Below are 130,600 nucleotides of genomic sequence, written 5' to 3'. Positions count from 1 at the left end.
TCTGTAGGCTCCCAGGGAGAATCTGGTGGCTTCTGGTGGTCCTTGATGTCCTTGTCTTGTAGATGCGTCACTCTAATCTTTGACTCCGTCTTCGCATCAACTTCTCCTCTGTGCCTTCTCTCCTTCTCTCTCCCTTTTTTATATTTTGGCCACACCGCGCGCTTCGTGGGATCTTAGTTCCCCCACCAGGGATCGAACCCGGACCCCCTGCAGTAGAAGTGCAGAGTCCTAACCACTGGACCACTAGGGAATTCCCCTCTTTTTTTTATAAATACACTTGTCATTGGATTTAGGGTCCACCCTAATCTAGGAGGATCTCGTCTTGAGATTTTTAACTTAACTACATTTTCAAACACCATTTTTCCAAATACAGGTACAGTCTGAGGTTCCAGGACACATAGAGTTTTGTGGGGCCACAGTTCAACCCGCTACACAGGTGATAAGATGGGGTTTTGAACCCTGTCCTGATGGAATCCGGGCACAAAGTGGAGCTCTAATTGCTGCCACTTTCTCTGGTGGTGAATGGGATGACAGAGTGTTGGAAGGGAATGCATTAACTGGTGCAGCGTTTCAGGTAGTTGGGAAATACGGGTGAAGTAGCAGCTGTAGGAACAATGGGATTGGGCGGCTGTACTCAGCTGGACACAGACAACAAAGAGCTGGGAGCATAGAAAGAGGCTCATCTCCTGCAGGAGGGCCGAGGCCCAGGCCCAGGACTGAATGCTCAGCGTGGCCGAGCTCCAGAGAAGGCAAAATCGCCGAGCAAGACAGGTCTGCTGTGCCAGGTCAGGGTCCTGGTTGGAAAAGAACAGGACCCCAACACACAGGATGGGGACAGCCAGGCTGGTGTCTCCAGCAACCTGGAACTCCCAGACCCTTCAGAAATAGCCCACTTCTCCTTATAAGAGTTAGCACACCCCCCTTTTACTCAGAGCCTATGCAGAGGTGTCATCCTCTCCAGGCAACACACGCTCTCCTAGCGTCTGCTTCCCTCCGCTCCCTCCACCCGTTGCCTACAACTAGAGCTAAGTCAAAACAGAACCCAGTGGGGTCGCCCTGGTGCTGCTAGAGAGCTGCAACACCAAGGCAGCACGTTCCAGAAGGAGCTAGGAAACCTGCAGATGTGGTGAGGATGAAATAACCGGGGTATAACTGTTTATGTGAAGAACAAGAAAAGGATGCCTCTTAATATCATTATAATTCAATATTAATAAAAGCCATCCAGTGTATTAGGTGTAAAAAAGAAAAGAGTTTGAACATCAGGAAAGAAAAGACAGATGATTTACAGATGATATGATTGTCTATCGGGAAAATTTAAGAGAGTAAATCCATTGGGAAACATGCAATCAATACTAAAAAAATTTTTTTTTTTTTTTTTTTTTTGCAGTACGCGGGCCTCTCACTGTTGGGGTCTCTCCCGTTGCGGAGCACAGGCTCCGGACGCGCAGGCTCAGCGGCCATGGCTCACGGGCCCAGCCGTTCCGCGGCATGTGGGATCTTCCCAGACCGGGGCACGAACCTGCGTCCCCTGCATTGGCAGGCGGACTCTCAACCACTGCGTTATTATATAACCAGTGGGTTATTTTTTTTTTACCAACTATGTAAATTTGAAATGAAATCACAATTTAGAATGTTTGTAAGGGGAATCTAATGTGTGAATCATTCGGAAGAAAAGAATTCAAATCTTGAGATTTGAAACTGATGAGGCATTTCTGAGCTTGTCAACAAGGAACAGGTTCCCCTAGGTATGCCCAGGGTTGGCTGGTTTGCCTGTTTTTTGTGAGGTTCATGAATTAATCAGCACAAACCTGACTGCCCTGAGAACACAAGAATGCCCTGAGCATGCCAGGATGCAGAAAGCATCATCTGCACCCCCTTGGAAGTCACAAGACGGGGGGAACCTGACAAATGAAGTGGCAGTTATGGCCTTGTGATGTAGGATGCGGAGGAACAAAGGGTAGGAAGTGGATGGCGCCACCTGAGAAAGGTTCTTGAAATAGGAAGTGCTTGACTTGGACCTTCAAGGCTGAGCGTAGAAGGTGGGAGAGAAAACATCCGGGTGCTAGAGCAAGGCAACAGGCAAGGCATGGAGGAGAGAGGGCACATGAGGCGGCGGGGCGCTGATGGCCGCTCAGCCTGCTGGGAGCATGAGCTCAAAGGCAGGTGTGAAAGAGGAGAGGTGCACTGGCCAGCTCCCTGGTATGCAAATAACAGCCAGGAGGCTGAAGGCAACTAGTCTGAACTAGTCTGAGGCAACTGAGCTCATCCTGAAGTTAAAGCACTCTTCCCTAACGTCGCCAATGCTACTGCTTCTATCTTGGAGCCATCTTCACCATTTTTTCCTAATTCTTCTTCCCTGACACTCAGGAAGTTTCTGTTCTGTATAGAGCAGGCACCTTTGTTATCATTAGAGAGCCAAGATCTGGAAACAGCACAGAAGTAAAAAGGTAAGAGAATAAAATATCATCAGCTGGACTTGAATTTTGAATTCGTGTTGCCTAGTGGGTTGACCAGATGTCGTGAAGAAATCAAGAAAAGCTCTGATCTTATAATTGTGTGTGTGGCCACAACACCCAATGAGTTACCTAATCAGGAACATATCCACGCTAGGACAATTCCTAAGAGGCCCATTGTGTCGGACCACCAAGGATATTCTTCTTAAGTATAGCATCATCTCTGTAATCAGAGAAGCTAATGGGGAAAAAAAGTTGTAAAAATTCTCACCGTCACTTTAGGAGTGGGGGGCAGAGGAAGTAACTTCATTGCAAGGACCAGGGGAGTCTTGATCCCAACAGCGTATTCTTCCTTTCCATGTCAGTCGTAGGAAAAGAAACCCTTGAAGTGGAATCTATAATCTGTCCTTTTAAACAACACATTAAAGCAGCCAGTCCTAAGTGGTTTCAAACACACAGCATCACAGGACTCGATAAATAATTGATTTAAATTAATGGCCAATGAAAGAAACATATCCGCACTGATCTATAATTACTGGAAGCAACCTCATATATTTTTCATAAAAGTGTCTTTTCATTGCAGTTTTTTTTTTTCTCTAAAATTCCATGTATTTAGAGTTTAAATTGCTTTCAATAACTGCTTTCAACTGTTTTCAGTGGTGGAGCTTCTCTGTCAATACGGACATCAGAGAAGTCTGTGATTTGGGTGTTCCTTTCTCACCTTCGGATTCTGCCTGACTGTCTGACCTGGAATGGCGACAGCAAAGAGGGAGCTTGGGATGGCTGGGAACACCTGCGGGCACACTTCAGCTGCTGGGTGTTCTGAGTATGGCTCCCCCAGAGCCTCAGGGGGAAGTCATGGCTTCAGAAGCTTGTAGGAGCAGAAGCCAGGTCCACGGTTGGCACGAGAGCAAGTTTACAGCCCAGCCAACTGAGGGTTCCATTGGATCCGGTGTAGACATATGATTCCACAATGAAATGAACCTTTTAGGCAGTGATTGAAGTTTCAGCCGGGGTTCTGAATTCACGTTGCCAAAACAATCATTCGGACAAAACAATAACAACAAAGACCCAGTTCTGATCTGGAAACTGACTTTTTGTTGTTAAGAGCATGGTTTCTGGAGTCGGACCGCCTGGCTCGATTCCTGGCTCTGACACTTGCTAGCTAACCTTGGGCAAGTCACTTCATACTTCTGAGCCTCAATTTCCTCATCTGTGAAATGGAATAATAATACCAATTCCAAAGGGTGATGCTGAGGATTAAATGAACGGAAATATCTAAAGCTTTTGGTATAATGGCTAAAAGTTATCATTTGAAAACCAGTGAAGACCATCGAAACTGGTAATGAGAAAGGATCTATTCCCAAAGTGTGCACGTGCCCACGGATCCAGATGTATCATATGAGGAGAGCAATAAAAGTCCAAAGGCCTCGGAAAGCTTGGCAAATCATGAAAGGATGAGAGTTTTAATAATCAAACTTACCAATGAAGAACCAGTTCATATAGCATTTTTCTTTTGATGTGCTTTTAAATATACAAATTCTGGGCTTCCCTTGTGGCGCAGTGGTTGAGAGTCCGCCTGCCGATGCAGGGGACGCGGGTTCATGCCCCGGTCTGGGAAGATCCCACATGCCGCGGAGCGGCTGGGTCCGTGGGCCATGGCCGCTGAGCCTGTGTCCGGAGCCTGTGCTCTGCAACGGGAGAGGCCACAACAGTGAGAGGCCAGCGTACGGAAAAAAAAAAAAATATATATATATATATATATACAAATTCCAAATTTTCTGTTAAATATTACACATTGGAAAGTCCTATTTCCTATCATTAAAAATGATTCCCTACCAGTGAAGCCATGTGCTAGGCAATATCCAATAATTATAACCTACGCCTGAGGATTTGGCTAATGGTCAAACAAACAAGAATTCCAGAAAACAAGGGTTTGGGGTATAAACTCACTTTTCTTCCTTCTTTTCTTTCTTCTTCCACCACCTCTTCCTCCTCTTCCTCCCCCCACCCCCTCATGTTTCTTCTTTTGTTCCTGATTGGCCTGGGAAATTGAACCTTTTGTAGCTTAGGATGAAAAAGGGAATTTTTCTTATCTTGATTTTTCCATGAAGCATTAAATGTCATACTGAGGCCACTGAGATAAAGATCAAAGTAAATAAGACCCTTCATTTGCTTTATAGCTTCTGGTAGAAACTGGCTTATTGTTCGCAGACCTCATTTTCTTCTCTTCGTGGTCACACAGCTAGACCATACCTCCCAGCCTCTCTTCAAGGTAGGTGTGTCCACAAGGCTGTGTTCTGGCCGGTGCAATGTCGTTAGAAGTGATATTTGTCACTTCTAGGCACAGCCTCGTGATTTCCCACTTTCCTTCTTGTCTGCTGGATTGACAGATGACCTTACAGAGGACTCCAAGGGGGTGCAGAACCACAGAACGGAAGAGACCGGTCCTTGAACACCGTGTGGCTAGCTGCCTCTTGAAGACCAACATTCAACTTGGACGTGAGTAAAAAATAGACATTTTGGGGCATGAATCCTCAGAGAGAGGGTTTGCTTGTCATAGCAGTTACCCTGCCCTGACTGTTCCAGAAATAGCTACTAGGCACTTTTGCACACACACACACACACACACACACACACACACACACACACACACACATATCCCCATTTTATCCTCCCTGTAGCCTGCTGAGGGATAGAGGTTTCCCTGAGGCCCATGCTTGATGTTTGATTCAGCTGGAACTAATCCCCATAGACTCTCCGATTAAGAAGGTACCTTTCGGGCTTCCCTGGTGGCGCAGTGGTTGAGAGTCCGCCTGCCGACGGAAGGGACACGGGTTCGTGCCCCCGTCCGCGAAGATCCCACATGCCGCGGAGTGGCTGGGCCCGTGAGCCATGGCCACTAAGCCTGCGCGTCCAGAGCCTGTGCTCCACAACGGGAGAGGCCCCAACAGTGTAGAGGTCCGCGTACCACAAAAGAAAAAAAAAAAAGAAGGTACCTTTCATTTGTTGATTGGTAGATTGACGAATATAATTCAGCAAGCATTTTGCATGGCCCTCTTTATATGAGGCACAGTGCTAAGTATTGGGAACATAAAAGAAATTGGCCCTCAAAATTTATTTAGTTCTGCTACACTGCATTCTTGAATTCCATCTAAAGTAGTGTCCAAAATCAACCATCTGCCAGGCCCAGGCAGTGATATCAGGCTGAGCAGAAAGGAGGAGGATCTAAAGGAAATCGGCGTGTGGAGGCGTCAGACAATGGTGTTCAAATAAAGAATCTTAACACACTGTGCTGCCCTAACAAAGAATATATGTGGATGGTGTTCAGCCCACCAGCGCCCATTTGTGACCCCCGCTCTACACCACCCCCAGGGATGGCCTTGTGATGGGGGCTCAAGACGATCAGTGAGTTGTATTTGCTGATAACAGTAATTGCTTAGGGTAGACTCATGACCTCCGTCAGGCCAATCCGAAACCTGAAGAGCCACTTCTGAGACTTCTGTTCGTGTGGTCTGGGAAGTGGACACTCTTTCCCCCATCTTCCTTGCTCATGAGATGATGTGAGACCGAGCTTCTCAGGCCATCCTGCAATCGTGAGTGGAAAAACATGTCTGAGAACAAAGCCCAGAGACAGAAGGCTGGACCCAAGAAATACAGAGACAGAGGCCAGGTCCCAGTGATGTCATCTGAGCTCCTGACCAAACTGCTCCTTAAGGCGATACGACCCTGTTACTTTTAGTTATCTCAGCTAATAAATCCCTTATCAAGCTATCTTGTATTGGGGTGGGCTTTCATTTATCTGCAGCAGAAATCCTAACTGATACACAGATCTCTTTCAAAGGAGATTTGGTGAATAAAAGTTTTCCAAGTCTTTACTATAATAGATATGCCACAGAAGGTAGAGTGAGATCTAGCAACTTCCAAGTCTGAGTATCAGTGGTTGGGTTCAGTGATTATACTGGAATTACCAAGAATCCTGATCCATTGGTGAAAGAGAAAGTATAAAAGAAGGATTAGGAAAGAGAGAGACAGAGAGACAGAGAGACAGAGAGACAGATAGAGATAGAGACAGACACAGAGAGAAGGAAATCTCCTTCAAGGAAAAAGAATCATGCTGTGAAGAAAAGTACTCATGCATTCCATTCCATTCTGCAGCATGAATAGGATGGGGCCTGTTGTTTGGCCAACTTTGATGACTTTCTGTTACTTGAACCTAGAAATAGAGTTGTTTGTAGGCAAGAGTCTCCTGGTAAAGGAGACTTCTTACCTTCCAAGGTAGGAAAGGGCCTCAGGTTCTACAGGTGGTGGAAGCATAGGCAGAAAGCCTGGGTTTGCTCTCAGTTTCACATCACAGCGTGCAGCCTGGCCATCCGAAGCAGTCCTGGTCGTATGCAGATGACTGAATCAATCAATCAATCAATCAATCAATCAACCAACATGTCTTGGGCACCGACTGTGCCAGGAAGCATGGGAGGCACCGGGGTTATGTTGTCACCCTCTCTAAGGCCTAAGGTTGTTCGCACCTGAGATATCACATCACACAGGGACTAATTTTCCATTTGTTTGGGGTTCATGGGAAAATACACAAGAAAACTTCAAATGTATTTGAGCCTGGATTATTGATCCTATTCCAGGATTAGGAAAAAGTTAGTCGGGGGCCAGGAAAGTTCAAAACACACACCAGTGCACCTACGGTTCCCAGAACTCCATGTTTATGTGCGTTCAGTCTTGCTTGTTGTCAGAGCTGCGACTTTTTGGGTAAAGGCTGAAGGGGTGTCCACTGGAGCTGATCCTTAACCCGCAGTCTCCAATTGATCAAAGACGATATATTCAAAAGAAAGTACAAGGCTTTCTTCTACTGTGTTTTGTGGCTTTAGCCTTCTCCGTCCCGAGGGTCCTGGGTATGGATTTAGGTAGCGCTGGGCCCCTCCTCGCGTCCCCTGATGCTCGCTGGGAGAGCTGCCTGCTGTGGCTTCAGCTAAGCCTGGTTTAGCATCACTGCGAGCCGGGTGCTTTATTACATGAACTTGGGCAACAGCAGGACAACCCCAGGGAACAAAGAGGAACCAGGCGCAAATAGATGCCTCTCCACACATGGAAAATCGACCTCTGAGCCGCATCCAGGCCGGGAGGTATTCCTGCTTTGCCCGCCGCTGAGAGCGCTGATGGGCAGAGCAGGGCTGGGGGTTCCAGAGAAAGCACCAAAGCTGGCGCTCAGCCATCAGTTTCTGACCCATTCACTGGCATCTTTTGACAAAGTCATACTGTTGCCAACAAAACATAACCATGTTGCCTGGACTTCTACCACATTTTCTGTCTTTGTTATCATAATTAATGTAATAAAGACCAATAAAAGTAATAATAGCAGAGTCAATCAATAAAAAGTACTGTGGAAATGTTCTTAATTGGTTTCCGCTTAGGTGAGTCACCAGATGTGAGCTGGTGCTGTTAATCTGCTTCGTAAAATCTGCCAGGTTTGGCCCAGGTCATAGCAAATCCTTGCTGCTCCTAAGTCACTTTTTAGAAGGACCTTGAACCTCTCCTTTCACCACTAAAGGAAGCTGATGAAACCAGCCTTGGATGTGTTTCTTCCCGAATACTGTTTCTGCCAGTTTTGCTTGATGTTATAATGATGTAAATTAATTAAATACTCCATACATAGATGAGAAATAAATGTGAGAAGTAAGAGTTGCTCTTTCTATGGAACTATATTTGTTTTCAATTGCTGCTGTGACAACTTACCACAAACTTCATGGCTTAAAACCACATAAATTTCATGTATGACGATTCTGTACCTTAGAAGTCCAACATGGGTCCCACGGGGCTAGCATCAAGATGTTGGCCAGGGTGTGTTCCTCTCTGGAGGTTCTAAGGGAGAATTGTTTCCTTGATTTTTCCAGCATTGAGAGGCTGCCCACATTTCCTGACTCGTGGTCCCTTCCTTGTAGCATCTCTCTGCCTGTTTCCATCATCACATCTCTTTCTCTGACACTGACTCTCCTTAAGAGGACCCTTGTGATTACATTGGCCCCCTGGGATAATCCAGGAAAATCTTCCTACTTTAAGGTCAGCTGACTAGCAACCTTAATTCCTTCTTGCCACGTGATCTAACGTATTCATAAGTTCTGGGCATTAGGACGTGGACATCTTTGGGGGTCATGATTCTATTTACCATAGCATTTTCAATTGAATGCATCTCAAGTGTCTTTAAATTTTTGCTGCTCTTCAAAGAAACTATATCCTACTACTAGCTCTGATGGTGTTTGCAAGAGGGTTTCTACTGAAATTGCAAGGAGCACAGTGGTAGTGAATTAGAAGTAATTGCGTGTAACTCCGCAAGCGCGGCCTGTACAGCTTGGTTGATTCCTCCTCTTTCTTATATCCTACCTTCCAGAACTTCTAAGATTATAAAACCCATCCCTCCTCTTCATCACCTCTGTCAATCTCACCTCTTGTTGGGACCAAATTGCTTCTTTGTTTTCATTCTTCTCTTGACCACTGGGGAGACTCAAGGATGACCTTTGTAAAACACAATTCTGGAGATGACCCTGGGATAAAGCTCTTCAGTGCCTGCATGCTCGCAAGATAAATTCCAAACTTGTCTTCCAGGCTCACAAAAGGCCTGTTCAACCTCCTCTCCCTCAACCCAACTACCACCTTTAAACTCCAGCCACACCCATCTGTTTGTTGATGGGCATCCCGTGTTTGGTTCCTGCTCCTGTAGGAATGTGATGGAGAGGCAGTTCTTCTCATCCCCCTGGGCTATGTTGCTCCCCCTTTGGGTATCTCAGTTATCCATTTCTGCATCTTTGACCTCGGCCATGCTGCGATGCTTATAAGCAGGTACCAGGTTGTACTAGCCTAGGTGACCTCGGTGCTCAGCGTTAAGCCAGTATGGGGTTGGTGCTCAGTTATTTTCAAGATGATGAATGAATCAAACGATGACTAAAGAAATAAATTAGTGAGTAAAGAGAGAGGGGAGAGAGGGTAAATATGGGAGGGTGTGTCTGCGCTCAGGCACCAGGGTAGACTTGCCATTGAACAACAGAGAGTTCTACTCGGTGGCAGCCACGTGAGAACTGCAGAACATACAACACAATGTCAAGACCTCCCGTTAAGGTTTGAGGTGCAGCAATGACTGGACACAAACTTGGGCAGCAGAGTAACAATCCCAGGGAACAAAGAGGGACCTCGCACAAAAGGAGCATTTCTGCACATGAAAAATTGACTTCTGTGAGTTACGTTGTTCGTTCGGCTTTTATCGAGTCCTACCACGTGCTAGGCTCTGCTCCAGGCCCTGGGGAAACCCTTGTGAAAAAGACAAGGCTGCTGCCTCCCTGGTGAAGCTGAATAAAGGCTGGAGGGAGAGAGAGGTGATCAATGACACACAGCAGCACAATCTAATAGCAAGTGGTGATCAATGTAGTGATGGAGAACAAGACAGGGCGATAGGACACAGAGCGATTGGTGTTGGGGCTCAGGGAGGGCTTCTCAGACTAGGGAGTGGTTGAACAGAGACCTGGAAGAGAATGCTATTAGGAATATAATGATGATGATGAGCATTTCTGTATGCTTACTGGGTGCCAAGTAGTATCTTGAGTGTGTGACATGTATTAACTAATAAAATCCTCACAGAATATCTATGAGGATGGTATAATTATCATCTCCATTTTACAAATGAGAAAACTGGGCACAGAGAAGTCAAGTAACTTGGCCAAGGTCACACAGCCAGTAGTGAGTGGCGGTCTGACTCTCCAGAGTCCAAGCTCACAACTGAGTTGCTATTAATGATGCTAATAATAATAACCACAGTGAACATGGCTTGAAAAAGGCACTGCTCTGAGTGCTTCACTTGGGTTAACAAGAACCCTGGGTAGATACTATGATTATCTTCACCATTTTCTAGGTGAAGAAACAGGTACAGAGAGGTTAAGAAACCTGCCCGAGGTCACACAGGTGCAAGAGTGGTGGCAGTGCCCTTCGGGAGCCTGAGCTCTTAACCTCCACCCCATGCATCCTCGAATTCCACATGCTGGAAGATCTGGGGAAGAGGGTTCTAGACGTGGCAGATGGAAAACACCGAGAGCCTGAGGGAGACAAGAAGGAGGAGGCTGGGAGCTGAGGCCAGCGGTTGCCCCAGGCCATCGCAGGGGCGTGGGTTTTATCCTGATTACAACAGGAGGCCACCTGAAGGGTGTAAAGCGGGGACAGATACGATCTGACAAGGGCTTTGATGAGATGGCTTTGGAAGAGAGGTGGACAATGGCTCCTGGGAGCAGAGAGGGAAGCAGATCAGCTTCCAGGAGAGAGATGGCGGAGGCTTGGATGCAGAAATTAGCAGCAGGGATCAGAGAGGTGGCCGGGTTTGGGGTTCACAGGATTGGACTTAGAGGCAGCGCCGACAGGAATTACGGGTGGATTGGGTCACGGGGGGGAAGAGAAGATCCGGGAATGACTCCAGGGTGAACACCAGGGTGGAGGACAACTCCAGGGGACCATGAGCTCTCTGGGGAAGGCAGAGGTTAAGGGTTTGGTGGGAGTGGGTGGCTATGACTCAGACGCTATGGTGGGGCCTCTGCTAAGTCTGCAGAACATACAACACAATGTCAGGACATCAAAGGACATCAAGGACAATCCTTGGAAATTCCTGAAAACATAACTTGGCCCACAGAAATATGGCTGGGACAGTCTTGACCTTTCTTTGCATTTGATTAGGGCCAACTTGCCTCTCTGTGCCTCTGCGCTGAGTAACTCTGAGGGCGTGTGTGTGTGTACGTGTAGGTATGTGTTTGTATGTGTGCACGTATCTACGTGTGTGTAGGTATGTGTTTGCGAGTGTGTACACCTGCACGTGTGTCTGTAGCAGAAAAGTCAGACAGAAGAACTCTGGAAACACACAGCCTGGATTCCAAAGCTAGCTCCAGCACTTGCTGGTTATGTAACTTTTGGCAAGTTACTTAAGCTGTCTGTGCCCTAGTTGCATTATCTGTAAAATGGGGTTGGTGATAGTATAAAGAAATATACTTGGTACCTGGTACCTCCTTGCAGGTTTGCTGGGCAGTTCCATGAGTCAGCACATGTAAAGCACCCTGTGCCTGACGCAGAACAGGCTCTCCATAAATGTTAGCCATTGTCACAGGTGAGTGTGTACCCATGCACTTAACTGTAGAGAGAGTTTATGATGGTAAACTTGTTCAAAATTAGGAATTCTTTATTGGGCGAATGGTCCAGTACTTTCCTACCTGAGATGTCATTGTTACAGAATGGATAAAAGGAGAAAAGCTTAACAGAAATCCTGTCCTTGGTCGTTGGATGGACTGCCTCGCGGCAACTGGCCAGAATCCCACATCAGACACCGGTTTCTTCTGCACAATCTTACTGACTGAATTTCACATGTTCAGTCTTTTCCTTCAGCGTGTTTGAATTTGCAGCCCCTAGCCCGGATCCTGGCGGCCAGCCAATCCTGGTTTGATGGATGTGGGGCTTCTAGGGGTCAGCAAACTGTGGTGCTCACTCTGACCTTGGAAACATGTCTTTCCCGTCAGGTTACTTTTGGGACAAATATTCAGTTATCATTTGGGGTCGCTTGGCTATTTTTGTTTCTGACATTTGAACCCTTTTCCACTCAGGGACCACTCTGTGTGATGGTAATACTTATAATAATCCTAATTGTCCACTGTTTTCATGTTTTTTCTTTCCATTACATTTCATCACCCGTGGCCATCATGCTTTTAAGTAACCATCAATCATCCTTTCTGTCTTGGGATGGGTTTCTCATCCCCCAAAGCAGAAAGAAGACAGAGCAGTTCTGCTAATCCAGGTGGGCCTGGAATGTGTTTTTATTCTCATGACCATATAATAGTGGTCAGAAATCACTCAGAACTTATTTTGTCTCCTCAAGCAAAGTTTCGGTAATTTGGGTAAAAGGAAAGAGATGGCTTCTTATTGTTCCAGAGCTCCAAAATGGGATGGAGCAGGGTCATATGGGCCAAATGGACCACTGTGTGAATTTTCAATATACAAGGTAGTTTCATTTCCTCTCGTACGCAGGAGCTGAAGCACACTTGGGCTGGAATCAGGGCGAAAACGTTTCCTCAAAAGACACCCTTCCATCTCACCATCCCATTTGCTTTATCTTTTCGAATTGCAGATTTTAAAAGGCAGTTTCCTCTGTAGCTCTTTGAAACGATCTACGTTAAGTCTCATAATCCTGTTTCTAATTCCTGTACGTCACCATCGTTGACGAGCTTGTCCGATAGTCATGGAGTGCTTATGCACTACTGTCAGAGAGCACACCGTCCTGTGTAAGGAGCTTAACCCTCTCAGCACACTCTATACTCACTGATTCTTTACCCTGCATCATGGCACCTGAGCTGAGAGCTTTACAGCTGGTGCTAGAGGCGAGGACACTAGGTCAGGGAGGTCAGGGACCTTGCCTGAGTTTGCCCTGGAGCCTGAGCTTTAAGCCAGACTCATCTTCCAGAGGTGGAGTGCTTGATGGCTACAGTATTCTGCCTTACTCTGAGAGATTTCTTATAAAAGCATAAGGAAAATTGTCATTGTTTACATTTATGTTGGTGAATATCAAATACTTGATCTCTGGGTCTGAGTTATTCTTGGTCCTTTTCACTTTGGTACCTCTATCATCTCTCTCTCTCTCCCTATCTCTATCTCTATCTCTCTATCTATCTCATCTCTATCTCCGTCTCCATCTCTGTCTCTCTCTACTTTCATCCTCATCCCCATTCCCATCTCCATCATCTTCATCCCTGTCTCCTTCCCCATCATCTCCATCTCCATCTCTTTACCTGTCTCTATCTCTATTTTTATCTCCATTTTTATTTTGTCTATAAAAACTACTGTTCAGGACTTCCCTGGTGGCTCAGTGGTTGGGAGTCCGCCTGCCGATACAGGGGACACGGGTTCATGCCCCAGTCTGGGAAGATTCCACATGCCGCGGAGCGGCTGGGCCCGTGAGCCATGGCCACTGAGCCTGCGTGTCTGGAGCCTGTGCTCCGCAACAGGAGAGGCCACAACAGTGAGAGGCCCGCGTACCGCAAAAACAAAAACAAAAACTACTGTTCATTCTTGTTTCCAGTCCCAGTTCACATGAAAAGCAACTTGGCTGACATAGAAAAATCATTGAGGAGTTTCATTTAGCCTCTTATGTCTGGCCTAACTGAAGAAGGCTATAGCCATGAGCATGAAAGAGTTTTAAGCTCCTACCTCTTATCAAATCACTCAACAAGACCCTGATCTCTAAAGAGGTGTCAAAAAAAAAACACACACAAAAAATTAAAGAGGTGTCAAGCCCCACAGTTCCATTGTCAGGTCACCTACAAGGGAATTGGGAAGACGTGAAGTTTAAGTGGCCCAGGGCACGTCAGGCTGAGGCTGGCCAGTGTTCAGATACCTTGAACACGGCTAGAACAGGAGCCTCTCACTTGAGACCAGAGGAGAGACTGGTGCCTCAGCAAGCTGGCTACATGTGATTCTGTCCGGGGGAGCAGAGTTTGGGGGGCTGGGGAGATGTCTGAAGTGTACCAAATCCAGAGGCGTTCCTTCTCCCCTAGGCAGACACGGTTCCTGGCTTCACCTGGTGGATCATGTTCAGGTGGGTGGCACTTTATCTGGACCGCTTTTCTGGTTCCTACCTTTCTCATTGCTGCTTGTCTTGAAGCTGACCCTGGTGCTGGCAGAAATCTGGTTCTTTCTGCTAAAGATGTAGCATCCCAGGTCCTGCCCTATATGTGTGAACCAGGATCTGCCTTTAACAAGATCCTCAGGTGGTTCATGTGTACGTAAAAGTTTGAGGCAGGGCCAGGGCCTACCTGGGACTCCAGCTTCCTGCAGGTGGTCAGGGGAGGAGGCAGGTTCATGGAAATTCACAAGCGCAGCCGCTGCATGAAGGGTGGCCTCTTCATGTAACGCCCACGTGGGCCCTCCTGCGCTGGGCCAGAGGCCGTGTCCTTCCAACCAGCTCAAGGGGAGCAAACTCAGTCGGAGGGCGTGGCTGCCACGCACAGCTGTGCCCAGTCTTCAGGGGAGGGGGGAGACGGCCCGAGCACCTGGAGAGGAGGTGGCCCCAGGGGACAAGGAAGTTGGGAGTTTAGAGAAGGAGCATGCTGGGGAGATGGAGGGGAACCAGGGCGAGGCCATTGAACACCTGCTGACGTCTGGGCTCCAGTTCATGGCCCCTGTGTGTCTCCTATAGGGAACCTGTGTGCTGGAGAGGGCAGGACAACCCTGCTTTCAAGAGGGGTTCTGTGGGGGCACAAATGGCCAAGAGATCTCTCCCATGACCCATGGGGTCTGCAGTAGCTCAGAGCCAGTATATAGTATATACTGTATATATACTGTATATAGTCTATATGGGCTATTTACTATACTATACTGGACACATATATGCTATACATATATATATGCTACACACATATATGTATGTGTGTACTATATATACATATATATAGTATACTATACAATGTATAGTAAGTAGACAGCCAGTAGAGCAGAAAGAATCCAAGCTCTGGGTGGAAAGTGCATGTGTTGACCTTTTCCTTCCCTTGTAGACAATGAACTTTGGGGGTCCCCCACAGAGCGTGACCACTTCTCTGTGTGGTTGCCCAGCTGTCCCCAGGGCAGCACACTCACCACCACCCAGCTGGCTGTGTTTTTGCCTTGTTCTTGCCGGGTGACAGCATTTTTTCAGCTGACACTTGTTTCTTCAGAGCTGAGGTTGTCTAACTCCGCCGAACTTGAGAAACATCAGATTCCTGGTTCAACACGTCTAGGTTGGGGCCTGGCCGTCCTTTTCAACCTGTGGCCCTGAAAGGCCGATGTAGGCGGTCATGGGTCACGAAGGGAAACGCCGGTGGAAGCACGCGGTGGCTCATCTTCCTGTTTCAGTGGGCGCTGGGCGACAGAAAGAAAGGCACCCTCTCCCTGCCCCATTTGCACAGTGGAACCCCAGACACAGGGATGCTGAGCTGGGGGGACAAAAGCAGCCGGAGGAGGATGCTAACACGGTTGGTGCATCTGCCACGGTTGTCCTTTCAGTATTCCCCCCAAATCCTGACACAGCCTGAGACATAGGCACTAGGACCCCACATGGCTGAGAAGGAGCTGGGGTTCGGGGGTTGAGTAGCTTTTTCGAGCTCCCACAGTTAGCAAAAGCTCAGAGCCAATTTCATTCAATTATTATTTTTATTTTTTTTTTTTGCGGTACGCAGGCCTCTCCCATTGCGGAGCAGAGGCTCCGGACGCGCAGGCTCAGCGGCCATGGCTCACGGGCCCAGCCGCTCCGCGGCACGTGGGATCTTCCCGGACCAGGGCACGAACCCGTGTCCCCTGCATCGGCAGGCGGACTGTCAACCACTGCGCCACCAGGGAAGCCCCATTCAATATTTTTTTAAACTATTTTTCGTTGTGGCAAAATACACATAACGTAGAATCCACCATCTTGCCCATTTTTAAGCATCCGGTTTAGCAGCATCCATTACTCGCATCCACATTGTTACTCAATCGCCACCACCCGTCCACTTCCAGTTCATTCAATTTTGACATGTTTTCTCACAGCACAAAAAATAGGGAAGCAAAGCTGAGAATCCAGGCTACACATGGCGCTGACGGACTCTGCTTACTGTTTTGGGGCCAAGAGGGCGCTGAAGGGACAGGCCAGGCTGACGTCATTGTTCACCTGTTAAACCTGCTTTAGGGATAAAGATGGTTGAAAATGTCTCTCCTGCAGCCACTGACTTTGCTCAGAGAAGCCACCTGCTGGCACTGAAAGAGAACGCAACAAGCTCGTATTTAAACATTCTTTAAAAAATCACGTTTGCCTCCGGAGAGGAATTTGATCATTTTGTTACGTCTTGGATAAAATGGCAAAGCTGTAGGTTATATATCTATGCATCTATACCTATACATACAAATCTATGCTATATCTATCTCTGTACTTCTATATCTACACCTATACATCTATATCTGTAACTATACCTATATCTCTACCTATACACCTCTGTTTCCATCTCCACTTCTATCTTCTCCACCTCACTTGGTTAGATATATTTTGTTGTTGTTGTTGTGGTACACGGGCCTCTCACTGCTGTGGCCTCTCCCATCGCGGAGCACAGGCTCTGGACGCGCAGGCTCAGCGGCCATGGCTCACGGGCCCTGTCGCTCCACGGCATGTGGGATCTTCCCGGACCAGGGCACGAACCCGTGTCCCCTGCATCGGAAGGCGGCCTCTCAACCACTGCACCACCAGGGAAGCCCGGTTAGATGTATTTTGAATCTTTCCCTTGTGAACACGGCTCTAAATCACCATGTGCAATGGCTCTACAATGGTGCACCTGATGAGGTCATCCTCCTTCTTCCCATCTCTCTCATCCCCACCTCTGTGCTCATCCCTCTTCTGCTCTCAGCTTTCCTTCTGCCAGCCTGGGATCACTCACTGCTCTGCCACCTTCCACAAGGAGTAGTCCTCCATAGCAGATCAGTGTGCAGTTGGTACTTCAGTGTCTATAATTTTCTAGCCTTCTGGTCTTTTGCAGTTCACATTTTGGTTTTCAAACTAAACTTTAGGTTCTGCTTTTCAATACCTTTGCATCTCTGAAAATACCTGGAAGGATGCTGTGTAGACTGCAGGCTGAGGACGAAGAGGACCAGATCCACAGCCCTGTGTATGTGCATGCATGGGGTGGGGGGCCAGGAAGGAAATTGCCGCAGGTAAGGGTATGGGAGTTTTTAGTCCTACAATCCACATTCAGGGCAATTTTGAGATTTCTCTGATCCTCTCTCTGTTTCTGGCTAGATCTCTTCTCGCATGGGTCCTCATTGAGATGCGGCCCCTGATGTTTCCAACATTCCACAGTCCTTACCCTTCCCTATTGCCTCACACTTGGTCACTCCATTCATTTTCACTACCTGTCTGACTCTTGGAGTATTTGAGTTTGTGATCTTACCTCAAGTTTTTCCTTAAAGATTTTCTTTGTCGAAGGGGTTTTCTCCCTGAATTGAACATGTTTTCTGTAGGAGTAATTATGATTAATTACATCTTATCTCTCCTTACAGATCTTGACCAAATCCCTCTGCCTTTACAACATTGCCCCTGACTCTCATTATGTTTAATCTCTAACTTCTTTGCATTTGTTTGACTGTATAATCAAATTTTAAATTATACGATCTTATTTCTACTTGCCTGAGACATATACTTCTTATATGAATACATAATAGAAATAATAGCCAATACTTAAGGAACATTAACTGTAACAAAACTATTTAAATGATGCTTGTGGTACATCATTTAAATAAAATGACTAAAAATTGCCCACTAGGGATTATTATTTTATCTCTCCTAGTGGGATTTTCACAGAGACAAAATGTAGTTTAAAGGGAGCATGGAAATAACTATAATTTAATAAAGCCAGCCTTGCTGAGTTTTCAGGTCACCCCCCTCAGCCCTGCCTAGCTAGCCCAATGCTGAATATATGTTGGTGTGGATAAAGTTAACAAAATCGACCAAAAAGCAATGTTTGTTAAATTTCCTCTACTTAACAACTTTTTCCTAATCTTAATTAAAAGCTTTTAATCTATTAATTAATTTTATCATGACTTTCCATAATGAGCATTTCCCATTTCATTTGTGGTTTTTAAAATGTGCCACAAATTGTAGAAATTCATCTTTAGTATGTTTCATACTCTGATACAATTGGCAAGCCAAGAGTGGGGATTTTGTATTCTTACTTTATGAGCATTTAAAATACCCTGTTCTATGAATATGCATTCTTTACTCATATTCAATTGCTACACTGCTATGGTATCCCATGGTGTTAACTGTCTTTTTTCAGTGGCTTGAGTTTTTTTTTTCTCCTCCTCTTAAGAGAACCTCAGAGAAGAAGGCGGGGCTGAGAAATCTCAAGTTATAAAAGCCTCTTCCTTTTGCAAGTAGATCAGAGGAGCAGGATCTTTGGAGTGAAAGCAAGTCCTGTCTGATAACCTCCACAGGTACGTTATCAACTTTTGCTTTTCATCTTTCCGTAAATGTTGCAGTTGTGTAACTTGTAGAATTGATGTTAGTGTAGTGAATCTGAGGAGGGCATCATTTGTTTTTTTCTATGAAGATAAGAAACTAAAGGAAGACAAAATTTGAAATTTCTCCAGGATCTGTGTGGATAAGCAAAATGCTAGTGCACAGGTATCTTCAGTACTCATTTGGATTTATTTAGAAATGTAGACATCTGTGCTAGATTTTTGAGCAATTTAAAATATATCTGTAGTTTTTTCTCTTTTTTTCTTTTTTCCTGATTGCCAGAGTCAGACATGTCCTCAAATGAACTTTACTAAAAAAGTCACTGGGATCTTAAGTCTGCAACTGACTATCTTACCCAGTCCTATGGTCTCAAACCTACTGGGAACAGAATAAAACAGGTTGTTCTTAAATCAAGACTATGGTGAAACATAAATTAACATCAAGAAAGGATGCATTCAAATGGTCAATATTCTTTGATAATAAAAGGAGAAAGGTATATTTGACTTACTTTTACATACTGTGGTTCCCTTAGTTTTTTTCAGCTTCTGAAACATGCTCATTGGTTGTATTATTTAGAAGAAACAGAGAAATGCTGAGGAGTTGGATGAATAATTAAAGGTTTTATTTCTATTTAATTTTGAAGCCATTATTGCTAAAGCTGACTTTTTCAGTGTGAAGATTCTTAAGCTGAAAATAAGAAAATGGTTATTCCTTAATCTAGTCTATATATGTGCTCCGACAAATATGCTTATCATGATAGGAGTTTTAGCTCATTAGTACCTTAGAGTGTAAAGAACTTTCTTCCAAGGTTATGACTTTGGGTTTATAATCCTTTCAAACTTGGAACCAAGTTGTTATCCTCCATTATTAATTTTTAAAGAACTGATGTGACTCTTGGCACCTACAAAGATAATAGGGTTCCAGGCACCATAGGGACTCCCCACTTTTCTCCTTCCAGACAGTACCTTTGAGCATCGTCTCCTGCCCCAGTTCTACCTCCGGTCTCTTGCCTCTACTCTTTGGGATAGGATATATGGGATTGAGGACTTCAGGAGCCTCCATTGGCTTTTGCCATTTTCCTGCTTTTTACCCATCTATGCAAATCTCAAAAAATGTGGTCGACAGAGGCAATTAGAAAAGCAGGATGATTCTGATAACAAAACAAACCTCATTTCTTCTCTAGGGTTGAAAGACATGTGGAGGCAATGGTGTACATTAACCCTTGCAGGTCACTGGAACTCTTGCAGGTACCGCTCTAGCACTTTTGTCAAAATGAGAATTGAGAAGATTTCTCCGGATGGTGTCATTTATATCTGAAGCCTCTGCAAGTGTCACACTCATCATTACAATGAATAATTGATGGAAGCCAAGAGTGGAGATGGCTGGGGTTTGGTACGGGGCCTTTTGGAACATTCTCATCAGAGCATATGAACAATTTAGTTCCTCTCTCATTAAGTGTTAATAAGGAGAACTTCTTATTTCTTCTTATTTAAAAAAAATTTTTAAACACAGAGAGACCTAGAACTTGAAAATGACATCTTAGGACTGATTTGAACGTGGTGATAGGCAGGCTGAAACACAATTGTGCAAACATGCCAAATGTCATTCTTGTGTCAGGACAATAACATAGCAGATTGATTTTTGTTTTTGTTCTGGGCTCACAGGATGCAAGAGTATTCTGTTGTTGATGGGTGACTTCTAGACCATTTGAAACTATTCATGAGCATCAATGATAAAAATAACACCAGGTCAGCCTCTCCCCCAACCAACAAAACAAGGTTTCTAATTATTTAAATGTTGATAGTGTATTAATATAGTAAAAATGACAATCTATCCTTTCACAAGGACGTATTAAAGCGGCACAAAGGAACTTAAATTTTAAGGATTGGGCTCTCGGGCCAGCCTGCCTGGGTTTGAACGCCGTATCCTCTACTTATCAGCTGTGTGACTTTCGGGGAAGTTACTTAACCTCTCTGTGCCTTGGTTTCCTCAACAGTTTTAGTGGGAAAATACTAATCCCTATAATTCATGAGAAGATTCAAGGAGCTGACACATGTAAAGAGTGTAGCACAGTGCCTGGCACATAATAGGCGTTATATGAGACAAAGCTGTTATTAGTTATTCTTGGCCTGATGAAGATGTATGTCTCATATGCTATCAGGACAAATCGCGTTGTTCATAAATACAAGTTGCAACCACAGAAGAGCACTCAGCCAAAGTTATGTGATGCCACCTCTTAGGCCTCCTGTCGATTCCATGCTTGTGTTTGAAGAAGATTTGTGTACAAGCTTTGAAAAAGTCTAACTGGTGTTATGTGTAGCATCCTGGTTTAGCTCAGTGGTTCTCCAGTGTGGGACCCTCACCAGCAGCATCTGCAGCATCTGGAAACTTGTTAGAGATGCAGAATCTGGGTCCCACCCCAGATCTGTGGAGTCCTTGAGGTGGGACCCAGCGGTGTGAGTTTGAGCGAAGTCCCCGGTGATTTGGCCTGCCCAGCCATCATGTGTTTCCCTGAGTGGGAAACTGCAGAAGCTGGGCAGCTGTTAGCATGGAGCAGCTGTCCTGATGTGGATGGTAGTCAATATCTTCACGATCTACAGTGAAGTCTGAAAATGTGAGTGCTGGTTAGGAATCCACTGTGGTTTTAATTTTCACTGAGGTAACCTTCATGATGGGTATTAGGACTCCATTAATTTCGTCAGACCCATCTGCAGTCTGAGGATAAGGACCGTAAGTAAAAATAATTGAGATCTTGATGAAAATATGAAAGCAAAGACTTTGCATCATTCAACAAGTAAGTTGAACTAAATCTGGCCAAACTCTCAGACATTTCTATACTGGGGCCCATCATTTGTCCCTGCTATGGAATTGCCTGCATTGAATTTTACCTTAGTGATACATCTTCCACTTGCATTCAGGACTTTATAAGAAATAGCCACACAGTTTTGTGCTGTAGGCATTGCAGGGTTATGTCAAGATGTTTCCTATTGTGTGGCTCGGAGTTCTTTTTACATAGAAGTTTATTCCTTCTAACTTATTATTTTGAGATAATAACAGATTCACAGGAAGTTGAAAAAATAGTACAGAGAGGTCCTGGGTAACCTTCACCTGGTTTCCCCCAAAGGTAACATCCCACATAACCATAGTATAATATCAAAACCAGGAAACTGACACTGGTATACTCCATAGACTTCATTCAGATTTTACTCACTTGCATGTGTAGACTTTTATGCAATTTTAGCATGAGTAGATTTGTGTAATCACCACAACAATCAAGTTGTTGAACTATTCCATCACTAGAAAAATCACCCACGTGCTGCCCCTTTACATTCTCACTGTCTTTACCCCCCCCCCAACCTACAGGAGCTCTTTGTACATTGGACTCTGGATCAGGGCAGTTGGGTTTGATTTTGCTTTATGGACGCCGTGAAGCTTGCAGTTGACCATGTTTGTTCCCTTGCTTTGGTCCCTTGTAATTAGGTTGCAGTTTCTAACAATGCCCCACAAGCAGGCTTTCCATGTGCTGGATGAGCCCATCACGTTACCAGTTTCTCTCGTTTTACTCTCTGCTCACTTCTTTCTCTTTGGTTCCTTTGTATTCAGTAATATCTTAGGAGGTATCTTCAAATCCTTGTGCACTGAGATGAAATATAAAAAAGAAAAAAAAATTAAAGTCAAGGGACTTCCTTGGCAGTACAGTGGTTAAGACTTTGCCTTCCAGTGCAGGAGATGCGGGTTCGACCCCTGGTCAGGGAGCTAAGATCCCACATGCCCTGTGGCCAAACAACCAAAACTTAAAAAAAAAATAGAAGCAATATTGTAACCAATTCAATAAAGACTTTAAAAATAGTCCACATCAAAAAAATCTTTAAAAAAATTAAAGTAAAAAAAAAAGTTCCACCATGTCTTCTCCATTTATTATTTAAACACATCGCCCCCTTCAAATTCCTGAACTGCTGAAAGTTGTGTGGGTGCCTTTCTACCACCTCCTCAAATTCCTGAGGGTGCTTTCTGCTGCATTCACATTTGTATTGGCTGAGGTTGCAATTCCTAGGTCACAATCTTTTCCTCCAAAAATTACAAATATTGCCACATCTTCTAGCTTACAGTCCTTCTAGAAGAGAAGTCTGATGTCAGCCTGATTTCCCCCCTTCTGTAATTTACCTTTTTTCTACTATGTGGTTTGTATGGTTTTATGTTTATTCTTACCCTTAAATAATTTCACTGGGTACCTCTAAGCCTATTAATTTGCCTGGTATGAGGCTCTGGGACTTCTTTGTATTGAAGACCCAATTCTTCCCTTAGCCCAGGGAAGAAGATTTCTCCTGTTGACTTTTTTGACTGCTACGTCTCCTGTGTGGAAACTTTTCTTCTTCTGGAAGTCCCTTTGCTTACGTGACGCATCTCCTATACTCTAATACATGTTCCCACGGCTCCACAGAAAGGGGCGAAGCTTCCTGAGGAGCTCCCATCCCTTTGGACAGGTGAAAGCTGGTGGGTGGAGCCGCGTGACAACTCCACCCGTGCTGTCGTTACTCAGCAAGCTGCCTGTGTCAGGGGTCCCCGTGAAGGACGCTGTGGTCTGGCATCCCCTGCACATCCAAGCACATCTTCTGGTGTGACATTGGGTCACATGATGATGCCAGTTTTTGCCACCCCTGAGTAGGGTGCTAGCTCCATGCAGAAATAAGGACAGTAGTCCATTCTGGAAGGCAGCACTGTCCTTCTCTCTTTATCACAACTGCCTTCATTAGACAGTTACTGAACTGGGGAGGCCACACACTCCCCGGGGTGCTGTCCCTGCCCCCGGGAGGCTGTAATCAGAAAACAATAATGACATAGCAAACTTTCTAGAGCTGAAAACAACAAAACCAAAACTCGAATTTTGCATGTAAAAAAGAGCACATAGTGTAAAAAATTTAGACCAATATCTAGTCAGAGTCAATGAAATATTAGAATTTAAGGAAAAGAGGAAGAAGCATATAAATGTTGGACAGAAGGAATAAAAGTGAGGCTGCCTCAGCGTTTTCCTTTACAAGATCAAAACCCTAAAAAGAATGGAACTGTTCCTATGGTGTCAGGGGGGAAAAGTGTTGGTCAAATTATCCATGTGTGAATGCAGTAAAAAGGCATTTGCACTGTAAAAAAAATAATAAACAGAAACCTCAATAAATGGAGTCGAAGGAATTTCCTGGAGGTCCAGTAGTTGGGACTCCACGCTTTCAATGCCGAGGGCCTGGGTTCAATCTCTGGTTGGGGAACCAAGATCCCTCAAGCCCGGGGGTGAGGTGGAAAGAAAAAAGAAAAAAAAAGAAAAAAAACCACATAGAGTTGAGGGACCACAAGGGGGGAGCTCTCACACCCTGTGATGACAACAGAGCCCAATAGGAAGAAGAAGGACTCTTCCTCCCCCCTCTCCCGGAGGGGACTAAGCCAGTGAAAAGCCAGGGACTCTGTTTACTACAGCCCTCCCTCCCTTTTCCCTCTATATAGGAGTCTCCTTCCCTTGCTGTGCAGGAACTTGCAAGTGGTTCACCATGGTTGCTGACCCTGAATAGCAATTCTCTGCTGGTTCTGAATAAACCCATCTTTGCTGGAGAAATATCTGGCAGTCTATTTGTTTTAGGTCAACAACATGGATAAGAAGCTCCTAACACACACACCTCACTAAAATCATCCCCAGGGACCCTCTGATGCCGACAAAGGAGTCCAATGTGGACAAGTCGGATATGGAAGGACTCACACTGGACTCATGGACACCAGTGACACATGCAGGGCTCAGTCAAAATGAGTGTTGAAAATACAGAATAAAAATTAATATGAAGATAGAAATTATTCTCAAAGGGGAAATCTAGAATCTAAAAAGAATAGCTTACTCCTAACAACATGGATCTAGATCCCAGATTGAGTGGACCACTGTAGTGAGGTTGGGCGATCAATGCTCAGATGGCAGGCCGTCAGCGGATTAAGAAAAAGCAAACTTTTACCCATACCGACTTAGCGTGTGGTCATCGGGGGTGTGCAGTTAGAAGGGAGGCTCGTTGCGGGTTCTGTGCCACCATTTTTCCTAAAGTTACTCTGATTTCTTCCTCAGGGTTTCTGCTCAGTCAGATACCTTAGGACTCCTGCTTTGAATTTTACATTTATAAGACCCCCAAAATTGATGAGTCCTACGGCCAGTCTTGGCACAATGCTATATTCAAAAGATATTCAGGTCCAACAAAGCAAGAAAACTGGAAATAAATGTGAGTTAAAGGTGCCACGGTAGGTGGGCTTCTAAGATGGGCCCCCCACCTGTGGAATTCATGGCTATTCACGCCCTCGTGTGGTCCCCTCCCTTTGCGTGTAAGTAAGACCTCGTGATTTGCTTCTAACCAACAGAATGCGGCAAAGGTGATATGCAATGTCACTTGCATGATTAGGTTACGAAAGATTGTGACTGTGTCTCGCTGGCAGACTCCATCTAATGCCTTGTCAGTTTATATGCTTTGATACAGAAGCTGCCACGTTAGAGAGGCCCTGGTAGCCAGACACTGAGGGTGACCTCCCGCCAACAGCCAGTGAGGTATGGAGGCCCCTGGTCCAACAGCCCTCAAGGAGACGTATCCTGTTAACAGCCACGTGAGCTGCGAAGCAGGTCCCCCCAACCCCCACCCCGCCAACCCCGGCCCCAGGCTTGAGACAAGACCCCAGCCCCTGCTGGCATCTGAGTGCAGCCTGTGAGAGCCCCTGAGCAGAGAATCCAGCTCCATGGAACCCAGATGCCTGACCACAGAAACTGCAAGCTCATAGGTGTGTGTCATTGTAAGTAGTCACATTTTGGGATAACTTCTTACACAGCAATAGCAGCTGATACTAATGGCTGGACTCTAAAAAAATCCAAAAGATGCCGTCCACCCATCTTGCTAAAGCCTTGCTCACCGTGGCAGCCGCCTTCCCCATAGAGTCTGTATATATTCTCGCCTCTTCCTCTCCACTCGCCGAGCTCTTCCTCTCTCCCCACCTCTCCCCACATTCTACCTGTGTTCCCTGTGACTGTCTCTGCATCCTTTTGAACGTAAACCTATTTAGCTCCCCTAGGCCACTTCCAAGTTTTCACCCTGCAAGGGCCTCAGGAGCTGAGCAGATAAAACACAAGTTTCCTGGTGACACGGGAGGGAGTGGTCACGACACTTGTGAGTCCCCGTTCCTGACTCTTCCTGCCACAGCGATTTTCGTCCCGCTCCTTCCTGACTCTTCTCGTGCAGCCCCGACGCTAGTAATAGGAGTATTGATAAAAGCACCGATGTCTACATTACTCAAGCACGTGCCAAGCTTGCTGTAGGAGCATCCTCTTCAGTCCTGTCACAACCAAGCCATGGGGCAGGGAGACACGTTTTTAGAGATCAAGGAGCTGAGACCCAAAGGGGCTAAGTGAGCTGCTAGTCAGTGGTGGAGCTCAGTCCCACGCTTGGATTTTCCTGACTCCCAAACCCAGGCTTTCGTTTTGTTTTGTCTTCTGTATCTCTACAGTCCTCATTTTCCTCCGAGTTTGATTGTATTAATAATAGATGTCTCTTGGTGTGTTTATTTGAATTCCTCTTGACATTGTACTCTTCATTATTGAAGAAAAGTACATGTTTCATTTTTGCCCGAACTTTTGAATCTCTGGCCCGTGTTATGACACTAGCGCTTTCCTGATGCATTGACCTACCCTACGATCTTTTAGAAGTAGAATAACAGGGTGCAATGGGTTTGAGTTACATGAAATCCTCATCAGACTTCATATACACGTTGCGGGGCATGCTTGGTGTTGTTTTACTGGTGGATTCTACTTGGGGAGGTCCCCTCGGTGGGGTTAGTCCACATCCAGTGCTACCATTTTCCTGACTCCATTTTCCCACTCCTCAGTGAGAATTTCATTAATTTATAGAAATACACTCAGATACAGTTAAAGGTGAAGCGAGAAGATGGTCTAGCCTTGAAGTTCATGCTTGTCAGTACTATACTCCACTGCCCTCCAAATGGGTGGAACGTCAGTGCCAAATACCCCGTTTCCGATCCAGAGAAAGACATAATATCCAAGAGAGAACTTTGGTGAGGTTTTAGGACCATAACAATTATGTATCATGCTTATATCATGTCATGTTATGTTGTGTTATAGTTTGGGAGCTATGAAATCACATATTCCAAGATGTATGTGAAATGCCAACCCCTAATCGCTGGGGTTATTGGGAATAAGTCCATCACCTTTAACTTCTGGAGCTTGCCAAACCACCTATAAACTCACTTTTCCTCAAGTAAAGTAGTGCTTTCTTACCAATTCCAAGAGACGGAAGCTGCAGACGTCCCCTGGCTGCCTGTGCTGTTAAGGTGACCCAGAGCAAACCTGCAGCAGAGCTCCAGAGCAGATGTGTCCAGCTGCTCTTCAGCAGCAGAAACCTTTCCTCAGGGGGAATCTGCTAGGACCCTGGAGATGTAAGTCTGATGAAGCAGCACTGCTCCCACTGACGTGGGGAGGCATCCCTGAGCCCCTCACAGACGCAAAGCCCTAAGCCCCGCCTTTGAAACCACTACTCTAGACTCAGATTTTTCAACAACTATTTAGTTTTTTTTTATTTTTACATCTTTATTGGAGTATAATTGCTTTACAATGGTGTGTGAGTTTCTGCTTTACAACAAAGTGAATCAGTTATACATATACATATGTTCCCATATCTCTTCCCTCTTGCGTCTGCCTCCCTCCCACCCTCCCTATCCCACCCCTCCAGGCGGTCACTAAGCACCGAGCTGATCTCCCTGTGCTATGCGGCTGCTTCCCACTAGCTATCTATTTTACATTTGGTAGTGTATATATGTCCATGCCTCTCTCTCGCTTTGTCACAGCTTATCCTTCCCCCTCCCCATATCCTCAAGTCCATTCTCTAGTAGGTCTGTGTCTTTATTCCTGTCTTACCCCTAGGTTCTTCATGACATTTTTTTTTCTTAGATTCCATATATTTGTGTTAGCATACGGTATTTGTCTTTCTCTTTCTGACTTACTTCACTCTGTATGACAGACTCTAGGTCTATCCACCTCATTACAAATAGCTCAATTTCGTTTCTTTTTATGGCTGAGTAATATTCCATTGTATATTTAGAGTTTCAGAGCCCTGAAAATGTATGCAGTGTCCCCAGCCAATCTCCTCTCTGAGGCAGACTTGGCATTTTTTTCTCTGGAGTACAAGTCAGACAGTCCAGATAAGACCAAGCGCCTGTGGCCAGTGGAATGTCAGTTTCATGTCCGGAAATGATTTCAAAGATATGATGTGAGAGAACAAAAATGCCCCGATTGTCATCAGTGTTTATTATGTTATTGTTGACTCTCTTTTCCTTTTACCTTCAATTTATCGTTTATCCTCAATCGATCATTTTAGTGCTGACGGCTTCACCGCTCCTGCCTACCTCCACAAAGTCCTACTCCATGCTCTGCAGTCATCATAATTATTACATTATTATATTTTCCCTGTGGTTTAATCTCTCCCTCTCTGCTAGTTTTCCTCTGCCAAGATTTAAACATGATCCCACCTCTTGGGAGGAAACAAGTCAGCCACGGACCTTCCCCTCCCTTCTAGCTGCCCACCCGCCACGTGCTCTTGTGGATGGAGATGCCGTCTCTGGTGGTCCTCACTCTCTCATCCCACTTACTGAAATGTTCTCACTAAGGTCACTGGTTCTCTTAGCCTTGCCCAGCCTCTAGGCACTTTTCCTATTTATTAAATATATTTTCCAGATTATTTAAGAAATATATTTAATTTGGGCAAATATAAAAAGTGAAAGAATAAAATTAAAATCACTCACAGTCCCAGCCCCACATATGGCAATTGTGAACACCTTGGTGTATTTACTTCCATGTGCCTTATACACATTATACGTAATGCATTTACATCCCTTACTTCGATAGTTGCCCTTCCTGAAGGTGGGTCATATGTCAGCTGCTGAACCACCTTTATAGGGAAGCTGAGAGGGTGAAAGACCCACTCAAGGTCACAGGGTGAGTGACTGAACGCGAGCTGACCATCTCTAAAGCCAGAGCTCCTGACCGCGGTGGTTTCTTGCCTCCGGCTTTTTTTCTACTCACAATAAATCCTATGACATTTTCCATGTCATTAAAATGCACCCACTTCATGGTATCATCCTCTTACTTCTTCTGGGTGTAATGTGCTCCTACTGATGGAAGTTTAAGTCATTTCTAATCTTTCCTATGAAATGAATATCTTTTGAGTATACCCTTTAATGTGTTTCTGATGATTTCTTTTATCTAGAATTCTCCAAAGCCAATTCACTGGGTCAACAATGATAATACTTACATGTCTGGCTACATTATTGCCACATTCTTTTGCAGGCAGGAAGATGATTTCCTCCCCCCCCCCTGCAATGATATGAGAGTGTCTGTCCCACTAAGCTCTTCCCAACATCAAATGCTGTCATCTGAAATATCTCCCCTGGGTGTTTCATCACTGTTGGACTTTTCTTGTTTTTATTACTAGGAAGGCTTAGCATGTTTCTGTGTTTATTAGTGACTCGTGTTCCCTTGTTTGGTGGCTTTGGACTCCTTGGCCCATCTTCTCCACTGGATTTTGTGTGGTTCAACCCAGTGGTGTGATTTTATGACTTTTCCTTAGCGTGGGATGCATCGACTGGTTTCTCCCTGGTGTGGCTTTCATTCCCTCCTCCTACTTTTCCAGTTCACCTCCTTTCAGGGGCGGGCCACCCTCTTTCCCAAGGTTCCTGGGGGGGGCCTTCTGGACCCTCTCCTCTCCTCTCCAGACCCCCCTGGAAGCCCTTGGTCCTTGGCCTATGTCCCTCCTCCTGGAAACCCCTTTCACACCGAACCCTTAGCTCCTGCCTGTATTTAGGAGATGGATAAACGGTACACCTGGAACACCTGGTATGTGGGATGGTATGAAGAACGCCTGGACTCATGATTCATCACCTTGCATCCCCTGGCCTCAGAAAACCAGTTAGAAGCTAACATCGAATAAAGACATGTGAAATGTCAGAAAAGGGCAGATTCTGCATTTCTTACACAGCTTTCCCATTTCTTATTCGACTGAACTGTGATGAAAAAGCAAAAATACACATTTCTCCATTGCAATGAAATAAGCAGTTTTTTCACTGTGAGCAAATGAAATCATTTCCTGACTGTTGGTGCCCTACTTAGAAGCCATTTGCTGTATGGGGATCATAGTAAATACCTTGCAGGATTGATTTGCGGTTTTGCCGTAATGTATGTAAAGTACCAATTAATACTCTGAGCCTCTCCGTGAAATGCCTGGGGAGAGAAGTAAAAGAAGCGCTCCTGTTTTAAACAGCCTGGCCTAAGGGTTCTGAGTGGGCTTTGAAGAAGCGCCGGTGTCTGTGGCGTGGGAGGGTTTTGAGGCTGGGACAGGTGACCTGGAGGAGGAGACAGGCTGAGGGCTCAGGAGTCGTGTGGCTGAACCTGGGGTCTCAGGCCTTTCCTCGTGCAGGGGGTATGGAAGGCGAGTTGGAAGTAATTTGCAAACTGAAAGAGGATTTTGAGGGTGGGAGGGAGTGTTATGTAATCACTTAGATTATTCGCTCAATCAATATTGGTACAATTCTACTCTGTGCTCTGTGCCAGGCTCTGGGAATACAGTGCTGAACAGATAGATCTGTTTTTGTTTTCGTTTTTTGCGGTACGCGGGCCTCTCACTGTTGTGGCCTCTCCCGTTGCGGAGCACGGGCTCCGGACGCACAGGCCCAGCGGCCATGGCTCACGGGCCCAGCTGCTCCACGGCATGTGGGATCTTCCCGGACCGGGGCACGAACCCGCGTCCCCTGCATTGGCAGGCGGACTCTCAACCACTGCGCCACCAGGGAAGCCCCTAGATCTGGTTTTTGACTTAAAGGCAGACAGGGGCCAAACAGATCATGTAACAAATCAGTATGCACACGGCTTGGTGGAGGGGAGATGGTGCTTCCAGAACAGGCCACCAGGCACCTGCGCCAGCCTGGGCGTCAGAGGTACCTCCCTGAAGAGATGGTGCATAAGGCCCGTAGGATGGGCGGGAGATAAGCAGCTGGGCAGGCTTTGAGGAAGAGGGTTCCAGACAGACGGTGGGACCTAGATGGGAAAAGCGGGGCCCCGTGAGGAACCTGGCCCAGAAGGAGAGGGAGGTGGGTGCAGTCATGCGGGCGAGGCAAGCGGGGCCCAGGTGGCAGCTGTGGGCCACTGGAGGGGCTGGAGAGGGGCGAGGGGGTGCGACTGCCACTTGGATGTGGTGATGATGGAGGCGAGGGTGGGGGCAGAGGTCACAGGCAGCTGGGGGAGCTTGGTCCCAGGAGGAGACACAGGGAGGCGGGGTGTAGGAGAAGGATGATGCTCTTGTTCTAGAAATGTCTTGTTTGCTGTGTCTGCCGGACAGCCTGGGGATGTGGAGTAGCTCTCTGTGGATACGGGTCTGAGATAGAGTTTGGGAGACAGGAGGGACGGATGGCTCCTGCAGCTGGGATGGAGGGTCTGAGCCCTAGAAGAGCAGGGGGCAGCCCGGAGGCATCTCCGTGGCAACTGAGGCTTCTGGGATGCCCGGGCTAATGGCCTGCTCTCCAGGCTGGGAGGGAATTCTTGCCGGGTGTCCTTGGGAACCACGTGCCGGCTCCGAGTCTCAGGGTGACCTGGAGCACACTGGCCCTCAGGCCCTACCGCCCCTGTGGGTCAAGGTCCTTTTCCCACTTCACTTAACCGCATCAGGGCAGAACTCCTCTCTGCTGCCAGCCAGCCGGTCCTCTAGCTGCCACAGCCGCTAGCTGCAGTTCTGCAAGTTCCTTCACTACAAATCCATTAACTTCGAAGGAGCTATGATGCACCTCCTATGCGCAGTGGTCTGGGATGCGGGATCCCACCTCCCATAGGAGAGGGGAGCGCACCCAGGAGGGCCCTGCCCAGATGGGAGCGGTCAGGGGAGGGGTATGGAAGGACTGAACTCAAGCTGGGTCCTGGAGGACGAGAAGGAATGAAGCAAGGAGAGCAGAGGCAGGGGGACCAATGTCCTTTGGTGGTGGGGGGCGGGGCGGGGCTGGGGCATGGCAGACAGCGAGAGGGGGAGGGCATGGCGGTAAAGCTTTCAGTGAAGCCCGTCCACCGTTTGTGACCCCATCTTACCCTCCCTGCCCTTTCTCCACAGGGGAACAGATGTCATTCAAGGGCGCCCGGCTTAGCATGAGAAGCAGAAGGAATGGCACGCCGGACAGCACCCGGACCCTGTACTCCAGTGCGTCTCGCAGCACAGACGTGTCCTACAGCGAGAGCGTGAGTTGAGCCACGCCCCACCAACCCGCTGATATGTCAGAAAGCAGCCCTTCGCAGCTAGGATTCTTTGGGGACCAATACTCCTTCTTTAAAAAGATCATATCTCAACGTATGGCATTTCGTTCTGTGGATTATTTTTGTCGAACGTAGAGGCCTTTTCTTTTCTGTGTAGTTTTTCAGGCATTCCTGTTTTGAAGATTGTGACCGCAACCTTGAGTTGCTAAAGAATGTACTTATTTGGGGCCTTTTAAAAAAAATAGCAGTGTTCATTTCTGCTGTAGAGCAAAGTGATTCAGTTACACATATATATACCTGCTTTTTCACGTGTTTTTCCATTGCGGTTTACTACAGGAGACTGGATCTAGTTCCCTGTGCTGTACAGTAGGACCTTGCTTATCCATTCAAGAATGCACTTGTTAAGTGACTTTTATGAAATCCTAAATACTGCACTTTTAATATTCCTTTTACTAGCTAATGCTTGGTGTCCTTGCTTCCAGCCCTGTGGGTTCACCTTGGAAGTGATTCTTGAAGTCCTTTTCTTCAACTCTATGGCCGGGGGTTCATTCTGGGTCTGCATTTGTTCTTGCCGTAGCTTCTAGCTGTTCTCCACAGCATCTCTCTCCTCCTTCCAAGCCCGTGTCCACACTGCTTTCAGGACATAGAGGCACACTGAGCTGTTGCTTAGGGGTGAGCGGACTCAGGGTGGGGCGCCCGGCAGGAGGCTCCCCGCTGGGCTGCGCTGCCTCTTCCGTCCCTCAGCCACCTCTAGTGGTTCCCGCAGGCTTTCTGTTCACTCTCACGTCCTAGTGAATACTCTCATTTGTCAGGAAATAAAGACAACGTTCCAGTCTGGTACCAAGCTTCTGCCGACTAGAGTGTTAAAAGTCGGGGTGGTGGCTAACTTTGGAAAAAGGAAGGAGGAGGGACTGGGTGGGGGCTTCTGGGGTGCTGGGCATGTCAGTATTTTGATCTGCTGGGTGGGGTTCTTGGGGGCGCCCGTGCACTTGCCACTCCCAACACCCAGCGCCTCCTTAGATTTTGCACCTGCCGTCACCTTGACCCTGGTCCGGTGAGAATTACACAGTGGGCAGAGGGTGCTGGTGGCCTCTCCAATGCCCCCTCCTCCAGCCTCCAGCAGTGACGGACCTCTGGGAGGGCAGAAAAGGCCTTTCCGGATCATACTTGGACGCAGGCATGGGTGTCTCTGGGAGACAAAGGCTGACTCTCCCTTGCCATTCTCCTTTGGGCTCCCATGGGATTTCTGGATGGATTTCCCGCTCCCCTCAGAGATGCCAGCTGCCCTGTGGGTAGAATTTTTGAGACCACCTAAGTACATCCCAGTTATGGGGGGGGGGTCCTGTTTGCCCCTGAGACTACACACCTTTGCAAAGTACATTTTTCAGAGGGAAATTTTTTTTCTTTAAAGGCCTTTATTTTTTAATTAAAAAAATTTTTTTTTGGCCACACATCATGGCATGTGGGATCTTAGTTCCCTGACCAGAGATCGAACCCATGCCCCCTGCAGTGGAAGCGTGAGTCTTAACAACTGGACCGCCAGGGAAGTCCCCAGAGGGAACTTTCAGCAACAAGGCAGTTTTTATCACCACCCCTCCTCCACCATCATCGATTTCACAAGCTTATACACATAAGCTTATACTGTTGAGTTTTCTTCATCTGTGTTAAGTAGACTTAAAATTAGTGAAGAGCTAGAAAATATTCTGAGGAAGAAAGGGCATCACAGGTTTTCAAAATTTTTCGCGTTCAGATGAGTGTAGGATTTATTTTTGCTCTCTACATTTTTATTATTTGTAGAAAAGAACATGCAAATATAAATTCCCAGCCTAAGGAAGAATAATAAAATGAACACGCTTGCACCCACCATCAGCCCTTTTCAGGAGTCCCCCACGTGCCCTCCGTGCCGAAGGCGACAGCTATCCTGAATTTTGTGTTCCCTGGTCCTGCTTTTATTTATAAGCTTATGATTTGAATATATGTCCCTAAACAATACATGGCTTTGTTTTGTCTGTTTTGATATTTGTGGAATTACACAATAAGTATTCCTTTGTGAATTCATTTCTTTTTTCTTTCCTTTTTTTTTTTACATCTTTATTGTAGTATAATTGCTTTACAATGGTGTGTTAGTTTCTGCTTTATAACAAAGTGAATCAGTTATACATATACATATGTTCCCATATCTCTTCCCTCTTGTGTCTCCCTCCCTCCCACCCTCCCTATCCCACCCCTCCAGGTGGTCACAAAGCACCAAGCTGATCTCCCTGTGCTATGCGGCTGCTTCCCACTAGCTATCTATTTTACGTTTGGTAGTGTATATATGTCCATGCCACTCTCTCGCTTTGTCACAGCTTACCCTTCTCCCTCCCCATATCCTCAAGTTCATTCTCTAGTAGGTCTGTGTCTTTATTCCTGTCTTACCCCTAGGTTCTTCATGACATTTTTTTCCTTAAATTCCATATATGTGTGTTAGCATACGGTATTTTTCTTTCTCTTTCTGAATTACTTCACTCTGTATGACAGACTCTAGGTCTATCCACCTCATTACAAATAGCTCAATTTCGTTTCTTTTTATGGCTGAGTAATCTTCCATTGTATATATGTGCCACATCTTCTTTATCCATTCATCCGATGATGGACACTTAGGTTGTTTCCATCTCTGGGCTATTGTAAATAGAGCTGTAATGAACATTTTGGTACATGACTCTTTTTGAATTATGGTTTTCTCAGTGTATATGCCCAGTAGTGGGATTGTTGGGTCATATGGTAGTTCTATTTGTAGTTTTTTAAGGAACCTCCATACTGTTCTCCACAGTGGCTGTATTAATTTACATTCCCACCAACAGTGTAAGAGGGTTCCCTTTTCTCCACACCCTCTCCAGCATTTATTGTTTCTAGATTTTTTGATGATGGCCATTCTGACTGGTGTGAGATGATATCTCATTGTAGTTTTGATTTGCATTTCTCTAATGATTAATGATGTTGAGCATTCTTTCATGTGTTTGTTGGCAGTCTGTATATCTTCTTTGGAGAAATGTCTATTTAGGTCTTCTGCCCATTTTTGGATTGGGTTGTTTGCTTTTTTGTTACTGAGCTGCATGAGCTGCTTATAAATTTTGGAGATTAATCCTTTGTCAGTTGCTTCATTTGCAAATATTTTCTCCCACTCTGAGGGTTGTCTTTTGGTCTTGTTTACGGTTTCCTTTGCTGTGCAAAAGCTTTGAAGTTTCATTAGGTCCCATTTGTTTATTTTTATTTCCATTTCTCTAGGAGGTGGGTCAAAAAGGATATTGCTGTGATTTATGTCATAGAGTGTTCTGCCTATGTTTTCCTCTAAGAGTTTGATAGTTTCTGGCCTTACATTTAGGTCTTTAATCCATTTCGAGCTTATTTTTCTGTATGGTGTTAGGGAGTGATCTAATCTCATACTTTTACATGTACCTGTCCAGTGTTCCCAGCACCACTTATTGAAGAGGCTGTCCTTTCTCCACTGTACATTCCTGCCTCCTTTATCAAAGATAAGGTGACCATATGTGCGTGGGTTTATCTCTGGGATTTCTATCCTGTTCTATTGATCTTTCTGTTTTTGTGCCAGTACCATACTGTCTTGATTACTGTAGCTTTGTAGTATAGTCTGAAGTCAGGGAGCCTGATTCCTCCAGCTCCATTTTTCGTTTTCAGGATTGCTTTGGCTATCCGGGGTCTTTTGTGTTTCCATACAAATTGTGAAATATTTTGTTCTAGTTCTGTGAAAAATGCCAGTGGTAGTTTGATAGGGATTGCATTGAATCTGTAGATTGCTTTGGGTAGTAGAGTCATTTTCACAATGTTGATTCTTCCAATCCAAGAACACAGTATATCTCTCCATCTCTTTGTATCACCTTTAATTTCTTTCATCAGTGTCTTATAATTTTCTGCATACAGGTCTTTTGTCTCCTTACGTAGGTTTATTCCGAGATATTTTATTCTTTTTGTTGCAGTGGTAAATGGGAGTGTTTCCTTAATTTCTCTTTCAGATTTTTCATCATTAGTGTATAGGAATGCCAGAAATTTCTGTGCATTAATTTTGTATCCTGCTACTTTACCAAATTCATTGATTAGCTCTAGTAGTTTTCTGGTAGCATCTTTAGGATTCTCTATGTATAGTATCATGTCATCTGCAAACAGTGACAGCTTTACTTCTTCTTTTCCAATTTGGATTCCTTTTATTTCCTTTCCTTCTCTGATTGCTGTGGCTAAAACTTCCAAAACTATGTTGAATAAGAGTGGTGAGAGTGGGCAACCTTGTCTTGTTCCTGATCTTAGTGGAAATGCTTTCAGTTTTTCACCATTGAGGATGATGTTGGCTGTGGGTCTGTCATATATGGCCTTTATTATGTTGAGGAAAGTTCCCTCTATGCCTACTTTCTGCAGGGTTTTTATCATAAATGGTGTTGAATTTTGTCAAAAGCTTTCTCTGCATCTATTGAGATGATCATACGGTTTTTCTCCTTCAATTTGTTAATATGGTGTATCACGTTGATTGATTTGCGTATATTGAAGAATCCTTGCATTCCTGGAATAAACCCCACTTGATCATGGTGTATGATCCGTTTAATGTGCTGTTGGATTCTGTTTGCTAGTATTTTGTTGAGGATTTTTGCATCTATGTTCATCAGTGATATTGGCCTGTAGTTTTCTTTCTTTCTGACATCCTTGTCTGGTTTTGGTATCAGGGTGATGGTGCCCTCGTAGAATGAGTTTGGGAGTGTTCCTCCCTCTGCTATATTTTGGAAGAGTTTCAGAAGGATAGGTGTTAGCTCTTCTCTAAATGCTTGATAGAATTTGCCTGTGAAGCCATCTAGTCCTGGGCTTTTTGTTGGAAAATTTTTAATCACCGTTTCAATTTCAGTGCTTGTGATTGGTCTGTTCATATTTTCTATTTCTTCCTGATTCAGTTGGCAGGTTGTGCATTTCTAAGAATGTGTCCATTTCTTCCAGGTTGTCCATTTTATTGGCATAGAGTTGTTTGTAGTAATCTCTCATGATCCTTTGTATTTCTGCAGTGTCAGTTGTTACTTCTCCTTTTTCATTTCTAATTCTATTGATTTGAGTCTTCTCCCTTTTCTTCTTGATGAGTCTGGCTAATGGTTTATCAATTTTGTTTATCTTCTCAAAGAAACAGCTTTTAGTTTTACTGATCTTTGCTATCGTTTGCTTCATTTCTTTTTCATTTATTTCTGATCTGATTTTTATGCTTTCTTTCCTTCTGCTAACTTTGGGTTTTTTTTTGTTCTTCTTGCTCTAATTGCTTTAGGTGCAAGGATAGGTTGTTTATTCGAGATGTTTCCTGTTTCTTAAGGTAGGATTGTATTGCTATAAGCTTCCCTCTTAGAACTGCTTTTGCTGCATCCCATAGATTTTGGGTTGTCGTGTCTCCATTGTCATTCGTTTCTAGGTATTTTTTGATTTCCTCTTTGATTTCTTCAGTGATCACTTCATTATTAAGTAGTGTATTGTTTAGCCTCCATGTGTTTGTATTTTTTACAGATCTTTTCCTGTAATTGATATCTAGTCTCATAGCGTTGTGGTCGGAAAAGATACTTGATACAATTTCAATTTTCTTAAATTTACCAAGGCTTGATTTGTGACCCAAGATATGATCTATCCTGGAGAATGTTCCATGAGCACTTGAGAAAAATGTGTATTCTGTTGTTTTTGGACGGAATGTCCTATAAATATCAATTAAGTCCATTTTGTTTAATATATCATTTAAAGCTTGTGTTTCCTTATTTATTTTCATTTTGGATGATCTGTCCATTGGTGAAAGTGGGGTGTTAAAGTCCCCTACTATGAATGTGTTACTGTCAATTTCCCCTTTTATGACTGTTAGTATTTGCCTTATGTATTGAGGTGCTCCTATGTTGAGTGCATAAATATTTACAACAGTTATATCTTCTTCTTGGATCGATCCCTTGATCATTATGTAGTGTCCTTCTTTGTCTCTTCTAATAGTCTTTATTTGAAAGTCTATTTTGCCTGATATGAGAATCGGTACTCCAGCTTTCTTTTGGTTTCCATTTGCATGAAACGTCTTTTTCCATCCCCTTACTTTCAGTGTGTATGTGTCTCTAGGTCTGAAGTGGGTCTCTTGTAGGCAGCAAATATATGGGTCTTGTTTTTGTATCCATTCAGCCAATCTGTGTCTTTTGGTGGGAGCATTTAGTCCATTTACATTTAAGGTAATTATCGATATGTATGTCGCTATTCCCATTTTCTTTATTGTTTTGGTTTGTTATTGTAGGTCTTTTCCTTCTCTTGTGTTTCTTGCCTAGAGAAGTTCCTTTAGCAGTTGTTGTAAAGCTGGTTTGGTGGTGCTGAACGCTCTCAGCTCTTGCTTGTCTCTAAAGGTTTTAATTTCTCCATCAAATCTGAATGAGATCCTTGCTGGGTAGAGTAATCTTGGTTGCAAGTTTTTCTCCTTCATCACTTTAAATATGTCCTGCCAGTCCCTTCTGGCTTGCAGAGTTTCTGCTGAAAGATCAGCTGTTAACCTTATGGGGATTCCCTTGTGTGTTTTTTTTTCCCTTGCTGCTTTTAATATGTTTTCTTTGTATTTAATTTTTGACAGTTTGATTAATATGTGTCTTGGCGTATTTCTCCTTGGATTTATCCTGTATGGGACTCTCTGTGCTTCCTGGACTTGATTAAGTATTTCCTTTCCCATATTAGGGAAGTTTTCAACTATAATCTCTTCAAATACTTTCTCAGTCCCTTTCTTTTTCTCTTCTTCTTCTGGAACCCCTATAATTCAAATGTTGGTGTGTTTAATGTTGTCCCAGAGGTCTCTGAGACTTGTCCTCAGTTCTTTTCATTCTTTTCTCTTTATTCTGCTCTGCAGTAGTTATTTCCACTATTTTATCTTCCAGGTCACTTATCCATTCTTCTGCCTCAGTTATTCTGCTATTGATCCCATTTAGAGTATTTTTAATTTCATTTATTGTGCTGTTCATCATTGTTTGTTTCAACTTTAGTTCTTCTAGGTCCTTGTTAAATGTTTCTTGCATTTTGTCTATTCTATTTCCAAGATTTTGGATCATCTTTACTGTCATTACTCTGAATTCTTTTTCAGGTAGACTGCCTATTTCCTCTTCATTTGTTAGGTCTGGTGCATTTTTATCTTGCTCCTTCATCTGCTGTGTGCTGTCTTCTCATTTTGCTTATCTTACTGTGTTTGGGGTCTCCTTTTTGCAGGCTGCAGGTTCGTAGTTCCCATTGTTTTTGGTGTCTGTCCCCAGCGGCTAAGGTTGGTTCAGTGGGTTGTGTAGGCTTCCTGGTGGAGGGGACTAGTGCCTGTGTTCTGGTGGATGAGGCTGGATTTTGTCTTTCTGGTGGGCAGGTCCACGTCTGGTGGTGTGTTTTGGGGTGTCTGTGGACTTATTATGATTTTAGGCAGCCTCTCTGCTAATGGGTGGGGTTGTGTTCCTGTCTTGCTAGTTGTTTGGCATAGGATGTCCAGCACTGTAGCTTGCTGGTCGTTGAGTGAAGCTGGGTGCTGGTATTGAGATGGAGATCTCTGCGAGATTTTCGCTGTTTGATATTATGTGGAGCTGGGAGGTCTCTTGTGGACCAGTGTCCTGAAGTTGGCTCTCCCACCTCAGAGGCACAGCACTGACTCCTGGCTGTAGCACCAAGAGCCTTCCATCCACACGGCTCAGAATAAAAGGGAGAAAAAGTAGAAAGAAAGAATTAGTAGAAGTAGAAAGAAAGAAAGAAGGGAGGGAGGGAGGGAGGAAGGAAGCAAAAAAGGAAGAAGATAAAGTAAAATAAAGTAAGATAAAATATAATAAATTTATTAAAATAAAATAATTATTAAGAGAAAAAAAGAAAAAAATATTAAAAAACAAAAACAAACCAACAACAAAAACAGACGGATAGAACCGTAAAACAAATGGTGGAAGCAAAGCTATACAGACAAAATCTCACACAGAAGCATACACATACACACTCACAAAAAGAGGAAAAGGGGAAAAAATCATAAATCTTGCTCTCAAAGTCCACCTCCTTAATTTGGGATGATTGTCTGTTCATGTATTCCACAGATGCAGGTACATCAAGTTGATTGTGGAGATTTAATCCGCTTCTGCTGAGGCTGCTGGGAGAGATTTCCCTTTCTCTTCTTTGTTCTCACAGCTCCTGGGGCTCAGCTTTGGATTTGGCCCCGCCTCTGCGTGTAGGTCGCCGGAGGGCTTCTGTTCTTGCTCAGACAGAACAGGGTTAAAGGAGCCGCTGATTCGCGGGCTCTGGCTCACTCAGGCCGCGAGGAGGGAGGGGCACGGAGTGCGGGGCGGGGCTGCGGCGGCAGAGGCCGGCGTGACGTTGCACCAGCCTGAGGCGCGCCGTGCGTTCTCCCGGGGGAGTTGTCCCTGGATCCCGGGACCCTGGCAGTGGCGGGCTGCACAGGCTCCCCGGAAGGGGGGTGTGGATAGTGACCTGTGCTCGCACACAGGCTTCTTGGTGGCGGCAGCAGCAGCCTTAGCGTCTCATGCCCGTCTCTGGGGTCCGCGCTGTTAGCCGCGGCTCGCGCCCGTCTCTGGAGCTCCTTTAAGCAGCGCTCTTAATCCGCTCTCCTCGCGCAGCAGGAAACAAAGAGGGAAGAAGAAGTCTCTTGCCTCTTCGGCAGGTCCAGACTTTTCCCCGGACTCCCTCCCGGCTAGCCGTGGCGCACTAACCCCTGCAGGCTGTGTTGACGCCGCCAACCCCAGTCCTCTCCCTGCCTCCGACCGAAGCCCGAGCCTCAGCTCCCAGCCCCGCCCGCCCCCGCGGGTGAGCAGACAAGCCTCTCGGGCTGGTGAGTGCCGGTCGGCCCTGCGGGAATCTCCCCGCTTTGCCCTCCCCACCCCTGTGGCTGCGCTCTCCTCCGCGGCTCCGAAGCTTTCCTCCTCCGCCACCCGCAGTCTCTGCCCGCGAAGGGGGTCCTAGTGTGTTGAAACCTTTCCTCCTTCACAGCTCCCTCCCACTGGTGCAGGCCCCGTCCCTATCCTTTTGTCTCTGTTTATTCTTTTTTCTTTTGCCCTACCCAGGTACGTGGGGGGTTTCTTGCCTTTTGGGAGGTCTTCTGCTTCTGCCAGCGTTCAGTAGGTGTTCTGTAGGAGTTGCTCCACGTGTAGATGTATTTCTGGTGTATCTGTGGGGAGGAAGGTGATCTCCGTGTCTTACTCTTCCGCCATCTTCCCGGAAGCTCCCGTGAATGCATTTCTTGCTCACCATCCTGTGTTTGTGGTCCCTCTGTGTTGCCAGGTGTAATGGCTGTCGATTCACTCCTGCTGGGCCACCCTCCATCCTGTGCACGTCTGTCCAGCCTAAGCGGGGTGAACATTTGGGTTTCAGGTTTTGCTCTTAGGAGCAGGGCCACTGTGAGCCTTCCTGGATGTGAGATGTTCTCTCTGGAGAGGGTTCTTCGGCTTGAGGCCGATGAGTAAAGGCGAACACCTCTCCCTCATGGGAATTGGGGTTAAGACACAGGACTTCTGGAGAAACTTGGGGCACGTGGTCCCCATGCTCTGATGTCTCAGGATGTACGTTGGTGGGGGTAGGGGCTAGCAAAGGGGGAGACTGCTGAAGGCGTGGTGGACCTTCTTCCAGGAGAGGGAGTGCCGTCTCCCTTTTCGTGGTGACCTCATTGTTGAGGGGTGACGAGTAAGGCCTGGCTTTGGTGCAAGGCCGGGGGGCAAACCCACATGACACTGTCTGAGAACTGCTGGCGCCCGGTGACCTGAGGGAAGTGGGTTTGGGCTGCCAGCCCCACCTCCACGGAACAAGACAAACCCCTAAAGCTGGCAGCGCGGTGCCAGGCATCTGAGCTTGCAGGTCATTCACAGGACACAGGGACGGTTTCTAGGGGACAGTGGTGGACAGTTTCCCAGGGTGGTCGAGCCAGTTCCCTCCCGGCCCGTAGCGGGCTGAGGCCCCCCCGCCTGGCTCTTCACTGGCATTTGGTGCCAATGGCTTCTCGATTTTTCCAGCCTGGTGGGTGTGTAATGGGATGTCATCGTGGTTTCACTTCACATTTGCCTCATTACTGACAAGGCTGAGCTCCTTTTCACACATCTGTGTGTCCTCTTTTATTTAATGCCTGCTCATGTCTTTTGCCTTTTTCCCACAAGGTTGTCTGTCTTATTCGTAGTGACTTACAGTCTTTTATATATTCCATTTACCAATCTTATGATGATTAATATATGTCGCAAATATCTTCTCCCACTTTGAGGAGTGTAAATATTTTCAAAGTATTCTTCAACTCCAAGGGGTTTGTTTCTGCCAACTAAAGGGAAGCGTTCTGTTGTTTGTCAGAATTAGGTCCCGGATGTGCCTTACCACCTTGCCCATGGGGGGACAGATGCAACTCTGGAAGGAGCATTTGGAATATACCTTCTTTTGAAAAGCAAGCGTAAGAGGAACTAGAATCTGCAATAAAACATTATTTATGCTAAACTATCAATAAATGCTTATATTCCCCCGGTTGCCTTAGAGTCAGAAAAACATACTTTGTATGTATATAATGACATTTGTTACAAGATGATGCCAAGTAACTTTTAGAAAAATTTGCATTTAGTTATAAAAATGTAAACGTATGCCTCTTTTTACAAACTTTGTGTACTCTAAAAGCATGAATGGATGCTGGTTGCTATGATGTGTGGTGAATCCTTAAAACCTTTGAAGTAGGTTTAAGTCATTCATGAAGAGCAGCAGGGGGTGAGAACAAGTTAGTGACGTGTTGTTCCAATGTTCTTTCTCCAAAGGACTTGGTGAATTTCATTCAAGCAAATTTTAAGAAACGGGAGTGTGTCTTCTTTACCAAAGATTCCAAGGCCACGTAAGCAACTACTTTGCCTCCATTTTTTGCTACCATGTTCAAAAATAAATTATTGACCACCATGATGACAGACAAACAAATTGCTCACTAGTTCATTATTCAAGTTGTTTGCATCTTGCAATTCTCAGAAACGGTGTGTGAACAGGAAGTTTGGCAAGCAGCTTGTCCCTGGAGAGGTATCAACTTATTTCATATTTTAAGCTTTGTCAGTAGTTGGTAAAGGCTCCAAGACAGGCTGTCACTCTCTTTGATATTCCCACGAGCCTGGGAGCCCACCGGAGTGGCCATGGCAGTGAACCTTGTTGTTTCATAGCGGTTGGCAGGAGACACCAGGCATGCGCGCATGTGGCAATCTGACCGGCTCCTCCGCCAGGCTGTTGACTGTGGCCCTTCCCATCTGACCGGGTGTTCATCTTGTCTGAATCTCGTGTGTCTTGAAACATCGAGGCTGAGTCACAAAAGCCTTGGGGAGCACCTCCAGCAGCTCTGCCCACAGGGGGTCCTCAGCGAATGCTACCTAGTGGGCCAGTGATAAGTGGACTGACCTCTGATGTTTCCCACAGAAGGTGCCCTGGGATCTAACGAAGTGATTTTAGTCCTCCCTCCCTCTCACCTTTTTCCTCTCTGCCCCCTCTCTTTTGCTTACTGGTGATAGGAGAGAGTCTAGCTATTAATATTTTTTAATTGAAGTATAGTTGGTTTACAAAGTTGTGTTAATTTCAGCAAAGTGATTCAGTTATGAACATAGATACCTTCTTTTCAAAATATTCTTTTCCATGGTGGTTTATCATAGGATACTGAGTATAGTTACTGGTGCCATGCAGTACGACCTTGTTGTTTATCCATTCTATATGTAATAGTCCAGCTATTAATTGATTGTTTACCTGCTGCTGTAGTTTGTAATTAAAGCACTGACTCTGTTGAACAGAGGCAGTGCCCAGAGGAAGGCAGTAAGAGCAGGGGCCTAAGAACCAGCATTGGATCCAACCTGGGCCTGGCTGCCTGCTCACTGCATGAACTTGAACCAATTATTCTCTTTTCTGAACTGAATCCTCTTATCCTAAACTGCTGGCAAAGTACACCTCCTGGGTTGTAGTAAGGGTGCAGTGGGACGATACATAAAATTCCTGCCGTAGAAAGTTCTCAGTCAGTGTGCTTTCCTACTTTGTAAGAATTAGAAAGCGAACATTGGAAAAACTAAGAGATCTCTATTTTGTCATTGGTATCAACTTAGTCATTATGAGTCATTTTGACAGAGTATAAACTCTGTGATTCGGTTATTTATTCCCCACATGTTTCCCTGAAAGATTTTGCCATTAATCTATTTGTTTGACTGGTAGAAAACACTGTTTGGATTTGTTCACTCATTCAACAAATATTTATTGGGCATTGACTATGTCGTGGGGACTCATGTACTTGACTGCTAATTCTACAACTGCCCTGCAAGGTGGCTGTTATCATTTGACTGACAAGGCAAGTGAGGCTGGGAGGGGCTCAGTGTTTTACCCAGGGTCCCATGGCTGGCAGGGGATAGATGAAGGACTGAACTCAGTTTTCTGATTCCTCCCTGTGCATTCCTTTTATGCCCAGCTCCTGCCCCTTCTAGGAACGATCCTGTCTTGGGCTGACTGTAATCCTTAGCACCTTGTCAGTTGCAGATATCCAGTCTAATTGGCCTAAGTGAGTGGTGATTGTAATGGGACAGCCACATCCAGGGCTCAGTGTCACCAAGACCCTGCCTCTTTTTACCTGTGCTTCTGTCCTTCTCTGGGTGGGCAGGCTCCTTGTTAGTGGTGGCAGAATGGACACCACCACTCTGGCTGACACCTTTTCAGCTTACCAGTGAGGGGAAGGAGGGCTTTGTTCCAGCAATTCCACCCGAAGTCCTGGGCTCACGTTCATGGCTCTTATTGGCCTGGCATGGGTCAGACGCCCACTCTAATCCCTGCAACTGGGCAATGGAATATGTGACTGGCCAGCCTTGGGTGTTGTGTCCACATGGACCTGGTGTGGAAAGGATGATTCCTCAGAGGAAAATCAGGTGTTCCTACTAGCAGAAGGAGAAGTGGATGCAAGGTAGGGAAACCTATGGCTGTCCACCTTATGGTGCTTGACTACCACTCAAGTCTGGCCCCAAATAAAGGGAGATGTGGTGAGCAGTCCCTGCCCTCCACAACACCAGCACAGGACAGGAACACCTCAGGGACTTCCAGTGCCCATGTCAGAGGGGACCCAAGGTTATAGACCAGAGTCAAGACTCTACAAGATTTTAACTTCTTGTATTTATTATTTTCATCTCTCCATCAGCAGTGGGGATGCTCTGTGTAATCTGAATTACTCATCGGACAAGTGAATCAAGGGAAATGACTAGTAATAGTGTTACGGTAATTTTGCAGCTACTTGCCACATCAGCTGACGTAGGCTGCCCCAGATCTCCCCAGAGCTGCTTCACATGTGCTAAGCCCAGACCACTCATGTTTCTCTACTTTAAACCCTTTGGATGTCTGTTTCTTGCGTGGTCACTAGGGAGTGATGCCAGACCATGACTCCTATTGCCAGGTACCCTCTGAGACACTACTGTCCAGCGTACGGGCCACCTCCTGGCACTCCTGAGGCTGTAAGTCCCTGGATCTGGGATTATTCTCTTCAGTTCTCACTGCCTCAACCAGGCTGGGTTCTAGGTAGAAAAAGGAAGAACATTACTTTTGCTGTAACGGGCTCTGTGTAATGGAACTCTCTATTATTACTATGATGGGAATATTCTTTTTTTAAATTAAAAAAAACTTAAAAAAACCTTTATTTATTTAATTTATTTTTGGCTGCATTGGAGCTTCGCTGCTGCGCGCGGGCTTTCTTTAGTTGCGGCGAGCGGGGGCTACTCTTTGTTGCGGTGCGCGGGCTTCTCATTGTGGTGGCTTTTCTTGTTGCAGAGCATTGGCTCTAGGCACGCAGGCTTCAGTAGTTGCAGCATGCAGGTTCAGTAGCTGTGGCTCACGGGCTCTAGAGTGCAGGCTCAGTAATTGTGGTGCATGGGCTTAGCTGCTCCGTGGCATGTGGGATCTTCCTGGACCAGGGCTCGAACCCCTGTCCCCTGCATTGGCAGGCGGATTCTTAACCACTGCACCACCAGGGAAGCCCCAGAAATATTTTTTTATCTTCATCGACCCGTATGGTAGCCACTAGCCACTTGTGACTAGTGAGCGTTTGAAATGTGGCTAGTGCAACCATGGCATTGAATTTTCAAATTAAGTTAAATTAAATTACATTTAAAGTCAGTTGCCACACATGGCTAGTGGCTACTATACTGACAGTGAGGCTGCAAAGGATTCAGACTTGTCCTGAGGGGTAGAACTACCGTGCTGCCGCTCTCCCGTCCTCTCCGTCTCCCCTCTCTGTCACTCCTTTGCCTTCTCTATGTATCTGTGCTCCTGATGCCTTCCTGGCATTCTTCCTGCCTCTTCCCCATTTGTAAGCCAGTTCATGTAAATTGGTGCTTGGAGGGCTACCAGCCCCATCATCAAGATGGAGACAGGGGTCACCCGAGACACACCCCTACCCTTGGAAGGGAAAAGGGCTCGAGAGTTGGTCTTCAGTTGTAGCAAAGACAGGTGGGGCAGGGAATTCCCTCCCCAATCCTGCAATGAACTTGGATGGGTGTGGACAGACCCCAAAGGATAGTGGGACAGTAACAGCTAAAGACAGAGGGGAGGAAGCCAACTTGGACCCTAGTGAGAGGACCCTGAGACCAGTGGGAGCAGCCCCCAGGCTCAGTTAGAGAAAAGGCTAAGGCAACTGTTATCAATTCTGGTTGACTTTTCTTTTCTTGGCCAAACTGAGTGATGCCCCAGGCAACTGTTCCGAAAGAGGCAAGATTTCTGGTGGAGGAGTGACTTGGGATCCAGGTTCTAGCTCAATTTTTATAGCTCTAGAAAATATTGAATGTTTTGACCTATATTTTTGAATACAGATAATTTCCATACTTATAGTAATTAAGACTTTCAGTTGCAAGGAACCCGAGCTAGCTTAACCTAAATGGGGAGATTTACTCTAAGGAAATAGAAATGCCATGCAGAACCTGAGAGAGAGAAGTGGCTGGGAGTCTAGAATTGTTAGGACCATGGCTGGAGCAGGTGGAGGCTCAAGAGGTCTTCTCTGTTTGTCTTTTATCCCCTCCTCTCCCTGCATTCATGCTTTCTTCTTTCTCAGCGGAGATACAATTGTACTGTGTTGCATCTTCCATGTCACAGGGGTAAAACACCAAGATAGTGTTTTTTTTTTTTTTTGCGGTACGCGTGCCTCTCGCTGTTGTGGCCTCTCCCGTTGCGGAGCACAGGCTCTGGACCTGCAGGCTCAGTGGCCATGGCTCATGGGCCCAGCCGCTCCGCGGCATGTGGGACCTTCCCGGACCAGGGCACAAACCCATGTCCCCTGCATCGGCAGGCAGACTCTCAACCACTGCGCCACCAGGGAAGCCCCCGCAAGATAGTTTTTAAACAACCGAGATGATGAAAATAGTCTGAAAATTAGATGCGATGGTGAAATCTCTTTTTGTGTTTATTTAAGCTAATCGTGTCTATTCTAAGAAACGTGATGAAATATTTAAGCAGGTTTAATGAAAGCTATTCCTTCCCATCAATATCCTTCCACTTAGGGAAAATGTGTGCAAGTGTGGCTATACCCAGAGCCAGCACATAGAAGGTACCCAGACCAACCAAAATGAGAAATGGAATTACAAGAAACACACCAAGGAATTCCCCACTGACGCTTTTGGGGATATTCAGTTTGAGACTCTGGGGAAGAAAGGGAAGGTAAGCAATGCTTTCCTACTTGCACTAGCTAATCCACATGCTAACATGGTGTGGGCTACCTTGGGTTACCTTGAATTGTCTAATAGTACGCATGGAGGTGGGAGAGGTGGGTAGTCAATCCAAAAATGATTGCAGAAGAAGATAAATCTTGTGAAAAATCAAAAGCCGTGATTAGATTATGTGCCATGGCAACACTCCACGGGTGAGGACTGGCTTGTCACCCAGGGTCCTTTCTCTAGGCACAGGGCAGTTTCATCCACGTTGGCCCTCACTGCTACAAAAGGCCCGACAAATGTGCTTGTGAATCATCTGGTTTAGTTTGGCGTGTGACATTCTTGAGAATAAATGTGGCCTTGAATAAGGTGACATTCTCCTCTACACGATCACACTGCAGGCTCTTACACAGGATTCTACAAAGATGTTCTTTTTTTTTTGTCGTACGCGGGCCTCTCACCGCTGCGGCCTCTCCCGTTGCGGAACACAGGCTCCGGACGCGCAGGCCCAGCGGCCATGGCTCATGGGCCCAGCCGCCCCGCGGCACGTGGGATCCTCCCGGACCGGGGCATGAACCTGCGTCCCCTGCATCGGCAGGCAGACTCTCAACCACTGCACCACCAGGGAAGCCCTCTACAAAGATGTTTAATGATTATGTCAAATGAAAAAAAAAAAAAAAGCACAACATGAGAGTTGTGAGTTAAGTTTTATTTGGGGCAAAATGAGGACTGTAGCCCAGGAGACAGCGTCTCAGAGAGCTCTGAGGAACTGCTCCGAAGGGGGCGGGGGCGGTGTTATCTGTGATTTTAGAGAAGGGGGGACGTGCAGTCAAGCACACATGTTGGCAGAGGTTTCTTGCCCGTCACGAGGAGCAGATGTGTCTCCATTAACGATTTTAGTGCTTTTCCAGATACGAGGAGATGCAAGAATTTGGGCTCATAAAATCTCCTGAAAAATCTCTAACTATCTGAAGGCCTGTTCTGCCAGTTTTTCCCAGAGCACAGAGGGCCTCACTCCTGATCTCCACCCTGCACTCCTTTCAGGGTGTGTTGAAGGTCAGCGACCGCAGTGGCTATTGATTTTATCCTTGTAGAGGCAGATGACAATGCCAATTTTCAGTAGGCAATGGTTAGCAGTCTCCTTAAATCCTCCTGTGTCCTCTGTCCCAGTGACACAGCCGTCCTCAGGCAGCTGGAAGCTGGGCCTTGACCCCTCACCTCCCCAGGCCCTGCCGCTGCAGCCCTGGAAGGTGACCCGGCTCTGTCCACTCTGTGTGTTCCCAAGGCCTCTGTCCCAGGATGGGCCACCACTATCTCACCTCCCTGCATCTCTCCCTACCTGTCTTGTCCCATAGTCAACACTGCCGCTGGAGGACTCTCTAAAATGTAAATCCCATCCGGCTTCTACTCTGCTTAGAACACCTCACAGGTGCTCTACTCCCTTTAGGATAAAGTCCCAAGTCCTCCAGCCATCTTGGGATGCGGGGGTCCCTGCAGGGGCACCCACACCCGCCTCCACTCCACTGCCTTCCTTCCACTTCCCCAAGGGGACGCTCCTCGGCTGCAATGCGCTCCCCTCTCCCCCTCCCTAAGGAGCAGGTAAACTGGGCTAAGCCCCACCATCAGGAGAACACCTGCGGATCCTGATGCTTCCCCTCTTCCCCACAGTATATCCGACTGTCCTGCGATACGGACGCGGAAACCCTCTACGAGCTGCTGACCCAGTACTGGCACCTGAAAACGCCCAACCTGGTCATCTCGGTGACCGGCGGCGCCAAAAACTTCGCCCTGAAGCCGCGCATGCGCAAGATCTTCAGCCGCCTGATCCACATCGCGCAGTCGAAAGGTGCGTCGGCCCCCGTTGCGTCCACGCGGCTGTCCCCACTGCAAACACGGGACCTTCCCTGCGGCGGCGGGGACCTTGCGCCCGCGGGTTTGTCCATCCAGGCTGCGCAGCGTCTTCAGAGACGGAACGAAATTCTCCTTTGCAATCATGCTCAGACTCCAGATGCTCTAGAACTGTATGATTAATCATTATCTTAATTAAAAACAAGATCCTTCAATGAAGGGACAGACCGGGAGCTCTGGCCGATGGTGAGGGGGTAGGTGGAGGGTGGGGACACAGTAGCTCTTTAAACTCAGAGTTAAGGAACTTCCTTGTGGGTAATTTTGTGTTTCCTTTAATCTAAAATTTTCATTTTGTTATTTTTACGTGTGAACTTTTTTTTTTTTTTTTTTTTTTGTCTTTGCGGTACGCGGGCCTCTCACTGTTGTGGCCTCTCCCGTTGCGGAGCACAGGCTCCGGACGCGCAGGCTCAGCAGCCATGGCTCACGGGCCCAGCCGCTCCGCGGTGTGTGGGATCTTCCCGGACCGGGGCACGAACCCGCGTCCCCTGCATGGGCAGGCGGACTCTCAACCACTGCGCCACCAGGGAAGCCCTTACATGTGAACTTTTACCCACAGTATTCTGGCGAATCAAAAAGGAAAGTTTCATTCGTCTGCTCTTTAATTTTGGGATCAGTGGTGTGTTTTGGAAATCGTGTTAGTGCCTGGCAGGTTGTAAGCACCATGTAACTGTCTGATGGAGATCAAAACAAATAACCGTGGCTTTGTTATTTGAAATATTCAGCTTATATTTTTCTTTTTAACTTTTTATTATGAAAAATGTCAGACCTACAGAAGAGTTGGAAGAATAATACCCCCTTCACTTAGGCTCACCAATTGTTAACATTTTCCCATATTAATCTTCTCTCTCTCTGTAAATATCCACATATTATGGTTTTTAAAAAAAATGACTAAGAGTAAATTTTAGGTATCATAACCCTTAGTGCCTAAATATGTGAGCATCGCTGAAGAACAGGGGTGTTCTCTCAGATAACCCGATGCAACTATCAAACCTGAGAAAGTTAACCTTGACCTACACTGTTGTCTAACAAACAGTCCTTGGTTTCGTTTTGCTAATTATCCTAACACTGTCTTCAGAGAAAAAAATTTTGTTTTCTCCGTCTGGATTCCAATCCATTTAGCTTTTCGTATCATAGGAAACTGAAAACCTTTCTTTCATCTGGAACTACTCTTCAGCTTTTTTCAGTCTTTCAGGACATTTTTGAAGAGTATAGGCAAATTGTTTTTGCAGCCTTACTTTCATTTGAGTTTAACTAGAATGTTAAACTCTAATTTCAAGATTAGATTCTATTTATCAAAGCCTAACCTTTATTTTATTAGTTTATCTAAGGCTAACATTTTAAAAACTTCTTTATTAAGCGTATTAGTTGACAGAACTAAGGAAGCAGGTCTTGTTTTAGATACGTTTTTCCTTAATGTCAAGAAGAAACTGTGGCACCCCTCCCCCATTTATTCTTAATTTCCTGACCAGTCAGAGGGGTCACACAGTAGGTAGTTACTTTGTTATGAAACCCAGCAACTCAGCTTCCTTACTACGAGATCTGAACATACATAATTCATTCATTCAGCAAATACTTCTTAAATGCCTGCTATGTGTCAGGAATTGTTTTAGGTGCTGGGAATAGAGTAGAACAAAGCAGTCAAAAGTCCCCGGGCTGGGACATCTACATAGATGAAGTGAGGGGCCAGAGCAGGGAGGTTCCTTGTCTCCTTGTGGAGAGCTACTATGCCTCCCATTGCCTCATTTGAAAGGGGGATGTTGACAACTGAAATCTGTCTGAAGGAAGAAGGCTGGCTGCCAAGGGGTCTGGGTTCACATCCAGTGAGAGCTGGCTGAAGGAATTGGGTCTGAAACTTCTAAGAACTACATCACATTTACCTTAAAATATTGGAAGGACTTTTATGTGGGAGAGGACTAAATTAGTTCATCATCAGGAAGACTGTAGCAAAAGTAGAGAATGGAGACAAAAATGAACAAAAGGACTTTCTGACAGCTGGGGGAGGGGGCTGCTTCGGGACCCCTGAGGCTTCCATTACCAGAGCTAATCAGGGGAGGCTGGTGACCCAGCCTCAGGCTGGATTCCTGTGTGGGTAACATATTAGACTAGGGGCATTTCCAACTTTAGATTCTATTATTATGTGAGATAATATTTTGTAGGTATTAGTTACTTCAATTTTGAAAACAAAAACAAAACTGTGCAACACCTTTGACACTGCAAAAATCATCAAATAAAAACCTTAAAATACCAGTGTGCAAAACTGTGTAATTGTAAAGTTAAGTCGTAGGCACCAGGGTCATGCCAGGAAGGTCATCAGGATCCCTGAGGGGGCTCTGGGAGCAGAGCGCTCTGCTTTCCATGATGACACTGCCTAACTTGCTCAGAGCCTCAGGCCAGGCATTCATTACTCATAAAAAGATCTACCTGGGAAAAAAAAAAAAAAAAAACATCTACCCGAGAGGCTGGTTAAAGAGGCAGGTTCCCTGGTCCCACCTCCCAGAGAGTCTGATGATGTGGGTTAGAGTGCGGTCCAGAATCCGTATTGTTTTTAAACCAGAATCTCTTAGAAACTTGGAGATCTTCTCTTTCCTTTCTATATGGTCAGAGGTCAAGCCCAGTGCAAAGTGTGGCCAGTAATGCCGCGTCCTAGTGCTCACGGGTGGGGCTTCTTTAGGGGTCGAGCAAAGGATGGGAAACTTATGCAGAGCCAGCTGAGCGTTTGTTCTTCTCTCTTGTTGACAGGTGCCTGGATTCTCACTGGAGGCACGCATTATGGGCTGATGAAGTACATTGGAGAGGTAGTGAGAGATAACACCATCAGCAGGAATTCAGAGGAGAACATAGTGGCCATCGGCATTGCGGCTTGGGGCATGGTCTCCAACAGGGACACCCTCATCAGGAGTTGTGATGTCGAGGTATGGGCTGGACATGAGGGGGTCTGCGGGGTCACGAGGCAGAAAGACCATGGCACAGGGCTCTGGTCTGAACACCGGGGCTCTGGGATGGAGTCAGCTCATAAGGAAGTCGACCTTACAAGGTTGCTTTGGAACCTCAGGATGACATAATCAAAGAACTCCTGGGAAGGAGTTACCAGTGGATGTGTTTTGCTCATTAAAATTTGTTCCCAGCGAATCCTGTTAGAGTCAGTTCTTTAGTTTTTTATTCTCTGGTATCAAGTGCGAGGACAAAGTATCTATTTAATTGCCTCTTTTCATGGTCCCGTAACTATGTGCTCCTCAAGGGCTAGGACTCCATCTTATTCATTTTCTAATCTCTAGACGCTGTCATAGGTCTTGGCATATGATGGATTACAGACAAATATGTGTGTGTGTGTATCAATGTCTACCTCTACCTTATCCAGACACACACACATACAAATGTATGTGTCTGGATACACACACACGCACACACACACACACACACTTACTTTCCTGAATGCTGTCAGTTTCAATGAATTTATACTAAAGAGCACAGGGCAATGGAACAAGAAATGGATTAGAATCTGATTCTTACACTGCCACCGGTCATTTATGTGACAATAAGAAAGTGATGCAACCATTTTGAGCCTTCATTTCTTCATATTTAAAATGATGGCCTGTACTATAAGATCTCTAAGACCCTTCTGTACTTAGGAATCTGGGAAGAGCATCAGTTGAACCCAAAGGGTCAGCCTTAATGTGAATCTGTGAAAATGTCGTCATGCGTTTGGGCCAACAAATAAATCTCAAAGACAAGTTTCTCTGTGCTTTTCAGGGATATTTTTCAGCTCAGTACATTATGGATGACTTCAAGAGAGACCCTCTGTACATCCTGGACAACAATCACACCCACCTGCTGCTTGTGGACAACGGCTGCCATGGGCACCCCACAGTTGAGGCAAAGCTCCGTAACCAGCTGGAGAAGTACATCTCCGAGCGCACTATTCAAGGTCAGTGTTTAGGAGGTGGGACCTTAGACAGACATACTAACAAGAGTAGCAGCAGCACCACCGACAATAGCTCCCAATTATTGAGTAAAGAATGGTGAACTCACCCAATTAGATGTTCTATTGCCAAAGAAGAGCTGTTATATCTCTTCTTTAATATACTAGAGGTGCTCCTGCCAAGGTTACTCTGATATGTACCCTTCAACGTGCTGGAACACTGACAAAGGCTGCCTTGTCCTACCCTGGTTTGTCCCACCCAGTACAGAGAACCTGCTGTCCATTCTGCTCGACAACATTTAAGAACAAAGTAAAATTCATAATGGCAAATTTGCGCTGACAGAGCAATGTGGTTAGCTAGGATAGAAGCGATAAAAACCAACCCACTAGCTTAACAGTTAGGTGGTTTACTTCTTTGGTTATTGGCTACTTCTATATACTAGAACCACCTAAAACATTGGTTTCAAGGGGAGAATGCAGCAGTTGCGTGAAAGCCTGTATTTGCTATGGCAAGTGATAAATAACTCTCTCTCTTCCTATTGTTGAGATGTGTCCTGTTGTGGAACCAGTTTACCTCGTGATCTAGTGATAGACTCCATCACAGGGACTTGTTGGAGATAATCTCAACCTTTTTCCTTTCTCAATGGGATGTATACAAAGGAAGACATTGATATATGCAATACTCTCACTGGAAAGAACACATAGTTATGCAAACTTTTCACCCACTCAAGAAAGCATAGGATTATGCGAATGAGTGAAAGTGCAATTATTCTAAGAACCTGGCCCAATGTATATTAGCAAAAGTCAGTCATTCACAGACTTTGCATTTTAAATATCAGTAAAAACTGGCAGTGTGACCCGTGTCATGCTGTTACTGGTTTGGAGCACAGGGGTGCATCCACTGTGATCAGCTGGTAGATGGTCAGGTCTGTGAGATCTGCAGCCAGCACCCCACACCCTGGGCTCACGGGGTCCACCACTTCCTTGAGGTAGGTGAATATTTCTGATGTGCCCAAAATAAGATTTACGTTTTATATTTTACAGATTCCAACTACGGTGGCAAGATCCCCATTGTGTGTTTTGCCCAAGGAGGTGGGAAGGAGACTTTGAAAGTGAGTCTTGGTTTGGTTTTCTAGAAGATCAGTCAACGAGCTTGCTCCACAAATTTGCATTTTCAGGGCTTTGGGGTTCACCTAATCTAACACGACTCATTTCTTTTCTACAGCAAATAGGTAGCATTTCCCCAATCACACAGTGTTGCCCTAATAGGCTGAAGTTGTTTCCTCAGCTGAGAAAATTTAGGAAGAGAGTTTGTAGCAACATGAATAGTCCGTGCACTTACTGCTCTCTTTGGCCATCAACCTGCCAAAGAGAAGGCTTGACATGAACTCACAGGACTTAGGGATCATAATCAGCGCGTATGTTGGAAAACCATGGCCACCCCATGACCATATACACCTGGAGTTACAGGAAATTTCTGGCAGAGTTATTTGGAATCATAATCTAATGCTTCTCTCTGTTTATTCTTTTCTATAACAATGATTCATTCATCCATCATTCATCAACGTGCATTCATTCATCAACAGGTATTTATTAAGCACCTAAAGACTTTTCAGAGAGAAATTAAAATAAAGATTTCTTTTCAGTGTGAAACAGTCAGTATGGAAATGCTTGAAGAAGCAGTCACATTACAGAGGAAGAGGGATGGAGAAAACGTAATCGAACATGGTTCCATTTATTATCTCTCAGATTTTAGATTGAGAATGATGGTTTCCAGCAAGCTGGTCCTGGCCTAGAGTACTGCACGTCTATAGCATTTCCCGCAAGGTCTGTTCAGCCAGTTCACCACCCAGAACCCACAGGAGAGAGGAGCGAGGGAGGAGAGCCCGCCTGCTGAACACTTCATCCTTCAGCTCACTCTCTCATCATCCCCACTTCCGCCCCAGCGCAGCCCCTACACCCACCTGGAGCACAGGTAGTGAGGTGAAGATGGATCTCACCCTGATTGGATGAAAGCACCACACTCTTTATGGCCAACGTCTTCTCAGGAAGACATCACTCCTGGCTAAAGGAAGGGGCTTCCCAGTTTCTTCTGTACCCACGTGTACATCACTGTTTTGTTGTCAAGTGATGAAAATTTTTCGTACCTGGTTCTCCTATGCTGGTCTCTGTGATTTTTATCAAGGAAATAAAAATGTGGTAGGTGTTTATCCAGAAAGCAAATATAGTTTTCTTTTCTTTCAATGGAAGGAGCGAGGGAAATTATTTGAGGACGGAAATACGTGAGTCAACATAACAAAAAATGTACGGCTGCTGCTGTGAAGGTATTTTCATACCTTAAAAGTACGAATATTGTTAACCTCCATCAGAAAAGCTATCAACGACAATGTTGAGTACCATCTTAAGAGCTGCCACTCAAATCTACGATGTCAGTATTTGGAATGATCGATTTTGTATAGAGGGATTTTTTTTTTTTTTTTTTTTTTTTTTTGCGTTACGCGGGCCTCTCACTGCCGCAGCCTCTCCCGTTGCGGAGCACAGGCTCCGGACGCACAGGCTGAGCGGCCGTGGCTCACGGGCCCAGCCACTCCGCGGCATCGGCAGGCGGACTCTCAACCACTGCACTTATTTATGGAAAACTTGCCAGTCACACGTGTCCTCATTATGGAGTTTGGTATTAACATAGGATGTCAGACAACTAGCTTACATTTCTGATGCTTAAAGTGGTTGCAAACATTTGGTTTGCTTCTGATTGAAAATAACGCCCCCCTCCCCGCCGCTGCCCCGCCAAATGATGAAGTGCAGAGATGTGTCGATGTGATTAGAACCTCGGTCCTAAGCTGGGTTCTGTTGATCACCCGGTCAACTCTATCTCCCTTCTCCCAGGCCATCAGTACCTCCGTCAAAAGTAAAATTCCCTGTGTGGTGGTGGAAGGCTCAGGGCAGATTGCCGATGTGATCGCCAGCCTGGTGGAGGTGGAGGATGCCCTGACGTCATCCATCATCAAGGAAAAGCTGGTGCGCTTCTTACCCCGCACAGTGTCCCGGCTGCCTGAGGAGGAGATCGAGAGTTGGATCAAATGGGTGAGTTGCAGGGAGTAAGTTCCTGGGAAGGGAGAGCGCCTTCAGTGCCCAACTCCACTCGCAGCTGGGGGTCTTTATACTTTCTCAGTGACTTTGAAACTGCACTCTGGCTCACACCAGGTTTTTTGCTGGAAATTGAAGCTCACTTAAGTTAAATAACTTGCCCTGTTTCCACACCTCACAAGGGGTAGCAGATGAGGCTTAAATTCCAGTCTGTCTGTTTGCAAAGCTGATAGTCCTTCTTTTACACCCTGTCAACAAGCGTTGAGCCTTCTGTGTTTTGTAGGTTATCAGCGGCAGGGAGGAAAAAACCCCTGTGATGCTGTTTTAGAAATGCAGATTCTAAATGGAACCTATGTCTAGTGGAGAAGCTGTTACTACAGAATAATTGCCTTTCTAAGTTAACTGACCTGTGATTAATTCAGAATCTCTCACCTTTCCTATTGGATCATATAAGAAATAGGTACTAATCGAAATATCTCATGCTTCTTTCGCTAAGCCTATAAAGCACTTTAACATAGTGCTGTGCTTTCTCACCCTTCTCTCTTGTTTCGTGACTGGTGTTGACTTGAAATGACTTTCATTCTGTTGACTGTCCAGTTTGTGATAAAGCTCACATTAATACCCGTAGGTACGTTCACATCAGCTCATTCAAAAATGGCCTTTGCTGTTTGGATATTCTTAGGAGCACGTGCTGCCACTTGGAAATTTTCCCATAAAGGAAATGACAGGCTGTAGACAACAAGACTTACTTTAATCATACAGCCCATTTCATCATTAGAGTGAAAGGTTGAATTTAGTATAAATAATTTTAAAAGTTCTTTCATTAGCTTGGTATTTCAGCAGTATTTAGTTGTGGAAGAGCCTCAAAGTGTCAAGTTTGGCAAACTGAAATCCTGGAGTAGTGAAGATTATTTTGCTCATGGTAGCCTTTGTCATTACTTTTTTCTTTTACTGAAGTATAGTTGATTTACAATATTGTGTTAGTTTCAGGTATACAGCAAAGTGATTCAGATACATATATATATATTCAGTCATATGTATGTATTTTATATATATATATATATATATATATATAAAACTTTCTTTTCCAGATTCTTTTTCATTATAGATTATTACAAGATATTGAATATAGTTCCTGTGCTATACGGTAAATCCTTGTTGTTTATTTTATATAGAGTAGTGTGTATTGGCCTTTGTTGTTATTTAAAGCAAGCCCGGATAAATCAAATTCTTGTAAGTAATGAGAAAAATCAACCCCGCCTTCTAGGCTGACAGGTACTCTGTACGAAATTAACACACAGTGAGACCCTATTGGTTTTGTTTAATTTCACATGAGTAGGCAGTTGGGCGATAATCCCGGTAAGGTACAGCAGGGTCGAAGAGACCAGGAAACAAGTCCTTTCTGGATTAAGCCTCATCACTAAGACTCAGGATTAAAAACTGCACCTGCATCTTCTGTCTGTAGCTGACAGTCAGTGTTGGTACTCAACGATGCCCTGCCCAACAAATGCGTATATGATGTTCCTACCTGAGATACTGCATTTTGCAGATTTGACTGAAAAAGGTGAAGCTGGTGGTTTTACGTGAAAGTTTTTGCTGGGATTTTCTTGTATCTTGGCCAAGTCCAGTTGAGAGACAGACACAAGAATTAGGTAAATAGAGAGATCAAAATATCAGCTTCGTTGGTGATGAAAGCCAAGTTGAAAGATGTGGCTTAGGGGTGCAGCCACCATGGGCCTCCTTATGCTGAGCCCCAGAAAGAGACAGATGAACCCACCCGGACAGAGGCAGCCCTGGATGACTGCTGGCCCCCATCTGCCTAGCCCTAGCCTAGGCATGTGGCTGACAGTGGACACCAGAGCACTAGCACCCTGCAAGGAGCAGATCCCAGCGGAGAAGCAGGAAAGGACTGGCTGGGCAAGGCCAAAGTCATCAACTGGCTATGTCACTCCCCTACCCGGAGTAGCAGAGGGGGGGATACCTAGGGACCTGATTTGGATGGAGGTCCCTCTGCATGAAAATAATATGGGTGAGGAAAATATGTATCTCCCAAAGTAGTTATCTTCAGTTCTCCATGTATTCAGACCTAAACAGTTTGAGTCATTCCAAGCACATCAGGGGAGCAATCCCCAAGCATAGATATCAACCTGAGACCTTGTGTGTTGAGCAATGTCCTCAAGGTAACTTCCTGTGATGGATGGAAGAAATTTGGTGGTCAGTTCAAGGATGCCCACAGAGAAAGGAATAGACCACTCTTAATTCACCCATCAAAGATGGCCCTGGGTCCATTCTAGTGACTTTTCTCCTACTCCTTCTGCGAGTAGGCTTGTTTAGTCCAGACCAGGTCACACCCAGAGGGCCATGCCACCTTATGGGTCCCCACATCCTTTATGAAGGATTTTGATTTCTGCTTCAAGAAAACTGATATGGGAAAGTCGTCTGAAACAGGCTAAATGTCAGACACATTTCACTTCCTGTGATTATATTATTCTTTCTGGGATTCACATCTTATTCATATGCTAATGATTTATCATAATTATAATCAAGTCAACCAGAAGACATACAACAATAATAAAAATTAGTCTGGCATTTTGATTATGCACTTGTATGGGGTTGGTAGAAATTTCCCAAAAGACCAAGCCCAAGAGTGGAATTATTAATTAATGAATGTATACATTCAGTCAAATTTTTTTTGAATTTTGTTTTATTTTTTTTTTATACAGCAGGTTCTTATTAGTTATCTATTTTATACATATTAGTGTATATATGTCAATCCCAATCTCCCAGTTCATCCCACCACCACCCCCACCCTGCCACTTTCCCCCCTTGGTGTCTATACATTTGTTCTCTACATCTGTGTCTCTATTTCTGCCCTGCAAACCGGTTCATCTGTACTATTTTTCTAGGTTCCACATATATGTGTTAATATACGATATTTGTTTTTCTCTTTCTGACTTACTTCACTCTGTATGACAGTCTCTAGATCCATCCACGTCTCTACAAATGACCCAATTTCATTCCCTTTTATGGCTTAGTAATATTCCATCGTATATATGTACCACATCTTCTTTATCCATTCGTCTGTCGATGAGCATTTAGGTGGCTTCCATGACCTGGCTATTGTAAATAGTGCTGCAATGAACATTGGGGTACATGTGTCATTTTGAATTATGGTTTTCTCTGGGTATATGCCCAGTAGTGGGATTGCTGGGTCATATGGTAATTCTAGTTTTAGTTTTTTAAGGAACCTCCATACTGTTCTCCATAGTGGCTGTATCAATTTACATTCCCACCAACAGTGCAAGAGGGTTCCCTTTCTCCACACCCTCTCCAGCATTTGTTGTTTATAGATTTTCTGATGATGCCCATTCTGACTGGTGTGAGGTGATACCTCATGGTAGGTTTGATTTGCATTTCTCTAATAATTAGTGATGTTGAGCCGCTTTTCAGGTGCTTCTTGGCCATCTGTATGTCTTCTTTGGAGAAATGTCTATTTAGTTCTTCTGCCCATTTTTGGATTGGGTTGTTTGTTTTTTTAATATTGAGCTGCATGAGCTGTTTATATATTTTGGAGATTAATCATTTGTCTGTTGATTCACTTGTAAATATTTTCTCCCATTCTGAGGGTTGTCTTTTTGTCTTGTTTGTAGTTTCCTTCGCTGTGCAAAAGCTTCTGAGTTTCATTAGGTCACATGTATTTAGTTTTGTTTTTATTTCCATTACTCTAGGGGGTGGATCAAAAAAGATTTTGTTGTGAATCATGTCAAAGAGTGTTCTTCCTATGTTTTCCTCTAAGAGTTTTGTAGTGTCCTGTCTTACATTTAGGTCTCTAATCCATTTTGAGTTTATTTTTGTGTATGGTGTTAGGGAGTGTTCTAATTTCATTCTTTTACATGTAGCTGTCCAGTTTTCCCAGCACCACTTATTGAAGGGACTGTCTTTTCTCCATTGTATATCCTTGTGTCCTTTGTCATAGATTAGTTGACCATAGGTGCATGGGTTTATCTCTGGGCTTTCTATCCTGTTCCATTGATCTGTATTTCTGTTTTTGTGCCAATATCATGTTGTCTTGATTACTGTAGCTTTGTAGTATAGTCTAAAGTCAGGGAGTCTGATTCCTCCAGCTCCGTTTTTTTCCCTCAAGACCGCTTTGGCTATTTGGGGTCTTCTGTGTCTCCATACAAATTTTAAGATTTTTTGTTCTAGCTTTGTAAAAAATGCCATTGGTAATTTGATAGGGATTGCATTGAATCTGTAGATTGCTTTGGGTAGTATAGTCATTTTCACAATATTGATTCTTCCAATCCAAGAACATGGTATATCTCTCCATCTGTTTGTGTCATCTTTGATTTCTTTCATCAGTGTCTTATAGTTTTCTGAGTACAGGTCTTTTACCTCCTTAGGTAGGTTTATTCCAGGGTATTTTATTCTTTTTGTTGCAGTGGTGAATGGGGTTATTTCCTTAATTTCTCTTTCTGATATTTTGTTGCTAGTGTATAGGAATGCAAGAGATTTCTGTGCATTAATTTTGTATCCTGCAACTTTACCAGATTCATTGATTCACTCTATTAGTTTTCTTGTGGCATCTTTAGGATTCTCTATGTGTAGTATCATGTCATCTGCAAACAGTGACAGTTTTACTTCTTTTCCAATTTGTATTCCTTTTATTTCTGTTTCTCCTCTGATTGCCATGGCTGCGACTTCCAAAACTATGTTGAATAATAGTGGTGAGAGTGGACATCCTTGTCTTTTTCCTGATCTTAGAGGAAATGCCTTCAGTTTTTCACCATTGAGAATGATGTTTGCTGGGGTTTTGTTATATATGGCCTTTATTATGTTGAGGTAGGTTCCCTCTACGCCCACTTTCTGGAGAGTGTTTATCATAAATCCGTGTTGAATCTTGTCGAAAGATTTTTCTGCATCTATTGAGATGATCATATGGTTTTTATTCTTCAGTTTGTTAATATGGTGTATCACATTGATTGATTTGCATATATTGAAGAATCCTTGCATCCCTGGGATAAATCCTACTTGATCATGGTGTATGATCCTTTTAATGTGTTGTTGGATTTGGTTTGCTAGTCTTTTGTTGAGGATTTTTGCACCTATATTCATCAGAGATATTGGTCTGTAATTTTCTTTTTTTGTAGTATCTTTGTCTGGTTTTGGTATCAGGGTGATGGTGGCCTCATAGAATGAGTTTGGGAGTGTTCCTTCCTCTGCAATTTTTTGGAAGAGTTTGAGAAGGATGGGTGTTAGCTCTTCTCTAAATGTTTGATAGAATTCACCTGTGAAGCCATCTGGTCCTGGACTTTGTTTGTTGGAAGATTTTTAATCATAGTTTCAGTTTCATTACTTGTGATTGGTCTGTTCCTGTTTTCTATTTCTTCCTGGTTCAGTCTTAGAAGGTTATACCTTTCTAAGAATGTGTCCATTTCTTCCAGGTTGTCCCTTTTATTGGCATAGAGTTGTCTGTAGTAGCCTCTTAGGATGCTTTGTATTTCTGCAGTGTCTGTTGTAACTTCTCCTTTTTCTTTTCTTCTCCATTTTTTTTAATTGATTTAAGTCCTCTCCCTCTTTTTCTTGATGAGTCTGGCTAAAGGTTTATCAATTTTGTTTATCTTCTCAAAGAACCAGATTTTAGTTTTATTGATCTTTGCTATTGTTTTCTTTGTTTCTATTTCATTTATTTCTGCTTTGATCTTTATGTTTTCTTTCCTTCTACTAACTTTGGGTTTTGTTTGTCCTTCTTTCTCTAGTTCCTTTAGGTGTAAGGTTAGATTGTTTACTTGAGATTTTTCTTGTTTCTTGAGGTAGGCTTGTATTGCTATAAAATTCCGTCTTAGAACTGCTTTTGCTGCATCCCATAGGTTTTGGATCATCATGTTTTCATTGTAATTTGTCTCTAGGTAGTTTTTGATTTCCTCTTTGATTTCTTCAGTGATCTCTTGGTTATTTAGTAACGTATTGTTTAGCCTCCATGTGTTTGTGTTTATTACGTTTTTTTTCCGTAATTGATTTCTAATCTCATAGTGTTGTGGTAGGAAAATATGCTTGTTATGATTTCAATTTTCTTAAATTTACCAAGGCTTGAGTTGTGACCCAAGATGTGATCTATTCCTGAGAATGTTCTATGCACACTTGAGAAGAAAGTGTAATCTACTGTTTTTGGATGGAATGTCCTATAAATATCAATTAAATCTATCTGGTTTATTATGTCATTTAAAGCTTGTGTTTCCTTATTTATTTTCATTTTGGATGATCTGTCCACTGGTGTAAGTGACGTGTTAAAGTCCCCCACTATTATTGTGTTACTGTGATTTCCTCTTTTATAGCTGTTAGCAGTTGCCTTATCTGTTGAGGTGCTCCTGTGTTGGGTGCATATATATTTATAATTGTTATATCTTCTTGGATTGATCCCTTCATCATTATGTAGTGTCCTTCCTTGTCTCTTTTAACATTCTTTATTTTAAAGTCTATTTTATCTTATATGAGTATTGCTATTCCAGCTTTCTTTTGATTTCCATTTGCATGGAATATCTTTTTCCATTCCCTCACTTTCAGTCTGTATGTGTCCCTAGGTCTGAAGTGGGTCTCCTGTAGACAGCATATATATGGGTCTTATTTTTGTATCCATTCAGCAAGCCTGTGTCTTTTGGTTGAAGCATTTAATCCATTCACATTTAAGGTAATTATCCATATGTATGTTCCTATTACCATTTTCTTAATTGTTTTTGTAGCTCCTTTTCTTTTCTTGTGTTTCTCACTTAGAGAGGTTCCTTTAACATTTGTTGTAGAGCTGGTTTGGTGGTGCTGAATTCTCTTAGCTTTTGCTTGTCTGTAAAGCTTTTGATTTCTCCATCGAATCTGAATGAGATCCTTGCCAGGTAGAGTAATCTTGGTTGTAGGTTCTTCACTTTCATCACTTTAGATATATCATGCCACTTCCTTCTGACCTGTAGAGTTTCTGCTGAGAAATCAGCTGTTAACCTTATTGGAGTTCCCTTGTATGTTATTTGTCATTTTTCCCTTGTTGCTTTCAATAAGTTTTCTTTGTCTTTAATTTTTGTCAATTTCATTACTATGTGTCTCGGCATGTTTCTCCTTGGATTTATTCTGCCTGGGACTCTCTGCACTTCCTGGACTTGGGTGGCTATTTCCTTTCCCATGTTAGGGAAGTTTTCGACTACAATCTCTTCAGATATTTTCTCCGGTCCTTTTTCTCTCTCTTTTCCTTCTGAGACCTCTATAATTTGAATGTCGTTGCGTTTAATGTTGTCCCAGAGGTCTCTTAGGCTGTCTTCATTTCTTTTCATTCTTTTTTCTCTATTCTATTCTGCAGCAGTGCATTCCACCATTCTGTCTTCCAGGTCACTTATCTGTTCTTCTGCCTCAGTTATTCTGCTATTGATTCCTTCTAGTGTATTTTTCATTTCAGTTATTGTATTGTTCATCTCTTTGTTTGTTCTTTAATTCTGTTAGGTGTTTGTTCTTTAACTCTTCTAGGTCTTTGTTAAACATTTCTTGCATCTTCTTGATCTTTGCCTCCATTCTTTTTCTGAGGTCCTGGATCATCTTCACTATCATTATTCTGAATTCTTTTTCTGGCAGGTTGCCTATCTCCACTTCATTTAGTTGTTTTTATGGGGTTTTATCTTGTTCCTTCATCTGGTACAAATTCCTCTGCCTTTTCATTTTGTCTGTCTTTCTGTGAATGTGGTTTTCCTTCCACAGGCTGCAGAATTGTAGTTCTTCTTGCTTCTGCTGTCTGCCCTCTGGTGGATAAGGCTATCTGAGAGGCTTGTGCAAGCTTCCTGATGGGAGGGACTGGTGCTTGGTAGAGCTGGGTGTTGCTCTGGTGGGCAGAGCTCAGTAAAACTTTAATCCGCTTATCTGCTTGTCTGGGTGGGGCTGGGTTCCCTCCCTGTTGGTTGTTTGGCCTCAGGCAACCCAGCACTGGAACCTACCTGCTCATTGGTGGGGCTAACGGTGGACTCTGGGAGGGCTCATGCCAAGCAGTACTTCCCAGACCTTCTGTTTCCAGTGTCCCTGTCCCCATGGTGAGCCACAGCCACCCCCTTCCCTCCACAGGAAACCCTCCAACACTAGCAGGTAGGTCTGGTTCAGTCTCCTAGGGGGTCACTGCTCCTTCCCCTGGGTCCCGATGCGCACACTGCTTTGTGTGCGCCCTCCAAGAGTGGAGTCTCTTTTTCCCCCAGTCCTGCCGAAGTCCTGCAGTCAAATCCCACTAGCCCTCAAAGTCTGACTCTCTAGGAATTCCTCCTCGCATTGCCAGACCCCCAGGTTGGGATGCCTGACGTGGGGCTCAGAACCTTCACTCCAGTGGGTGGACTTCTGTGGTATAAGTGTTCTCCAGTTTTTGAGTCACCCACCCAGCAGTTATGGGATTTGATTTTATTGTGATAGCGCCCTTCCTACCATCTCATTGTGGCTTCTCCTTTGTTTTTGGTTGTGGGGTATCTTTCTTGGTGAGTTCCAGTGTCTTCCTGTCGATGATTGTTCAGCAGTTAGTTGTGATTCTGGTGCTCTCACGAGAGGGAGTGAGCACACGTCCTTCTACTCTGCCATCTTGAACCAATCTCCAATCAAATATTAATTGAGCAACCTCCCAGGGTAATTGTGGGTGACCTTACTGATCATGTGGACAAAGAGCACCCTAACCTGACCTTATGGTTTCTCATCCTCTTCAAGAGACCCTGTATTCTTCCCCACTGGGACCAGGCCCTCCTCCCCTAGCAGTGCTCTCATAGTTATTCTGCTGTATCTACTCCCCACCTTCTCAATAACTTGACCCTTCAAGTCTTCCAATCTGTCTGCCAACCAAGGTATCATTCATTCATTCATTTATTTTGAACACCTGGATTTGTTTATTTGTTGTTTATTGAGCACATACTGTATGCCTGGTACTGGAACAGGCATTTCAGAAAGAACAGTATACGCAACAGGGAGTGCTTATCCTCAGAGAGAGCACAGAAATTGAAAAAAATTCATGTTGAGTGATTACAATACAATGTATTGTATAGTTTCAAAACAGAAAGCGTGTTCTGAAGAAAGGTAGCATGGATACACAGGGCTTGAGCCAAGGGAGCCTGGCCTGGTGTGGAAGGCCTTTCAAGGGAGGGCTTCTCAGGGGCAGTGGCGTGGGAGCCATGTCTGAATGATGGGTGGGGTTCAAGGGTGAGGGCTGGGGTTGTTTGGTGCAAAGTTCCTGAGATGTGAGGTAAGCGTGGCTACCGAGGAGTTGAAAGATGGCAATGAGGGTGGATACTGTGGGTGGAAACTGGAGGACTTTTGAGGGTTTTGTTCTTGTTCAGGTGTAGTGGGAAGTCACTGAAGGGTTTGAGGCAGGATGAGGCGTGATCCAAGTGTATTCAGTTAAGGTCACACTGGCTGCAGTAGAGGGTTAGTATCCGAGGAGGTGAGAGTACGTGGGTGGGGAGGGGGGATGAGGTAGGCGCCCCTGCAGCATCTCTGGGTCCCATCAGTTTGCTCTATATCCATATTCACCTTCTCCTTCTTCCTTTTCATTTTGAAGGAAAAGATGTCTCACCCCCTCTGTGCTGCTTACCCCGACTTGTGCCCCAGAATCTTGGGACCTAGACCCTTCCCTTCCTGTCATTTCTGGCTGGACCCCTTCCCTCTGCCTGAACAAAGGCTGCCAGCGTGATGAGAGGGCCTTTCCCCTCCTGCTGTCAGCCCCTCCTCCTCTCTCCATCAAACCCACTGCGACTTGTGTTTTCCTGCCGTTTTCATTTATTTCCTCGTCACCCTCAGATGTCCTTTGAACTAGGGCCTCCGACACTATTTTTCCCAGGAAACTGCAGCCTTGAGGTCACCTCCTAAAGTCCAAATCCAAGGGCTTTTCTTTTTTCTTTTTCTTTTAAATTGAACTATAGCTGAGTGACAGTATTGTGTTAGTGTCAGGTGTACAGCAAAGTGATTCAGTTCTATATATATATGTGTATATATATATATGTATACACACACACACACACACACACACACACACACACACACACAGTCTTCTTTATCCATTCATCTGTTGATGGGCACTTGGGTTGCTTTCATGTCTTGGCTACTGTAAGTAGTGCTACCATGAACATTGGGGTGTAAATATCTTTTTGAATTAAGAGCTTTCATCTTTTCTGGATATATGCAAGGGCCCTTTTTCGTCCACATCTTCACCCTTCCAGCCTGACCTGAGGCTTCCCTCTCCACCCAGCTGAAACTCTCTGTAGTTTTAGGCCCTCATTTCCAAATGTTGCCAGGAAAACCCACCACCATCTTGAACTCAGTCTAACCACAGCCAGACTCGTTTCCTCCTCCAGAAGGAGCTCTTCCTTGCCAAGCTCCCACCAAGCTCGCCAATGCCTGAATCCTTGGAATCAAGGGCTCTGCCTCTCCCCCAGCTCTTGAATCTTAAAAAGTGTCTTAAAATTAAATTTTAAAGAAAAATCACAAAGGGTAATATAGTGAGTTCCTTGTTGCTTTAGTCAGTCACCAAGTTGTCTTGGCTTTTGTTCACACTGAAATTTCCTTCCTATAATCTAAGCCCTACGTCCACACTCGGATGCTTTCTGTGGTCTTCTGTTCTCTTTCCTGCATTTATTCACTCATTCAACAACTGAGCACCTACCATGTGTTACACACACACACACACACTCATCCCTAGTCAATGAGTCTCTCAGCTTTTTTTTTTTTTTTTTTGTGGTACGCGGGCCTCTCACTGTTGTGGCCTCTCCCGTTGCGGAGCACAGGCTCTGGACGCGCAGGCCCAGCGGCCATGGCTCACGGGCCCAGCCGCTCCGCGGCACGTGGAATCTTCCCAGACCGGGGCACGACCCGTGTCCCCTGCATCGGCAGGCGGACTCTCAACCACTGCGCCACCAGGGGAGCCCACAGCTTTTTTTTAAAAATTAATTTTTATTGGAGTATAGTTGATTTACAATGTTGTGTTGGTTTCTGCTATACAGCAAAGTGAATCAGTTATATATATACATAAATCCACTCTTTTTTAGATTCTATTACCATATAGATCATTATAGAGTACTGAGTAAAATTCCCTGTGCTACACAGTAGGTTCTTATTAGTTATCTATTTTTATGTATAGTAGTGTGTATATGCCAATCGCAATTTATCTTTCCTGCCCCTCCTTCCCCCCCTTGGTAACCCTAATTTTTTTTCTACATCTATGACTCTATTTCTGTTTTGTAAATAGGTTCATTTGTACCATTATTTCTTAGATTCCACATATAAGTGATATCATATGATATTTGTCTTTCCCTGTCTGACTTCACTCAGTATGACAATCTCTAGGTCCATCCGTGTCACTGCAAATGGCATTATTTTATTCCTTTTTTATGGCGGAGTAATATTCCATCGTATATATGTACCACATCTTCTTTATCCATTCTTCCATCGATGGACATTTAGGTTGCTTCCATGTCCTGGCTATTGTAAATAGTGCTGCAATTAACATTGGGGTGCATGTATCTTTTTGAAGTATGGTTTTCTCTGGATATATGCCCAGCAGTGGGGTGCCTGGATCATATGGTAGCTCTATTTTTAATTTTTAAAGAAACTTCCATACCGTTCTCCAGAGTGGCTGTACCAATTTACATTCCCACCAACAATGTAGGAGGGTTCCTCTCTCAGCTTTTTGATAGGGTCTTGTTGATATATGTGCCCTTGTAGAGCCAGTACTTTATTCTCACTGTGGTCAAGGACTCACTATTCCAATTTAGAAATTAGATGCTGTGGGTACAGTTGCTGTAGAAGAGGGAAGGAGATTTGGAACATTCCTATAGGTGGTCTTTAAAAAAATGGAATAAAATGTTCCTCACCAAAAGAGAGTTTAGAGAGAGGCTCTAAAAGAGAGAGGCTCCTTGTGCCTGAAATCAGTTGGCTGACAACTCTGCTCTTTAAATCTTGCCAGCTCAAAGAAATTCTCGAAAGTTCTCACCTATTAACCGTTATTAAAATAGAAGAAGCTGGGGATGAGATTGTGAGCAATGCTATCTCCTATGCCTTGTACAAAGGTGAGTAAAATTAGCTCCTGTAGAAGTTTCAGCTTTGTGTTGCTTTCTGTGGCTTTTAATGGCTTCCATTTATTTTTTAAAACAGCTTTACTGAAATATAATCTTGCACTTAATTTTGATTAGCATATATTAGAAGTTGGAATAACTACTATTGACCTGCTGAGTTTAATCTCCTTGGTTGTATATATTTAACAGAACAAGAATTTTTTTTTTTTTTTTTTTTGCGGTACGCGGGCCTCTCACTGTTGTGGCCTCTCCCGTTGCGGCCTCTCCGGTTGCGGAGCACAGGCTCCGGACGTGCAGGCTCAGCGGCCACGGCTCACGGGCCCAGCCGCTCCGCGGCATGTGGGATCTTCCCAGACCGGGGCACGAACCCCTGTCCCCTGCATCGGCAGGCGGACTCTCAACCACTGAGCCACCAGGGAAGCCCCCAGAACAAGAATTTTTATTTCATCAAAATATCAGTTAAAGATGATCACAGTGCTTTCCAAAGAGCTGTCTCCAGCAGTGGTTTAGAATCTTTATCTGAGTCTCAGACACTTTGAGAAGATGATAAAAGCTATGGACCTCTGTCCTAGATTCCACATCTGTGTACACACGTGCACACACACATAGATAATTTTGCGTTCAGTTTCAGGGGTTAACACGTCTCCTATGCTTATGAATGAACCTCAGTTTTAAAATCCTCATGTGTGAACTTTGCTGTCTGAGAATCCCATCAAGGTGGAATTGCCTGAAGTAAATAGACCCCTGGCAAAGGCCACGTAGAGTTGAGCCGTCTGATGAATGTATTTAAGGCATGCAGAGCAGAGCAAGGCCCAAGAGAAGTGCACTTTAAGCCTTAGCTGTTTATTAGAATCATTCTTACTGTGCTGGTCAGGAATTCGGTTGTAAGGATATTTATTAAAATGGGACTATGTCTGTAGAGGTACATAGGTACTGAGCTGAAATTATCAGCTCTGAAAAAGACAAGTGGAGTATTGTTATGATAGAGCTCATTATGTCATAGCTTTAGATATAGTAAAAGTCAGATGTGCTCCTGGAAATGTGACATTTATGGAATCTGAATCTATGGAAAAATATCAATATACCATAGTTAACTGTTAGGATATGAAATGGAAAGATATTATCACCTAAATTGATCCACATTACATACTCTGGGACATATAGAATATGGATAAGATGGAGTGAAAATAAACTGTCAGTGAAATGACAGCTCTGAGTGTCTGATTCTAAGATAACATGCTCAGAATCTCCTTTGATAAATGGCTCTGATAATTGGCCATATGTAATGGTTCTGACTCTCTTGTTTCTGGGTGTTTGGTGAGTTGATTTTTTTCCCTGTCCTCTTACAGCCTTTAGCACCAATGAACAAGATAAGGATAACTGGAATGGGCAGCTGAAGCTTCTGCTGGAGTGGAACCAGCTGGACCTAGCCAGTGATGAGATTTTCACCAATGACCGCCGGTGGGAGGTACATAGGAAGCCCTCCTGGGTTATCCAGTGACAGGTCTGGTCCATTTCTGACAGGGTCTTTGCCCTTGAATATTGTAAAAGATTGTCCTGTCCTGGTACATCAGTGTTGCCAAGGCTCACTTTCCTCATCTGTCGTAGGGGATAATAACTTTGACTTAGTAGGTTGCTTGCAAAGAGATAATAAAAATAAATACACTAATATAAGGTAACGTCAATCCACCATTACCATCCAAAGTTTATAGCTCTCCCGCCATGATATGAGAGGCGATTCTCCATTGAGGTGTTGAGGTGCAGATTTCCTCCTAGGAGTTGATGGACAGAAATGTGGGGAAACTAAGTGCAGGATGATGGAAAGGGGTTTATCAGAAATAAATCAACTAAAAATCCAGACAGCGGTACTCATTTTGTGCCCTGCCCCACCTTCTTAGCCAAGTTCTCATAAGAGAATTGTCAGCAGTGAGACGCGTAAGAGAAAAATAGAACAAGTTGATTAAAGACATACAATGAATATCTTAGAGTTAGAAAATCAGGACTCCCCCAGGCAAACGAGTACCTCCAATATGGAAGTTGTATGTCCAGAAAATCTGTATTTTTTTCCAGTAGAGTGACTTTTCTCACTTTGAATTTGATGAGAGTTCTAAGACTGCATTTTCCAGCAGCATCCTCTTGGGTACAACTAAAGTGAGATCGCCTTAGGAGCTCTGTTTTGTAGGAACAATTATAAACCATCACACTTGGATCTGCAAGGTGGAGTCTTCTCTGTTTTAAGCTCTTCAGTCACTGGTGGGCAGTGAAAACACTTTGAGGCCTATCGTTGTATAATCAAAGTTGCAGACTTCAGTTGTCCTTACATGTGATCAATTTTAAGAATAGAATCCAAATAAAATCATGGCTTATGGGTTTTTAAATTATTCATTCCTCTAGCAAACATTATCTTTGGTTTTTGCAGTATAATGAGCCCTATCTCACATGGCAAGCCTTTAGTTAGTTGAGGGAAAACAGAACTCTTTGTAAATCTAGGTAATTGATTCAGAAATGAACCCCTGTGTGTGAAATGTTCTATTTAAGTGACATCAGATGGTACAAATAAACATAAACTCAGGCATGCATTGACTAGTACATTTAATTTTATTAACTCAGCTAAAGGTAGTTGAGTGAAGGACACAATGGTTGAGAGGATGGACTCTGGAGCCAGCCCATCTGCATGACTTAACCTCTGCAAGTTCCTTAACCTTCCTCAGTTTCCTTGTACAGTGGTGAATTGGGGTCAGTTCATACTGGTTTTAGCAAGAGCTGACTGCTAAAATTTTTAGGGTTTTTTGAGTCTGTTGTTAAATACAGTCATTAAAAATCAAATACTATACTCTTAGAACTAAATAAATTTTATTAAAAACAAAGGCAATAAATAATCAAACTCGTCCCTTTCTAACTAGTCTCCTACGTTTACGCTGATCTATACCCCGGAGGTTATGTCTATCGTATCTGCATTCTGGAAACACCACACTTGCTACTCTGTGTTGGGCCCCAGTTGTGCATTCAGTGATGTCACGTGGTAGCCGAAGACTGGCCCCGTCGGGAGCATTTACACTGTGGCAATCAATGGTCAAGTACTACAAATCGGGGCTTATTATTTTCTCCCAGAACGTTGGTTGTAAAGTGTTCACGAGCACACCGCTGCTCATCTGAAAACAGAGATGGTAATAATAGTGGTAGCTGCCTCACTGGACTGTTCCGATGTTTACATCAGGTAATATTTCTGACGTGCTTAGATCGCTGGCACATACTAAGCCGTATAGAAGTCTTTGTTTAAAAATAACTAAAGATCTTCGCATAACCTTGTGTAGTGCACAAAGCAGCTTCACTGTGCTGGTTCACTTGGCCGTCATGCCAGCCATCACAGGGATTATCTCATTTTGCTGGTTAATAAGCCAGGGCTCCATGGGTACCACAGGAGGGCCATTCTGATGGTTTTTTGAGGGCCTGCTCCGAACTCGAATCTCCAAAGGCATCGTGACCTGTGTTACCTCATTTCATCCCCACAAGCACCTATTTTACAGACGAGCAAACTGAGGTTGAGACACAGTCTTGTTCGAGGTCGCACATAAGGTAACGGTAGAACCAAGGTTTGGAAACAAACGTGTGTCTGACTGCAGAGCTGTTCTCTTCTCCACATGCCAGTGGCTCTCAGAGGGTGGTCCCTGGACCCGGGGCAGCATGAGTAACCTGGGAACTTGTTAGCAGTGCAGGGTATCAGGGCAGCCACCTCTTTTTGTCCCTGTCCCGCCTGGAGCCACAGTGGGGGGACTCAAGGGACCCTTGGCAGTTGGCTCTGCAGACAATGTGTGATCCCGGAGAGACCAACATCAGACAGAAACAGAAACCGCTAATGCTGCCCTTGGCAGGGAATATTCCCCTGAACCAGGGCTCAGACAATTAAAGTGAGGACAGTGGGCTGGGTGAGCCGCCGCGAGGCTAGTGGGGGGGCTCAGGGCTACAGTGCCCAGGCTCCTGGAGCTGCCCCAGTTGGCTCCAACTGACGGTTCTCTGTGTTGTCAGAGCTTCTGGTATTTACTTGTGAATCTGGATTTTAATGCTGGCAATGTGGATTTTTATGAACTGTCTAATTTTTAATATTGGCAACTGAATCAAATTGTAAGAAATAGGGCTTCCCTGGTGGCGCAGTGGTTGAGAGTCCGCCTGCTGATGCAGGGGACACGGGTTCGTACCCCAGTCCGGGAAGATCCCACATGCTGCGGAGCGGCTGGGCCCGTGAGCCATGGCCGCTGAGCCTGCACGTCCAGAGCCTGTGCTCCACAACAGGAGAGGGCACAACAGTGAGAGGCCCGTGTACCGCAAAAAAAAAAAAAAAAAAAAAAAAAAAAAAAAAAAAAAAAAAAATTGTAAGAAATAGTATGGAGGACCATCAGAACATATCTGAGAGCTGGTGTGGCCCATGGACCACGGGTTTGTGTCTGAAGTACACGTTAATTATCTTTATTAAGATGCTTAATAAGCTTCTATGGGATAAGGATTACCAGGAGCCCAGACAGTAGAGGTACAGATAAATAATAACCAGGTATCACTGTCAAGTGTTCCAGTGACTCATGGTTATGTAACATGACCAGGCACTTGCCTCATGGCATGGGAAGGGCAGTGGGGCAACCCCATGGCACAGAAGGAAAAGTTGGCTGGTGGTTAGGCCACAATTGGTGTCCAGTGTAGACCTCAGAGAAATGGTGTGAGCTGTACCATGAGCCCCCGGCCCCCTAATGGAGCGAGTGCTTCCTTTATGCCAGACACTGGGATCAATTCTTGATCAACATCATCCCTTTCTTTAATGTAATTTTTTTTTTTTAGATTTTTATTCGACGTGGACCATTTTTAAAGTCTTTATTGAATTTGTTACAATATTGTTTCTGTTTTATGTTTTTGTCTTTTGGCCACGAGGCAAGTGGGATCATATCTCCACAACCAGGGATCAAACACGCACCCCCTGTATTGGAAGGCAAAGTCTTAACCACTGGACCACCAGGGAAGTCCCTCAACATCATCCTTATGTGGGTGTCATTATCTCCACTTTACAACAGCAAGAGACCAGTTCCCATCCAAGCTCACATCTGGCTGATTTCAAAGATTCCACCTTGCTTCTTCCCCCATCTCGATGTTTGAGCTGTCATCTAATATTGTGTTACAACTGAAAAGATAAATTTTATTTACCTCATGGTTGAAAATGCGATGTGTCTGAGAAAGAAGGTGCCTTGTCTTCTTGATTGGATTTAGGCTGTGCATTCTCTCTCTGCTCTTTCTCCTCAGTCTGCTGACCTTCAGGAAGTCATGTTTATGGCTCTCATAAAGGACAGACCCAAGTTTGTCCGCCTCTTTCTGGAGAATGGCTTGAACCTGCAGAAGTTCCTCACCAATGACGTCCTCACCGAGCTCTTCTCCAATCACTTCAGCACCCTGGTGTATCGGAACCTGCAGATTGCCAAGAATTCCTATAATGACACCCTCCTCACGTTCGTCTGGAAACTGGTTGCTAACTTCCGAAGAGGCTTCCGGAAGGAAGACAGGAATAGCACGGATGAGATAGACGTAGAGTTCCATGTGTGTACTGTCACAGCTGTCTGCTTGAATTCTTTGCTCTCTTGAGTCTTCCCTCAAAAAATCTCTCTACTTCCATCTTTCCTACTCCCTACCTCATTGCTGTCATGTAGTTAACATGTTGGGGTTGTTATTTTTTCCTCCTGCCTTTATTTAAGCTAGCAAGTCCTAGCAGGGTAACAAGTGGTGCATTTTCTTGCTTTATTCTTTGTGCTATCTTTACAACAGTTATTGAAGTATTTCCTAATTGCAAAGCTTGGTGCGACACACTTTCTGAAGGCATCTAGCAGGGAACGGGGAAAAATGACTGGCTGCCTGATCATGTCTTAGCCTTTTGGACATGATCTGCCTAAAATAGTTCTCTGCTACCTATGCAAAGAAAAGGAGAACTGCCGAGTTTCCTTTTGTGAATAAAAGGGGCAGTGAATCTTTGTAAAGAGATAATCCAGGTTTCCATTTGAGAAGGTGTTGTGGATGTACCACTTACATTCTCTCAAGATTTCCTATTTTAAGCACAGGCAGGCCCAGTTTCTAGCACCTGCAACTCTTTGCTGAAGGTCTGCTCTGGTCAGAGCCCAGTGACTGCCAGAAGTTGGTGTATAAATACCTCAGCAACCCCCCTGCTCAGAGGAGATAATTCTGAGACCTGTGTCCTATACTGGCTCCAAGGGTTGCCTAGTGGGATTAATCCCTGGTTATTTACCATGACAACTTGTTGGTCCTTTCTTTTCCAATCTCATTTCCTCAATTTCCTAGTGGTTTTCCTGGAATCTTGTCCAAAATAAGCTACCTGTCTCAAATGCTTGATCGCTTCTGGGAAAACTCAAACTAGGTCATGATCTTTTATAGTTTTAGAATTTTATTACATGTGTGTTGCAAAAATCTAAATGAGCTAGGTGTTTGAAGGAATTGGAAATGTTTAAAAAGCTGTTTGATGCTATTTATGTTAAAACTCTCCACAGTATCTATAACTATGCCAGAAACATTTGGATATTGGTAAAACCTTAGGGAAGATTAAAAGGAATACATGCATAGAGTTCTATCTGGAAAGGTTCCCTTGGAAGATACGGGAGGCTGAATGGGAGCTGGGATTCTTAGTTGATGTATTAGGAATTGTAACTTTGAGTAACGCTCCAAAGAAATAACTTTAGTTTCACATTGTGATAATTGAACTTCAACTATTGGAAAGTTAGAATTTAGTTAGGATGATTTTTCTAGATGAGAAAGAGATTTCTATGATGAGAAGAACTTCTCTTCAGCCTGTCAGAAGTCATTCAGTTTTTAAATTGCCGTCAGCCCATTTTTTCACCCTTTATACCTTTCCATCTACTTGTACGTTGTCTTTTATGATAGATCAGAGATTCTGTTGAAACTCACATCACGGTTCTGTGAGAATGGATTCAGACGCCAAGTTACAGAGCCTCCAAACATGGGGCGCTCTCCTAGGGCATCCTGACCCTGTTTTCATTCTTACACTAGTGTGTCTGCCAAAGTGGTGCTCCCTCTGCATGTGCTGACCCCCTGCTCTCATCCCTCCCAGGACGTTTTTCCTATTACTCGGCACCCCCTGCAGGCACTCTTCATCTGGGCCATTCTTCAGAACAAGAAGGAACTTTCCAAAGCCATCTGGGAGCAGGTAAATGTCCAAGTCTGTGGCAGATGTATGCTTGGTTGTGGTCGTTCTGACCCTTTCAAACCTCACATACCTAATCTAAAGCGTCCTCAGTAAAAGGGAATATTTGATGTCGGTAGATATGGTTGTGCCTGTTTCCATGTGAACAGGGGTGTGTTTGGGAGGGGAGGTCCATGGAAAGTTCTGGGCTTGGTGGGTAATCCAGGAGGCACCTGCTTCTTAGGTTTGTGTGATTGTCTTCCAAGTGGAGGAGGTTTTAAAGTTTAATTTAAAATTAATTTCTAACTTTCTTGCATTATAGGCAGGAAGTAGGGCCTGTACAAAGCCTGCTTTAGGAAATGATTGAGACTTTTCTTTGTGATTCCACACATAATGATTTTTATAAATGATTTATGAACAGTTGAAAAGAAGCTGCATTCTCTGTTTTTAGAGCCTAAGATTAGGTATTGAATATTGATTCACACACACACTCTCACTAACTATAATTGTCAGTCTTCGTGTCCTTGACCAATTTCCCCCTCTGAGCTGTTACAGCATGATGGTGGGTCATCAGGCTTCCCATTGCCACGTCTAACTATCAGCTTCTCCTGCATTTGTCTTGTTTTTTTATTGGAGTATAATTGCTTTACAATGTTGTGTTAGTTTCTGCTGTAGTACAATGAAGTGAATCAGCTATATGCATACCTATATCCCCTCCCTCTTAGACCTCCCTCCCCCCCTTCCCCGCCTTCCCCCCCATCTAGGTCATCACAGAGCACTGAGCTGAGCTCCCAGTGCTATACAGCAGGTTCCCACTAGCTATCTATGTTACACATGGTAGTGTATTTATGTCAAACCTAATCTCCCAATTTGTCCCACCCTCCCGTCCCACCCCTGTGTCCACATGTCTGTTCTCTATGTCTATGTCCCTATTCCTGCCCTACAAATAGGTTCATCTGTACCGTTTTTTCTAGATTCCACATATATGCATGTACAATATTTGTTTTTTTCTTTCTGGCTTACATCACTCTGTATGACCGACTCTATAGGTCCATCCACATCTCTACAAGTGATCCAGTTTCGTTCCTTTTTATGGCTGAGTAATATTCCATTGTATATATGTACCCCATCTTCTTTATCCATTCATCTATCATTGGACATTTAGGTTGTTTCCATGTCCTGGCTATTGTAAATAGTGCTGCAGTGAACATTGGGGTACATGTATCCTTTTGAATTATGGTTTTCTCAGGGTATATGCCCAGTAGTGAGATTTCTGTGTCATATGGTAATTCTATTTTTAGTTTGTTAAGGAACCTCCATACTGTTCTCCATAGTGGCTGTATCAATTTACATTCCCACCAACAGTGCAAGAGGGTTCCCTTTTCTCCACACCCTCTCCAGCATTTATGATTTGTAGATTTTTTGGAGATGGCCATTCTGACTGGTGTGAGGTGATACCTCATGGTAGTTTTGATTTGCATTTTTCTAATAATTAGTGATGCATTTATCTTGATTTTTTTTGTATGTTAATTCCATGTTCAAGACTGTGCGTATATTCAGGTTCAAGACTCTTGGTGCACATTGCAAATTTTACTGGGAATCATTATGAACAGTTCAGATTTTTACCACTTCCTGCTTTTGCCATCAATCTGTGCTTGCCTGACTTTGATGTTGACTCGACTGCAAGGGCTTACGAATTAACTGTGACATTCTCACCCCTCTGGAAGACCAGGGGCTGTACTCTGGCAGCCCTGGGAGCCAGCAAGCTTCTGAAGACTCTGGCCAAGGTGAAGAATGACATCAATGCTGCAGGGGAGTCCGAGGAATTGGCAAACGAGTACGAGACCCGAGCAGTGGGTAAGCCTCTGGGAACGGGAGCCGTGGCCGGCACAGCCACACCGCGTGGCATTTACTGACTTTTCCAAGAATGAAGGTGGTGAAATATAGGCTCTCTCATCCCACAGCTGCCCAGGGCCACACCCAGGCCAGGTCTAAGTAACTCAGCACCATAGGGAAGCCTTGGGGTGTTTTGTTTTGGGGATGCTATTCAGAAACCTTGACACGTGTGAGGTTTTACCTGATGTGCAAGCTAGCAGGTTAGCCTGCCAGCTTCCTATACATATACTGACAGAAGACCCCAGACCCCTGGGTTAGGGACACAGATGGTTTGCTACTAATGGCAAAGGCAGCAGCCAGAGTGGCATCTTGGGTTGGTCCCCATGCCTCGATTCCCCACGAGGTCACGTGAATAAGGGCTGGTGTTGGTGGTCCCACATCTCCACAAACTTAGGAGGCTCAGAGCTTCTATAACCCAAGGCAACAGGCGAGCTGCCCAGCTCCCCTCCAGGGCGATGTTTCTCATCACCTGGAACAGGAGAGGGCAGAGGCCCCGCTGAGTGTGACACTCCTGAAACATCTGTCCTCTGTTCGCTGTTCACCTGCCCTTGACACGGCTTGCCATCGCCCCTGCTCAGAGGGCCCGGACCCCGCGGGACTGTGAGAAATCCAGGACCAGTTGCCTCGCAGCAACAGAATTTTAGGCCGGCTCAGTTTTCTTCTTTCCACTGGGGAGTTTTCAGTTTGCAAGGTGGCACGTTGCAAAATGCAGGCGTGTTTGTCTGTTGTCTGATCTAATGAAGAAATGTTCATGCATTTAGCCTCTCTGTGTTGGGAAAAGGTGTCTGATTATTTCTTCTACTATATTAAAAATTTCAAGGTATTACATTGTTTTTGGATTGACTTCAGCTGGGCAATGGCTCCGAGCATTTCGACTTTTAAAGGATTTCCTCTGAGGAGCTACACACCAATCTGTTTGTCATGAGGTCTCAAAATATAAGCACACCCTCAATGCAGTAGGCCAGTGTTGTTGGGTTTTTTTTAAGTTTTTTTTTTTAAATTTTTATTTATTTTATTTTTGGCTGCGTTGGGTCTTCGTTGCTGTGCGTGGGCTTTCTCTAGTTGCGGCGAGCGGGGGCTACACTTCGTTGCGGTGTGTGGGCTTCTCATTGCGGTGGCGTCTCTTGCTGCGGAGCACAGGCTCTAGGCACGTGGGCTCAGTAGTTGTAGCACATGGGCTTCAGTAGTTGTGGCTCATGGGCTCTAGGCGTGCAGGCTCAGTAATTGTGGCACACAGGCCTAGTTGCTCCGCGGCATGTGGGATCTTCCCGGAACAGGGCTCAAATCCTTGTCCTCTGCACTGGCAGGAGACTTCTTAACCACTGCGCCACCAGGGAAGCCCTGGGCCAGTGATTTTTATGACGTCATTTTGGCTTTTTTTTTTTTTTGCACTGTGCCTTAACCGCAAAGAACCTCACCAAAAAAGCACAGAGGTAAATGAGATGGAGGGGGCTCAGGGTCTGGCTCCCCTCCCCAGTGGCTGAACCCACCAAAGAGGGCATTCCTCATGTTCACTGCAGCTCAATTCAGTGGGCATTTCTGGACACCTGCCGCCAGGAGGCGCTGTGCTGTGTGCGGGGTGCCCAAAGAAGGTCCCTTTGTTCAGTAGAGAATTACATTGTACTGGTGTTCTCTTTGCCTTTTATAATCCAGGATGCTCACAGCCAGGCTTTCATGGAAGTCAGGGCTTGGCTGGTGGGCCCGGGGCGGGGGGGAAGTTCTGTGTACTGGCCAGCCCTGCCTCCCGTTTCCCTCTCTCTGGGGACAATGTCACTTAGAGCTGTTCACGGAGTGTTACAGCAGCGACGAAGACTTGGCAGAACAGCTCCTGGTCTATTCCTGTGAAGCCTGGGGTGGAAGCAGCTGTTTGGAGCTGGCGGTGGAGGCCACGGACCAGCATTTCATCGCTCAGCCCGGGGTCCAGGTAAGCAACATGCAGTCACCGAACATCATGCCCAGAAATGGGCCTTTCCATCAGCTGGGTCTCTGGATCCAGTGTATCTCTAACTAGGTGTAGGGATGGGCCAGGTTACATGAACTCTCTGAGCCTTAGTTTCCTTATCTGTAAAGTGGGCATACTAGGGGGTAAAGGAAGGGTTGCTGTGAGGATTCAATGAGATAATATGTGAGTGGGGCCAGCCCTTTACGGTAGCTGTTACTCTTAGAACTATTACTAGTAGTAATGGCAGCAGAGAAACTAGTATGAAGTGGGTTCAGCCAGTGTAGACGTTTCCTGCCCCCAATTACATTAACAGCAGTTTGCACCTGGTATCTCAGGTTTCGGAGGGGAGATTTTTTCCACCCACCATCCCAGCTGGAGGGGTCTGGTGTGAAGGGGAGGAAGATGGGGGAGAGATGGAAGGACTGACACTCGTCTGCGTAGCCCTGGTACACGCGACCACGCTTCATCTTCACAGCACGTGTGCGGTTCGACATCATCCCATTTTACTGAGGAGGACTCAGGAGCTCGGAGAGGTTCTGGAATGTTCCCCAGGTTGCTAGGAAGTGGCAGGGCCGGGATTTGATCCCATGATGGTCGCCCGCCTCACGGACTCTGCATTATGCCATGCGGCCCGTAACTGGCACGGTGTCTACAAAAGAGTCCGTTGGCTACTGCAGCCAAGTGGATTCAGTGAGTGTCGTCATGGATGACAAGGGACACACAGGGAGCCCTGCTGTTGTTCTGGTGTAGCCTCTGTGTCGCAGTGGGCTGGAGGGAGGCCAGTGCTGGGGTCAGGGTTGCCTGGGAGACCCGGCCGGCTGCCACGGCTGCCTCGCTCTGCTCATGGCTCTGCTCACAGCTTCTTAGCCCCCAGACCCCTTCTTGCAGGTGTCCCAGAGCTTTGGGGAGGTTGACTCATGCTCCCGTCCAAGTTCACCAGGCCCGACGGTTTCCACCAGATGCCGGTTCAGCGATGTTTATGGAAAGTCTCCCTGCCCGGCCCGTGGGACCAGGGAGTGTGGTTGCTCTGGGCAGGCTGACGTGTGGGGTCAGATGTCGCTGGTGGCCATGGAAGCCGAGCTAGTGCGGGAGCTTTCTGTGACCGAGGGCCTCGTGGTGCCGTTTGGTGATGGCCTGGTGGGCTCATCACCCTGGAAGGGTCGGGACCTTACTTGTCTCGGAGTGCCCCGCAGAAGCAGACCGCCAGACAAGGATTTGACTGCAAGTAGTTTATGCTGGACGTGAGTCCAGGAGGTGCGTGAGGGGAGTGGAGGCCGAGAGGCTGGGAGGAGAAGGGAAGGAAGCAGACACAGGTATGCTAAGGAGAAGGTGCCTTCTGGGGGCTTCATGCTGCCTGCCCCAGTGGTGCCCATCTGAGCACCTACCCACCAACTGCAGTTTGCGGTTCCCTGGGGGCTGCCCCTCAAGAGCCAACTACACGCCTGGCCCCAGAAGCCCAGGCAGAGCGGGGCAGGGCTCTCGGGAGGAGCCGTCCTCTCCTGGAGGGATGCGCCGGGGTATGGATGGGGCCCCCGGGTCCCAGCCCTCCAGACAGTGCTGGGAAGGCCTCAGTCCACCCTGCTCTGCCACGGAGACACACCAGTCCCTTCTGATTGGCATGATATTTTTGTTCTTGTGGGGGTTTTTTTTGGCCGTGCTGTGCAGCTTGTGGGATCCTAGTTCCCTGACCAAGGATCGAACCCAGGCCCTTGGTAGTGAAAGTGTGGAGTCCTAACCACCAGATCACCAGGAGATACCCGATACGATCTTTTCTGAGAGCGGCGGGGTCCTTCCGTGTGACCCAGCCTATGCCCACCCCTTCTGTGTTGACTTTCAGTGCTGTTGTCAGAGACAAAACGAATTTCTAATTCCTGCCTTTGTGGGAGGCCCTGTTCCACCTTTCAGGGGCTGATACGTTCTGGGGAAAGCTTTTCCATGCCTTTTTAGCTCAAATGGGTGTTGAGACACCAGTGGTCTCTCTCTTGCCGACTTCCTTTCAGTGTCCTGACAGGTGTCACCTATCTGCCTCCAGAAATGAATCCTTGGGGCCCCGCAGATAGCACTGGATGTCGTGTGAATTTGTGATCTTTCAGGGAAAAGGAGCTACAGAGGTGCTTGTTTAAACGTACACAGTAAGAATTAGAGTTGGTTAAAATTCATAGGTTTAGTGAATTTGGACTCATACAACCTCTGTTTTAAAGTTCACAGAACCCAACATAGAAAAGGACTGAAAATCAAACAGAATTTTATATGGTTGAATCATAGCCCCTTAAAATCCAGGTAACTAATATAAAAGAATAAAGATCTCAATTCAGAGAGTTATTTATTTGGAGAGGTTTGAGGGCTGGGAAGAAAGGTCGCACACCATCCAGCATGTCATTGCATTAATAAGGACCTGTGTCCTTTGTCTCTGTTTCCTGTAGAATTTTCTTTCCAAGCAATGGTACGGAGAGATTTCCCGAGACACCAAGAACTGGAAGATTATCCTGTGTCTGTTTATTATACCCTTGGTGGGCTGTGGCTTTGTATCATTTAGGTATGAAACCAAGGCACATAATCGTGTGTGAGTGTGTGTATACATACATCTGTGTGTATACAAGCATCTGTGTGTGTGTGTACATGCATCTGTGTGTGTACATGTATCTGTATGCATGTATCTGTGTGTGTGCAAGCATCTGTGTGTGTACATGTATCTGTATGCATGTATCTGTGTGTGTACAAGCATCTGTGTGTGTACATGTATCTGTGTGTGTGTATAAGCATCTGTGTGTGTGCAAGCATCTGTGTGTGTACATGTATCTGTGTGCATGTATCTGTGTGTGTACAAGCATCTGTGTGTGTACATGTATCTGTGTGCATGTATCTGTGTGTGTACATGCATCTGTGTGTGTGTATAAGCATCTGTGTGTGTGTGCAAGCATCTGTGTGTGTACATGTATCTGTGTGCATGTATCTGTGTGTGTACATGCATCTGTGTGTGTACATGTATCTGTGTGTGTGTACATGCATCTGTGTGTGTGTACAAGCATCTGTGTGTGTGTACATGCATCTGTGTGTGTGTACAAGCATCTGTGTGTGTGTACAAGCATCTGTGTGTACATGTATCTGTGTGCATGTATCTGTGTGTGTACATGCATCTGTGTGTGTACATGCATCTGTGTGTGTGTACATGCATCTGTGTGTGTGTACAAGCATCTGTGTGTGTGTACATGCATCTGTGTGTGTGTACAAGCATCTGTGTGTGTACATGTATCTGTGTGCATGTATCTGTGTGTGTACATGCATCTGTGTGTGTACATGTATCTGTGTGTGTGTACATGCATCTGTGTGTGTGTACAAGCATCTGTGTGTGTACATGCATCTGTGTGTGTGTACAAGCATCTGTGTGTGTGTACATGCATCTGTGTGTGTGTACAAGCATCTGTGTGTGTATACATGTATCTGTGTGTGTGTACAAGCATCTGTGTGTGTGTACAAGCATCTGTGTGTGTGTGCTCTTGTGCAAAGGATCACAAGGCCTGGAAATTACAATGTTCACTCTAGTCTCTGCACTTTAGGTCTGGGATCTCCGTGGGTTTCCCCCAGGTTTGATTTCAAAGAGGTAGAAGTGGGCTCATGTCTTCAATATCTGAGGCAGAATTTGGATCTATTAAGCATGAAATGCCGAGGCTGAATTTTGGCTGGGTCAAACTTAGAGCCCAATTTGGACACCACCTGTCCCTGGCCCAGCTGTGGGTCTATGTTCATCGGTGTTCAGAGGAGAGGTGTAGCCCGTGCAGTGATGTTGGCCAGGATGGTGACAGTGCTGTCCCTCCTCGGTCCAGGAAGAAGCCCCTTGACAAACACAGGAAGCTCCTGTGGTACTACGTGGCCTTCTTCACCTCCCCGTTTGTGGTCTTCTCCTGGAACGTGGTCTTCTATATCGCCTTCCTCCTGCTCTTTGCCTACGTGCTGCTCATGGATTTCCACCCTGTGCCACAACCCCCGGAGCTGGTCCTCTATGCGCTGGTCTTTGTCCTGTTCTGTGATGAAGTGAGACAGGTAGGTCAGCCCTGACGTGGGGCCCCCCCTCCTTTCTTCAGTGAGCGGCATCTTCCTAATGCCAAAGGGGAGCAGAAGTTGCTCCTCAAGTTCCAAAGTCATTATTTCCCCCAAATAAATGTTCTCATTTGGTGGCCACCAATGAACATGAAGACGCTCTTCCGTGAGATCTCCTAGCCCCAAGCCCAAGCTTTGCTCTCTAATTAACGTTAATTGGTGGAGATGAATCACTCGGGAATGTGTTCAAAGAGCAGGTTGACCTTGGACTTTTAAACCCACTCCCATCATCAGGAGCCATTTGTGATCCTGTCATTACTGTCACTGGGGTAGGCAGCACCATGAGTGGCAGGGGAATTGGAAGGACTTTCCAGCTAAGAGCATCTCAATGCCCAGCATGTCAGATTGACAATGTCAGAAATTCATATTCGTCCTTGTGAATTTCAGGGAGTTCCTGTCATTTATTCATGGTGTTTTCTCTAGTTTCTTGGGATCTGCATTGTTTGGCATCCTCTTCCCACCCTTAATCTGAACTTAGCCCAGGCCTGGCACGTAGCAGGTGCTCAGTTAATAATTGTTGAATGAATAAATGTTGATGGTGGAGGTCAGTGCTGTCCCTAAACCATCACGAAAAGTCATCCCAGAAAATCCTTTTAAGATGGTAGTTTACAAAATATTTGAGAACTGCTGTTGCTGTCACTCTTGTCCCATATGAGCCCAAACCGAAAAACATATCCATTCAACATGTATGGCCTAGGTGCTCACAGTGTACAAGGTACTGTGCCAAGTGATACCAGATATTTGGAGGGGCAAAGGATGCTGTTCTGGACCCCACAGAGTTGCTGCCTGGAATAGGATTCCTAAATTGTTTTGACTATCATGCTAACTCTAATAGATTCTTTTTTTTTTTTTTTGGTGGCTTCTAGGAGCCCTGGGTTGAGAAAGATTCTGAGCCTCTATTTTCAGCAGGAGAACATCTTAATGAATTAGAAGTGTCTGCCATGGGCACAAGGGGTGGCAGGAGTCCTGGTACCAGTGTCCTGGATCTGCCTTTGCTTGCCTAGTAGGTGGAAGGTGCAGACGCAGGCTGGAGATGGAGTACAGGTAGAAGTGTGTTGAGCATGCAAGATTATCAGGCTTTCTGTCTACCAGCAAATCTCCCCCAGGACCTGGTCCTGCTGACGTGCAGAGGGTTTCTATGACTTCAGATCAGCCTCATGGGTGCCCCAGGCATTGGCTCAAGTGGTCACAGTTCAGTCCAGGGCACTTCTGTATTAGCTCACTAGGGCTAGGGCTGCCATGATGAAGCACCACCAGCTGGGCGGCTTAAACAACACAAGTTCATCATCTCATTGTTCTGAAAGCCAGAAGTCTGAGATCAAGCTGTGGGCAAGGTTGGTTCCTTCTGAGGATGTGAGGGAGAACCTGTTCCAGGCCCGTCCCCAGTTTCTGGAGATTTGCTGGCCATCTCTGCTGTCCCTTGGCTGTAGATGCATTGCTCAATCCCTGACCTCATGCTCACACCAAATGCTCCCTGTGTGCATGTCTCTGTCCAAATCTCCCCTTGTCATAAGGACACTAATCACATTGGATCAGGGGCCCATCCTGCTCCAGTATGACCTCATCTTAACTAATTACATCTGCAAGGACCCTACTTCCAAACAAGGTCACATCCTGAGGTGCTGGGGGGTAGGACTTCAATGCATGAATCTGGAGGGGATGCAGTTCAACTCACAGCCCCTTCCATATAGTCTCAGAGGCCTTGTTTTACTTGCTAGTTCTCTCTCTTTTTTTTTGACTTCTGTGTATCAGCAGCCAGGGTGTGAAAATATCCTCCTGGAGAGAAGCAGAGAAAGATGGAAGGAGAGTCAGCATTTAAAACGGGAATGGGCCCTGGCCATTGTGAGAAAGTTAACCAAGAGCTTTTAAATTAGGAAGCTCCCGAGTTACGTTGTCACAGGAGCTGGCGCTGCACGGGGTCGCACGTGTTCCCTCCTAGACCAGTCGGGTGCTGGGGCCCTGACTCCCTTCCTTTGCTGTGCTCCCGGGCGTGGTTGACCACCTTTCAAAGGCACATGAAAGAGAAAGTTTGGCTTTTGCAGAGGAGAGGATGAAAGGGTGAGTTTGGAGGGGTTTGTCTGACTGCGGGGGGAAAGCCCTGCATCTCATCCTGTTTGAGAGACCAGCAGACCTCTCATCCTCTGTGGACGGGGAGGCCCAGTGGGGCAAATAAGTCATGAGCACAAATAAATGGAGAGAGAGAGAGAGAGAGAGAGAGAGAAACCAGCAGGAATTGCAAATAGCATGGTAGTAACTTACTTAATTTCTTTGACCTTCTGGTTCCCCATCCTTAAATGGGCATGTTTCCTACTGCAAGTGGTTATTTTTTTCAGCTTATTGAGATATTATTGACATACAGCACTGTATACTTTCAAGGTATACAGCATAATGACTTGACCTACATATAACCATGAAGTTACCGAGGGGAGCAAGAGGACGGGGTGTCCTACCTGCAAGCCTTGCCCCTCTCGTCCGGCACCAGCTTCACTGGGGCGTTCCAGCTCCTCACACATACTCTGCTCTTGCCCAGAATTGGGTGGCATGGAAATGACTTCACGCAGATGTTTGTTTCTTATTCACATTTGATCCTCGGGGCCTAGCACAGGAGTGGGCGTTGTCACGTTTCTGGCAAGTGCGTGTATCTTTTTTTAAAAACCGAATTGACAAGGCGGGGTCTTCCTGATTCAACCCCAGAGATGTGCTGTGACTGAGGGTGAGGGGGGAACCGTGAAGCCAGCACTGGGCACGTGGGGAGGAAGCTGGCAGGGGGGGGCTCAGACGTACCCTTTTGAGCAGAGGGTGCTGTTGGCAGCTTCTTGGAATGGTTGGTAAAAAGGAAAGTTCTTTTCCTGCTGCTGGCTGCCCCTCGCTCACGCTCCCAGCATTTCTCTCCTTGTCCCGTTCCCGACCCTGCCTCCCGGCTGCATGAAAGTCACAGAGTCCAAACGTCGTTTGTGTCCTCCAGGAATCTAAAGGAGCATGAGGTCTAGAGAGACGACTTATCCTGGGTTGCTCTAGGGGCAGAGCTTGGCCCGGAAGGAGGATGCAGGGAGAGTCATCCCGGCTTAAGCCAAGCACTTCATTCACACAGTCTTTCTTTCAACCAATATTTATTGAGCACCTACCACAAGCAGTGTCTTAGACCCTGGGGATACAGCGATGCACCAAACAGGCAGATATCTCTGTCCTCATGGACTTTCTACCAGCTGGCGATGACCGGCAGGGTCTTTTCTGGGAGCTTTCAGGGAGAGGAGGTGAGCGCCGCCAGTAGCACTGAATGAGCGAGTCTTGAGTTGACGGGGAGGTTGGCCTAGAGGACTTGGGATTGTAAAATTTGGAGTCCTTACGTCACAAGCATCTCCCTTCAGATTCTCATGTACATTTAACTGCTCATCCCTTATTCGGGTCATGCAGGAAGGAGACTCAGGACAGGTGCACTTTTGCACGGAGAGGGGCCCCCGGCAGGTGGAGTGTGTGGAGCTTTGCTCAGGAGAGACACAGAGCAGGGACACTGAGTGGGGGCAGACGGTGGGCAGGAGCCTCGGGGAGGTTCTGGGTTTCTGATGTGCTTCCCAGTTACTCCCCAGGCCTGATGTGATGCCCACAGGGTCTGGCTGAGTCCCAGCTGTTCTGCCTTCATAATGGATGGTATTAGCGATGTGTAGCTTTGTCCAAGTGTGTCCTCTGTTTCTTTGTAAAAGTTATTTTTGAAGGGGCAGTGTTTTTTAACATCTTTATTGGGGTATAATTGCTTTACAGTGGTGTGTTAGTTGCTGCTGTATAACAAAGCGAGTCAGCTATACATATACATATATCCCCATATCTCCTCCCTCTTGTGTCTCCCTCCCACCCTCCCTATCCCACCCGTCTAGGTGGACACAAAGCACAGAGCTGATCTCCCTGTGCTATGCGGCTGCTTCCCACTAGCTATCTATTTTACGTTTGGTAGTGTATATATGTCCATGCCACTCTCACTTCGTCCCAGCTTCCCCTTCCCCCTCCCCGTGTCCTCAAGTCCATTCTGTACGTCTGCGTCAGGGGCAGTTTGAATTCAGCAGTCCTGCATATTAAGGCGATGGTGAGGGACGTGCCTGTGCTTAAGGTCAGGAGCGTGGAGTCAAGGCCACCCCTGCTGGCAGGGAGCAGCTCTGCCTGTGTGGTCTGTGAGCCCCATCTCCACAGCACAGCCTTGCTGATTCCTGTCATTACAGGACTCTGACACTTGGGGTCGCTGTTTCCCTTTCGGGTCTGCAGACTCAGGCCTTTGGAATCCTTCATTGTGGTTGGTTTCCTCAATCAGCTCTGCCGGCCTGGTACTGTCTTAATTAACCTAATTCACATTTGTTAGCAAAAAGCAAAACCAGGCAGGATGTTACCTGCTTCAGATAGTGTCTGGGTGTCAAATGCATGCTTGTCAGTGTCTCCCTGTGTCCCCTTGCCCAGGAGACAGAGGTTGCTATGTTAATTGGAATTTTTCACCAAGGCAATCAATAAGTGCAAACATAGTTGCTAAATAGCTCTTAGGTCTATTAAACAGACTGTGAATGTTTATTTAAAGTGAGGTAAGTCCCAGCGGCCCTTCATGGAGAGCACGTTCAGTCTTGAGGCCCTTGAATCCCCAAATCCTGAGAGATAGGATGAGATACGCTCCCGGTATTTTATGAATATAGCCAATCGCTGGCATTCCATCCAGAAAAGAGGCGGCTATTCCTTTTTTAAAATGTCTTCTTACTGCAACCGTGCTTCCCAACCTCAGACTGGCTCTACTTATGGTTCTTCCTGTCATGTGGCCCGAGGCTGAGCCAGGCTGGGGCTGCCCTGTTGCCCTGTGCCTACCTGCCTCTCAGGCCAGGGTTTCAAAGAGGGAAGCAGGTGGCAGGTAGAGCTTGTCCCAACTACCCTCATCTTGCAAATGGCTCTTGGTGGGTGGTGATCAGTTTCACTGGGACCACCCAAATGGACAGTTAGGAATCCTGACTGGATTTCTGAGCCCAGGCGTTCAGCCATCCCACAGGAGAACATGGTCAAATTGGGCTGCTCACACCTGGGGGATTTTAATATTTCCTTGGTACTTGATTTCATAACACCCTCACCCCTTTGTCCACTAAAGTTGCTGTTTGCATTTATAAATGAGTGAAAAGAAATACTTGTTGAGAAACCGATGATGTTTCTTAAATCCAAGTCTAAGATGGTGGGATCTGTGTGTGTGTGGGGGGGGGGGTTCTAAAGAAGCAGGGTGATGCTGGAGAGAGGAAACCACATTTCAGAGCCCTAAGACCCATCACTTGCTGGCTTTCTGCCTAAGGGCAAGTTCCTTTGCTGCTTTATCTTAGGCCTTGGTTTCAGGTGCAGAATAGGAAGTAAGATATCTTAATAGCAGGTGGACCCATGTTGGTGGTTCATTTAGTAGATTTGAAAAGTGCACGTTCCTTTGATGACACATCTTTGCTGTTGTTTTCCTGCCGTGCACAAGTCTGGTGGTTTCCTTATCTGAGCTCACTTGGTCCTTTGATCTTACCTCCCCTCCGACCCTTATCACGTTTCATTTTAAACATGTTTAACGTCTGTCTTTGCCGTGGGCCGGTAGATTCCTTGAGTGTCGACATCACCCCCAATCCGGTGATGTCTCTGTGTCCCAGGAGCCCAGCACAGGTGTTTGCAATCCCGTGGATTCTCAGTAAATATGTTTTGAGTGGATGGATGAATGAAAGGGTTAGATGACCACCCTGGAATCCCTCAAATCCAGCGTATGCATTGCCAGAGAGGCTGTCCAGATGCAGCCTTCTAATGGTTAATCTTATCCCTCTTTCAGTGTTTTCCTGACATGCTTTCTTCTGAGAAATCATGACCGATATATACAAATCATGATGGAAGGATCACTCTTGATTTGTGGCACACTCTTCCCGTCGGTCATTTCTGTGACCACGTCTGTCCTCCTAGCTGCCACACATAGCACCTGTGTGCAAAAAAGTTTTTAAAACTTTTTAAAAAGTTTCTTTAATAAGATGCTTTATTGCCATGTGCCAGAAAATTTTTACAGTAAACACACAAATCTGTGATGACGGCAGTATGGATAACACCCTCTAGAGTTGTGCAGTGCACAGCCTACACCACTGTACGTGGCAGCCATGGGGAGGGGCGTTCCACCTTTGCCCACACAGGTTGTACTCACTCTCTGCAGGTTTCTCTTTAAAAACAGTTGGGATCCACGAGTCTTTTTATCTTGACTTTGTTAGTAACACATGAATAACAGCATAGCAAGCATGCAACCTACTTTCCAATCCCCCTGGAACAGCACAGGGCAGTTGCAGGGCGTACTTGGCGCATCATGGGCTCAAAAAGGATATGGAAAGAAATCTGTGAGCAAGAATAAATCCAGAAGCGGTTGATGTTTCCAAGCTGCTGTGTCCTCTCTCTGTCCCTCTCTGTGCTGCAGTGGTACATGAATGGGGTGAATTATTTTACTGACCTGTGGAACATCATGGATACGCTTGGGCTCTTTTATTTCATAGCAGGGATCGTATTTCGGTAAGTAGTCCTCACCACGTTTTCAAGTTTCAGGTGTTTTGGGATTCTCTTGGGTGGAAAGGCGGAGGAAAGACGTTTCAAGCCCAAGATAAGAGAGAGAGGATGAACTATGGTCCCATTATTTTATGAATATAGCCTATCTCTGGAATTCCATTCAGAAAAGAGGCTGCTATTCCTTTTAAAAAATGTTTTCTTACTGCAGCGGTGCCGGTTCTTCCCATCACATGGCCCGAGGCTGAGCCAGGCTGGGGCTGCCCTGTTGCCATGTGCTCTCCCCGCCCCCATTTAGAGATTATTACAAACGCCCATTGTCTCTGCCTCTTAGAGACACAGCTTGGTTGGCATAAAGCTGGGTCTCCTCTCTTCCCCCCTCCTGGTGATCTGTAATTGAAAAAGGGTTCTTCATGGTTTTTCTCTTTGTGCTTATAGAATTTGGGGAGAGAATTAGAAATCGAGGAGAGAATGATGAGGGTGTTAAATATAACACAGTGTTTTCGTTTGGGGCCATACAATCTTCTAACATACACTTCACTTAAACTTAAATGTTGGTTCTGGAGACTGCCCTCCCAGCTACAAGAGCTCCTCAATCCCTGAGGATTAGCAAAACCAGTTGAAAAGTACGGTTGAAGGCAAAAAGCAATATGACGCCCGGTGATAGGGAAACTGGGGTGCATACAAACCTTGGCCCACCTTGTCCAGCCATGCTCCTTTCCGGCCCGCCTTTCCCAAATAGCTTCAAGGTGAAGCTCGTGGTCTATTGGAGCAGAGAAGCCTGACCATTAATATTCACACCTCCCCAGAACGAGATGCTTTACAGTGAGTGCTCGCTCTACAGTATGAACGGGGTAAGAGCTCAGTTTCCTCCTCCAAAAAAACCCTCCCTTTCTGCTTGGGTTAAAGGCCCAGCATTATTTTTTTAAGTTTTTTATTTTATATTGGAGTATAGCCGATTAACAATGTTGTGATAGTTTCAGGCGCCCAGCAGACCGACGTAGCCATACATATACATGTATCCATTCTCCCCCAGACTCCCCTCCCATCCAGGCTGCCACATAACATTGAGCAGAGTTTCCTGTGCTATACAGTAGGTCTCTTTCAAAGGCCCAGCATTTGAATCACGGTTGGATGTGATTGCTAGAGCATTCCAGTTAGAAAGCACATATGGCTTTCAATGAACGCGCCAGCAGGTGGTTAGCTAATCAGATGATCTGGTGCAAACGAGGTAAGTTTCACTGGGGGGAACCTGGCAGGGTCAAGTCCCAAGTGGCCGGGGTCATTGTAGAGGCCTGTGAGCCAGGAAGTTAGCGATGTCGGGACTGGGTCCTGCAGGAGTATTTGGGATGAAGGACTAAAGTGTCCTGCCTCTCCTGGAGTCCACGAGGGCAGTAGACGTGGCCTTTGGTTTTCAGTGGCTGATGGGCCGGTGATGTCCCTGGTCTATTTCCACTTACTCTCAGTTCCCAGGCTTTTGGCTGTTTCTTCACGTTTGGTTATTTTTAAAAGCAAAACTTTGATTGTAAATCAACTGTACTTCAATAAAATTTAAAAAAATTAGCAAATAAAATCCAGAAATAAATAAAAATGATAAAAAGCGAAACTTTGAAATCTTTTGTCAGCATCTCACAGCTCCTTTCCTCTTCTTTCCACAGGCTTTACCCTTCTAACAAAACCTCGCTGTACTCCGGACGAGTGATTTTTTGCCTGGATTACATTATATTCACGCTCAGGTTGATTCACATTTTCACGGTCAGCAGGAATTTAGGACCCAAGATTATCATGTTGCAGAGGATGGTAAGAATGAAGAATATTTGCAGTTAGTTGTCCTTCTTCTAACTGCATCCAGCGTTCCTTTCATTGTTGAGAGGAGGATTTTGTGCATAGAGTGATGGCTGCATTTCACAATCAGTAGGGTTTACTTTCTTGATGTGTTTTCATCAGGGACCCCTCTTCCAGGTTAAAATTTAACAAAAGATGGCTGTTAGGAGCAAACAGTGTGACTCAGTGCGTTGCTAAGAAAGATCTCTAGATTTCACATGTTTCCAAGTGTTTTCACTTGAGTCTTACCAACTCACTAGGAGCCTAGGCGGGAGAGGGACTTTTATACCCATTTTACAGATGTGGACAGTCAGGTTCAAGAAGGTTAATATGTTTGTCTGGAGACATGCAGTGAGCTAGAAGCATAGCGTGGACTGGAACTTTAATCTTACAACCATGCGATACAGACTTCGGGAAAGCACTGCCAGCCCCGTTCCATGGGGACAAATAACAGAAAGATACACACTGACGATGTTGCTTCTCTCAGCTTGTTTTCCACGTGACCCAAACCTCCCGTGTTTCTGTCTTTAAATCAGATGGGCGTTTGGATGAGCTCATCTGGAGGTTCCTTTCCAGTGCTGAGCTTCTTGAGTTTGTGGTTTTAATTCAAAGCATATCTGGGGCATCAAGTCACCATGAAGTCATGCTATGTGTGCAAAACATTAAGAAAGATAAAACGGTGCCTTCTTGTCTAAAAAGGAGAGCTTTTATTTTCCTTAAGGAAAAAAAAACTAAGGCAATAGCTTAGGGGTCTGCAGAACGTGAGCTGGAGAGGAGGAGGGGGGTCCAGAGTTGGATCCCTCTTCTGCTCCCAGGCTGGTCTCATTCAGAAAGTCTCTGCTGCTGCGCTGGTTTGGGGACCTGCAAGGAAAGATGCATCCGTCAGTTTTAGTGCCGGGAAGGAGATGCCCCGAGACCCAAGGGTGATGATGGCCATTTTTAAAAATCAGTGATCAAATGCTGGGCACCTTAGGTTCCAGGGTCCAGGGGCCTCTGTCCTTCTCCGTGGTCAGCGGAGTGGACAAGCCGCCCTGGTGCAGTCCTGACTCCACTCTCGTGTCCTCCCGTGACAGCTGATAGACGTGTTCTTCTTCCTGTTCCTCTTTGCCGTGTGGATGGTGGCCTTCGGCGTGGCCAGGCAAGGGATCCTCAGGCAGAATGAGCATCGCTGGAGGTGGATCTTCCGCTCGGTCATCTATGAGCCCTACCTGGCCATGTTCGGCCAAGTGCCCAGCGACGTGGACAGTAAGCCTGACGTGGCCTGGGCGGGGGACAGCTGGGAGGCGGCAGATGCTTCTAGAACCAGCCTCTGAGGCTCCCCACTCTGACCCTGGGGACTGTCTTAGGAGCAGAGGCGGCTGGGATCTGGCCAACACCAGGCAGGGGACACTAACCCTCAAAGCCATTTCCTTCTCCTGAGCGGGATCTTACGTCCACCTTGTAAGCTTGTTCCCAACATTTCAGCCTGCAATTTTTAAACCTTTTTAAAAAGAGTGTTTCTCATATTTCCAACAGCAACGTGGCCGATGAAAGCAAGGAGCCTCACTGGTTTAGAAACGAGTGTTGCGAGTCTGTCCTGTACAACAGTGACGGGGTGCTCATTTATTTCAAAAAGTGCAATATTGAAAAATTTTGCACTGCAACCTGGAATTTAAACTTCCAGCATTAGCCTTCTGCCAGCTATCTTTCGGAGGCAGGTTAATGGTGGCAGAGATGGCATGGATTTGGCCACACCCAGTTGACATAAGGAAAGTGTCGGGCATGTGCAAACTGGTGTGCATTTTGGATAAACTGTCTAAAGCATCTCTGTGATGCTGACAGTAGCCTGAGCTTGTCATGTCCTGCCTGCCACGGGAAGCCCACCCCGATGTTTGCCTGGTCCTGTGCTCTTGCTTCTCAGCTCCTCGGTGTCTCCTCAATTAACTCCGTGGCCTCGCGTGGTCCTTCTGGCCTCTTTTGCTGCAGCCTCTTCCAAGACCTTAGAAACAGCTCTTTTCCGTGATCGATGGGAAGGCACCTTGTTGTTATCATTTCCCGTCTGCACGCTGTACTTACCATTTTACATAAAAGGGAGTGTGTGTTGTCCTCACGGCAACCTTACGTGTCCGTGGTTTTAGTCCTGTGAGGGACAGCTCACAGTAACTAACCTAAAGAGCCAGTGGCAGGTGGGGTTCAAATCCCGGTCCAGCCACGTGTGTGCTGTGTGCCCTGGGACGCATCTTGGCGTCTCTGCCTCTCAGTTCCATTGCAGGTAAAAATGGGTGTAGCACCGACAGTTCTGCTGGGCGGACCGGCAGGACTAAACTCAAACTCACATGCTCGGATGAAGGTCTGTAGCCCGGAGCGACTCCCAGAGGGCCAGACACTCACATCCATTGCCTTCTCTGAGATTCCCAGACCCACCTCTCCATCCTCCCTTCCAGACTCAGACCTTCTGCAAGTCCCCATTCTAGGATCTGTCACCACCGGTCGCACAGATGTGCAAAGCAGAAGCCTCGATGTCACGTCCTTGACGCCTCCTGTGACTTCCTCCCCCACCTCCAGTTCATCAGCTAGTTTTGTTGATTTTATCCCCTAAATGTCTTTGAAACCCAGCCACTTGTTACCATCCCCACCACCACTACCCTAAGCCATCCTCATCCCCTTCCCACGTGGCTCTTAGGCAGAACCTCCTCACGTCTCCCTCTGGCTCCTTGCGATCTGTGCTGCAGCCAGAGGGATCCTTGAATAAAGAGAATCTGATGTGTCACAGCTCTGTGTCAAGCAGTCTAACGGCTATCCGTTGCTTTTAGTATAAAGATAAAAATGTTAACATGCTAACGGCACATCCTGTTCTCTCATTTCAACAGACCTTTCCAGTCCCCCTACCACAGGGCCTTTGCACGTGCTGTTCCCTCTCCAGATGCTCTGGGCACCCATCTCTCCCCATTCATTTAGCTGGCTCCTACTCATCCTTCTGTCCTCAGTTCAGAGACGCTTCCTTCCTGTGGAACCGTTCTCAGATGAGGTGCCTCAGTTTGTGCCCACGGAGCACACTGTACGTGTCCTTCTTAGCACTTCTCAGGGGCTGAAATGTTCAACTTGTGTGATCAATCATCTGCCTATTCCTCCAAAGAGGTTGGAAGCTCCCTGAGGGCAAAGACCATGTTTACCTTGCCTTCCTTTTTATCTTCCATCCTAGTGAAGTCCTGGCTCATAGTAGCTGCTCAATAAATACTTAAAAATTTTTTATTGAAGTCTAGTTGATTTACAATGTTGTGTTAGTTTCAGGTGTACAGTAAAGTAAATCAGTTATACGTACGTTCACTCTTTTTTAGATTGGTCATTACGTAGTATTGAGTAGAGTTCTCTGTGCTATACAGTAGGTCCTTATTAGTTAACTATTTTATATATAGTATTGTGTATATGTCAGTCCTAAGGTATCCCCCCATTTCCCCCTGGTAACCAGAAGTTCGTTTTCTACATCTGTGACTTTGTTTCTGTTTTGTAAATAAGTTCATTTGTACCATTATTTTTTGGTTCCACATATAAGCAATATCATATGATATTTGTCTTTCTCTTTTTAACTTACTTCACTCAGTATGACAATCTCTAGGTCCATCCCTATTGCTGCAAATGGCATTATTTCAATGCACTATTATTCAGTCAATAAATGCTTAGTGAGTAGCTGAACGCCTGATTCTGAGGCTTACCCACGACAGAGTGCCTTGGAACAATGCCCAGCACGTTGCATGAGCATCACACCTTTGTGGTGCCTTAGCGCTGCCCCCTCCAGAGGGTCCTCACATCGCCCGTCTGCTGTTGCATCCTCAGGTACCACGTACGACTTCTCCCACTGCACCTTCACGGGGAATGAGTCCAAGCCCCTGTGCGTGGAGCTGGACGAGCACGGCTTGCCCCGCTTCCCCGAGTGGGTCACCATCCCCCTGGTGTGCATCTACATGCTCTCCACCAACATCCTGCTGGTCAACCTGCTGGTCGCCATGTTCGGGTACGTGCTTGGCCACGTGCCGGCGGGGGGTCTGCGCCGGGCCGGGCCCCGTGCCAGGCGGGGCTGGGGGAATCGGGAGTGAGGCAGCAGAGGTCCACCCTCGAGGAGCTTATGATAGAGGTCTTCTGATAGGGGATTGGTGGTCTGGGGCGGGGAGAGGTCTTGAAGGGACTATATTAAGATACAGCGAGTCCTATAAGCTGTAACGTAAGTTTTTGGACCCCAAAGACAGGTGCCTGTAACCCCCTCCAGCAGGTTCGGACTGCACGTTTAGTGTCCATTTAGCAACCTCCCCGGAGCGCCGAGATGCTGGCCTGACAATGACTGTGGCTCAGCTCGGCTCCCAGGTTCTCGTTTTCCGTGGACTCCGTGGGATGGATTCTAGGGCTTAAGGGACTCAGCTTTTAGTTAGCTGCTGCTTTAAAATATTTAGTTTAAGTACAAATCAAGAGAGCAGAGTCAGGAGAGCGACCGTCCTTTGGGGCTCATGTCTAATGAGGTTGGCGTGAGAACACGATGGCGACTGACACATTTTTCTTGCTTTTGATTCTCTGTAATCCATTTAGAAAATCATGTTTATCTTGCCCCTTTGTCTTTCTTAGGAGCGTTTCAAAGAACCCCATGTGGTGGGTACAGTTGGGGATACCTTAATTTTATGCTGTTGATGTGAGGTTATTCTGGGTACATGAATCCTGGCATAGACAGGCAAGCAGTTTAGAAACAAAATACAAATTAAAAAAAATTACTTGTTAAACTTTGGAGTGAAAGAAAAACCATAGTTGAAACCAGAAACTGAGAAACTGTGAAGGACAAGAAAAACACATTTAATTTCGTTAAACAGGATACCTCAGATGAAGTCATGTGATAAATGATAGACTGGGGGCAATGTTTGCCTAAGGTGAACAAAGGCTTCTCATTCTTACTGTAGAAAGAGCTCCTGCAAATCGGTGAGAGAAAGATGAGCCAGTAGAAAATGGGCAGAGGAATGCAATTCAGAGAAATTCAAATGGCCACTAACTGTAGGGGAAGGGGCTCAACCTCATGGGTGGGAAAGGTCAGCTGAAACCAACAACGAGGTGTTGGTTTAGGATCCATCAGGTGAAGAGACATCATAAGAAGTGCTGGAGATGATGCTGGGAAATGGGCACTGCTCTGGGAATGTGAATTGTCTCCCACTTTTGGGAAAGTGATCTGAAAATAGCTATTAAAAAATATGCAAACCTTTGGCCCAACTCCTTCATGTCTGGGAATCTTTCCTGAAGATATCGAGGCAAAAAACATTTATTAGATCATTGTTTGATGCCTATCAATAAAGGGATGGTAAAGCAAAGCATGTCGTATCCATACCATGGAACATTATGCAGCCCTTAAAAAGAAGAGCTGAGATTTATGTTTATTGACTTGGAAGGATGACATTTTGTTAAATATAAGAAGCACAGTGCAGCCTTATATTTATGGCAAAATCTTATTTTCTGACAGTAAAAAACAAGAAATTTTTTAAAGGCAAGTGTATATTTCACTCAACACAATGATCATATATTACTTCCATAATTTAGAAAAAAAGAATCAGAAGATAGTTGACATATAGAGTCCTGAGGGGCACCAGGATTGTAGACGGGGGTCATCTTTCTTTGTCGGTCAGTGGCCTCCCGTTGAGTGAGGCTGGGTGGGGGGACACGTGCCTTTGGGGACATCATTCATCCAAGGGGCTGAGCCATGAGTGGTCATCTGGTCTTCAGGTGTACAGCGATGTCCTCCTCTATACCAGCTTCTACACTGTGGCCATAGTGGTGTTTCTAAAATGTCACTTCTCTGCTTAAAATTCTGGAAGGATTTCAGTATTTCCCCATAGTGTTCAAGGTAAATTTCAGCCTCCTCAGCTTCCTCCAAGGCCATCGACCTGGGCTTTGAAAACACCTTCAGGCTTCACCCCTACTACCTGTCCCTGACAGGCATCCCACCTGTCCATCCCTAAACAGGGTGATCTGTCGTGCCTGACACTTTTGCAAATGTCACCCCTCTGTCGGCATTACCCACTCTACCTTGACCGTCTCCTCCCCGTTCCTCTTGCCCTCTAGGGAGTCCAGCAGCATCCTTCGCCCGAGTGGTCCTCGTGCCCTCCCCACTGTGCATAGAGACCCCGTGGGCCCCCTTCACAGTGGTAGCTTCCTCTTCTTCCAGACCGTAAGCTCCGGAGAGTGGAGATTGTGTCCGTCTCAGCACCTGGCCCTTTCCATGAATGAAAAGAACAGGATTCTTTCTACTTTTAGTTCATTTTTCAGTTTTTGTTAGGGGAATAGCTTCCTGGTCTGTTATTCACCAAGTAGTGTCAATGGTGAATGTCAGACCAGTGAGGGGTTCATCACATAGATGTATAACATCGGTTCTGTGCCAGGTGCCTGGGTCATGGAGATCATGTGGCCCTTTGTCCCACTCAGCCTTAAAGAGGGAATATGCACCCCACCCCACCCCCAACTCCATCACCGCCCCTAAAGTGGGGCCTGGGAAGGACTCAGGAATCCAGACGCCTATACTGCTTACGGGAAGCTGGACCATGTCAGAGGCTGCCAGAGGTCCCCAAGTCTGAGCTTGCAGAGAGAAGTGGCAGAGACGGGTGGTTGTGTATCCACGTGAGGGCAGAGAAGGGAGGACCGGTTCCCAAACCCGAAGCAAGAGTGGGGAGGGAATGAGATGACCTGGGGTCCTATTTTATAGTGATAACCTATCCTGTCAACCTGTACATCGAACATTGGGTAGTCCCTGTAAAAACTGACCATTAATATAATATCTACAAAAATTAAACAGAAGGGCCAACAGCTCCCAATGCGATGGCCTTTGAGCTACACGGATTCAGTAGATCTCAGCAAGCAGAGTGCGTAGAGCTCTCCCGAGTCTGTGTGCTGTGAGCTGTTCACCAAAGCCCTTCTTAAGGACCATGCCAGTTTGTAATTCATTATCCCCATGACAATCATAAAATGCTAGAATTTGGAGCTGAGAGGGACAGGAGTCCGGCCTGCGATTCTCGGGTTGAGGAAGTGGAAGTCGGGCAGCTCAGCGTCTGTGGCCCTGGCCGCACTGCCGTCCGTCTTGCCTGTGTGCACTCGAGGCTTCAACTTGAGTCTCTTCCCTGCGAGGCCCGAGCCGTTGGGCCACACCCCGCTGTTGCCTCATTCAGTGTGTAAGTGTGACCACTGGGGAACTCCCCTTCCCTTGGGGGATCCTTAGATTCATCTTGGGCTAAGGCAGAGGCCCTTTATCTGTTAATACCGGTCTGAGCAGCTGGAGTAGCCCCCTTGCCATCCTTGAGCTGACTCGTCAGGACACTGTTTCTGATGGTTGTGATGGGTATTCCGGGTTCACTCCAAGCCGACAGCTCCGGGCTGTGACCCCCGTCTGGTACCGCATCAGAATATTCATGTGAGAGCTTAACCGTGCACAGTGGCAACCTTTTGAACTGTAACATAAATGTACACTTGGGAATTTTAAAGCAATATTGGAATGCTCTCTAGACGTTATTCAGCAGGGAGAATATATGGGTGTAAACATCTGCGATGATTCCACATTAAAATTATCGATCACAGGCCCTATGTGGCTTATCAGAGGCACAAAGTGATCTTGAGGTCAGTAGATGACTCGGGGTCGTCTTAACATGGAGCTGTTAATGCTTTCAGGCACCGTGTCCTGAAGATAAATTCACCCACGGCATTTCTGCTGGAAAGGACTCATCAGACATGCCCCGTCTAAGATAATTTCTAAGAATAAAATATTTTTTTAATCTTAGGAATAATATATGTTCATTATGAATACGTAGAAAAGCAGACAAAAGAAAATATCTCCTGGTACAGATTAAACGTTCCGGTGACTTCACCAGTCCCAGGCAGGCTACTGAAATGGGATGAAAAGAAGAAAAAGAGAGCAGATAATTGTAACAATAACAATAGCTAATATTGATGCTTTTCTGTGCTAGGCACATCCAGGTGCTTTACATGTGCAGCCTCATTTAATTAGTCATCATTTTTGTGTAGGTGTGGCTTTATGATCATTCATAAATGAGGAGTTGGAGGCAGAGAGAGGTTAAAGGCTCTGCTCTCTGAGCGGGAGATGGGCACATAGACAGTAATATAAGATGATGTGAAAAGATACAGTACGATACGAGCGGCACGAGAAACCTATTCACAAGGGACTCCGGTGCAGAGTCGGGGTTATTAACGGTGACAGATCTTGGGGGTGGGCAGCAGCGAATGGAGGAGACATTTGCTCAGAGGACCCTGTGAGCATTGTTTGGAGAGGGAGAGAAGCAGAGGAGATAAAGCTGTTCTGGGGAGAACTAGAGACTGCGGATGGGGGAAGGTCGGCAGGGGCTGGGTTATGGAGTGTCCCTTATGCCGTGTTAAAGAATGTGGACTTTTCCCTGCAGGTGAAGGGAGATTTCATGGGTCTTTACACAGGCAACGGCACAATCTTAGTTGTGTTACTTTGACAGAAACATGCTCAACAGTTAGCATTTCAAAACCAGTGCAGTGGATTCGCTGGCTGTCTCTTACTGTTAGCGTCGATGTTTTTTTGGTGCTGCAGAGCGCGAGGGGAGCCAGGATGTGCGGAACGTTTTAACGCGCCCGCTGGGGCACTGAGTGGGTGCAAAAAGTCAGGGTCATCAAGGTTCACTGGATACTGCTGCAGTGTCTGGGAAGGAATGGCAGATGGAAAAATATATGAAATCTGTGGAAAGCTTGGAAGAGGGGTTTCCCTGATTGCATTCTAGCTGGCAAGTTTCTCGTATTTCAGTTTCTTCTAAAATTCTGCCGTTGTTTTAACATCTACTTTTCCTTTGTGAATTTTTTGCAGACTTTTCATTCTGTTCTGTTAATCAGTCTTTCTATTTTGGTTTTTACTACCAAATGGCTTTAATTACTGATTTTTCAAAATCATTTTAACATCTGTTGTATGAGTGCCCTTCATTATTCTTACTCAGAACTTCCCTGGCTTTTCTTATATATTTAATCATGTGGAGAGCCTAAGGCTCATCTTCTGCAATCCTTTTTTCTTCCCTCTTCCAAAAAATTTCTTTAATGAATTTTATTGTGATGATGTTAACTTTGTAGAGCCATTTAGGGGAAGCTGACGTCTTTAAAACATGCCAGAAAAAATGGCGTGATTCTCCATTTATTCAAATACGTATAGTTTCCCAGTAAACTTTTATGGCTGTATTCACGTGGATATGGCCGATTTTTTGTTCCATTTTTTTTTCTAGCTATTTGTGGTTGTGAGTGAGATATTTTTCCTATTATGTTTTTTCAATAACTACTTTTTGATATGCAGGAAGGCTATGAAGTATTGTTTACTTATTTTGGAACAAGTCTCCTTACTGAATTCTTTTTTTTTTCCCCCCTCTCTTTTCCTTTTATCATATCATGGAAGTTTCCTCCTGTTTCTTATTTATTAAGCTCCTTCCTTTTTCTTCTTCTTTATTTCTTCTAATCAGACGTGGATGCTGCATGTTGCCAGGAGACTTTCTAGAAACAGTTTAAATGGTATTTGTCTTTTTGATCTGTGATGTATTATGAAAATGATGAATTACATAAATGACCTTAATATGGAGTCATCCATGTGTTCTTTGGTCAGGCACATACTCCTTTAACGTACTGCCGGATTTCATCCACGTACAAGGCTATGTGAATCCTAAACATTTATCTCTTGGTAACATTTTCACCGTCAGTGGGTGTCTGAGAGTTTGTCTCTCCTGCTTCCTCTTCCTCTCGTGCTTATCTGAGGTGCTCAGCTGCTCTTAGGGGACAGAGCTCCCACCAGCTGGGCAGCTGAGGGCACTAGATATCACGGGAGATGTCAAGTCAAAGGAGACCTTGCAGAATTCCTCTCAGGGAAGACACTAGACGGCCAGTGGCTGGCAGGGACAGTGAGAGCCATCAGAGCTGGGTGGGCGAGAGCCTGAACACGAGAGTTGGCCCGTGTGCTGCCCTGGACGTTTGGGTTTGCTGAGCGTGGTGGGGATGTCGTGGCCCCAGAGCTCAGCCTGTCTGCTATAGGAATGGAAAACCATGTGTCAAAAGCATTAAAATTATTTGAGCAGAGCAGTTGGAAGCCTTCCCTGGGGAACCCTCATGTCTTGTTGGCCGAGTCTGGACCTGACTCTAGAGAAAAAGAACAATTTGGAAGGTTTGGGGTTGGATTTCGCCTCCAGGTCACATTTTGCTCATTCCTGCTGCTCTGTGGGGCAGGTGGACGTAAGTAAAAAAACCTCAGCATGGCCAGCCCCGGAAATGTGTTATTTGTGCAAAGTGGCTTTTGGGTATGAATGTCCAGTAATCAGTCAGTTCACCCACACGCCCCCTGGGATGCGGATAAGGGCTTTTACCGTTTGCCCAGGAAAGGAGCGCTGCCCCCTGGATGCACGTGGACCCTGAGGTGCAGAGGAAGCAGAGGTTCCAGCAGGAGGCTGCTTGGAGCCTGCTGGGTTGTCCAGAGGAGCACATGGGGCAGTGAGGGGAGGCGGAGTTCTTCAAAAGGAAGAATGATACAGGGCTTCCCTGGTGGAGCAATGATTGAGAGTCCGCCTGCTGATGCAGGGGACGTGGGTTCGTGCCCCGGTCCAGGAGGATCCCACATGCCACGGAGCGGCTGGGCCCGTGAGCCATGGCCGCTGAGCCTGTGCGTCCGGAGCCTGTGCTCCGCAATGGGAGAGGCCACAACAGTGAGAGGCCCGCGTACTGCAAAAAAAAAAAAAAAAAAAAAAAGAATGATACAAACACCAACCCCTGTTGTGGGCACTGGCCTAAGTGCATTCCAGACCAGGGCTTGGTGGCTTTTTCTGCAGGGGCCAGCCAGGGTCTCGGCTTTGGCCAGATGTGCAGAAAGAAGCAGTGCTCGGCGACCCCGTACCCATCCCTGCCTCTTTGCTCGTGGGCCCTGCAGAACAGGTTGGGTGTTAGATTTGGCCCCTGGGTCACAGTTTACCAATTCCTTTTCTAGATGACCTGGAAGACTTCAGATGTTTTTCACTACCTCTGAGTAACCAGTTAAGCTAAAATGCGAATCTCTTCCCACTAGGACCCTTCATGGCCACAGTGCCACTCGAAGCTCCCAAGGAAGGGAGGGAGAAGACACCTTCCCCAGCTCTAAGCACCTGAGTGTTCCTCCCTTCAACAGGAACTATTGATTCCTTCTGGATAAAACCTCAGCAAACAACATTCGATGCATTAAAATGGATGCAATTTGGGTGTCTGTTGAGTTTTAGGGGGCAGTCAGTAGGATCCACTTTTGGCTAAATACGTAAGATTTTAAGATGCTCCTAGGGGCTCATTTGAATGGTGATACTTGTTCTGGACCAAAGTATGTAGTAAAACGTGATTCCTGGCACGTTCTTTGCCTGGACTTCATTAACCTGGGCGTGCCTGCCGTCCTCTCTTATTGCAGTGACGGAAGCCTGCAGTGTCCTTTGCAGACACAGAATCAGCAGGGACTGGCAAGGACAGATAATGATGCTTGGTATTTGTCTTGGAGCAACCTGACCTACATTTGGAAGAAGCAGCAGGCTCACTGCCAGCTTCAGTTTGCTGCAGTCTCATGCATCACAGTCCTGTCTGCTTTTCAGCCAGAAAATCTACCACATAGAGTTGACACTTGAATCAGTCAAGAAGCAGTTTTACATGCCTAGTAAAGGAGTTTACGTATAGCAGATACTCAACAAACATGCCTAGTAAAGGAGTTTACGTATAGTAGATACTCAACAAACATGAATTCCCTTTGCTTTAAAGACCACACCCAGTTGAAGAGGCACTTTCTGGGAAAGCCTGCCCTGCCCTGCCCCCAGGACCTGGTGTAGAGCTCAGAGGGGTCTGATTCATCAGTAAACGCCAAGATAAGCAGAACCAAGCTTATAAGCAAAGCCACAGCCGTGATCTGTGTAGGCTAGTGTTTTGCTCACGTATATGATCCCCACTTGGCTAAAGATATTTAAGTCTCAGGTTGTCGTGCATTGAGGGGTAAGCGTGAGGTCTCACAATGGATGTATCCCATGTCTCTGCCTGCACGGTTTGGCCTCTGATGTTCTGGCCTCTGATGTGTTTACCCAGAATTTGGAGAATTTAATCCATCTGCAGCCAGGATTTGCTGTTAGGCAATTTTAAGGGTTTTGTTGCTGCTTCTTTGGCTTTTGAAGGAGTGATCTGGTGTTAACGATAGAAGTATCTCAGATGATTGAACTTCAACAAATGGTAAAATGCTTCACAGTTTTCTTTCACTAAGTAGTCCAACCCGATCCTTTTGACATGGAGCACGGCTCAACACATTCACGCTCCACGTCGTGAGGTGGCATCGTGTACTGACAGAGCAAATGGGCACTGGGCTGGATTTCGGGGTCCAGATTTTGGCTTCATCACCTGCCAGTCGGGGGACTCAGACAATTTACCTACCCCTGTTGTGCCTCAGTTTCTTGATCTGTTAATCACAGATGATAATAGCCCTTAACGTTCTACAGAGAGCTGTTTGCAGACTAAATCAGCTAAGACAAGTAGACTGCTTAGAACAGTGTCTGGTATGTAACAAGTGTTAGCTACTCAACAATCTTGGTTTAATGTGTAACAGGTAAGTTAGTGGTATAGTCAGACATTTTCCGGATAAATAGACGTTTTCCTAGTTCTTTGTTACGGGATCCATTTCTCCCTGTGACTTGTGGTTCACATAGTGAGATTGTGTTGTGAGTACAAGTTTGAGCCTCACTGTTTCCACTCACATGTAAGCATTTGCCCAAAATATAAAAGTTAGTCATAAACGTATTTTTTAACGGCAGCTGCATCGTGTAATCACATTGATTGGCCATAACTTGTGATATATTTTCTTAGTGTTGAACGTTTTGGTTGTTCAATGCTGCTGGGTGGAAAGTGGGAGCGGCTATTACTCTGTCTGTGGCAGACACCCATGTGTGATCTCCATTTCTGTATTTTCTTTTCTCGGTATCTCCTTATTCTTAGGTTAGATTTCCAAGAAGGAAAATCAATGGGTCAAATGGATAAATATTTTTAAGGTCCCTGATAAATATTAACGAACTGCTCTCCCAGGTTGTTTATAATTAAGCTCCCACAGTGACGTTGGCAACTTACTCCTCCGAGAGTCGCCACGTTGGGCCTCTGGGTATCGAACACAATAGCAGACTAAGGGAAAAAGGGAACCCTTGAAAGGTCTTGAAACACGCCTCTACCGTGTGGGTGCTTGGCGGATCCTTCAGCCATGCCCTGCCTGCCCCCTCGCAGGCAGGAATCATTTTAAAGTTCATTGAACAGTCTTTTGTGATTAAAAAAAAAAAACCAAAATAACAAAAGTCAGACCCAGTTTTGGCCCAGCATGAACGGAAGGGTGCCTGAGTTGCTCAGGCCCCGATACCACCATAGATTCTTCTCTCCTATGGCAGTGAGAGCTTGGTACCAATATCACCATATTCGGCAATGAAATGGCCAGGCCTATGGAAAGCTAAGGCTTGACCTTCTCTCCCCACCCCCCCCCCCACCCCCCCGCCAGCTACACCGTGGGCACCGTCCAGGAGAACAACGACCAGGTCTGGAAGTTCCAGAGGTACTTCCTGGTGCAGGAATACTGCAACCGTCTCAACGTTCCCTTCCCGTTCGTGGTCTTCGCCTACTTCTACATGGTGGTCAAGAAATGCTTCCGTTGCTGCTGCAAAGAGAGGAGCGCAGAGTCTTCCGCCTGCTGTGAGTGGCTCATCCGTTGTGCTGGGGCTTAAAGGCAGGGCTTCATTCTGGGGAAGCATGTTGGGTCCACATCTCAACAGGAAGGGTTAGTCACAGTTATTTCAGCGCTCACAGGTGTCTGTCTGTAAAGTTCAGGCATCGAGCCCCCCAGTGACTCACTCGAGAGAAAGAGTAGTTTGTTTTTTGAATTTACAGAGCACAATATTAATATTTTAGTAGACTTTACAATACTTAGAGCAGTTGTCCATGCCCACAGGTTTTTTTTTTGTTTTTTCTTTTCTTTTTTTAATGGTAGTGTTATCATAGCTGTTTTATTTTATTTTTTTATTGAAGTATGGTTGATTTACAATGTTGTGTTAATTACTGCTAGACAGCAAAGTGATGCAGTGATACATATATATGCATTGAAAGAGTAGATTAAGAAAGCCTTCTAGATCTGCCAGGACAGCCTTATTCCAGGGGGCTCACTTGTGGATGTACATAATAATGATGTAAGTAGGATGTTCAGCGAGCAGGATTCATGGAGTGCGTCAAAAGCTCTCTGTTGCTTGTGTGACATTTATTCTCTGGGAGATCATAGCTTTTTTTTTTTAACATCTTTATTGGGGTATAATTGCTTTACAATGGTGCGTTAGTTTCTGCTTTATAACAAAGTGAATCAGTTATACATATACATACGTTCCCATATCTCTTCCCTCTTGCGTCTCCCTCCCTCCCACCCCTCCAGGCGGTCACAGAGCACCAAGCCGATATCCCTGTGCCATGCGGCTGCTTCCCACTAGCTCTCTACCTTATGTTTGGTAGTGTATATATGTCCATGCCTCTCTCTCACCCTGTCACAGCGTGAAGTAAGTCAGAAAGAGAAAGACAAATACCGTATGCTAACACATATATATGGAATTTAAGGAAAAAAAATGTCATGAAGAACCTAGGGGTAAGACAGGAATAAAGACACAGACCTACTGGAGAACGGACTTGAGGATATGGGGAGGGGGAAGGGTGAGCTGTGACAGGGCGAGATCTTAGCTTTGATTCCAGCAGGGGTCATGACTTTCCTGGTCGTTCTTAGAGAACTAGAAAAGCTTATGATGACTTTACTTGGTAAAACAGTCTCAATTTAGAAATTAGGACCTGCAGTCCAATAGATTAAGCAGCCCATTCATCGTCATTCAGAGGGGAGACTCCTCTTACGCTGAGGCCGCTCTCAGCAGGTGGAGTTGTCGGGAAGGACGGGCTGCTGGCTTTTCTCTCTTTCTTATTCGCTTCCCTCCCACTCGCTCACCAGCTGCTGTTCCTGACCTTCTCCCGGTTGGAGCACAGGGAGAAGGGAGGGGAAAGAGCAGAAATGCTGTGTAACAGCGGTGGCGCTGCCCTGGGCTGGCTCTGTGCTTCCTGGCCTGGTGCGTGCTTAAAACTGACCCTCTGCTGTGTGGGCGCTTGGCGGGTCCTTCAGCCATGCCCTGCCTGCCCCCTCGCACCAACCACAGCTCCCGGGACTTGGCGATGCTCTCTCTGGGGGCCGCTGCCCCACAGGAGCCTCTGGTTTCCAGGGGTGCACTCTGCACAGACTCTCCCTGCTGGGGACTGTGGAGTTTGTTCTCCCTCTCACGTGGTCACCCAGCTCCTCAGCCCCGACAAACTCCGGGCAGACGGATCCCCACCTAGCCCCTCTCCTTGCCCCTGCCATGGGAGCCGGAATCTCTGACCCCTGACCCTCAGTCACACCTGGGTCCCCATCGTTTTGGCTGCAGGGAGCACACATCTGGCTCTCTTCCCCACGATCCGAGGTGTACTTAACGCCCCTTCCTGGAGCCACTGAGCTGCACAGATCTCCCTCACCCACAAACTTGTTTCAACCAAATTCAGCACAAGGGAGGGAGAGGCCTATTTTCATTCATCTGGATGTCTGGATGCAAAGGAAAAGATGGAAAGGGCACCACTGGCTTGTACACTTTGTCTTCTAGCCTCAGACTTAAGCTGGGGACTCCATCTCCCGGTGGGTGGATAGGCGTGCAGCCATAGGACTGACGTCTGCACAGCGACGGGGCCCAGGCACTTTGGGGTCCACACAGTTCTTTTCATTTCTTTTAAAAATCAGAAGAAAAAGAAAGAACTTTTAGGTGACAGAAAACCTATTGGTATAGACTTGTCCTTATACCAACCCAGTCATATATCTTTTTCATATTTTCTTGATCCAGGAAGGGGCCCACAATGGCAAAAGTGCCGAGGGCCTAGGGTGGCTGACTTGTCCCGGTTTGCCCAGAATGTCCCTGTCTTAGCGCTGAGCGTCCTGCATTCTGTATGTCTATTAGGGTGACCGACTTGTCTCAGTTTGCCGGGGACCATCCCTATTGTAAAACTACAAGTCCTGCATCTCAGGAACCCTGTCAGTTCAGGGGCTGCTGGTCACCCAGCAGTGTCCCCGTGTGCTGACTAGGGAGGCAGAGTTAGTGACGCCGGTTGGACCCAGCCCTGGTACCTGCGGGATTTCCATACCCAGTCCCATTCTTGAGAAAAACAAGTAGATCTGAGTCTCTAAGCAGATCTGTTGTGTCTTATTGTGAAACAACCCTTTGAAATCTGGTTCCCTAAAACTACCACTGTTTATCTGCCCCTGACTCCATGGGTCAGTCCTGGGCTGGTCTCTGCCCCTTGTGGTGTCTGGCTGTTGGCAGGTAGGCTATGGGCTGGCGGGTCCCAGTGTCCACGTGTGCTCACATGTGTGGGGTTGGCTGGGCTGTCATCAGGGAGCCTCAGTCTCCTCCAGCTCAGGCTCCCACAGTTGGAGCCTAGACTCCCACAAAAAGCAGAAGCTGCATAGCCTCTGAGGCCCTGGGCTCAGAAAGTCAGATGACATCACTTCTGCCACGTTCTATTGGTCAAAGCAAGTCACAGGCCCACCCACCTCAAGGGAGAGCAGCCTACACACGGGGTGGGCAGAATCTGTGGCCCTGTTTTGCCGTTTATCACACCAGGCATCCCCTGAACAAGCTGGATGAGCTGCTCTCTGGAGAGTGCCCTCCCCCCACAAGCCCCCGCCCCCCGCCCCCGCCCCCGCCCTGCCCCGCTCCCACACTGGCCTATCGAGAGAAAGCAAGGTTCTCACCGCCCTCCCCACCCAGGCATCACAGCTGAGCTGAGTCCTTGCCACTGGGGGCGGTGTGCATGCGGGCTTCTCTCTCATTAACTCACCTGACATGTTAAACCTAGATCTGACACACTAGAAATGAAAACATGTCTCAGTCCAGAATTATCTTTGATGCCTCGAACAGTATAGAATAAAAATTTCTCAGCTATAATGGCTATAACTGCATTCACCATAGGGAAATGCTCGATACCTAGGCTCACCCTATGTACGTCTACAGCCCTATTTGCTGTGCTTTTCCGGAGCCTCAAAAGCGTAGACAGCTGAGCGTGGACCTTTAAGAAACAGCTTCTTGATTGTTCTCAGTCCTTTGCTGCTTTTTCTTTGCCACTTTCTAAAATGATATAGTTTCATGAGCAATTGGAATATCTGCTGTGTTTTCCTTCCTTGAAACAACCTTTCCTGAGCACTTCCTTTCCGAGCAGGATCTGTGATAGATGCGGATGGCCTAGAAAAGTACCAGCTTGGTTCCAGAAAATGACCTCCAGCAACGGGGATAGAAGTGGGTGCCTCAGTGTTTATGAACTATCCAGTTAGTCTGATCACTTAGATTCTAGACAACCACCAAGAACCAATGAAAACATTCTCATGAAATGTCTAAATAGAGTGATAGAAAAGGAAAATCGCTGAGTTCTTATAAATTCCAAAAGCAAGAGCCTACCAACCTCATTTCCTGCCACCGTTGTCTTTGGAAGAGTTTTGTAAAACCCACCCCACATTTTCTGCAGATCTGGGTTTAAAAACGGAGGGAGTGCAGGGATGGATGGATACGGTGCATGGGAAAGACAAGCAAAGCGTGAAGAGGGGCCTTCCCTACCTGTGCACATGAACGAGAAATAACTGTACAAGTATTACAGGAGGCGTTCATTTCTTTACACACACCTACTCTCAGTTCTGTGAAAGGGGCCTGGGGATCATTAATTCAACAAATACGCCTCAGGCGCCCACCATGCGGCAGCCAGGCACTGTGGAAATGGGCTAACCTTGCCCTCAAACAGGGCTCATAATCTCAGGAGAAGAAAGAAAACGAGAAAGCCTTAATAGAGAAGTGTAGGAAGCATGAATTTAGAGAATGTGCAGGGTGCCATGATAGCCACATTGTGGACATTTACACCCCAGACTAGAGTGAGTCAGGGGAGACTTCCTGGAGGAAGGGGATATTGAAACTGAGACCTAAGAGGCTGAGTTGGAATTAGCCAGGCAAAGGCGAAGATGCTGGGAGGGGCCCAGAGAGTGAGGAGCGGTCAGAGAGAAAAGTTACAGAGGTCAGAGGACAGGTGGGAGGGGTCCAGGGGGCCAAGGGTTGCAAGGAGACTAATGAAAGACCCTGGTCCGTGTCCCACAGCCAGATTCTAGCCCCACACAGTCTCCTGCCTCCCGTCCTCTGCCTGCTGTGTCACAGTGTACATCCTGAGTCCCAGGGGAAGGAAAAAATGCAGACAGAAGACACGATAGTGCAAGAAATGGTCACATAAATCGTGAAACACCCTCTTGCTGATTGAACTTATTTCCCTCAAAATGGAAGTGAACGAAGAAACTCCCAGGGCCAAGCAGCAGACACCCTCAGCTCACTATGTAAAATGATGCTTCTCAGCTCCTGACGTTCGTTCTCCTGACTCGGGGAAGAGCAGTCAGTTTAGGGTTTGGAGAGTGGGGCAGGATCTTGAGATGTGTCCCCCGAATGGATCACTATGGGTAAAAAGAAAAGTCTCTGTTAAATAGCAAAAAACTGGGTGTTGGGGGCAATTTGGGGAAGGGAGAATCTAAGGGAGAATCCAGTACAAACAATGAAAGGAACACCATTGGGCTGGTCTTGTCTCCAGTTTACTGAATTTTCGGATGCGTTAGAGCTTGTCTGCTTTGTCTGTGTCTTATTCCTACTGTTTACTGTGCTGTGTCTCCCTGGGGCTGCTGGCTGTGCGTTTATGTGTTGCCCTCTGGTCTTTTCTTTATTGCACCTGATAAAATGGTCAATGACTACCATCATGGGATTCACGTTCTGTATTGGGCCAATCATTCCTGTCCCTTTAGTGTATCCCCGATATTTTGATGATTCAGAAAGTAAAAAATACGAACTTTACTAACCTAGACATGATAATTGATGGAACTTGCCAAGAACCATCATTTTTTGTGGGATTCCTTAACTACACAGAAAAATGGAGGAGAGATACTCAGGAATATGACCTTAAATATTAGTCATAACTTACTTCTGTGTTATCCCTGGAGCCATGATCTCCTAAAGTCTGGCTTTCAGAATGTAAATGTACCAACGACCCCCATCTCGTGTCACAGTTTAAAGAATCCTCATCGTCGACTCTTTTAACAGCATTATTTCAAGACGTTAAATGGCAGTTTGGGGAATGTCATTAGCTATCACACATATGTAAATGCCTTTCCTAATGAAGAAAGGTGTTTTGACAATTTGGATAAGTTGCTGTCTTTCCCCTCATCATTTTGCCATGGAGGACAAAGTGAGTCATTTCTAACGAAAAGAATGAAAAGTCTTTATATCTGGGATGGGAACTGAAAGTTGAGACCTGGAATTGGTACTCAAAGACCACACCCAAAGATCAGAGGTGCGTAATGAAGTGTCTCAGAACTATCTTTGAGTCCGTTTTGAAGTCATGTCATGGATGAGTGTCTGCAGAACCTGAGGGAGAGCTCAGGGGACCAATCCATGCCACAGATTTGGAGACAAATGCAAAGGAAATTTAGGAAGTGTATTGCTGACTAGAGGCTCCGGCAAAAAGTTTCATACTTCTTCCTGAATCGTTCCAGAGAACAAAAACAAATGATGGATAAAAGTTGTGGGGAGGAAGATTTGACGCAATATAAAGGCAAAGCAATGTCTAACCATTAGTGCTATCTGGAAATGACGTGACACCCTGTGAGGTAGTGAATTCCCTATCACTAGTGGGATTCCAGTTGGGGGTGGGCAGGTAGAGGGGCCGTATGGGATGAAGGTCCACTCGCCAGAGTTACATTGTGTTCAGCCCAGGATCAATGGAACCAGGAAACTCGGTGTTATAGGTAAGGACGAATCAGTCCTCCAGATTCAGGATGGGTTGAGAAGGCAGAACGAAATGCATTACGTTCCCCCCAAACTTATTTAACGGTTAAGTACAAGAAAGAACATAAAAATGAAAACAAATCCCCCAACCTGGCCAGCAAGTGGACAAGAGCTTCAACTAGAGAAAGCAAACAGGTCAGAAATGAGCTGTGTTAATCTGCACCTGTGTCCCTGATAGGCCCCTGGGAAAGTGATGCTCTCACAACAATCGGAGAAACAGACAGTGAGCCATGGATGTTCTCTTCTAACAGTTCTTAGTCTCAGGAAGGAATGAAGAAATAGGGAGAACGGGAGACCACAGGACAGGATCCTTTAGACTTCTGGGGGGACCTGGTCACTGCCTGCTCATTTGTTTCTCCTTAGGGATGCCTAATTCCGGAACCACAGCATCCTGTGGTTGTCGAATCTCCTCACGGTGATTCATTTCCTACCTTTACTTTGCATTTGCCTCCAGTGATAGGACAATCATGGGGTTTAAGCTTAAAATTGCTCTTCTTTAGAGGAAAATGCAAGATTTTTCAAATAACTTTCAGAAAAGGTAGAATCCAAACTTCCATTTTTGGTACTTTCTTGGTGACATCTTCAAGTAATGGTAAAAAATATGCTACCCAGTCATTGCATTTTTATAAAATTTGCTGTTTTTCATGATTGAAGAAGTAATCCAAGCTCATTTATAAAATGTTCAAAAAACACAGAAAAGCACAGTTAAGAAAGAGCAAAGAGCAGATGTAACCCACCATCCAGAGATAGATATTGATAACGTATCGGTATTCATTCTATTATTCTTGTGTGGGTGTATGATAATTAGATTGCTCTGTGCGTACACATTCAAAATCTAATTTGTTCATTTGACTAATAATCTCCCAGAGAACATCTCCCATAGCCATAAATATACATCTTTATAACAATTTTTAACTGTGGAATATTCCAGCCTATGGGTATACCATACCCAATTTAACCAACCCCTTGTTAAACACGTGGATTGTTTCTCCTCTTTTGTTACTATATAACACTATGAGAAACAGTTTTATGTATTCATTTTTGAGCATATCAGTGATATTTTCCTTTGAGTTCTTTCTAGAAGAGAAATTTCTAGATACAGTGTATGTACTTTTGATATGTCTGCCCCCCTTCCCATCCCTCATTCCCTGAGGCCGTAACAATTTACAGATTTTCCCATTATGTGGGAAACCTGTTTGCTTCCATCTTCTCCAACAGAGAGTACAGTCATTATTTTAGCCTCTGCTAATTTTCCGGTTTGGTTGTGACAGTGCTACGTCATCGTTTCAATCAGCATTTCCTTGACGGTGAGAGAGGCTGGACATTTGGTCATTGGTCATTCTTCCCCTTTAGCCACCTGAATTCAGGAGCACCTGTCCTTTCCATTGATTATTAAGTACTCCTATCAGGCTTCTACATACATTTAGTTTGAGGAAAAGACACTGGAGATGACTTTGCTAGGAAAAATCCACTTGAAAGAAATTCCGTTAGGAATTATTTTCTAAAGTGAATAACCACCGTTTAAAAATAAATCTTTATTTGCTATATAGGAGTTGCTTCCATCCTGCCACTTCTGTATGTCTTTGACTCCCAATTAATTCTTTTTATGTCTAGGAAGATCTTAAAACAGTTCCTAAACTCTAACATGTAGATGAACACATTGAAAAGTAAACACGAGATACATTTATTCCAAGTGGACACTTGCATGAACGTATGTGCTTTTCTTTCCCCGTGAATTCATGTGGAGGACTGCTGTCCATTGCACTAGTACCTGAAACACAGGTGACAGGTTGATTTGTTCCTTTGTTTGCTTGCCATCTGAAAGGTTGAGACACTGTAAAAAAAAAAAAAAAAATTGAACTAAAAATCTTGCTGGAACATTCCCCAGGCTAATTTTGCAGCACACCTGGCTTAGGTGAGAGGAAAAAACTAAACATCAGAATTAGCCTTGAGGTCTACACCCAGACTGCCTATTTCAAGAGGGTAGGAATGAGGTCCAGGGATGATTTTCCTCTCCTCCAAACTTTCTACCCCCGTGTTAGGTTGAGAATAGACAATCCATCAGTAATTATCCACCTGAATGATCAGAGTAGTAGTAGTTTTTTTTTTGCGGTACGCGGGCCTCTTGTTGCTGTGGCCTCTCCCGTTGCGGAGCACAGGCTCCGGACGCGCAGGCTCAGCGGCCATGGCTCACGGGCCCAGCCGCTCCGCGGCATGTGGGATCTTCCCGGACCGGGGCACGAACCCGTGTCCCCTGCATCGGCAGGCGGACTCTCAACCACTGCGCCACCAGGGAAGCCCCCAGAGTAGTATTTTGATGTCATCAAAAAGGAACAGGAACACGTAAGAAATGTGAGAACCAAATTCACTAGGGAAGTGATTTTGTTGAGTCACAAGACACACAGACCGGCTGTGGATGGATCTCTGGTTGCAGTGAAGATTGCGTTCCTATTTCATGCAAGCTCCCATTCTTCACTGTTGCCAAGACCTTCATTGATATTCCATGGGTCTGCTGCTCTCACTAGTAAGTAGCATTAGTCATATCAGCCTGTGCAGGACAGATCTAATTCTCTTGGTTCCAGGGCATGGCAGAATGCCTAGCAGGTATCGATTCAGGAGGGAAAGGGGGCAAAGGAAGCAATCTGAATGTTTTTCTTTGTCTCATTATTCAAGGTTTCAAGAATGAAGACAACATGACTCTGGCATGGGAGGGTGTCATGAAAGAAAATTACCTTGTCAAGATCAACACGAAAGCCCACGACACATCAGAGGAGTATGTCAGTCATTTATTCCTGCTCTGCGAGCCTCCCCTTGTGTACAGAAGCTGGCAGAACACAGGCAGCTTCTTTGAGCAAACTCTGTAAAGAGAATTTGCGGCAGAGAGGAATGGCACCAAAAGGATGTGGCTCAGGCAACTGAAGGTGACACACACAAAAGGGTGTGTCAGCCTTTCAAGAAGGGCAAAAACCACCCACCTGCCATCTGATTGTCCTTCTGATTGAAGGGCAGGGCTGTGGGACCAGGTGACAAGAGCGTGGGTCCCTATGCCACTGCTGCAGAGGTGGATTCTAGGAAGACCCAAGGATTGTGGGGAACAGAAGTTACCTTGCAGGGTCTGCACGTGTATCCCTGTGAGGAAGAAGCAAGCGATTAGAAGACGGCCAAACCCTTTGGTTGATCTCTTACAGACAGTTGCCCCTGAGAAGTTCTGAACGCCCTTTATGAGTCGCATGGCGTTGTTGTAAACATCCCATAGAACTAGCTAATTCACTGTCTCCCTAGATGGTCCATGAGGAATGTGGGATGCAGGGCATCCTGGAGCGTGCCCTTCGTGTTTAAAGTGGGGTAACAGGGTTAATGGTCAGAAGTCACTCTTACAGAGAGCTCCAAACACAGCTCAGAATTCAGTCTAACAAAGAAAGCGTAAACATAAGAACAACTAATCCCTTTGTTAGGTTCAACACAGCTATTGGGAGCAGGGGATGTGAGGCATGCTTTTTCTCTTTGAGTAGCAAAGCAGATGCCCTCCATTCTCCTCCATCCCTAGACGTGGAGAGCTTAGTTTTGAAAGGAAGGGACGGACCTTACAGGTCATCTTCCACTGCCCCATCAACAAAGGTAGCATCTATTTGCTGTCCTTCCATCTGGGGTGAGAGTGGGATTCTGCTTCGCTTGGGTATTAGGAAGAAAGTAAAAGCGGTAAAAGCAGGTGACGTTGATTTAGTTGAAGATGAAAATGAACTGTATTTTATGCTTTAAAAGACTGCGAAATGGAGCCTAATAACCCGTTTTGTTTCTCTCTCTCTCTCTCTCTGTTCTTGCGCTCTCTTTTTTTTTAACTTCCTTGAAGAATGAGGCATCGTTTTAGACAGCTGGATACAAAGGTATAGTTCTGTTTATAGTTTGGGAATTATTTTTTTAAATCTCCATTATCTTTGAGCTTTCAGCTAGAGGCCAGTGACAAAAATAGATGAAGTTAATTGTTTAAAAAAAAATGGATGTGACCCTGTTCTATACTCAGCTTTCTTTATTTACTGCCCAAAGTCGGGGTGGTGGAATGGAATTGCTTCTCCGATGCTCCCAGCCCGCACGGGAATAGTCCCACAATCCCATTTCCACGACTGTCTCTGTCTACCCTAGGACCCCTTCTTTTTCTGTCAGGTGTAAGATGCTTGCAGGGAGTACCAGAAAGGCTCAGAAAAGCAGGTTGGGAGCCTAGAGACCCTATGCCAGTCTTTGCTGCCACTCTAATTTGTCATCCACTTCATTTGAATTGCGACTGCGAGAATACACACGTGAGTTAGACGTAGAGAGAGTATGCCCACCTCCACCCTGAGCTGGGTAGCTGGAAATTAGGATTTGGTTCAGCAGAAATGACAATCGATTCATAAATGTCGGCTCCCTGTTAGGGCCTGAGGAGGAGGTGATATCCATGGCATTTTGGGGATGGCATCCTGGGTGACAGAGTCACATACCCTCCCCAGGGCTGTGCAGTTCCACGGCTTGACGATACGCCATCAGGGGTGGCAGGGTCTCCAGCACCCGATTCCTTGCCTATAGTAGGGCCTCAAGGAACACTGAATAAATGAACAAAAGGTGCTCTTCTCAGAGCTCTAAGATGATCATGTATTCGGTTCACAATTTCTCGTGTATGTATTTACGTGTTAGTTACCAGCAGCATTTAAAAGATCTGAGCCGTGTTGCCATGGGCCTCCCTTCCTGAACTCTGGCGTCGTGCAGGGCGGTGGACTGCAGCCTGGTACCTTCCTACTCACCCCCCACCCGCCCCGCCTTCCCTCTTCTCTTCCCTCCTCCCCTTGCCTCCCCTGGAGCTGGTTGCTCCATATATAGGACTCAACCACTCAGGGTGACGGTACGTTCTGTGCTGACAGTCGAATGTTTCCATCACAGTTTGCTTTAGTTCCCTATTGCTGTGCAACAAACAACCCCACATTTTAAAAATTTTATTATTATTTTTTTTTTTTGCGGTATGCGGGCCTCTCACTGTTGTGGCCTCTCCCGTTGCGGAGCACAGGCTCTGGACGCGCAGGCTCAGCGGCCATGGCTCACGGGCCCAGCCGCTCCGCGGCATGTGGGATCTTCCCAGACCGGGGCACGAACCCGTGTCCCCTGCATCGGCAGGCGCACTCTCAACCACTGCGCCACCAGGGAAGCCCCTACAACCCCATGTTTTAGTGGCTTCAAACAACCACTTTATTTCACTCTTGCTTTTCTGGGTCAGGGGTTTCGGAAGGGCTCAGCTGGGCAGTTCTTCTGCTTCAGGTGGTCTCAGCTGGGTTTACGGGGCTGGATTCAGCTGGCGGTGAGGCCAGGATCTGGCACCTCAGTGGTCCTCCTCATGGCCTCTCTCTTCCACGTGATCTCTGATCCATGAGGCTTGGGGGTCTCGGGGCAGTTCCCCTTTTTCCATAGGGACTGGCTTCCAAGCGTGAAGAAGCAGAAGCCACCAGTGCTTCTAAAGGCAAGACCTGGACCTGGCATGACAGCACGTCCACCAGCATCTATTGATTAAAGCAGCCCCAGGCTGGCTGGGATCCAGGTGGGGGAGCAGTAGACTCTCCCTGTTCACGTTCCACCTCTTGGTGTGGGAGTGACACGTGGACAGGGAGAAACGTGGCAGCCATCTTTGGAGACACGCCATCACACGGGAGTATATCTTGTTACGGCTGCTCTCCTGATGTACTGGTACTGATTTTTAATTGAGGGGCTGGGAAGACTCCTGTGTTCTTAGAGTTGAGTATCTGGACATAAACAATCATGCCAGGATGTATATCATGATTATAATCAGTGAAGAAGGGAAAGAAAAATGCTGGATATTTTTAAAAATTTAAAAAATGTTAGAATGCATGAAAGGAAGCATAGGGGATAGTATTCTAACACTGAGTATGTATATTAGATGACTATAATATGTAATATAGAATAAATATAAAGCCTTATAGGATTATTCACTTTCTCTACATCATATATTTATATTTAAATATATTGTCTGCTGCATCGGTACCTAAGCTACACAGCTCGTAATACTTATTGAGCACCTGCCATATGCCATGCATTGGGCTAAGTGCTGTGAAAGCAGACATGGGCCCCACATTTCATGAATGGACCCCTTGTTAAGTGGTTTGGGGGTAGGAGCATTTTCCAGCTGAATTATGTAGGATTCAATAGCGGTAACCCTTTTCTTAGCCATATCAGGCATATGTCCCAGACTGCCCGTGTCTGCATTACCGGGGAGCAAGGTCGGCAGCTGGGAAGGCCCTAAGTCCAGAGATGCATGGAATGTTCTGGGCAGCTGGAGAGAGATGGCGTGGACCAGGGGAACACCGAGTAGGAAGGAAGGGGGAGGCTGGGTCGTCCTTGGCAGGAATTTGCTGGCCTCTTTAGGGCTGGATTTTATTCCCGTGCAGCGCAAGCCTCTTGGGGACACACCTGGGAACATTCCTTTCAAAGATCCCTCTGAGCGGTCGGAGTGGCCACATAAGAGGGGCTTAACAGTTTGGTTTGGGGAATAGAGGTGCCAGGGACTTGTCTAAGTGTGTGTGTAGAGAGAACAGTCTATTTTTGTTTGTTGTGTTGAGTCGTTTTACTTGTGGGTTCACTAAGGTGGCTTTGGAGGGAGCCGATGGAAAGTACACTTGGGGCTGGGCTCAAGCTTCTGCAAGACTTGCCGCTGCCCCTGCTCTGGGTCACGCAGGACATAGGCAGGATGGCAGCAAGGGGATGGGGCAGGGCGGAGCCTGGGTCGGAGGTCAGCCAGAGATCCAGGAACTGGGGCAGCTGAACTGACTCCCAGGGGCCAGGGAGGCCTCCCAGCCAATGCGTGTCTGGGTGCGGCGGGGCGACCCTCTGGTGGGGACAGTGGACCTGAGCATGACGGTTGTGGGCATGGTGCCGAGGGTGTCACAGATGACTGGAGTCCCAGTTGGTGGCTGTCCACACACACGTGTGAGCCAGGGCTCTGTGGGGTCCTCAGAGGAGTGCCTGTGGGTCCAGCCCCCTCTGCATCTCCCTGTCTGTGGAGCTCCACCCCTTTGTTGGTTCCTGCAAGAAGTCCACCTACACCATGCCTTTTGCAGGTTTTAGTTGAATTTGGGCAGATCCCAGGGAAACCTCAAACCCACACAACACTGAGACATGGGCCACCACCCACAGGATTTCACTGCCTCTCTCCCTGCTTCTCTCCTGCTCCCCTGCCCTCTCTCCCCTTTTTATCCCCTCCCCCTTCCTCTACCCCTTCTCTTCTGAACAACAAAAAGTCTCTCCTTTCTATCCAAGGAGAATTTTAGGGTTGGCCACTTGTTTCTGGAGCAAGCTCTTGGTGTCTTAAATCCTACTAAATGTCACACTAAAGTCCTTTAACTGTCAACCAATACAGAAATCTCTCCAAAGCCCCTCCAGTGAAAAAAAATTTCTCCGTCTCATTCTTACACCAGAAAACAAAGTTATTCACATTGACCTTAAGTCTGTAAGTAGGAATCTTACTATGCCTTCTTTATTTTAGGCAGCCATTAGCCCTTATGGTTTCTTTTTGTCCTTTTTAAAGGAAGAGTTAAATGAAGAGGTTAATACTGGAAATAAGCCTAAGTTAAATAGAAAGTTTTCCTTGAGTGAGTGATATAGCAAGTTGAAACCAATCATACAGAGATTGTGTTATGTCTACAGCTTTTATTAAGTGTAAAAGTATAGCTTGTAATTTAAAGTCATCTTCATGCATCTTGTGTAAAAACTTGTGAAATATGCATGTATTGAAAATAATTTTATCATGCTTTTTACTTAAATTGTTTTGCTTCTTATACTGTTTGTGTGTGTGTGTGTGTGTGTGTGTGTGAGGGGAGACACTTTATTTGCAAAAACTTGATTAGTATTGTATCACGTTATTTTCATTATATTATACTTTTATCAAAGCAAAACTTTATTGGTACCTTATAACTTTATTAGTTACATGTAACATTTTTATTTCTATATATTACTTCTCTGTGTTGTAATCTATCCTTTCTATGTAGGAATCACTAGTGATTTTTATTTGAGTAAAGCTAATCCTAATTGGTGCTAATGATTATTTTCTTGTGATATGATTTCAGAAAGTTAGTAATGGACAGAGTCTGAAATATCACCTGGAGCCTGCCATACTCCAGGCATGAACCGTACTTCCTATTTTATATATAGCACATCTATTTCATAGAAAAGCCATAGAGTCATAATTTAAAATTTAAAGTTGGAAAATTGATCTTAAGACCAGTTTTATTTTTTCCCCTTTCAAGCTTAATGACCTCAAGGGTCTTCTGAAAGAGATTGCTAATAAAATCAAATAAAATTGCATGGACTCTAATGGAGAAAAATCTAATTCTAGCAAGGTAAGTAATTTTAATGGCTTTTTTTTTTTGCTCTGAAAATTTACGTATTTTAAGACTAATTCAAAAATCATGATATTTTCTCAGTTACTTTCACATATGATCAGATTTGAAAATAAGGCATGGTGTAAAAAATTCGAACAGTATAGGTATATAGAAAAGAACAGGTAGAAGCCGCCCTCACATTACTTTCCCTGTCTGCTCCCCGGCCTGAGGTTAACACTGCTGGCAGTAGGTTACAGTATCCTTTTGGATCTTTAAAAAAAAACAAAACAAAAAACAAACTTCCAAACTATACAGCTATTTTGGCATTGATTGGATCAAGGTCACACTATTCTAAGACTTGGTATTATTTTTTTTCTTACTTAACTCTAGATCATGGGTATCTTTACAGATCCACGCCTCAGACATGTACCTCATTCTCCTGATACATCATTTATGTTTACTGCTATAAGGAATGTACAGATGAATGGGTTCTTTGGTTAGTTTGTTTTAAATATTTGCTATCGTCAAATGCATGTTGATCACATTTTACTACCGGAAATGTTTTAGTAAGGCTTTCAAGGTTTTTAGCAATAGCTCATTTGCACAATAAAAATGTAATACAGTTAACAGACAAAATTGAGGCCAAGGCTTTGCTCCATGTTCTTACCATTTGCTTTAATTATGTTTTCCCATTACCTGTCCAAATGCTGAAACAAAATGTTATTAGGGACTTGTAAAGCTAGGAGAAAACAGCAGTGAGCGTTCCATTTGATTAGAATTTTTTGAGAAAGTGAATGGTAAGGAATGGAAACAATTAAGCCTCCCTCGTTTCGACCCTTCCCTTTGTGTTTACTGACTGCCTTCTGAGTGCTGACAGTACTGTGCTCAGACCCTGATGAGGCTCAAACGCTGCTTTTTGCCTTTGCATAAATCCTCACACTGCAGAATTTCTGTTCACAGGGTGACTGTGTTATAGGGGTAACTGTGATAGGGTCCTTTCAGTATATCTGGTAGCTCAGTACTTTTCCTTGAGTTCTGACAATTATAGATCATGTTACAAGCCCTCTATCCTGGAAGACTTTGTAAGAGCAAGGTTGATGCATATTGTATTTGCATATTTATGACGTTACTTCATGTACAAGTGGGCACCTTTAGAAACAATGCATTTGGCATGTCCAATTTGTTGGTATACTTTTTACTTCTGGATATAAGATCTATTTTCTTTTTTTGATGTCATCTGTTTGGCATATCCTTAAGAGGTTCACTGAAAATGTAATTTTATAGGCAACCACCTACATGCTGCTAAAATATATATATTTTTGATTTTTTAAATTGAAGTATAGCTGCTGTACGATATTATATAATATAGGTGTACAGTATGGTGATTTGCAATTTTTAAAGGTTATACTCTATTTATAGTTATTATAAAATATTGGCTATATTCCCTGTGTTGTACAATATATCCTTGTAGCTTATTTTCTACCTAATAGTTTGTACCTTTAATCCCTTATCCCTATGTTGCCCTCTCCCCTTACCTCTCCCCACTGGTACATGTTGCTGAAATACTATTCTTGTAGTGTCTCTCTGATACTTCTTTCTCTAGAAGGGTGAGTGTGTCTTTCCTGGGGGTGGAGGCAAAGAAAGAGAATGCCAGCTTAAGTGGGTGTGAGCTGGCACCAGTGGAAGTAGGGCAGGAGTGGACATCTGGGGACAGGTCTTTGCCAATTTGCCCATCTGGGTTTTCCATCTCAAGTCAGCCTTTGATCCAGTAACTTGGGATGGGACGTTTGTGTATATATTTTCTTTTCTCCCACACTAAATTGGAAAGGAAGTAAGAACCAGGGTGAGAGAAAGCTATTTGCTTTCTCATACCCTTATCCCTTCCCTGAGAATGGGGGTGGGATAGGGGTGGGAGAGTACTTCCCTGAGGGCACTGGAAATGGTTCGATCCCTACATAATAATCCATTGATTCTTGTATTTGCTGCAGTTAAATTCTAGTTCATTTAGATAAATTATTGTAGTTCTTAGCTTTCTTATCAACTCACCCTTTACTTATCAGAAATCGTTCAGCAAATAAAGCACTTGGAAACTTTCTGGGTCTTTGAGGTGAGTCTTAACCATTCAGCCAGAGTCATTCCGTTCATACTGGCAAACTGGTCAGAACTCACATCTTTAAGAGAAAAAATTGTCTTGGAATTACTTCAATACCAAAAGGCAATCTCAATTTTTGGTAGTACATTTGGACCCGTTACCAGTATATTACCAATGTATTTTGAAGCACGTCGTATCCTGAGAATGAAAGTGGGAAATCATTCTTAACACAGGGCTCTTCTTTTGTTTTCACAGGTGGTATCAGACATCTAAATGGAAAAGATTCAAGGGGTGCTCCTGAGTAGTTTTGTTCTCGTCTAAATGAGAATTATTCAGGCCCCTGGGTGCACAGCGATGGTTTTAATCACCCCAGTGTGCTCAGTCTGAGGATAAAATGCGTTACTGATTTCACACAAAAGATGGATGTAGAGGAAGAGCACCTCCTACAGCTCGCTTCCGCTCAAGGCTGCCCTATTACTTTCCGGGTCTCAGTGGCCAGAGCCTGCTGGTGATAGTTTAAACTGTACTGTGTCTTCCTGTTTCCTGCTCTCTTCCTCCTTTGACCCATGCATATTAGAGAATATCTCTCCGAGGAGCTGGAACCTGGTCATGATTTCCCTCCTGTATTGTTATTTTGTTTATTTCCGATTGATTCTCCATTATTTCCTTTTTTTTTTTTTTTGGTATAGTGTGACTAATTAGCTGGCGTATTGTTAAGTCTCCCCAGTCAGGTCAGGTTCTAAAAACGTGCTGCAGCAAGAGGGCTCTCCTTTCTTCAGGAGAAACTATTTTCATTTCTCATTATGCTTTTATTCATTAAAGCAGGTGATAAAACAGCATCTTCCTGTCTCACACTCACCAGGAGCTCCACTTGAAGGAAATATCCCCTTCCTAACCATGTGAAAAGGCACCTAAAAATGAAATCCTCAGAGGTGCATCTGATTTTGTTTTCACTGGGTGTTCCTCTTTCTCCTCCTAGTTATTATTTTCCTATTAAAAATAATTCGTGGATAGTATAGAAAATTCATGGGTATTATAGAAAACACAGACTACATGGAAAAGTAGAAAATATAGTCTCACTACCTAAAGATAATCACTGCTAACAAGTTAGGATGTTTTTCCAAGTCTGTTTTTTTTCTATGCATGTTTTATTTCTCTTTTAAAATTTTACATAATGTTATCATACCACGTATACAATTTTATATACACTTTTTCAGTTAATATTTTATCGAAGATGTTTTCTTTATACTCACGGTCTTCTTAAACTTTACATTAACAATTGCATGTTGTTCAGTCTCTAATGATTTCCACTGTGTTGGTCACTGAAGGTGGTTTCTCGTTGGCCAGTTGGATGAGCATCTTTGTGCCAGGATCTTTTTCCACAGTTGGGAAAATTTCCCATGGCTAGATTCCCAGGAATATGTATTGATTATCAAACTGTTTACAAGGCTTTTTCATAAATGTTTAGCAAATAGGAATTATTAACTTGATATAAGATATGAGATACATGAACCTAGAACTCTTAAGATAAAATATTATATCTAATCCTTAGTTTAGGAAGAAACCAATATACTTATTTCAGTATTATAGATGGTGAAGGCATTGGTATAGAATTGGAAAGATTATATTATTGAACACTTGTAGTCCCAGCTTTGTCTGGAAGTGGTGTTATCTTTGCCCAAAAGAGATGCGCTTGGAAGTACGTAAAGTCATTTAAATGTCCATGATTAGTTTTTTCCACTTTGAATAGAATGTACTCAGTGGCTAAAGAAGAAAATCTTAGAAGGAAGCTGTTAAATGATTATCTAATTAGAAAAACTACAAAAGCATGAACCAAAGAAGCTTTTTCTGTTTTGTCTGGGCAGTAGTTAAAATGACTACTCACAATATTCATGATGTTTTCAGGGAATGAGCACAAGTAAAAGGTGTCTTTTTACTTAGACCTCGTTAATGGTCTAACAGGGAATCTTATTCAGTAACAGGATTGATCAGTTCATGGTTTTGGTTGCTGAAAGTAGATGGGATAAAATCAATGACAAATGTTGTCAACGAAAGGGATTTTCAAGTTTTCTCTGTTGGTGAGAGAATTTCACGTTTGTTTCACCATGGCAACGAGAAGAGCTGCCTTTTCTGAAGCCACCAAGAAGAGGCTTGTGTTATCTCCACGGTGACTGGAGAAAACAAAGTATATGGCACTGAACATATTGTGCAGAGAGTGACCACTGTCCTAACCTCTTACCTTCAATTCAAGTGGTGAATTTGAATAAAATCAGTAAATGAAATTGAAAACCTACCAGAAGACAAAACTTAGCATAACTGTTGGCTGACCCCCTTAATCGTGCTTCCCTATATTCACATTTCCATTGACTGTGTTTTTGTTAGTGTAAGAAATAGGCCATGTGCACATCCGTATCACGAGTAAAAGCAATTCTCCCATTGACGCTGATGACAGAGAACTTGAACAGTACTCGGAATTCACTTGTATTGGAGAGGGAGCTGCCCAGTGTTTCCAGCTCAGCTCGTCTGGGGGGTGTTTTTGCACGGTGACTCTCCGTGATTCTTGTGTAGCCAGTTCACTGTTGCAGGTGTAGCTCATGAAAAGAGCACATGTCTTGGCTGCACTTCTCATCAAAGGTACCCTGTCTTGTACATGGTACTAAAAGCGTCCTGTGCACGTGTGCATCACTGCTGATAGCCCTGCAGCTTGGTTTAAATGAGTGGGTCAATGAGTTAACCAGGAGGAAATGTCATGGGTTGCCTTTGTCATTCTACTGAGAGTGAAAAAAAATCCAATTCCTTCCTTCATGCAGATGCATCTCTATGGGGATTTGATTCCCAGAGTGACGTGAACTGACTTCGCTAAGCAGATGACTAGAACATTCTGAGCGAAGGCAAGCAGAAGAATGCCCCCCGTGGTTCTGGTTCTTGCCAGCAGGGCCAGATTTGGATCCCGTGGTTAGGCACCCATCTGTAGCCCAAGGGTCTCCAGCTTCTGTGACTTGGAGCTAGCCTCCTATGTCACCAACCCTCAGACATGCATAGCAGTTTCTGAGATGACAGGGGTCTCCTGTGGCCTCAGGAGCTGTCTTGGGGCCAACATGGTGTCCACAGCCCCATGTGGTGGTGGAGCCTCAGGCCCAGACTGACGTACGTGGCTTCCTTGCTGAAGGCAGGGTCCTCCAAAGCCACCTTGGTTCCGGACAGAACTGGGGAAGTGTGTCTCCCTCCCGCCACCCCTTCCCCTTCTTGGTCCATGCGGGGGACTGAACTGTGTGGTTGTCATGGAGACGGCCTCTGCCCATGGTCTCCGTCTCAAAAGAAAAAGGCTGCGAAGTCGGGCCGTTGGCCGAGCTGGAGCTGGATATCGGAGACAAACGTCCCACTGCCCTTCCCGACCCCCATCCCATGCGTGCGTGGACTGGACGGGCCTTTATTCTCCTGAAGATGAAAATCGTGAGGGGAAAAGCAGCCTGCGGTGGCCCACCCCATCCATCCATCAGACCTCAGCAGATGTTTCTGAACCATAGTTCATTTAGGATCAAGCTGGGGCTTCGGGACTGCACGCACACATTTATAGCCTCAAGTTTTTAATCAATGCTTTTTCCCCCGGCAGAAGTCCTGTTTGACTAGGAGAAATTTGCCTCATTTTTTCATGATGTGCAATGTGTTGTCACTGTGTCCACTGTGAGCACTTCCTGGGGACCCAGAATAAAATAAGTAAAAAATAAAAATTAAAAAAAATCAAAAAGCAGGAGGCTCTGCCCTCCACCGTCTTACAATCCATTCGAGGACATTGATTTAAGAAACAGGAACTTGACGCGACAGACAGCCTGCCGCGCGCAGAGGCAGTGGGCTGCAGCCCCAGGAGAGACCTGCATGGGTGGAAGGGTTCAAGAGGCATCTGCTTGTGCAGGAGAGGCAGGAGATGGGCTTCCCCCGAATTCCTCTGTGTCTGTAACTGATAAGTGCCTTGAGAAGTTCCCTGGGGTAGAGAGTGAGGCCCAAGTGTCTAAAGCGGGTCACTAATTGATGTGCACACGCAGGGCTGAGGTGTCTGAAGTTGCTCGGGGGAAAACTGAGGCAGATTTATTGAGATGGGACACAGCAAAAAGGTGCAGGCTAGGAGGGGAGTGTTAAGGGGTGTGCAGGGCGCAGTTCTTGGGAGCCCCTCCCTGTGAGGGCACCAATCGTCAGGAAAGAAATATACAAACCAGGAAGCAATCACGGCAGCAGACAGAGCACACACGGTCATTTGGACTGCGGAGCACGTCATGCCTCGGGCTCCTGTCACGCTGGACCACAGCAGTGCCCTTCCAACACCTGTCTCCATCACTGCCCTCACGTCTCCTCCTCATTCTCGGCACTGCCTGAGAGGTATCTTCTTGATCCTCCTCACGGAGCATCCTGTCCCCTGCTCATGAGTCTTCAGTGGCTCCCCATTTAATTTCTGCCCAAATCCCCAAAAGGGAGCTTATGACATGGGCAGCCTGCCCCTCATCCACCTCTGCAGACACATGACGTGACTTCCCTGCCTTGTCCCTAAAGTCCATGTGGCTGTTCTGTTCTGAGCTGAATGCTGTGTCCTCCTCCCAGCCCGTTTCTTACCACTGGCTGCCCAGCATTCTGCATCCCAGGAAAGCCATGCTGCTTATGTGGTCCTGCCTTCCCCCTGGATTTTTTCACCTCTTTTGTCATGTGCCTTAATGGGTCTTCTAATGGGTAGCAGTGGAGTGCCATGGTTTGGAAATACAGGACACATTTACCTTGCTGTGAATCCCAGTTTCACTGCTTGCTGGCTGTGTGACTTTGGGAAGGTTATTAAACTCTCTGTGCCTCAATTTACTCATCTGTAAAATGACTCCTTCCCCTCAGAGGGGTGGGAGGATTAGATGAGATAACTGAAGAGGTGCTAAGGTCCTGGCTGGCACGTCCTAGCTGCTCAGTGAAGGTTAGCACTCTTTATTGTCACCACTCTTAGCTGCTCCTTTGTTCAAAATCTCCTCCACCTTGCTTTCTGGTGAACTCTTACTCTATCATCAGGGCCCAACTTGGGAATCACCTTCTTCAGAAAGCCTGCCTGATCCTCCGCTCCCAGAGCAGCTCTGTCCTGAGAGAGCTTCCCAACTCTCCTACCTCCTGGCTGTGCAGAAGATGAGAACATCTGTGGGTCACCTGTGTGCTAGAGAGGGACTTCTCAAGGCCACGGGCCCTGGCCAGCCCCAGCCCCCTCCAGCAGCCCAGAGCTGGATGAGGAACACCTCCCTCCCTGACCTCCTGCTTGTCTGGGCATCCTGGCCGGGCGTGTGTGGTTAACAGTTCCCGCCATGGTCTGTTTCGGGTCTCCCTCCCTCCCTCTCTCTGACATTCGGGAGGGAAGGGCTTTGTGTTCCCAGTTTGTTTGGTTCACTGCATCTAGATGATGCCTGGTCTATTGCTGGAGCTCCATCAGGCGCCTGTGTGGTTGGATTGAATTAGTCACCACTCTCCATGCGGTTTCCTCATTAGTGTTTCTCCTCCTCCCTTCTTGGCTGTTAAAATATGACTCATTCCCAATTAAGCACCATCCTGCCCTTTTCTTGCACCCCAGGCAGAGGTCACCAGTCCTTCCCCATGTGAGTTTGGAACCCGATTTATAAACTTGACGGCAGCCCTTCAGCCTGTCCATAAGGTGTCATGGTCATCGTGTAGGGATCTGTCCTCCCACTGGATTAGAGCTCTTGTAGGGCAAAGACCAGGTCTTTTTCACCATTGCATTAATTTGTGCACTCAGACACATACACTGTGTGCCTTACCATGCTTGGATATCACCCTAACCCTGTCCCCGGTTATCTTACTGTCTGCAGGGGGTCCTGAGTCTTGGGTGATGACCAGGGCAGGGGGCAGATACGAGGGGCTCCCAACCTAGCTGTGGGGGAGGGGGCAGGAGGGATCCCCAGAACAAGCAGAGCGATAAAGAGGTTTGATGCAGGACAGGTGGGGCTTGTTTGAGGCAGAGGGAACACATGCAGGGGCAGGCGAGTGGTTGAGAGCATAAACTTGAACCAGCTTGCCCGGGTTCATATCCTGACCCTGGAGTATACTTAGACCCGAGCCTGGCAAGCAGCCCCGGCCCACTGATGTTAACCTCGTATACCTGTGGGTCCCTCATTAACTTCCTTTAAGTTCTGAATTGTGTTCTCGGCACAATGTTTCACCATGTGGTGATCCTGTGAAATTTGCCCTCATGTGGCAGGAAAGTTTTTGCTGGGGAAAAATGAAAAGGAGCAAACACCTCCAGGGAGTCACCCTCATAAGATAAAGAGAATGCGGGCTTCCTGCGGGGGTGCAGGGGACCCGGTGTAGGGGGAGCCAGGGCACACCCTCAACGGCTCCTTCCCACCCTCAACCCCAGGGTGAATTTTTCACACAGAAGAACACTTGTTTTTATTTTAAAAATAAGCAAAAAGGATATAGCTCCCAAATTAAGAGAGTTAGTATAATGTGTACACGCACACACATACATGTATATACACACACACATATATACACACATACATGCACACACATGCACACATGTATATACACACCTGCATGCATATATACACGCACATACATACATGTATATGCACGCACGTACACACATACATGCATGTACACGCACACATGCATGCATGTACACGCACACATGTATATACACATACATGCATATATACATACACACACAGTTATGAGGTGGGGGAATAGTGTTTGCAGTAATTTTGTGTGGATGAAAGTGAAACCTCATGTGCTCATTTGCCTTTCTGCTTTTAAGTGAGTACAAAAGAACAGATACGTAGTGTTACAGCCCTGCTGCGACTCCAGCTCAGCGGGGTTAAATAGCGATGGTCTCTGTCCTTGTTTCCTACCGCCCTTCATCCTCCCCCCAGGGCTCTACCATCCCCTCCCTTCCTCTTTGTCTCCCTTCTTTCAGTTCAGCGCTGGCAGATGGCTCTGACGTCTACTTAATTTTTCTCCGAGATGGGTGAAGAATAGAAGCAAGGCTGCCCTTCTAGGCTGACGGAGAGGGCTTTTGCCTCCAATTTCACCTCTCACATCCCCTGGTTCAACCTCCAGGCACAGACAACCCCCACCCCCCGCTGCAAAGTGAAAATCCCCTGGCGCCCTCGGCTTTGCCTTGAATCTGCTCAGTGGAAGCTGCAGCACTCTCTTATTATTCCAGAAATGGATTTTCTTTCAAGCCCCACTGTCAGTTTCTTTCAGGCAGATCAGGCGATTTATGGACGCTTAAGGAGCCGTGTGCTTTCAGTGACCCAGAACTGAAGACACTCGGGTGTCCTGGCGCTGGTCGCAGCACCCCCGTGGGTTTCCCTAACAGCCCAGCTCCCCCGGGACAGCCCAGGCACAACCAGCACCCTCACTCCCTGCAGGCCTCCCCCCACTCTCTACCCATCAAAGCCCCAGGCTCTGACCCCTGCTGTCCTTGGAGTGTCTGGAAGCAAGAGACTCTCATTCCAAGTGAGAGTTGTTTCCAGATCAGGAGAATAATTTCCTCCCACTCCTGAGAGCGCTCGGCGTTCCAGCTCCAGAATCCTGGGCTGTGTCCCTTCTTCATGAGATTTCCTCTTCGGATCCTTCTGAAATGAAGTGACACGATTTCTCCCCCGTTAAAAAGAGAGGCTTTCAGATTCAGACTTGAGGTGCCTTTGACTTGGGTGCAAGCAGTTTTGAGTTCAGAGAAGGGAGATAATCCACTTTCATCAAGCGCTCAGTGTCTCTGTGTCCAGTGTGCTCAGATTAATCATCAAGGAATGCGGACACGCGCAGCTGAGATGCAGCCCTTAAACTTCCCTGCGCTTCGGCCTCCTTATGAGAAAAAGGAGGAGTTGAGCTAAACTCTTACCCAGGTTGTCCCCTCTCTGAAACACCAGCATTTGCTGCTCCCTGGACAGATGAGCAGAGCTTGGCTTTGGCCAGAACACTGAAGAGCTTCCTCTTCTTGGTCATTTCGATTGCTTCGAACTTATTTCTGTAAATGTGACGGGGACGAGAGGATGGGTATGAAATGTGGGGTGCTGGCAGCGTTCTTCCCTCTCACCATCCGCCCAGCCTTCAGAGGGCTCCTCAGGCCGCATCTTGTGGGAATGAGCCCAGGGATGGGAAAATGAGGGGACAGACACCAGGCAGGCCAGAAGAAAGGAGGAGGGAGGCCTGGATGTGAGAGAGCGTTTACAGAGTGTGGAGAGACTTTGGGTCCTGGCCAGTGTGTGCATGCGTGTGTGCATGTGTATGCACATGTGCGTGTGCATGTATGTGCATGCGTGTGCATGTGCGTTCATGTGCATGTGCGTTCATGTGCATGTGTGC

At 45.7% G+C, this 130,600-nt stretch overlaps 1 protein-coding gene and 1 non-coding gene across 3 annotated transcripts; one reads left to right on the top strand and one right to left on the bottom strand.

Moving 5' to 3' along the window:
- Positions 1-177: 177 nt before the first annotated feature.
- Positions 178-250, bottom strand: TRNAR-UCU (transfer RNA arginine (anticodon UCU)). Its single transcript has one exon. It is a non-coding gene; the product is annotated as a tRNA-Arg (tRNA).
- Positions 251-31,660: 31,410 nt separating this feature from the next.
- On the top strand, positions 31,661-120,141 carry TRPM8 (transient receptor potential cation channel subfamily M member 8). Of its 2 annotated transcripts, none has more exons than XM_060151220.1 (24): positions 31,661-31,777; positions 42,568-42,641; positions 47,293-47,449; positions 49,111-49,288; positions 52,090-52,262; positions 53,101-53,275; positions 54,314-54,381; positions 56,156-56,353; positions 68,313-68,415; positions 69,771-69,889; positions 73,705-73,983; positions 75,533-75,628; positions 77,332-77,461; positions 79,279-79,424; positions 81,866-81,978; positions 83,267-83,483; positions 89,977-90,068; positions 91,718-91,859; positions 92,957-93,128; positions 95,697-95,874; positions 105,406-105,596; positions 114,485-114,584; positions 115,662-115,695; positions 120,091-120,141. In XM_060151220.1, the coding sequence occupies exons 1-24, from the start codon at positions 31,661-31,663 to the stop codon at positions 120,139-120,141; spliced, it is 3,303 nt and encodes a 1,100-aa protein (XP_060007203.1). The 2 variants fall into 2 exon arrangements, with proteins under 2 accessions (XP_060007203.1, XP_060007202.1); XM_060151219.1 differs by having other exon boundaries at positions 73,705-73,995.
- Positions 120,142-130,600: the final 10,459 nt, after the last annotated feature.

Source organism: Lagenorhynchus albirostris, chromosome 6 (genome assembly GCF_949774975.1).
Source record: "Lagenorhynchus albirostris chromosome 6, mLagAlb1.1, whole genome shotgun sequence".
NCBI lineage: Eukaryota > Metazoa > Chordata > Mammalia > Artiodactyla > Delphinidae > Lagenorhynchus > Lagenorhynchus albirostris.
Note: the sequence above shows the minus strand (reverse complement) of the source record. Positions and strands in the feature narration are given on the sequence as shown.

Coding starts and splice junctions, on each gene's coding strand:
- TRPM8 (XM_060151219.1), top strand. CDS start 31,661: ATGTCATTCAAGGGCGCCCGGCTTAGCATGAGAAGCAGAAGGAATGGC. Junction 53,276..54,313: donor CTCCGAGCGCACTATTCAAG/GTCAGTGTTTAG, acceptor TATATTTTACAG/ATTCCAACTACGGTGGCAAG. Junction 68,416..69,770: donor CTCCTATGCCTTGTACAAAG/GTGAGTAAAATT, acceptor GTCCTCTTACAG/CCTTTAGCACCAATGAACAA.